We start from the raw sequence: 144,179 nt of genomic DNA on the forward strand, positions 1-144,179 counted from the left end.
TTGGCAAAGTTCAACTACATCCTTGTGTAGTCCAGGCCAGTAAAAATGTCTTTGTATTTGAGCCTGTGTTTTCCTCACCCCTAAGTAACTTCTGAGTGGTAGCTCATGCACCACTCGCAACACCTCCTTTCTATACCCTACTGGCAAACAATTGATGAATCTCAGCCCATTTCTCATCTGCTTGAATGTGTGATGGTCTCCATTTCCTCATTAAGACATCATTTGTTAAGTAATAACACACAGGGATGCATTCACTCTCCTTCTGTGTAAATGCCTTATGTTACAACTGTTTTAACTCCTCATCTTTCTGCTGTAATTCAATCAGCTAAACAGAGTTAAAGATACTGGTATGTTTACCTCATTGCTCCTGCTCTGTCCCACTTATCTGATTAAAGAACATTTCAGATAACACTGTGTCAGCTTCCTTATCTGTGCCTTTTGATCCCTCCTGCTTCAGCTTGTGCCTCTGTGATCTTGTGTTCACGCAATCTGGGAAAATTCCTGGAAAAACATCCTTCATTTCTTCAGTTGCATGCGACTGCACTGGCTTTTCAACTAGAGTAGGCAGCGCGCCTCACAGTGAATCTGCGATATCATTTGTATTCCTGGAGCTGAGAGTGTGTCCAGTACTCCTCCCACAGATTCTCCACTTTTCTCTGGACTCTCTAACCTCACTTTACAGAATCGAGCACTTTTTCTCTCACCATGAATTCCTGTTCCCAGTACCTTTTCTAGCAATAGTCCCTCAGGAGTACACATCTCCTCATCCTTCAGCATCACAGACTGAGAGGGTCCTGTGTCCCTTAATATTATAACCTCTTTACCTGCTACTCCTGGCCTACATGAATAAACTTTACCCTTGCGTGTATATCTTTTAAGCAGATCTGGCATTTCCTCCTTAACCAAACCTCTGATCATCTTGTACACTCTGAGGCAGTTGTCTAACTTCCCTTGTGCTTTTTGTTACCAGTCCAACAAAACTTCCAGGCTTGTCTGGTTTTCCTATATCTGGCTTTCTCCTAGCTCACTAACCATGTGTTTTTGTCTGGCCTACTTTATGATGATGAAACACCAGAGCCTTTTAACTTCTTTGTCCCCCTCAATGGTTTCTTTTGTCCCCTGTGGTAAGCTATCCTTGTGATTTTCACTGAGATCTCCTTTCCCTTTCCACGTGAGGATTTCTCTTTGCCCCAGTTTCTATCCCTCATGGACTGAAATTGATCCTGGAAGCCAATCCGAGTTTTATGGACCAGCTCAGAACCAACAGCCCCTTCAGCTGCTAACCTTGTGTTTTAACTCTCTGCTCTTTCACACGAGTTTGTACTACATCAGGCAGTGAGTTTTTGAATTCCTCTAAAATAATTACTTCTCTGAGGGCATCATAGATTTGCTTGATCTTTAAAGCTCTTATCCATCTCTCGAAATTACTTTGTTTGACCCTTTTAAACCCAATATAGTTTTGACCAAGGGCCCTCCTTAGATTCCTGAAACATTGTCTATAGGCTTCTGGTACATGCTCATCTGCATTTAAAATGGCCTTTTCCACCTCCTCATACTCCCTAGATACCTCCTCTGATAGGGATGCGAATACCTCACTAGCCCTCCCTACACGTTTTGTTTGGATCAACAAAACCCACATTGCCACTGCATTTGTTTAGCCACCTTTTCAAATGAGATGAAAAAGGCTTCCACATCTTTCTCATTAAATTCAGGCAATGCTTGAACATACTTAATCAGTTTCTCACTCGGCTTCTGACTACCAGGGACTTACTCATCCTCACTCCCTTCCTCACTAAGCCTACCCTCAGCCTTTATCTCCAGCCTTTTAAGTTGCTTTATTTTTTAAGTGTCAGTTTTGGAAGTTCAAAAGCTTCCTCTTTTTCCCTCTCTTCTGCTGCTGTTTCTTTTATTCTCTGTTCTGCTGCTCTCTATTTTTCCCTCTCTTCTGCTTTTAATCGTAACTCAAACTATATCATTGCAGCTGTCCTTTCCTTATCTCTCACCTCTAAGTCAAGCTGCTTCATTTGCAATCAAATTCTTGCCATATCTATAGATTCTGATGGTTTCTCCAGCAAGTTGAAATGCTGAGCTGCTGCTGTAATTATCCCTCCTTTCCTCACAGAAGCAGGTATGGGAAGTTATTATGGCAGTAATGTAGAGTTTGCAGTGTACACCCGAGATCATGTTACAGGTTATGTTACACAAATTGTTTCAATTACAGATAATGGTAGTGCATTGTGGTGATGCTAAAAATCACACAACACCAGGTTATAGTCCAACAGGTTTAATTGGAAGCACACTAGCTTTCGGAGCGACGCTCCTTCATCACACACAGAGTTTATAGCAAAACTTTACAGTGTGATGTAACTGAAATTATACATTGAAAAATTGCTTGTCTGTTGAGCCTTTCATCTGTTGGAATACAGTGATAATTTCACTTCTTTCATGTGTAAATTACAAAATCTTTTTTTAAAAAAAGTTGCTTTCTCGGGTTGGCTGTTAACAATGGTGATAGCTAGACAATATGTTGAAGGTGTTGGCCCCCTGTGTTCCCTGTCTATGCCATGATGTTTAGATTGATTCTAATCTAAAAAGTGAGATAACTGAGGTTTACATAAATTCATGCAGTTTTTGAGCTCAGAGTTCTACATGAATGCATGCAGTGTTTGAGCAAAGTACAATGTAACCCTGCAAGTACAAATTCACCCCACAAAATATATGTGTGCATGTGGGTCTTTGTCTGTCTGTGTGTGTGTGTCTGTCTGGGGTGGGGATTGTGAGAAAGTGTATGTGTGTGTGTAGTGAGTGCAGAGTGTCTTAAGTTTGTGAGGGGGTGCATGTGTGAGGGAGTGTGTGTGTCTGCAAGGGTGTGTGTGGGTGTGTGTGTGTGCGCATCTGTGTATATGTGTGTTCGTCTGTATGTGTGTATAGGAGTGCCTGTGTGTGTGTGAGAGTGTGTGTGTGTGTGTGTAGGAATATCTGTGTGTGTGTGTGTGTGTGTGTGTGTGTAGTGCAATGATGGTCACCTGTAATGTGACATGAACCCAAGGTCCCGGTTGAGGCCCTCCCTATGGGTACCGAATTTAGCTGTCAGCCTCTGCTCGGCCACTTTTCGCTGCTGCCTGTCCCGAAGTCCACTTTGGAGGATGGTCACCCGAAGGTCCGAGGATGAATGTCCTGGACCACTGAAGTGTTCCCCAACTGGGAGGGAACCCTCCTGTCTGTTGATTGTTGTGATATTAGCACCAACTATGCACTGTTTAAAATCCTGCAAAGAGCCCCCAATCTGTTATGGACCAGGCCAGACCACTCAAAACATTCTTAAGCAGGCAGCCCCAGACCGTAACTTTGCAATTTGTCTTAGTAAGCGTACAGTGAAAATTACACAGAGTAAGTTAGTGTGGTTGACTACCAGGTGTTTTATACTAGATTCCCTACAGTGTGGAAACAAGCCCTTTGGCCCAACAATGGCCTTTCGAAGAGTAACCCACCCAGACCCATTCCCCTCTGACTAATGAACCTCATACTATTGGCAATTTAGCCTGGCTCGCACATCTTTGGACTGTGGAAAGAAACCGGAACACCCGGAGGAAACCCACGCAGACACAGGGAGAATGTCTGTGTGGAGTTTGCACAGCCACCCAAGGCTGGAATCGAACCTGGGTCTCTGGCGCTGTGAGGTAACAGTGCTAACCACTGAGCCACCGTGCCGTGTTTTAAAACAGACCAAAATGTATTCCCAAAATCACACAATGGAATACAAAGAACAGAATAATGAACCCCTACAGAACTCAGTCTATCCAAACTAGACTTAATTATGCTGTTCCAGATAGACGTAACAGTCCCATTATGCAAACCTCCTTGAAAACCAGTATGAATGGAACAAATGCTTATAGGTTGCAGTTAGAAGGGCAGAAGGAGAGAGAGAGTTTGTTTCCACACAGCTCACTGCTGAAGTCCTAACTATTTCTGGACTGAACTGCTCAGCTAGAGAGCTGACCACTCCCCTTTCATTATACAGGTCACTTCTAAAGCATGACCACTTTGGTCTGAAGTCTCATCTGTTTACACATAAACAAAAAGGCCTCTCAATACCCTTTAATCTCTGCACCAAACCAGTCTGATCGGAGCCCGGCCTGGTTTATGACCCCTCTGAATAAAAATCAAGGACACAGTATCCTTGAGAAAAGGAACAGCTTTTAGAAAAAAAGAAGGGATGACCTTTGTGACCACTTGGTTTTAAATGAAACAGAATTGATTTGCAATATTACCAAATGAAACGCAAACAAAAGAGAACAGAATATAAAATACCTTAGCCTATCTGAAAACCCAACAGACCATCCCCTCTTAAAGATGCTGTTCCAAATTCCTGCAACAATCCCCAATAAATACCCCCATAAATGGCAAATAAGGTTAAATCAAAAACAGGGTCTTATAGCAGAGAGAGAGATAGATGGCAGAGAGTTTCAGCTTCTTCCATGGAGCTGTTTCTTTGGACTCCTGGCTAACATCTGACCAGCAGTTCTGAACAGCTAGTCTACTGAAAACCAAAACAAACGAGAGAAACACTGAGCTGGGAAAACTGGCCTCACTCCTTTTTCATTGTACAAGTATTTTTTTTTAATTGAAAGCTTGAGGCAGTATCTGTTTGGTCTGAACAAATTGGGCCTAAATCCATACAAACCTGACACATCAGAATCTATACATTTATGACCCCCTCTGGAAAGAAACCAAGGACAACCTAACTTTGTTAAAGAGAAGCATCATCACTTGTGTGACTTCTGACCTTGTCCACCATAATCCAACACTGGCACCTCCACATTATGAATAAGTAAGACAATACAAAGATGACGTGTTAGATAACCAGTGGGAGGATGATCTGGTGGAGATTTAAAGGCAATTGTCAGGTGCTGTGTTCCAGATGTAACTGGATTAGTTGCACTACTCAGCTTTACACAGAACATGCTTTATTCTTACATTATGGGTAAAGCACAAACTAAGGAAAGAAGAATTGGAATAATCGAGTAGTAGTAGCAGCAGCTTTTAATTTGTCATTTCTACCATATACAACTGATACAGTAAAAAAAAGAGACAGCGTTCCTTCAGGACCGAGGGTGCTACATGAACAGCACAAACTACCCACTTGTACATTACTCTGTTGGCAAACTTAACAGAATGAGAAGTTATTTAAGTACCCAACAGCGACTGTTCCAATGCAGTAACATCCCATAAACACAGCTTTGGCGAAGGCGAAGTCAGTGACAGAGATTGTCTGGCGTGTGATTCTGGCAGCAAGAAGAGAACCCAAGCTTTTAGCTGTAACAACAGAGTGAGAGAGACAGAGAGAGAGCTTCCATAACCAACTTCAAAACCCCAACAACTGCTGAAACCTGAACAAAAACCCCTGTTTCTGTGAGAGCCTGACTTCACCCATTCCTGTTTGGAACAGTAAAGGAATTTGAGGGTTATTGAAACAGGCGGGTAAGTGAAGCTGAGTCCACAAAAAGATCAACTATAATCTTATTGAACGGTGGAACAGGCTCGAGGGGCTAGATGGCTGACTCCTGCTGCTTCTATTGTACCAACTTAAAAAAAATCCAAGGCCTCACAAGCTGTTAATTTTATCGGCTTTGAATAGACATTTCGACTCCTATGGCTCAAAACCTCTCTTCAAATAACAACCAGAACAAAATACACCTTTTAAAGCCATTGTATTGTCACACCTCCCCCTACAAAAGGGGACCATCAATCTACTTTGATAGTTTCATTTTTATAAACATTTAGTCTTACACAATTAACACACTACAATACATATCCATTACATTGACTTTAAGCCTGCAGTTAATACTACAATCCATTCAATCCATTTCTACTGTCGCCTAAAATATTTGTCATCCTTCATCAAAGTTATTACAGCGAATGGCAATTACATTCATTCACCCTGCCACGTATATAATTTCCTAATTGAATGGCTATGACAAAAAACTCCATCTAAACAGGCTGGTATTTTAATCTTTAAATTTTTCAAAAAACGTTAGGAAGTTATGATCAGTATATGCCATTGTTCAGACACATTGTTGACAACATAAATGTTAAAATGTTGCAAAGCCAACACCAAACCCAAGGTCTCCTTCCAAATTGTGGGATATTTCTATTGATGAAGGTTCAATTTTTTGGAAAATTACTCAAATATGTCTTGCTACCTTCTTTTTGTCTTCTTGCAAGGGTACAGAACCCAACACCCACATCACTCACATCGATAGTCATTTTAAATGGCTTTGCATAATTAGGTGTAGCTAACCACTCAGTCTCAGAATTGCCAACTCCCCCATAACCTGTGTTTTCACATCCCATTGGGCCATCAGTCCATGTCCAATGATATGGTCTGGTACATGACTTGGGCTTTTGCAAACTCACTGTCAGCCAAGTTTAGGGCCAAGCCTGCCTTCTGAAATGGATTGAGCAACTTCAATAGATATTCCAAATGTTCCTTCCACATGTGACTAATAATCGCCAGATTGTGAACATACACCACACAAATGGGTAATCTCAAAATGACTTTGCTCATTAGTCTTTGAAATGTGTAGCTGATGTACTTTTTTTATCCCAAATCACAAAACTTTTGAATTGGTCAAGTCCACCGGTGTCACAAGAGCTGAAATTCCCTTCGCTGTCTTGGGTAAAGTTATCTGCCAGTGTCCTTTGAGTAAGACCAACATCAAAATGTAAGTTGCTTTGTCTAACCTTCTCAATACAGCCTTCCAGCCGTGGAGTAGGATATGAGTCAGATTTCGTAACTGCATTGATTTTGCAATAATCAAAACACAAACATTAGATTCCACCTGGTTTTGACACTATCACAACTCACTTCGATGATATTATCTTTCAGTAAAAAATGAGGTCTGCAGATGCTGGAGATCACAGCTGAAAATGTGTTGCTGGTCAAAGCACAGCAGGCCAGGCAGCATCTCAGGAATAGAGAATTCGACGTTTCGAGCATAAGCCCTTCATCAGGAATCCTGATGAAGGGCTTATGCTCGAAACGTCGAATTCTCTATTCCTGAGATGCTGCCTGGCCTGCTGTGCTTTGACCAGCAACACATTTTCAGATATTATCTTTCAGCCTGCTTTCAATTTCATTGAGCCTGTGCCAATTTGAGACAGAGCTGAAAATGTGTTGCTGGTTAAAGCGCAGCAGGTCAGGCAGCATTCAAGGAACGGGAAATTCGACGTTTCGGGTACAAGCCCTTGAGACAGCCAAGTCTTTAAGAAGTTGCTTATTTAGAACAGCATTTCTTATATTTACATTGTGTTTAATCATGTTAGTACTTCCTAGCTTATACTCAGGTATTTCTCGATATGGTTGTCATACCGCTTTCAGGTCATTTGATTTTCCCCTGGAAGGAACTCAATAATTTATACCAATTTTTGGGAACTTTCTCATTGTCCAATTTAATCTGAGGAATATTAAATTCAAATTTATCTGGATTGGGTTTTTCACTCCAAGTTGTAACAAGTCCCACATTCTCCTCCTGCTTTACTTCCCTGTCAAAATACTGCTCGAGTATATTAACATGACACACTGTATGAGTTTTCCTTCTATCTGGCTTTCCAATCAAATAATCCACCTTACTCCGTTTCCTTTCAATTTGACAAGGCCCACTCATCGTTGCTTCTAATGGGGTGGCACAATGGTTAGCACTGCTGCCTCACAGCACCAGGGATTCCAGCCTTGGGCGACTGTCTGTATGGGGACTGTCTGTATGGGGTTTGCACATTGTCCCGTGTCTGCATGGGTTTCCTCCCACAGTCTAATGATGTGCAGGTCAGGAGGATTGGCCATGCTAATTGCCAATGGTGTTAGGTACATTAGTCAGAGGGAAATGGTTGGGTAGGTTCCTCTTTGGAGGGTCGGTGTGGCCTTGTTGGGCCAAATGGCCTGTTTCCACACTGTAGGGAATCTAATCTAAATATTCAACTACCACTGGTAGTAATATTAACACTTTATTTCCTCATACAAAACTATAATTTTTTTGATTTCTTGTCTGCTTCCTGTTTCATCCTTCACTGTTGCCTGTCCCCCTCTCAATGCGCTATCCCTCAGCCACAGAGCGCCTCCAACCCCCTGTGTCCTGACCAGAACCAGGCTCCTGAAAGCTCCGCTGACCCAGTCACTTTCACGACCCGATCTAACACTAACAAAGACAAAGAGACAGGCCCTGTTCAGACGCACAGAGAACTGAACACACCGTCCTATAACCCCGGCACAGACAGCGTTCGCGGGCGTGACGGGCCACACTATTACGACCCCGAGAGCAACGGCTGACCCAGAGAGGTCACAAATCAAATAGCTAAGCCCGGCCTGCGTAACCGAAACAGAACAGGCAACGTCGCCCATAAACACAAACAGAGGCAGTTCCCTCACGGCTGGTGCCTAACCCAAACGCTGGTGCAGCGGGAGACATCACCATATAGGTTTACACCCCCTGGAAACCCCAGAGATGTGCTTGATCATGTCCCACGCCTCCAACCGCAAGACGAGTCTAGAGATTGTGTTCCAGGCCCAATTCAAATGGATCAAGCCCTACCTCAGGACCTCTCAATCTGTGCTGCGCGGCTTTGACCCAAAGCGAGGGTTTGAGGTAGAAAACCCAGTTCAGGGGTTGCAATGATTGGGAGGCCTTTTCTAGATTGGGGGGGGTTCCCCAGCCCAGGGGCGATTGAGGTGGGGGGGTAGAACCCTGCAGCAACTGGGAGATATAACTAGGGCATTGGAGTGTGCCCAAAACAGGAGGAGGCCGGTTCAGATCGGTTTTGCTTCACGTGGGACACCACTTATGATGCAGGAAATCCCTCGGCCCAGTTTGATACCCTACTATTACAATGTGTCCCAGGGAGAGGTAGCTACTGCTATTAGAACCAACAATATGGTTGGCCAGAGAGCAGCCATCCACAAATGATGAGAGCGCTGACCTATTACTGGCGTAGTCCTAAAGACCCCAAACAGGAAACAGCCAAACATGAAATGATACAATGACATCCTCCCTCCCCCCCCCACAGATTCTAATGCCCCTATTGCAGGCCCAGATGCCCTCAGGAACCACCCAATGGAACACCAATATTGTCCCCAGGAGTGGGTCGACGATTATGACCAGACATATGCCACCCACCCAAATGGCCCCCAGTGCACCTTTTCATCTTACCGAAACGCAACTACCACAGTCACCCTTGACCCCGTGGTAGTCCCCCAACCCCTCCACAGATAATGATGCGGCCAATGTAGACCTGATTTCACTGTGGCACTGCCCACTGTTGCGCCTGGAGGTTCATTTCCAGATGTTTCATCACCCTACTAGGTAACATCTTCAGTGGGCCTCCGGACGAAGCACTGCTGATAATTCCTGCTTTCTGTTCATATGTTTGGGTTTCTTTGGGGTGGTGATGCCATTTCTTGTGGTGATGCCATTTCCTGTGGTGATGCCATTTCCTGTGGTGATGTCATTTCCTGTGGCGAAGACATTTCCTATTTGTTTTTTTTCGGGGATGTTAGATAGCGTCTAACTTGATGTGTCTGTTGATAGAGTTCCAGTTGGAATGCCATGCTTCTAGGAATTCTCGTGCGTCTCTCTGTTTGGCTTGTCCTAGAATGGATTCATCTCCAACCGGACCTCTCAGATGCTCTATTGCCCACATCGGATTTAACCCTCTTCGTAAATGATAACTCATCAATATCACCCTTAGGAATGCCTCTTTCAGGGTATGCAATCATCACCCTCACGGACACATTAGAAGCAGCCTCCTTGCACCCCATGGTTTCCGCCCAGACAGCAGAACGCTTTGCGCTGACACAAGCCCATATCCCGGCAACAGGGAAAATGGTCAGTCTTTACACAGACTCATGGGAGACCTTTGGCATTGCTCACGACTTTGGCCAGCTTTGGTCCCAATGAGTGTTCCTGACCTCCTCAGGCACTGCTATTCACCCAACACACGGTATGTCCAAAATCTCCTGAAGGCCATCCATCTCCCCAGACAATTGGCCATAATCAAATGTGCTGCCCATGTCATGGACAATCCAGAGGGTCAGCCAATGCCAGAGCTAACGAGCCGCCAAGGACACAATTAACCGACAGGGACCCAACCGAAAACCTGCCAGAAAAACCAAAGGCATTACAGACATCTGTCACAGTGCAGTGTATACAGGGGGACGCCCCTGATTCAGGGACGCAGATATGGAAGACGCATGGGTGCTCGCATTCTGCATCAAGAGGCCTCTGGATCACTCCAGTCGGTCAAGTGTGTATACCTGATACCTTGTTACCAACGCTCATCGATTGCTTTCATACTCATACACACCTTGGCAAGGCGGGAATGAGTAATATCATGTTGCAAATCTGGTGGCACCTCCGACTGGCCAAGACAGTTCAACAGCGTGTCAGATCATGTTTGATATGTCATCAAAATAATGCAGGCCAAGGGGTGTGTTGTGTAACAGGAAAAATCCCTTGCCAGTAGTACATTAGTGTCATAGAGTCACTGAGGTGTACAGCATGGAAACAGACCCTTCAGCCCAACCTGTCCATGCCGACCAGATATCCCAACCCAATCTAGGCCCACCCGGCCCATATCCCTCCAACCCTTCCTATTTGGATGTAAACTGCTTGCTTTATTTGAATACCTGTGTGTACACTGCTATACATATTGCCTTGTTGTTTTTAATGTCTTCAGTAGATGGATTGAGGCTTTTCCCACGACTAATAACACGGCCTCAACAGTGTTACAATTATTTCCAACAGGGTTCATTCTGAGGTTTGGGGTGCCCTGACAGTATAGTTCAGACAACGGCCCCCGCTTTGTAGGGAGAGTTAACACAGAGCTATGTGAAACGCTGCATATTCAGTAGCAATTCCATCCCCAGGCCTCAGGCATAGTGGAGAGGGATCCACTGGGCTGTCGGCAGCTGAGGTAATCTACAGCAGACCCAGCGGGAGCCCTTGGGATGCAGATACAAACCCACCTACCCACATAGACCTAAATATTACGGGACAGGAAATGCAGGCATACTTTCAGCAGCTAACCTTGTATCTGCAGTTCCTTCACTCACAGGTCGGGAACACCTTCGGACCACCACCACACGCAGTGAACCAGGACTCGAACGACCCGAATGAATTTCCCCAGCCTGCAGCCAGGAGAACTCAGGCTAACTGAAAACCAGGATCGCCCCCAAGATCGGACACAGGTGGAAAGGACTGTACCCTACAAACACCGACAGCAGACAAAGTCCAAGGACAAAGCAGCTGGGTCCGTTTAAGTGACTGCAAACGATGGTCCCCTCAAACAGCCTGACAACTGCACTCGCAGTCTACGGCCCACCATAGCTGCCAACGCGGTATTTGGCCTTCAGGACAGTTTGTTTTATACAGCTCATATGCTTATGCACAGTAATCGGACTGTATGTTACCCACTCCCCAGTCAGTAGATGCACTGTTTGTTGCCATTTCCAGCTGGGACCCTGTTAACCTGTACACGGTTGATACCTCAGACGCCCCCTGTGTAGGCCAGAGCTGGAGGCTTGGAAGGCTGGGCTTCAGGTCAGTGCGTAGAGCTGATACATTCAGATAGCACTCAGTCCCCCACGGGAGCCTGGGGAAGAGAAGGTACTGTTTCCCACAACACCACAAGCTATCTGCTTTATTTCTCGGGAATGGGGATGGGGGTTGGGATGGGGACAGGAACGGGGATGGGGACGGGGATGGGTCAGGGACAGGGACGGGGATGGGGATGGGGATGGGGATGGGGTTGTGCCTATGCCCTGGTCCCCATGAATGCCTCGTGTGCCCAGAAACAATATACCCGCAGACATTGCCAGGTCAGCTATGGAATGTTCACCTGCGCCTCTGACCAGCAAAGTTGCTGCAATGTTACTGCAGGACAGCAGTTCCCTTGTGGGCACTGCCATGGTACCCATGTCAGCTCAGGGCCTTTTGGTCATACCCTTTTCCTGATGGCCAGCTAATTGGATTGGGGGAAGCTCCAGCCAGGACAGGGACTGGTGATACATGCAGTTCATGGCTGACAGCCACAAAACAATTCAGTGATTCCGGGCCAACAGAGAGTTTGTGTACCTTCTCAATGGGACCTTCACAACGGCCACCCCAACTCTCCCGGAGAGACAGTAGACCACTCGCTCTCCCGTGCCCACTAAATGCCCCTGCCCACCGCAGGACAGTCGCCTGATCAGTTAGAGATTCTGTGGGGATTGGAGTGACTCAGTAACTCTGGGATCCTCCCTGGGCTATGGGGTCATGGGGGTGCTGTCCAGGGGGATCGGTGGGGACGAACACAGCAAACAACAGAAATTACCTCATTTGGGGGTTGACCATTCTCAGAAACAGTATTATAAGGAGACGGAATGCAGTTACGTCTGGGTATAAAAAAAGTGCGCCTCATATTTTATTAAAATCTTTGTCCTCTCACCTTTAAAATGTGTCCCGTAGTTTTGAAAGCCCCCACTCCAGAGAAAAGACACCTGCTATTTCCCTTATGCACACCCATTATGATTTTATAAACATCTATAAGGTCACCTTTCAACTTCCTACACTCCCGGGAAAAAAACTCTCAGCCTATTCAGCCTCTCCTTGGAATTCAAACTATCCATTCCTGGCAACATCCTCATGAATCTTTTCTGAATCCTCTTCAGCTTAATAATATAACAGAGGGACCAGAACAGGACACAGTACTCCAGAAGAGGCCTCGCCAAGGTCCTGTTCAACCTCAACACAATGTTTCAACTCCGATACTCAGAGGTCTGAGCAATGAAGGCAAACATGCCAAACACCTTCTTATCTACTCTGTCTATGTGCAATGCAAACTTCAAAGACTTGAACCCCTAGGTCTCTCTGCTCTCCCCAAGGCCCTACTTTTAATTGTACAAGTCCTGCTCATGTTTTGTTTACCAAAATGCAAGTCCTCCAAATTAAACTCCAACTGCTACACTTTAGCTTATTCACCCAATTGATCAAGATCTCTTTATATCTTAGATAACCTTCTTTACTGTCCACTTTGCCACCAATTTTGGTGTCATCTGCAAACTTACTCACCACACCTCCTATATTTCCATCTCAATCATTTATATAAACGACAAACAAAAGTGGATCCCTGTGGAACACTGCTGGTCACAGGCCTCCAGTCTGAACAACAACCTTCCCCTATCACTCTCTGTTTCCTGCTGTTAAACCAATTTTGGATCCAATTGGCAAGCTCCCCCTAAAGCCATGTGATCTAGCATTACTAATCAGTGTACCATGTGGAACCTTGTCAAAAGCTTTACTAAAGTCCAAATAAACAATGTCTACCACTCTGCCCTCATCAATCTTCTTAGTTACTTCCTCAATCAAGAGACACAACTTCCCTCACACAAAACCATGTTGACTATCCCTAATCATTCGTTGTCGCTCCAAATGCATATAAATCCTATCTTTTAGAATCACCTCCAACAACTTACCCACCACCAAAATCAAACTCAAAGCTTTATAGATCCCAGACTTCTCCTTACATCCCTTCTTCAATAAAGGCACAACATTAGCCACTCTCTGGTCATCCAGCACCTCACCAACAGTTAAAGATGATAGAAATAAATCTGCAAGACATCCTGCAATCTCCTCCCTAACTTGCCTCAACATTCTGCGATACACTAGGTCGGGTCCTAGACATTTATCCATCGTTACGTTTAAGAAGACCCTCAGCACTTTCTCTTTTGTAATGTGAACTGTTTTCCAAACATCAGTATTTACTTCCCTAAGAACTCTAGCCTCCATTCCTTTCTCCACAATGAAAACTGACACAAAATATTAATATTAATCCCATTTCCTGAGGCTCAACATAAAGATGACCTCTTCGATCTTTAAGGGGCCTTACTCTCTCTCTAGTTGCTCTCTTGCTCCCAATGTGCTTGTAGAATCTCTTTGGATTATCCTTAACCTTATTGACCAAGGCTTTTTCAATCCTCTCTTTGCCTTTCTGATCTCCCTCTTCAGAATGCCCCTCCACTCTTTATACTGTTCAAGAGATTCATTTGAACCCAGTTGTCTGTATCTAATGTATGATTCTTTTTTATCCTTGACTAGAGCCTCAATATCTTTATTTATCCATTGTTCTCTAATCCTACTAGCCTTAGATTTCACTCTAACAAGAACATTGTGACTCTGATCTCTTGTTATTCCACTTTTGAAAGCTTCCCAGTTATCAATGTATTTTTACCTATAAACAGCCTACTCTAATCAACTTTTTAAAGATTAAAATTTGCCTTACTCTATTTAAAAACTTAATCTTTTCCATCACTATTTTAAAACAAATAGAATTATGATCACTAGACCCAAAGTGTTCTCCTAATATCACTTCAGTCATTTGCTCTGTCTTATTACCCAGAACAAAGTCAATATTTGCTCTTTCTCTGGTTGGAACATTTACATATTGATGACAAAAAAATGTTCTTGAACACATTTAATAAATTCTTCACCATTCAAACCTTAACACTATGGTAGTCCCAGTCAATGTTTGGAAAATTAAATCACATACTATATCAGCCTTACTATTCTTATCTGAGATCTCTCTACACACGTGTTCCTCAATTTCCCTCTGACTATTGTTCTATGGAGAATCCCATCAAGGTGATCATCCCTTTCTTATTACTAATTTCAACCCATATATTTTCACTGGATGATTTTTCAAGTATTACCTTTTCTAGTTACAACAGTACGGTTTTCCATAATCAAAATGTCACTCCCCCTCCCCTTCTGAAAACTGAAAGCTGCCAGACTGAACCCTTTCTGAAAACTGGAACATTTTGCTGCCAGTCCTGTCCATCCCCGAGCCAGGTTTTGGTAGTAGGTATGACGTCCAAATCCCATCCTCCTAAACATGCCCTAAGTTCCTCAGCCTTACCTGTCAGACCTCTTACATTGAAGTAAGTGCAGTTGAATTCTTCAGAGTTACTCTTATCTGTGTGCTGTAATGAATTTATTCTTTTCAGATTCAAAACCACCTGCATGTAACTTTCCATTTACAGTGCTGTTTAGGATCCTTCCACCATCGCCTTCCTCTAATAAATGTACGGTTATCCACTTTGGTGGCAAGAACAGGAAGGCAGATTACTACCTAAATGGAGTCAAGTCAGGTCAAGGGGCAGTACAAAGAGATCTGGGTATTCTTGTACACCAGTCAATGAAGGCAAGCATGCAGGTACAGCAGGTAGTGAAGAAAGCTAATAGCATGCTGGCCTTCATAACAAGAGGGATTGAGTATAGAAGCAAAGAGGTTCTTCTGCAACTGTACAGGGCCCTGGAATATTGTGGGCAGTTCTGGTCTCCAAATTTGAGGAAAGACATTCTGGCTATTGAGGGAGTGTAGCATTGGTTCACGAGGTCAATTCCTGGAATGGCAGGACTATCTTATGTTGAAAGATTGGAGCGACTGGGCTTGTATACCTTTGAGTTTAGAAAACTGAGAGGGGATCTGATTGAGACATATAAGATTTTGAAAGGATTGGACACTCTGCAGGCAGGAAACATGTTTCTGCTGATGAGTGAGTCCCGAACCAGAGGACACAGCTTAAAAATACGGGGTAGACCATTTAGGACAGAGATGAGGAGAAACTTCTTCACCCAGAGAGTGGTGGGTGTGTGGAATCCTCTGCCCCAGAGGGCAGTGGAGGCCCAGTCTCTGGATTTGTTTAAGAAAGAGTTGGATAGAGCTCTCAAGGATAGTGGAATTAAGGGTTATGGAGATAAGGCAGGAACAGGATACTGATTAAGGATGATCAGCCATGATCAGAATGAATGGTGGTGCAGGCTCGAAGGGCAGAATGGCCTACTCCGGCACCTATTGTCTATTGTCTAATAGTTTACAATCTGTCATGATAGAATTAGCAAATCTATCCACTAGGATATTGAGACCTTTCCAGTACAGGTGAAGGCCATCCTTTTTGAACAATTGTTTTCTGCCCCAGTGGGTGCCTCTGATTGGTGGGTCAGAGGGTGCCTCTGATTGGTGGGTCAGTGGGTATCTCTGGTAGGTGGGTCAAAGGGAGCCTCTGGTGGTTTATTGGGTGCCTCTGGTTGTTGAGTGGTGGAATGTCTCTGGTGGTAAATGTCTGCACCTGATTGGTGGATTGTGGACTGTCTCTGATTGGTGAGCCAGTGGGTGTCTCTGATTGGTGGATCATGAGGTGTGTCTGGTGGGCAAGGCGTATCTCTGACTGGTGGGTTGTGTGGTGCTTCGGATTGGTGGCATGAAGGGCCACTCTGATTGGTGGGTCATGGGATGTATGATTAATGGGTCACTTGGATCTCTCCATTTGGTAGTCATGATTTGGAGATGCCAGGATTGGACTGGGGTGTACAAAGTTAAAAATCACACAACACCAGGTTATAAACCAACAGGCATATTTGGAAGCACTAGCTTTAGGAGTGTTGCTCCATCAGGTGGTTGTGGGATATAAGATTGTAAGACACAGAATCTAGAGCGAAAGTTTACAGTCTAATGCAGCTAAAATTATATATTGAAAAAGACCTGGAGTGTTCATTAAATCTCTCAACTTTTAAAATGACCACATTGGTTTCTAGATTACTTACAGTGCAGAAACAGGCCCTTTGGCCCAACAAGTCCACACCAACCCGGCAAAGCACAACCCATCCATACCCCTACACCGGGTAAATTTAGCATGGCCAATTCATCTGACCTACACATCTTTGGGCTATGGGAGGAAACCCACACAGACACAGGGCAAACGTGCAAACTCCACACAGTCAGTCACCTAAGGTGGGAATTGAACCCAGGTCTCTGGCGCTGGGAGGCAGCAGTGCTGACCACTGTGCCATTTCTATTGCTGAGGTCCAGAATATACAATGTTCTACTTTTAGATTTGAGGTAGCTGAGGCTAAGCATTTTGAGCATGGTTAATTTTCTGGACAGTGAAGTTATCCGGTTGATAAGCAGATCATTGAAGCAACTGAGATCAGAGGAAACTAATATATGAAGGAACGTTTCAGTTCTTTCATATGTAAATCCCAGACCTTTTTATCAAGTGAACTTTAACAATAGGTCCCATGTCGGCCCAGACAATACCGTTAAAGTTCACTTGAGAATGTAACTTTAAAAAGAGATCTGGGATTTATATATGAAAGAACTGAAACTAACATGTTCATTCTAAAAGATGAGAGGGTTACAAACAATACAGGTCTTTTTCAATATATAAGTTCAGCTGCATCACACCGTAAATGTTTGCTTTAAATTCTGTGTTTCCCCTAGTTTGATCTAATACTCCACAACCACCTGATGAAGGAGCAGTGCTTAGAAAGCTACAGCTTCCAAATGAACCTGTTGGACTATAACCTGGTGTTGTGTGATTTTTAACACCTGAGCTGAAAACGTGTTGCTGGAAAAGCGCAGCAGGTCAGGCAGCATCCAAGGAACAGGAAATTCGACGTTTCGGGCATAAGCCCTTCATCAAGAATGAGGAAAGTGTGTCCAGCAGACTAAGATAAAAGGTAGGGAGGAGGGACTTGGGGGAGGGGGCGATGGAGATGTGATAGGTGGAAGGAGGTCAAGGTGAGGGTGATAGGCCGGAGTGGGGTGGGGGCGGAGAGGTCAGGAAGAAGATTGCAGGTTAGGAGGGCGGTGCTGAGTTCGAGGGAATTGACTGAGACAAGTTGGGGGAGGGGAAATGAGGAAACTGGAGAAATCTGAGTTCATCCCTTGTGGTTGGAGGGTCCCCAGGCGGAAGATGAGGCGCTTTTCCTCCAACCGTCGTGTTGTTATGTTCTGGTGATGGAGGAGTCCAAGGACCTGCATGTCCTTGGTGGAGTGGGAGGGGGAGTTAAAGTGTTGAGCCACGGAGTGGTTGGGTTGGTTGGTCCGGGTGTCCCAGAGGTGTTCTCTGAAGCGTTCCGCAAGTAGGCGGCCTGTCTCCCCAATATAGAGGAGGCCACATCAGGTGCAGCGGATGCAATAGATGATGTGTGTGGAGGTGCAGGTGAATTTGTGGTGGATATGGAAGGATCCCTTGGGGCCTTGGAGAGAGGTAAGGGAGGAGGTGTGGGCGCAAGTTTTGTATTTCTTGCGGTTGCAGGGGAAGGTGCCGGGAGTGGAGGTTGGGTTGGTGGGGGGTGTGGACCTGATGAGTGTGAGAAACAAAGCTCACTCACTGCAATAATTTCAGTCCGAGACAAGATCTGAATCAGCAGAGCTCTTTATTTCGCACTTCTAAGTGGGTGTGATGTCCACAAGGCAGGGACAAAACACACCGAATTCAACAAATACTCGATTTTTATACAATTTGGTTCCTATATGTTTTTTCTTATTTCATTGTTTCCCCCCCCTGTTTACATCCTCCACTTCCCTAAGACCCTCCTGCTTACCTCGTGTCTTATCCAGTCTTGTCTGTGAAAAACATGCTCATTCCTATTCTCAGGGCTATTTGCCCCTCGTCCTGCCTTTTCACAGCATCCTGTCATGAAGCCCTTCTAAATGGGGTTACCATATGTTATATTCTTAGCAAACCAATTAGCATTTCCTCAACAGAGTTCCCATTCTTGTTGACTCAGCTCCTGGATGAAACAATTACGCACTGATGGAGTTCAGTTATTTTTATATAATGAATTTCGAATTGCAGAAGAAACATAAATTTCCTATATCCCACAATTGCCCCTTTTTCTTTCTTTACCATTTGTTACCTTCTGCATTTTGTTCTTTTAAGCATTGCTCCCAAAATTCGCAAGCATCATTCCGGAAATTTCATCCATCTTGGTCTCACTCATCTCCTCAATATTTAGTTGATAAAGTTCCTCTGTCTGATTTCGTTTTAAGGGCATCTGTTTCATTAAGGCTGTCTCAATCAGTCTCTGGGTGAGCCCTCGTATACAGGGTATGATACAACAGCTTCTTCCTAACATCTCTCACACACACACACACACACACCCTTTTTCTGCTAAAATCATATCAAGGGCCATTCTGTTTTCCCATGCCATCCTACTTGTCGCATCAAGCTGGTCTGTTATTTCTTTAACCGCATCCTTGTATAATTTGTAAATCGCTGTTGATTATAGAAAATGTAATTTATCCAATCTACATTTTTATTAATTGTTATCCACCAAAAGAGAGCTGACTCAAACCCTGCTGCAATCTGGTTACGAGCCTTGAACTCATCATGTACGCCCCCTAGGGACTCCTTTCGAATCGAGATAAATCCTGTCATCAAAAGTGTCTAACAGTGATCCCTTATCCCTTCCCTATTTTCCCTATTATCGTTTCCTTCTCAAATGACAGGGTAAATGGAATTGCCAATTGTACAATTGCACATATCCCTTTCCGATCCGGAGATAGGGTGGGTCTCAATATTTTGCCTCCACAGTACCACCACAGATCCGTTCGGGGAACCTTTAGTGCTGAGTAGTTCCCTCCTTTCTTCGTTTCGGTAACATTTTTAATCTCTGTACACAATTTCAGCTCCCCCAAATCTCTGGCCTGACTTGTGCCTCGTCTATGCACACACGATGTGTGATTTCCAACTGCGGCGGAAAATGCGGGGGGACCTTTTGCATCTTTCTTCTCCAAGGGAGGGAACATCAGAGATAGGGAGGTACAATTCCTATCATTCCATGCAGTCTCATCCTGATACAGGGCTATCATACATTTCATGCCCTGCCTGTCTCGCTTCCACCCGAGCGGAAAGGGAACCACCTGGGGCACTGGCCTAGCGGAGGCAGATGCATAGCAATTGCTTTTGTTCAGACTTATTACAGTATACTTTACCCATTCAACCCAGGCATTTGCATCCCCGTACCCAGTTTCTATTTCGATAGTCTATTTCAATTCCCTTACCTCTATAATTTTTACTACTTTAGGATCTGTGGGAGGGGGTGAAAGGTTGTATCTCACTATTCAGTAATTCCACCCGTTTTCCCTGTCCTACGCTAATTCGAAAACAACAGCCCACAAAATTCTTCCCATGTGCTTTCATTTCTATCCCAAATGTTTCATTTAATTGCATCTCATAGGTGCCCCCCCCCCAAAATTGCTTCATGCCATGTGGTTTCCTTTATTGTCAGGTATATTGGGTTACACTTTTTATCGGGACAATCGTGAGCTGGTTAGAAGGGGGTCCGGTGTACTGTGACGAGATTATTATACCAAGTACCATCTCCGAGGCCATTCCCACAGGACTTAAGATGTATCTCAGAGCTGCGGTACTGTCTCTGAATATCTACATTCCCACAATTGACTAAACTGCATGCATCAGTGTCTATTACTTGTGGATTATCAGACTCAGGAACCATTTATAATACATATGAAAAGGATATTTAACAAAATCCCAATACTAATAGGACTAGCATCATAACTCTAAACAGTCCCAGTACTTTAAACATCATGCTGAAGCACAAAACAACTTAATACACAATTCTACAAAATAATTCCCGCGCTCGTGTTGCCACTGTATAATCAGTTACTCAAAGTCTCTTTAGTCTGAGTTTCAGCGGGTCTTGCGTTGATTCGGCTGTCCAGACTTTTTCCTCAACTGGAGAGTCCACTGGCCCTTTGATCCGAGTGTAGTGATCCCAGCCTTTCTCCGCCGTCCTTATTGCTGTGTCAGTCGTTAAAAGAGCCTGGTACTGCCCTTCCCAGTCCGGCTGCAATTTAGTCTCTGTCCATGATTTTACTCAGACCCAATCTCCCGGCCGGATGGGATGAACGGTGAATTCTCGGGGTGGAGTCTGTGCCAATAAACCCTGTTTCCTGAGGAAAGACAAAGAGGAGGACAGGCCCAGTATATACTTCTTTAAGAACAAATCTTTAGTTTCGGGAATTGGCAATTCTCCATTCGTTCCCAGATAAGGTAATCCAAATAAGATTTCATAGGGGGATAGTCCCAAATCTTTCCTTGGGGCTGTTCGTACTCACAAGAGAGCTATAGGTAAACATTTGGTCCAAGGGAGTCTGGTTTCTATTATCAATTTAGAGAGCTGTCGTTTGAGTGTTTCCAATATTGTTTTAGACGCCCCACTTGCAGTGGCAGTAGCTCGGGGGTATGTCTCAACCCAACCAGATAGATGATCTACTATGACCAACATATATTTTAGTCTCCCTACCCTGGGTAACTCAGTATAATCTACTTGTATACTCTGGAAAGGTCTCAATCCTGGGCCTCTTCCTCCCGGGGTCTGTTTTCTCAAGACTTTTTTTTATTTACCTTTCTGCAGATTATCACTTGTAAATATTCCTTTACATCCATATTCCCTAAGAACTAAATCACACATTGCTTGTACTCCCCAATGACTGCCTTGGTGTAGGAACAGCCATAATCTCTCGCATCATCATTTTGTTCAACATCTGTCCAAATAAATTCGGGATTCTGTAAACCCCTGGGGAGCACGGCCCACCAGTATTGCTGTGTCCGTTCTGTCTTGGGGTCTTCCCATTCAAAGACGAACAAATTCCTACTTCCCTCCGCCAAGGGACAAGCCCAAAAGGCATCCTTTAAATCTATCACACTAAATCATTTGTGGTCATGAGGGATCTTACTCAATCTATAATCAGTCCCTCAATTACTGGCTGAAGTCCTTGTTTACCCTCTATGGAAATGGGATATTGTCACTCACAGACAATGTCCCCTTTCCTTTCTAAATTTACTTCAAGGGGAGGGATCTGTAGTTCTCCACGATTCCCTTCCCTAGCCCATACAATAGGGTCTATCTCTCTCTCTCCATATCCTCTGTCAACATTGCCATTTGTACAATGAATTCTTTTTCCTGAATTCCAATCTCCAGTCCTAAGAGGATAATTAAATCTCTCCCTAATAAGTTACTTCCTATATCAGGGATATACAACAATTCCCCTGTGACCCTGTCCTTAGAACCTTCTATCATCATAGGTTCAAATACTGGGACAGTAAATCCCTCCCCTTTCAACCCGGAAACAGTAATTGACCGTGTCGACATGTCTACTTTCTTCGGTTTAAAATTCAGCGATGACCATGCTGCCCCCGTATCTACTGGGAAGACAACATCTTCCCTACAGGGTCCCACCTTCAAGTTTATCAAGGGTCCCTGGTGGGTCCCCGAGGGCAGGAACCCCTGACACCCCTATTCATTATCAAAATTCATAAGCAGAATTGCCTTTTCTTCCTTTTGTAGATCAGGACACTCCTCCTAAAATGCCCTATCTTTCCACAATAATAGCCTCCTGCCTGTGGAGACCCCCATCTCTGCCCCTGTCGCTCGAACCCTCTATCAAATGCTCCCCCTTGTCCTCTCCCTCTCCCTCTCCCCTTTCCTCTCTGTCCTACATGCCGTCACCCGCTGCTCCGGTTGCTCACTATTGGTCCCATTCTTTTCTTAATTACCTCATCAACCGCAGCTACCATCATTTTCGCCTTCTGTTTCCGTCTCTCTTTACAAACACTTTCTGTGCCTCTCAACAGTTCATCTAATGGTTTTTCACTCCACCCTTCTATCTTCTGTATCTTTCTCTGTATGTCTGGCCATTTCTTTGTCACAAAATGTACTTTCAAAAGACCCTGTGCCACTGGGTCCTCAGGGTTCATTCCAGAATATTTCCGCATTGAGTCTCTTAATCTCTGCAAGAAAGCCGAGGGAGTCTCATCTTTCTCCTGACTAACTTCAAAGGCTTTAGTCAGATTCTGCGACTTCGGAACTGCCTCTCTTATTCCTTTTAGAATCAGGTCTTTCAATTCCCTCATTTCTGCTCTATGCTCCGGGTTTTGATTTTCCCACTGGGGGTCTCTGAGGGGAAACTTCATCTCTCCCTGTCCAGCATCCCCATATAAGTCCCCTTTCCTCCCCAGTAAATAGTATATTCAGCCCACATATACAGACTGGGCCCCAAAAATAGATCAATTTGTTCAGACAATCCTACTGGATCCTCAACCAGGACCGTCATTTCCTTCTTAAATGTTCTGACCTCCCCACTGGTGAGGGGGGGCACACACAAACCCAATCCTTGTCCCCTATTGGTACTTCCCGAAGGGGACAAGTCATTACGTTCTTCCCCTTTTTCTTTTGTATTGCCCCCTTAGGCTTTGATTTAGGTCCTCCGGAGGCCTCCTCTACGTCTACTTTAGCTTCTCTTTCTTCTGCCGAGGAGTGAAGGTTAGGAACAACAACATCCCCGTCCACCGCCCCTTCTTCCTCCTCTTGTGAGTCATCTGCTCCCTGTCCCTGTCTGTCTGTCTCCCCTCCTCCCCCGTCTTCACCTAATCTGATTCTGGTACGGGGTGGGGGTGGGGTGGGGGGGCAAACAGCTAAGAGGATCCCAGGGACTGGGCGGGGCAGAGGGGGAATCCTTTGTCTTCACTACCATCATTCCCAAACTGTCCTTCCAACAGGACGCATAGTCCGCCTCCTCTTGGCTAAAAGGTTACCTTGCATGCACATACAACTCTAAATACTGACATACCCAATCCCCGTCCGAACCGTACTTTGGCCAGAAGACGGCGGGACGAAAAATGGATTCCTTAGTCCATACAAAGCAACAATATTTAATCATTTTCTTTTTATCCTTTACCCTTGTACAAGTATTGCATGTCCATTCACGCAACATATGGGGTATCTCTGATTAATGAATCACCGGGATGTCTCTGATTGGTGGGTCATTGGTTGTGTCTGATTGGTGATCATAGGGTATCTCTGATTGGTGACTCAGCAGGTGTCTTTGATTGGTAGGTCAGTGGGTGTCTCTGATTGGTGATCATAGGGTGTCTCTGATTGGTGACTCAGCAGGTGTCTTTGATTGGTAGGTCAGTGGGTGTCTCTGATTGGTGGCTTAGTGGACAACTGATTGTTGGCTCGGAGGATGTCTCTGGTGATCTTGGGGAGTCTCTGATTGGTTGGTTGTGGGGTATATCTGATTGGTGGTTCGGTAGGAGTGTCTCTGTTTGGTCGCTCAGTGGGTGCCTGATTGGTCGATCAGTTGGTGTCTCTGATCTGGTTGTTTCTCATTGATGTAGTTGTAGGATGTCTCTGATTGGTGGGGTTGCAGCATGTGCCTCATTGGTGGAGTTGTGGGATGCCTCTGGTTGGTGGATTTTGGGAAGACGCTGATAGGTGACACAGTAACTGGCTCTGATTGGTGGAGATGTGGGATGTCTCTGTTTGGTGGGTCAGTGGATGTCTTTGATCAGAGTGGTGCTGGAAAAGCACAGGAGGTCAGGCAGCATCCGAGCAGCAGGAAAATCAATGATTCAGGCAAGAGCCCATCATCAGGAATAGAGGCAGTGGATGTCTCTGATTGGTGGGTCAGAGGGCATCTCTGATTGGTGAGACAGTGATAGCTCTGATTGGTGGGCATCTCTGATTGGTGAGACAACGGCCTCTCTGATTGGCGGGTTAGTGGGCATCTCTGATTGGTGAGACAACGGCCTCTCTGATTGGCAGGTTAGTGGGCATCTCTGATTGGTGAGACAACGGCCTCTCTGATTGGCGGGTTGGTGGGCATTTCCGATTGGTGAGACAATGGTGTCTCTCTCTGATTGGCGGGTTGGTGGGCATCTCCGATTGGTGAGACAATGGTGTCTCTCTCTGATTGGCGGGTTGGTGGGCATCTCCGATTGGTGAGACAATGGTGTCTCTCTCTGATTGGCGGGTTGGTGGGCATCTCCGATTGGTGAGACAATGGTGTCTCTCTCTGATTGGCGGGTTGGTGGGCATCTCCGATTGGTGAGACAATGGTGTCTCTCTCTGATTGGCGGGCCACAGTGGACGAATCTGCTCGGTGAGATAGCGGCCTCTCTGATTGGCGGGTCGCAGTGGGCGTTTCTCTTCGGTGAGGCAGCGGACGCTCTGATTGGGTCATAGTAGGCGTTTCTGCTCGGTGAATCAGCGGCCTCTCTGATTGGTGGGTCACAGTGGGCGTGTCTATTCTGCCGGACTGTCCCGTCGCTGATTGGTGGGTGATCGGCGTCGCAGTTGGTGAAGGCGGGAGTGCAGCATCAGAACAGTTCCGCCGGGTACTTCCGGTGTGAGTGTGTCACCGGTTCCGCCGCAGAGCGTCGGGGGAGATGGTGGAGAAGAAGCGGGAGAGTGTGGGTAAGGGAGGGGCCGGGTCTTGACCCCTGACCTCCCCGGTGACCCAGTCGGTGCCTGACCCCTGACCCCCCGGTGACCCAGTCGGTACCTGACCCCCCGGTGACCCAGTCGGTGCCTGACCCCTGACCCCCTGGTGACCCAGTCGGCGCCTGACTCCCCCCCCCTCCCCCGGTGACCCAGTCGGTGCCTGACCCCTGACCCCCCGGTGACCCAGTCGGTGCCTGACCCCTGACCCCCTGGTGACCCAGTCGGCGCCTGACCCCCCGGTGACCCAGTCGGTGCCTGACCCCTGACCCCCCGGTGGCCCAGTCGGTGCCTGACCCCTGACCCCCTGGTGACCCAGTCGGCGCCTGACCCCCCCGGTGACCCAGTCGGTGCCTGACCCCTGACCCCCTGGTGGTGTTATTGTTTGTTGTCTCCAGGCCGGTTTGCGGAGGGCGGGCAGCGGCGGGTCCTGGACCAGGCCACCCGCCAGCGGCGCCTCAACCGGCAGCTGGACGCCCTGGAGAAGGACAACTTCCAGGATGACCCTCACGCCAACCTGCCGCAGCTCAAACGGCTCCCGCAGTTCGATGACCACACGGAGTCCGGTGAGGGCCTGGGGGGATAGTGACCCCGGGGGGAGGGATAGTGACCCCGGGGGGTAGAGGGGGGAGGGACAGTGACCCCGGGGGGAGGGACAGTGACCCCGGGGGGTAGAGGGGAAAGGGGGGAGGGACAGTGACCCCGGGGGGTAGAGGGGGAAGGGGGGAGGGACAGTGACCCGGGGAGGTAGAGGGGGAAGGGGGGAGGGACAGTGACCCCGGGGGGTAGAGGGGGAAGGGGAGAGGGATAGTGACCCCGGGGGAGGGGGGTGGGACAGTGACCCGCGGGGGGGGGAAGGGGGGAGGGACAGTGACCCGGGGGGGGAAGGAGGGAGGGACAGTGACCCCGGGGGGGGTAGAGGGGGGGAAGGGGGGAGGGACAGTGACCCCGAGGGGGTAGAGGGGGAAGGGGGGATGGACAGTGACCCTGGGGGGTGAAGGGGGGAGGGACAGTGACCTCGGGGGGGTAGAGGAGGAATGGGGAAGGGACAGTGACCCCGGGGGGTAGAGAGGGGAGGGGGGAGGGACAGTGCCCCCGGGGGGCCGGGGTGAGAGAGAGAAGGGGATGGGAGGAGGGACGGTGACCCTGGGATGGGAGGGGGCGGGGCAGCACATTGGGGATGTTAAAGGGGCTGATCCCGGGGGTGGGGGTGGGGTTTCTGGGATGGTGTGGGGGTGCTGGTTTGTGTTGGTGTGAGCGATGGCGGTGAGGTGGGGGGGGGAGTCCCTATTTTGAATCTCAGTGTGAGGTGGGGGGGGGGGGGGGGGGGGTCCTGGTTGTTATTGGAGAAGGGGTGTGGATGTATAAACATGGGAGTTGTTGCTGACTGAGCTGCTGCTGCTGATGGGTTTGTGTTTTAGCAAAGAAGAAGAAAAAGACACGGGGTGATCACTTCAAACAGCGCTTCAGGAAGAATTTCCAATCCCTCTTGGAAGAGCAGGTGAGGGTTCATGTTTGGGCTGTTCCTTGACTCCTGCCTTCACCTTCACTCCCTCTGCAGACTCTGTCCTGCTCCACTTTATTATTTGATGTCAGTGGTTGAGCCAACATTTATTGTCCCTCCCTAGTCACCCCTGACCCCATCCCGGTGAGCTGCTGCCGCCTGTATTCTGTGGGGAAGCCCATGATGCCCTTAGGGAGTGAATTCCAGAATTCGCTGAAGGAATGGTGATATATTTCCGAGCTAGGACGGTGAGTGGCTAGAAGGGATATGCTGGTGGTGGGCATAGATCATAGAATAGGCAAAAGTGATGAGCCCTTCCTGATGAAGGGCTTTTGCCCGAAATGTCGATTTTTCCTGCTCCTCGGATGTTGCCTGGCTTGCTATGCTTTTCCAGTACCACTCTAATCTTGACATGGATCATAGAATCCCTACAAATTGGCCATTTGACCCAACGAGTCCACACCAACCCTCTACAGAGTAACCCACCCAAGATCCATTCCCCTGCCCTATATTTACCTCTGATTAATGTGCCCAAATCACACATCCCTGCGCACAATGGGACAATTTAGCGCAGCCAATCCACCCTCACCTGCACATCTTTGGACTGTGAGAGGAAACCCACGCAGACACGGGGATAATGTGCAAACTCCACACAGACAGTCGCCTGAGGCTGGGATTAAACCTGGGTCCCTGGTGCTGTGAGGCAGCAGCGCTAACCACTGTGCTACCCATAGGGTGTTCTGACATACATGCTGCCCTTGTCCTTATGGGTGGAATCAGTCATGTCTTTGGAATGAGTGTCTCAGGTGTTTTGGTGAATTGCTGCAGTGCATCTTGTAGATGGTACACACTGCTGCTACTGAGCAAGTGGATGTTTGTTAGAGTGGTGCTCTGTTCTGGGTGGTATCAAACTTCGAGTGTTGTTGGAGCTCCAGAATTCCTCACCTCTGAAGGTGGAATTTACTGAATCTGCTGAAATCTGGACAGAAAGCAACAAATGCTGGGGCTCACAGTGGGTTAGACAGTGAGTTAACGTTCAGAGCTGAAGTGAAGTGTTGGAGGGGGCAGCATTTATGGGAGGGCACGGAGGGGAGTGGGAATGTCAGGGTGGTGGGGTGCAGGGCACTGGCAGAGAAAAGATGGTGACAGTTTAGGTTAAGTGATCGGTGTCCCCATGTCCTCCCCCTACCTCAGTGGGGCTGTCTTCTCTTTCAGGTCTGACAGTGAGACATGCCATTATTCTGTCAGTCTCATGTTCTGATCATGTAATCGGAACTATTAACATCTTTTCTCCCTCAGCACTCTACCCTACCATTCCTCACCAAAGCCGCTCCCTAACTATTGCATAAGTGCTGTCCCCTCCACACTTCCTTTCAGCTCTGAAGAGTCATCTCGACTCAGTTAGTTTGCTTGCTCTCTCGCTCTCTCTCTCTCTCTCTCTCGATACCTTCTAATTTATCATGAACTCCAGCATTTGATGTTTTCCTCCCCTCTGATCTGTTCCTGTAGCCACTGTATTTAATATGGCTAGTCCAGTTCAGTTTCTGATCAATGGTAATCCCTGGAGTGTTCACTTTTGATAATGCTAGTGAATGTCACAGGAGCTGAAAATGTGTTGCTGGAAAAGCGCAGCAGGTCAGACAGCATCCAAGGAGCAGGAGAATCGCCGTTTCAGACATGAGCCCTTCTTCAGGAAGGAGTGTTTTGAATAGCAGTCTCTGGATGGTAGGTTGCTCTCTCTCTGGCTGACTCTCAAAATGCTGGCTACTTTATACCCTAAACATCATCGTCTCATTAGGTCGATGTTGTCAAAACAGTAAAATTCAAATTTGATTGGATTTCCTGAAGAAGGGCTCATGCCCGAAACGTCGAATCTCCTGTTCCTTGGATGCTGCCTGACCTGCTGCGCTTTTCCAGCAACACATTTTCAGCTCTGATCTCCGGCACCTGCAGTCCTCACTTTCTCCGAGAATGTCACGGGATACTGGTTAGGCTGGTTCTTGTTGAAGATGGTCATTGCCTGTCAGTTGTGTGGTGTGAATGTTTCTTAATGCCTTTCAGCCCAAGGCTGGATATTGTCCAGGTCTTGCTGCATTTTAATATGGACTGCTTCAGTATCTGAGCAGTCACCGTGGTACTGAACATTGTGCAGGTATTAGGGATCATCCCCACTCCTGACTTTGATGGCAGGGAAGATCATTGATGACCATCAGCCCCCAATGGAGCTCAAATTGATTCTTTAGTTCAACGAGTAGTCTCGAGAATCTGTCATTCTTTGGTTTTGAGCGATTGTGAAGCAGGTGTGTGAATTCCCCAGGTAGCTGTAAAAATCCAGATAAAAATTTGAGTATTCAAATTTATAAATGTTACGATGCGGTGGTTAACCCTTCTGCTAATTAAACCAAACACACAGAAAAGCTCACCTCGCCTCGATATTAAAGTGTGAGTGACAGACAACTCCCAAATTCCTCAATTTAAAGAGGAATATTAATTTTATTCTTTTACTCTAAAAGTGAGCACTAATCAACAATCTAAACCTTCTTTCTCTTAAAGGTCTGTTATCTACCTCCAACTCTATAACAAAATTCTGATCCAATAAAAGTCCCTATTAAAATTACATCAGCTTAATTTTTAAAACCAGATAATGTCTTTCAGCTGCAGGTCTCCCTCGGTCGTCTTTGGTCTTTTACTACAAAGATGTTTCATATGTTTGATAGAGAGTGTTTTGAATAGCAGTCTCTGGATGGTAGATTGCTCTCTCTCTCTCTGGCTGACTCTCAAAATGCTGGCTACTTTATACCCTAAACATCAGATCGTCTCATTAGTTCGATGTTGTCAAAACAGTAAAATTCAAATTTGATTGGATTTTAGTATCCTGGGACATAATTTAAACTGACTGGTTAGCTTCAAATGGTCAAAACAACTGGGGTATCCAGACTACAGCTAAATGTTACATACTTTCAATTTTCCAGTACATTCTGAGACTGCCAATCAGTCACATGACAGTTGCCTGCAAACTCTCCGTACCAAAACAGCCGTCACTCTCTCCCACGCGCCTTCATAACACCACACTTCGTAACACTACCTTGAGCTCAAGAGTGGAGTATCACAGGATTTGCACAGCCATTTTAGTAGCTTGTATATAGTTTTAAGAAATATTGACTGAAAGTTCAGAATATACTGAGCATAACAATGTTAACAAACGTATTTTGATTTCTGCCAAAACAGAACTTGAGTACAAGTGAGGGGCCGAACTATTTGACAACGTGTGCTGGTCCTTCCAAGCTGCCGCAGCGCCATTTCTGTGCAGTTTGTGGTTTTCCATCCAACTACACCTGTGTGTCGTGTGGAGCCCGATATTGTTGTGTCAAGTGCCTGGGCACACATCAGGAAACCAGGTACGTTTTCCTCTTCGTTACAGAGTAAAGCTCCCTCTACACTGTCTCTCATCCAACACTCCAGGACAGATGCAGTACGGGGTTAGATACAAAGTAAAGCTCTCTCGACACTGCCTCTATCAAACACTCCCAGGATAGGGATAGCATGGGGTTAGATACAGAGTAAAGCTCCCTGTACACTGTCGTTCTCCTCCCCCCCAATCCCCACCCCCAATCAAACACTCCCAGGACAGGGCCAGAACTGAGTTAGATACAGAGTAAAACTCCCTGTATGCTGTCCCCCACCCCATCAAATACTTCTCAAGGGCACTGGCAGTAGATGCTGGCATTGCCCACATTGCAGGAATGAATGAAGAGGGCAAGAAAGGACTCCCAGGACAGGTAGAGCACAGGTTATTGTATACCGTTCACTGACTGATCTTTAACTGACTTAGAGATATTGAATTTCTGCCAGCTTCATCCTTTCAAGTTATTGCCTGACGGGCTAGTCCGAGACCAGTCTGGCAAACTGTAGAAGTCAAGAAATGAGAGCTCCTCGTTTCATTTGGTGTTGGCTTTGAGCCAGTTAGTCAGTCGCTAACTCATTTTCCAGCTGACCCTCAAAGGTTTGATTGAGATTGGAAGCAGAATACAACTGGCAAATCATTCAGCTGCACAATGCAGTGGTGTCCTCACTTGACACTGCCTCAAGTGACCTTCTGATTGTGGAGGGACACTGAATAAGTTAAAGCCCTGGAGCCCTGATTAGTCATAATCTGAGCTCCGTATCACCCAGATAGTTATTAGGACAGTCCATTACAAAGAAAATACTCAAAATGCCTCCTCTGTGGACATCACTTTGATTCTGAATGCCATCACTTACTTTAGAAAATTGAAGGGTTTTTGTTTTTACAGTTTTTGAAGACTGACTAATGATCTTCTGTGCAGGTGTCTGAAGTGGACAGTATAAAGTCTGGAGTCTAGCCTGTGTCCAGGAGACAGCAATTGTAACCCAGCTGAATTATCGAAACTGCCTGTTCTTTTATTCACATCCTCCTCTCAGGCCTGATTTTAAACCTGAACGCGATCTTGGTGGGGCTGGGGAACCCAGAAAATGCCAAGTGATGTTATTTGCAACTGTACAGTGGGCCTGTGAACTGTTGGTGGACAATTCTCTGTTTCCTTTTTTTTTGAAATATTTAAAGTTTGAATAAAAAAAAAACTTGTGTGATATTACCCTGAAGGCTTCACAGTACAACTTCTGTCAGAAATTGCAGGAACTGACTGGGGTTTGGTTTCCCATAAAGACCTGTGAGCCTGGGCAGGGTCTGAGATGAGAGCCCTGCAATATTTGGCCAAACCGAACTCAAGCTAACTCTTTTGGAAATAGCTGATCCCTTGATGGATGCACCATGGACTGACAGTAATGGTGATAAAAGATGATACAGCCTCAACTGATGAGTTTGGACACTTTGGTGCCTGTTCAAATAGTTCTACAACTTTGTCACTGTCTCCAGTTGTGAACTTCCTGTATATTTGTTTGTCTTTCACTATGACAGTGGGTCCCACTTGTGTCAACACCCTACACTCTTGCATCTTTGATACTTATTTAATTTTGAAGAAATGTATTTCCTGTCTTGGTATGAACTCAATTGACTTTGTGAGGCTTTGGCCTGCTTTCCTCTGTGCTCCTCCATACTTTAACCAGGTTAGTGGGAAGCTGAATCTGCTTGATTACCAGAGTGAAGCCTACCGGAATAAAGTTTACCAGACCTTCAATGTACAGTTTAGTGTGTTTCTTTTATTCATTCGTAGGACGCGGGTGTCACTGGCTCGTCAGCATGTCTTGCCTATCCTCTTGAAAAGCTGGTACCGAGTTACTGCCTTGGATTACTGCAGTCAGTGCGGCTTAGCAGTGCTGTTAGGCAGGCAATTCCAAAACTTTGACCCAGCAAGATATAGGCCTGAATCAGGGTGGGGAGTGAGTTGGAGAGGAGCTTCAATGGGTGGTGTTCCTGCGTATCTGCTGCCCACGTCCTTCCAGGCTGGAGAGTTCATGGGTTTGGAAAGCACAATTTAGTGAGTTGCTGCAGTGCATCTTTGAGAGAGTACATGCTGTTGGCACTGCATCGATGGGAAAGGGAGTGAACATTGGAGTTGGTGGATGGGATGCTAAACGTTGAGGCAGCCTTGTCCTGGATGGTGTGAATGTTCTTGATTGTTTTCGGAGCTGCACTCATCCAGGTAAGTGAAGAGTAACCTGTCGCTGGTCTGATTTGTGCCTTGGTGTCTGGGGAGATACATGGTCAGTTACTCATTGCAAGAATCTCAGCCTCTGGTGTGCTCTTGTCACCACTGTGTATTTGTACAGCTTGTCCAGCTTAATTTCTGGTCAGTAATTAATAGGCAGTGCCGGTAAATATCAAAGAATGATGATTAGATTTTCTCTTATTGGATATGGCCTTTGCTTGGCATTTGTGTGATGTGAATGTTTCTTGTCATCTTAGAAGTTTCAAATTGTATTGAAGATTATGCAGTCATCAGCGAATATCCCCATTTCTAACCTTATGATGGGGGCAACGTCACTGATGGATCAGCTAAAGGTGGTTGGGCTAGGACACTCACCTGAGAACTGCAGACATGTACTGGAGCTGAAATTATTTATCTTCAATGACCACAACTAACGTTATTTGTGACGCCAAGCAGTGGCGAGATGTCCCCATCGCTCCCAATGACTGTGGCTTTTTGATGTGTGAAGCACTGTCTTGATGTCAAGCTTGTGTAATGAGTTCAGGAAATGAGCTGCACTGAACCCAAGCCACGTGTCCGTGAGCAGGTTGTTAGTTGACAAGTACCATTGGATAGCACTATCATGGATGGAGGGTAGACAGAGAGAGCGGTAATTGGGTTGGGCTTGTGTACAGGAAATATCTGGACAATTTTTCACATTGCCTCACAGTTGCCAATATTGTGTCTGTACTGGAACAGCTTGGCTGGGGACATGGCGAGATTTTGAGCGAAATTTTTAGAACTGTTGTCAGGGCTTGTCTGGGATCGGCTGCATTCAGTGTAAACTTACTAACGTGTGTATAGGTTCTTTGGAGTTGAGTGTCCTTCACAATTTCAATATCCCACAACACTTTTTTTGGATAGTTTATTTTTGAACTTTTGGATGCTAGTCACTGTGTAGAAAAGCTGATTTGTGTGGAATATCAGATGTTGTGATGAAATTATTAAATCAACTTGTTATACAGACAGTAGTTGTGGGACCAATTGCAGTTGGATCACTCCAACAGAGGTGGAAGTTAGGGCTATAATATCTTATTGGAAAGCAAATTGACTTACGCAAAATGGGGAAGACTAAAGCATGGGGATCCAAGAATGGGTAAATGGGAGCCCTTTGGAGTTGTGTTGGATAAAAACATCAGTACCTGCTCAACTGGGAGCAGTAGGGAAGGCAAAGTTAATCCTAGGGAGTCAGGCCTTGCTGGAGGGACAGCACAGCAGTAGAAGTATTGGCCTCCATTGCACACTCGAGTTTGGAGTTGGATTCCAACCTTGACATTCTGATTTGGGCAGACAAGTTTCTGATTCCCAATCAAACTGGTCACTTACTATTCAGGCATTTGTCTGCTCGGTCATTACAGCAATGAACTCTATTGAAGAACAGTTCATCTATTTATTAATATAGATAGAATAAATTTATTTAAAAGTGCACAATTATTTGCATCATGACAATATACATTCACTTTACATGCTTAATATGCAATGTCTTGACTGAATACTTTAATAGAAGGGGCAATATCTGATGTGGGTGTCAGTGGGATTTCACTGGCAGGACTCCTGCATTCCAATGTGAAGATGTTGAACATCGAGATCCAATCTTAGAATTACACAATGGTCATAGCACACATGGAGGTTATTGAGTTCATGCGCTGTTTTGAAAGTCATGGTTGAATCTGTCTCTACTGCCTTCTATATGCCTTTCAGAACCTGACCACCTGCTGAATTTAGTTTCTTTGTCAATCACCTGAATCTGTCTTTTGGTTCTTGACCCTTCCGCCAAAGGGAACCATTTCTCTGTTTATTCTGACCTGCCTTTGGAGAATTTGGGATTGTCCTTAATCTATTCATCTACCTAAGGTTCTTCATTCCTTTCAAGAGTGTGGTGCTGGAAAAGCGCAGCAGGTCAGGGCAGCATCCGAAGAGCAGGAGAATCAACATTTGAGTCGTTTGCCAGAGATGGATGTGGAGAGGTCCAGGAAGGGGAGGTATCCGATTTGGTCCAGGTGAACCTAAGGTCAGAGTAGAAGGTGTTCTTGAAGGTGATGAACTGTTCAACCTCCTCATGGGAGCATGAGGTGGCACCGATACAGTCATCAATATGGAGGAAACGGTGGGGGGTGGTGCCGGTGTAACTGCGGAAGATGGACTGTTCCACGTATCCGATGAAGAGGCAGGCATAGCTGGGGCCCGTGGCTCTCCCTTTGGTCTGAAGCAAGTGGGAGAATTTGAAGGAGTTGTTGAGGGTAAGAACCAGTTCTGCCAACTGAATGAGTGTGTTGGTGGAGGATACTGGTTGTGTTGGCGTGAGAGGAAGAAACCGAGGTCTTGGAGGTCTTCACCATGGTGCATGGATGTGTATAGGGACTGGATATCCATGGTGAAGATGAGGCGTTGGGTACTGGGAAATGCGAGTCATGGAGGAGGTGTATCGTGTCCCGAATGTATGTGAGGAGTTCCTGGACCAAGGGGTACAGAATGGTGTCAAGATATGAGGGGACAAGTTCAGTGGGGCAGGAGCAGACTGAGACAATTGGTTCACCCTGGGCAGTCAGGTTTGTGAATTTTGGGTAAGAGGTAGGTCCGGGCCGTGCAGTGTTCCCAGACAGTGAGGATGGAGGATGTGGATGTGGATGGTCTGGGATTTGATGGTTTGGTGATGGGAGGGGAGGCTGTGATCGAGGGGGCAGTAGGAGGCAGTGTCCGTGAGTTGGCACCAGGCTTCAGCACTCTAGAGCTGGCACTGGGCTTCCCCACAGGTGAGGTCGGGATTGGAGCAGAGGGAGTTCTGGGTGGGGGTCAGAGGTTGAAGTGGGTGAGAGAGCTGGACAGGGTGAAGCAGTCAGTGTCATGGTGGCAGTTGGAGACAAAAAGAGGTTGAGGGCAGGTACCAGACCAGCAGAGGGTATCCAAATGGATGGAGTATGTTAGAGGTGGGAGAAGGGTCCTCTGAGGGTGAGTGGGGGTCCCAATTGAAAAAGGAAGCACGGTGACAGTGTAGAAGTTTGATGTTGCAACGTGTGTGAAATTTGTTGACCCGGGGGCGTAGTGGGATAAAGGTGAGACCTTTACTGAGGACTTCCCCAGGGGGAAGTCTGGGGTGATGGTTAAAAACTCAGCAGGGCTGGGGGGAAGGGGTAGAGCTGGAGTCAGGAGTGGGGGTGGGGATTGTGTCTCTGGAGTAGGTGTGATCATGGGAGGAATTAAGGTGAACAGTTACGATTGGGGGGGGTGGGGAGAAAGGGCACCCACAGGGGCTGAAGGGACGTTCCGTGAGGTGTTCACAGGAGAGGTGTCTGTGGGGCTGGGGTGAGTGATGTCAGTGGGGGGGGGGGGGGGGGGCAGAAATGGTACATTCGGCAGCAATCACTGGGCGGGGGAGGTGCAGAGGTCACATGCTCATTGTCGGTGTACCAGTGGTGTAGGTGGCGGAAGAGGGCAGTATTCATGGAGGTTTTAGCGACAGTGGGTCTGGTGGTGATCATGGAGGTTGTAGGGTTGGTGGTGGCCGCAGTCCGTGGGATGGCGGGTGGGTAAAGTGATGTCATCATTAACAGCAGTAGCAGTGGCTGTAGCGGCCGTGTGGGAATGACCTCTGACCTGTTCCGGTAACAGTCTGGAGTAGTCGAGGAACCCCAAGTTTGGAAGTGAATACTTGAGAGTTTGGTGTACTTACGTTCCTTGATGTTCGATAGGCTGGCGAGAAAGCGTTTGCTGTGTGTGGATCTTTCTCGGGATGAAGAATAGCAGAGGTCCTCTGAAGGTCTGGGAGACTGTGGCCCTGAGCTAGGGCAGGGCTGACTGCAGGGAGAGTAGGTGCCGGCGCATGGCTGCGAAGGTGGAGCAGAGGATCCGAAGGGAGAACCTTGTCCTGATCAGATCCAAATTGTGATGGTCTGAATGTAGTCTGGAGTCCATGCGGGGTCAGTTGGTTGTGCAGGTACTGAGGAGGAAGATGTGGCTGTGGTAGCGGGTCTGCTTCAGGATGTAGTTGAAGAGCTTCAAGGCAGAAGAAACGACCTGGGATCATTGGAGCAGAATGCATGGGTGGGATTCCATTTTCAGTAGCACATTGTCCATATTTCCATCACAAACTCCTCCTGTCCTTGTTTAAATCTGTCCTAATGTCATCACAGTAGCAACATTAAAGAACCCCAAAACACATCAGACACTGCCTCTTACAAAAAAAAACAGACAAAAAACCACTTAAATAAATTATTTTACAATATATATCTTGGAGCAATGTATTCTTCACAGGGAAGTTTGAGGAACAGTCGGTTTCATTTCAGTGGTATATGAAGGTGTCAGCAGGGATCCACAGACATGCCAGTTCTATTGCATCCATCCACAAGTTAACTTTTCACAACCCCAGTGAGTGAAGGTGGTATATGTACCTAGATTGATGTTGCTGTAATATGTGGGAGGGGTAGTCTTTCTTGATTGTGGTTTTTGATTGCAGGTGGGGGGGCAACAACCTGATTCTTAAAGGACCGACAATTCCCCATTCCGTACTCCAACTGAGACCGTTTTGTTTCGGAAATGAATGTATATCGATGTATTCGAACAAGGGATCGCCCGTTTAAAGGCCGATGAGTTTCTGGAGGTTAGTGAATATGTGTCATTCGCCACCGAGAGCTGTCGAGGTTGGGTCATTGAGAATAGTCAATGCTAAGATAGACATTTTTTTAAAATAAAATTTTTGGGGTGGCGTAGTGGCTCACGGTGGTTAGCACTGCTGCCTCACAGCGCCAGGGACCCGGGTTCGATTCTAGCCTCGTGTGACTATCTGTGTGGAGTTTGCGCATTCTCCCCGTGTCTGTGAAGGTTTCCTCCCACAGTCCAAAGATGTGCAGGTCAGGTGGAGTGGCCATGCCCATAGTGTTAGGTGCATTAGTCAAGAGTGAATGTAGGGTAGGGAAATGGGGCTGGGTGGGTTACTGTTTGGAGGGTCAGTGTTGTCTTGTTGGGCCGAATGGCCTGTTTCCATACTGTAGGGAATCTAGTTTAATCAGTAAGGCAAGCGAAGTTTGTGGAGACAAGCTAGAAAAATGGAGTTGAGATTAGCAGATCGATCATAATCTCATTGAATAGCAGTGCAAATTCAATGGGCTGAATGGTCTACTTCTGCTGCTATGAATTATGGTCTTATTCCTCATTATCGGAGTGATGGGAAGATTCAAGGTTAGTAGGGAAATCCCTTTCTCAACCCCAACTCTCTATAGGATCTGAGTTTTGTGAATCATCTGACAAGTGACACTCGTTGTGATGCAGTGCAGCAGGATGTGAGCCTGCCTTATGAACTCACGTCTATGGATTGGGATTTGACTCCATAACGTTCTGATCCAGAGGTAGGAGTGCTATTGCCCAGCTTCTGGCAGGAATTTTTACTTAAATACATCAGGGAAATAGTAAATGCTAGGAATAGAGTGCGAGAGTTGATCAGTCAATAAGATGAAGGAGCTTAGTTGAAATTATCAATTAAAAAAATCTGTGTGGCTATACTACTCATGTCAACTGCTGGGGAATGGAAAACTATCCCACTTCAAGTCAGGGTTGAGCAGATTATTGGCTTGTTAAATGTTGTTATTATAAACCACCATTAATTAAAATGTTTTCACTGTGATGCATCTTAGGGTTTTGTTTCACACTTTATGAATGCAAGTGATAATTGTGGACATCCATTCCCAGTGTTCTGAAAACCAGTTTCAGCTATAATAACGCAGTACCTAGTGCTGAGGCCAGTTTAACTGATTGGGGATGATTCACTAGGTTAGTGGCTGTTCAGGCTGGAGTCTTGTCTGAGGTCATGAATGGCCGACAAGAATACTTTAGGCCACAACACAGCATGGATGTGGAGTGGAGGAGAGTTGATGGGGTAAGGAGAGAACAGTAGAGGGGAATGGAGAGGAGGAAAATGAGAGCATGGCCAGGGGAGTGGGTTAGTGGGGGTGGAGGAGAGGAGAGCAGAGGAGGAAAATGTCAGTGGAAATGACCAGTTGTAATGCACGATGGTGAGATTTGCAAAACAAGCAAATCCTGTGAGCAGGCCTTGGGAAGGTGAGTGCCATTAGGTGATACACACACTGGCAAAGTTTTATGGTGGGGCACAGAGGAGCATGTTAGGAACTAGACTGGGTGGCTGGTCATTTTTGGGCTCCACTCTCTCCCTCACCGCGCAACCTGAAGTGCAGGAGGTCACAGGTCAGCACAACGCTCCTGTCTGCTGTAATGGTCAAACTGATTCTTCCAATGCATCATGTAGGAGCTCCATCGATGGAATTCCATCTTCCACTGACGTTCGGCCTCATCGATGGTTCCTGGAAGGGAAGGAAGACCAGTTGAGTCATGAAAGATACTGGATGCTTTGCTGTAACATACCTCACACCCACCCACAGTGATGTGACTGACAGCTTAGTGGGTGGGTATCATCTCTCAGTCAGGTCACTGGTTTGAGTCACAGCTGGAGCACATAAACAAAACGGGGTGTGGAGGGCAGAGGTTACAGAAAAATTCATGGATATTTGATGAATTACAGACCAGAATCTGACTGAGGCATCTGGGTGATTTACATTATGTGTAAGTTGCAGTCTGGAATCTAATCAAAACATTATGCTGCTTGAGGTATAGACATAAAAATACTGCAGCCAATTTTCACAGCAAGATCTTGTAGACAGTATAATAATGACTAATTAGTCTTATTTAAATTTGGCCAGTACACTGAGCGTACCTAACCCTAACCCTATTCCCTAACCTGGGAATAGTTGTCATGTGATCATGTCCGCCAGTGAGGACCACTTCCTCACCAGAGCAGGAATGAGTGCACTATGGCAGATGTGTTGTTTGAACATTTTTATTTGACGAGGTGAGCACAGCAAATCAGCTGAATGACTTAAATCCCAATGTCCAGTTGGCTTCCCATTTTAACTAGCTCTTCTCAATGGGAAAGGATGAAGACTGAAACTGGGGGAGGGTCCTTAAACATCAGTGTCAGACGATGCTCTGGAACTTCTGACTGTAGCTTTAGGCTTCTTCTAGACCCTTCGCCAATGTGCACCCCAGACTCCCAGCTGTGCATGAACAGACTAGAGTATTGAAATTGCCCCATCCTTACCACCTCATTAGTCCCTGCCTTGCCCTGAATCTGCACATAGATGTGGCTCTGTATTTGCTTCCAGGCTGTGTTAAATCTCAGAATTACTTCAGATTCAGTGTCAGTTGCCATTTGGATACAGATTTGGCTCAAATGTAGACGCTGGGTCCACTACTTTTCTTCATATGCTCAAATCCAAATCATTTATGGAAAAGAGGTACAGTTAGTAAGTTTGCTGATGACACCAAAATTGGAGGTGGAGTGGACAGCGAAGAATGTTTCCTGGGATCTTGATCAGATGGGCCAATGGTCTGAGAAGTGGCAGTTTAATTTAGATAAATCTGAGGTGTTGCATTTTGGGAAAGCAAATCTTAGCAGAACTTACACACTTAATGGTCAGGTCCTGGGGAGTGTTGCTGAACAAAGAGACCTAAGGAGCAACCTTTTTCATGCAGAGGGTGGTACGTGTATGGAATGAGCTGCCAGTGGAAGTGGTGGAGGCTGGTACAATTGCAACATTTAAAAGGCATCTGGATGGGTATATGAATAGGAAGGGTTTGGAGGGATATGGGCTGGGTGCTGGCAGGTGGGAATAGATTGGGTTGGGATATCTGGTTGGACTGAAGGGTCTGTTTCCGTGCTGTACATCTCTAATGACTCTAATTCTGTCCAGTGTGATGCATGACAATTTCCTAGATGCCACCTCTTCCTTTCTCCCTCAGGTGGTTAAGGAAGCTTGCTCTCCTTTTATTGCCCAAGGCACAGAATGTAGGATGTGAGGTTATGTTAGACCTATGGGGCTTTAGGCCATAACTACAGAACTCATTCAGTTCTGGTTGCTACAAATCAGAAAAGGTATGGGCACACTGGCAGGTGTACAGTATAGATACTGGAGTGTTTCAGCAATGAGAAGAGATCAAGTTTGTTTTCGTTCGAATAGAGGAAGAGTGAGTTGAAAATTAACTGAAGTGCATGAAATTAGGAAAGCTTGGATAGAGTGAACAGGAAGGACTAGATGTCCCAATTTGACTGGAATGTCCCAGGTTTTTCATTAAATGTCCTGGTCTCCCTATAGTTTCCTAAACTTGTGTGATTGTCCTGGCTGAGCATGGTTTGGTGGGGAGTGGAATAAAATTAAACATTCTTCCTTCCTGAAAGTGCCTTGCATTGTACACAGTGTATCCCTCCCTCCCCACATTCCCCCTTCGTGCCTCAGAGGGCTTATTACTACCTTTGCAGTGCTGAAGACTCCTTGCTGATGGCACCTTGTCTGTAGATTATTTAAAATGGTTGCCAATTCTGGCTGCACAGATTCCAGAGGATGACCTTCTCCCTTCAATTGCCCCTCCCAGACCCTTGCTACTGGCTGATCAAAATGTCAATCATCACAGCCCAGCATTCCCAAGACTCTCCGATTGTCTGTAGATTTTAACTTTACAAAATCTGTTCACATTAGATAGAATTCATTTAGCGAAGAAGTGAATAAACCAAGGCCATGTATTCAGAGTAATTATATGAAGATGAGAAGGGGATTGAGAAGAATAGTTCTCCCTGTGGTAGTGAGGGTCTGGGACTCTCTGCATGCTATTGTATTTGAGGCACAATTCTTTTATTTAAAAATTCCTTACAGTCTTACAGGGCTTTGGACAAAGAATTGGAAACTGGGTCGAGCCCAAATGATCTTTGTGCTGTAAATGAGTGATTCCATCAACCACCCCATGAACAGCTTGATGTGTGGGGAAGGAAGATGCATGTTCATAACTTCAGGACTTCCCAAATCACTTTCCAGGAAACATTGCATTGTCTGGAGTCTCATTATGGTTATGCTGTTGGCTCCAATTTGTATACTGGAAAAGCGTAGCAGGTCAGGCAGCATCCAAGGAGCAGGAGAATCGAGCAGGAGGATTCCTGAAGAAGGGATTATGCCCGAAACATCGATTCTCCTGCTCCTTGGATGCTGCCTGACCTGCTGCGCTTTTCCAGCAACACATTTTCTGCTCTAATCTCCAGCATCTGCAGTCCTCACTTTCTCCTCCAATTTGGATACAGCAAACTCCCACAGTAATCGCGATAACTAGATCATCTGTTTCTTGAAGGATAAACATTGGCCTCAGGCACCTCTTTGAAATGCAGACCGTGGAAAAATTTATGCCAACTTGAGAGGTTAGACATCTCACCAAAAGATGGGCATCTTTTGACAATGCAACAGAGTCAGCACTTGAATGTCAGTTGAAATACTATGCTCAGAGCTCTGGAATGGTCCCTATCCCTGAATTGGGAGACCCCAGGCTCAAGTTCCACCTGCTCCAGAGGTCTATAATGACCTCTCCAAACAGGTTGATTAGGAAAACAGGTTAAAACATTAGCTTCTCACTCAGTTAGAAGCGTTAACTTTGAGGAGCATTACTCATCAAACATTGAGCCCTATGGCAAGCCATGGTCAGGGTGTGTAGAGGACATCAGAGATGACCCAATCTCTTGAAGCATTTGTGCATCCTCTCCAGCAGATATCAACAATTATCTCTAGTACTGTGTCAGTTCAAACTCACTCTAACCCCTAACAGAATTAAGCATATTTTTAAGAATTAGAATCCCTACAGTATGGAAACAGGCCCTTCGTCCATACCGACCCTCCAAAGAGTATCCCACTCAGACCTATTACCCTACGTTTTCCCCTGATTAATGCACCTAATCTACACATCCCTGAATACCGGAAGCAATGTAGCTGTGGGAGGAAACCCACCCAGACACAGGGAGAATGTGCAAACTCCACACAGTCACCCGATGTTGGAATTGAACCCAGGTCCCTAGCGCTGTGAGACAGCAGTGCTAACCACTGAGCCACCATTTCACCCCTCTATCTGATTTGTGTAGATCTGAAACACATTGGAACATCTGTTGTATCCCTGCCCCAAGTTATATATAAAATTCCACATGAAACACTATATTAAAGATGGAAAGACTGAACCCAGGATGTTGGTGTACAGGATTACCTAGAGGGTTTTCAAGCTCTTTTTTATTGACAATGTTTACACATGCAGGAAATAGTTCACATTGTTGTATGTTCTTTATCAGAAAATCAAATCAAATGTTTATATAACATAGAAAATAACTTGTACAATTGCATAACTCAAAATAAAGCAAAATGACATAGAAATTTTACCGTAGGAGAATGAAAATACAAATCATAGCGTAAGTAAAATAATTTTCCAACAAAGCGAGTGCTCTTTTATAAAAATCATACTGCATGAAAAGTATTTTGATGGTTTGAGGGAAAGCTGCTGAAATTTTGATTAGAATATAAATGAAACTTGAGAATGCCAGCTGTGAGAAAAACGAAGTGAAAGAAGGAGCAAGAGAATGAGAGAAACTGGATGCATGAGAAAAACAACAAAGTGTGAGATGTGAAAGAGGAGGAGGAACAGGTTTTGTTGCAGTGGATTGGAAAGAAAGAGTGTGACAGCAAACTAATAGAATCATAGTGTAGTCCAGCACAACTGCAACCATCCAACCCTGTGAGCTATCCAAACACTTGTCAATATGATTGTGTTCCCTTCATTCATTTTCACTTGTTACCCATTATCCTAACAGCTTCCTTGCTCTCTCTAACTTTGACACTTGGCTGCCCCTTGGGAACCATTGATCCAAAGTTCTTGGAGAACTGTAGCTATCGAGAGAAATCAAATCTAATGCTATTGTTGTAACACTCTACATCACCTTTCTAGCCACCAGAATGTGTCCTGATGTTTTTATGCATTGACTTGTTTCTTTCTCCCTTTACATTTATACCCATATGGCCTTACAGAATACAAGTAGTCTGTATGCAGTTTCTTTCTGATAAACTCTTACCAGAATTTTGGAGCACCACTGTGATCTAAATCTCTCTTTTGGTTAATGTATAATTCTGGGTAAGAAACTTGATAAGTGCAGCAATTGAATCCCTCCCTTCAAAACAACATTGTAAAGTTCTGTACTTACAGAGAATGCCAGTATTAAGAGAATACTGATTTAAATAGCATCTAAAACTGAACGGGAGTACATCAGGATGTAAGTGTAAGGGCTTGGATAATAAAGACTGGTTCTGCTCTCCTACATTTACATTGCTGCCTCTCTGCCTTGAATAGGTCTGTGTTATCTGATCAAAAGAAGGTCAGTCTTTGTAAAACATCCAGCTCACGCCACCCCTTCCACCCATGAGCAATTGTTCGGTATACCCCCCTTCATCACTGCGAGAATTCATGGCACATAGCTACTTCAGCTTTGGGCCAGCTGCTGACCTGGTAGTGAGGGAATAGTCTTCCCAAGTCCTGCTTCCCAGGGCTGTGCTGTTAGCTTCAACATCTTACTGCTGGCTGGAGACAAACATAGCCTCAAACCTTTGTGCTTCCTTCATTAGGGGTCAACTTTTGATCCTCCACGATTGGTTTGAGACGTCCAATTGAATTTTTCTTCCCTGTAGTGATAAGAAATTCTGGTGTGCCACTGCCACTGTGACACACTGATCCAGCCATGGATGTGGGTTTGCTCAGTGAGCTGAAAGGTTAGTTTTCAGATGTTTTGTCACCATACTCGGAAACATCATCAGTGAGTCTTCGGGTGAAGCACTGGTGTTAGTGATCTGCTTTCTATTTATGTGTTTAGGTTTCCTTGGGTTGATGATGTCATTTCCTGTTCTTTTTCTCAGAGGATGGTAGATGGGCTCCAAGTGGATGTGTTTGTTGATAGAGTTCCAGTTGGAATGCCATGCTTCTAGGAATTCTCGTGCATGTCTCTGTTTGGCTTGTCCTAGGATTGATGTATTGTCCCAGTTGAAGTGGTGTCCTTCCTCATCTGTATGTGAGGATACTAGTGAGAGAGGGTCATGTCTTTTTGTGGCTAGTTGATGAACATGTATCCTAGTGGCTAGTTTTCCAGATCCAGCCATTTAAATTCCACTTCCATACCTTGGTGGACAATTTCACTTCTATCAAGGCAACATTTCCATTGTTGTTTCAATGACCTGAACTTCTGAGTGCTGCTGACCCACTTCGGTGAGGGGAAAGGTTTGTTAACACCTCTGGGAACGCTGTAGGAAATGGTTCCACTAGATGTAGCTGGTTCCAGATCTGACAATTCCTTCAGGGATCGTCACTTAGAGTCATAGAGATGTACAGTATGGAAACAGACCCTTCGGTCTAATTTGTTCATGCCGACAGATATCCTAAACTATTCTAGTCTGATTTGCCAGTACTTGGCCCATATCTCTCTAAACCCCAACTATTCATATGCCCATCCAGGTACCTTTTAAATGCTGTAACTGTACCAGGCTCCACCACTTCTTCTGGCAGCTCATTATTTACATGCACCACCCTCTGCATGAAAAAGTTGCCCCTCAGGTCCCTTTTAAAACTTGCCCCTCTCACCTGAAACCTATGCCCTCTAGTTCTGGACTCCCCCATACAAGGGAAAAGACCTTGTCTATTTACCTTATCCTTGCCCCTCATGATTTTGTAAACCTCTATGGGGTCACCCCTCAGCCTCTGACACTCCCAGGGAAATAGCCTCAGCCTATTCAACCTCTCCCTACAGCTCAGACCCTCCAACCCTGGCAACATCCTTGTCAATCTTTTCTGGACCGTTTCAAGTTTCACAACATCCTTCTGATGGAAGGAGACCAGAATTGCACACAAATGTTCCAAAAGTGGCCTAACCAATGTCCTGTACAGCTGCAACATGACCTCCCAACCCCTGTACTCAATACTCTGTCCAATAAAGGAAAACACTATCCTATCTACCTGCGACTCCACTTTCAAGGAACTATGAACCTGCACTCCAAGGTCTCTCTGTTCAGCAACACTCCCCAGGACCTTACCATTAAGTGTATAAATCCTGTTCTGATTTGCCTTTCCAAAATGCACCACCTCACATTTATCTAAATTAAATTCCATCCTCTACCCCTCGGCCCATCTGATCAAGATTCCGTTGTAATGTGAGGTAACCTTCTTCGCTGTCCACTACACCTCCAATTTTGGTGTCATTTGCAAACTTACTAACTATACCTCCAATCTCCACATCCAAATTATTTATACAAATGATGAAAAGTAGTGGACCCAGCACCGATCCTTGTGGCACTCCACTGGTCACAGGCCTCCAGTCTGAAAAGCAACCCTCCACCACAACCCTCCACCACCACCCCGTCTTCTACCTTTGAGCCAGTTCTGAATCCAAATGGCTAGGTCTCCCTGTATTCCATGAGATCTAACCTTGCTAACCAGTCTCACGTGAGGAACTTTGTCGAACGCCTTACTGAAGTCCACATTGATCACGTCCACCACTCTGTCCCCATCAATCCTCTTCGTTCTTTCTTGAAAAAAACTCAATCAAACTTAAATAGGAAAGTCATTAGATCCACCAACCCCTAAGGTGTGAGATGGGGCTCAGAATCGGTGCAGAACAGCAAGAAAAGACTTGAACTTTTGTAGTGCCTTTCAAGAACTCGGGATTTCCCCAGATGGATAATTGCTTTATTGATCGGTCATCTTCATTGCTGTCTCGGTTGTAGGAGCTATGATAGCCAGTTGGCTGTTAGATCTCCTTCTCTCTCAAGCAGCTCTGAGACACTGACTAGGTAATTTGTTTTTAATGATATTGGATGAGGGATAAATATTGGTGAGGCAATTGCAAAGAAAGCCCTTTTTCTTCATTAACACACAAGGACAAACTGGACCTTGCTTTAGCATCTTAAATGAAAGATGGCATCAGTGACAGTGCGGCACTCCCTCAGGAACTACACTTTGGACAGCTGATTTCAATTTTGAGCTCTAGCCATTTTTTTTTCATGGAAGGAGGGAATTCTGCATTTCTGAGAGGGAGATTCTGACTGGGGCTCCTTCAGAACCACAGAGCTGTATTTCTATTCAGTCAGTTCTTTAGTGATGCATAGCCTTCGGGGGAGGCCTTTAGTGGTGCATACCCTTGTGGGCTGCCCTGTTCTGAAATCTAAAGGCCCTGACAGCCACCTAACATCTCCCATCAAAAGGTAACCACTTAAACTAAGTGTAGTGGTGCAGTGCCAGGCGTAGAATGCTGCATGGACAGGAATATGTGCCAGGTGTATAGCATGCCAAGTGAGAAGGGGTTAGGGTGCCAGATGGCAACGCTACTAGGGTGCAAGGTGGCCAAGTGTGCGGGGGTGTTTAAAGTAGGTTGGGGTGAGTTGGAGAAATTGGGTCCTCATGGGAACTGGGAATGTGGTTGACAAGTTGGTTTGAGTTCTGCAGCAGGGTCTGGTCTGGCAGGGGTTAGGGTCCAGCCTGGCCTAATTGGTTTGAGTGTCACTCCAGCAGGGGGTGAAGGGGTGGGTCAGGTGCAGAGATGGGTAAGGGAGGAGTGGGTTAGGTGGCCAGGAAAGCAGGGTCAGTTCAGGATCTGGGGGGCAGTGTAAGTGGTCTTGGGAAGGTGTAGTTGGGGATACAAGGTACATAGTTAGGAGTTGACTGTGTATTTGATAGACCAACACTTCCTGAATAACTGTTTGACTTAATTTCACTGGAATCCCCCAAATTCTTCAATTTAAATGGAGAATGTTGGAGTATCCCAGATGTAGGAGGATTGCCCAGTAGTCCCCATGTGCAACTCCTATTTACAGTGCAAGAATGACTGGCCAGTGGGAAATCCAAGTCTAAATCTCTAAACATGACCTGCTAACAGTAACTATGCTTCAGAAATTGATTCACTCATTATGAAGAAGCTTAAGATGTCAGAGATGCCCCAGAAATACAATTAATTATACATTCCTCCTGGTCTCCCACAGACCCAGACACGTCACAACGTCCATCATTGTCTATCGATCCCTGCTTCCCATCATTTGATTATTGCACCTCATCTGGTGTGTCAGTTACAAAAACCTCCTCCTATTTTTCCAAATTCCTTTATTTGTGCGCCATTAATTTAAATCCCTATTTACAATTTAACATTCTGCTATTATTGATGGTTCCCCAGATGTTTTAGTTCATTTGTGTCATATACCTTTAAACTCATTAATCAGATCACCACATATTCTGCAGACGACAAGCAAACCTTGTACCTCTACAAATTCACACTCTTCATTGTACTTCCCTCATTCTACATCTGGGGACAACCACTCTCGATTTCCAATGGCTCTTTGACATTCTGTCAGTTCTCTGTGAGAGTTTTATCTATCATGTCATTTGTGAGGTTTCATTTTTACTAATTTTACCCTGCATCTACTGCATGAGAGAGTGCGATTATCATTTTGGGAATTTTGAGCACCAGCCCGATACCTGGCCACGGGTACGGTGACATATGCTTATTGCTTGCTTTCTCTTTCCTGAAGTGTCAACAATCACTCATTTCCTATCTGCTGCTGCTCTTGCACTTTCAGAATGAGTCATTCTTATCTTCAATGATCTGTAACTTGTAAAATGAAGGATCATGTGGCTGAGAGGAAATAATATTAAGTGAGGTTAAAAACATATGGGAGGGCAAGTTTCATTGTTCCCTTCTCCACGTGCTGACAGCTCAGTAATGAAACTGGAACACAGCTTGCAAGTAGAAGTCCCTGTTTGGAGTGTCAATTTGCAGAGGATTATGCTGTATTGCATGTGGGATCTTGCTGTATTGCAAGTGACTCTACTTCAAAACTTTTATTGGTTGTTAAATTCATTGCAAGGTGCCAAGGTTGTAAAGGTGATATATAAATGCCATTCCTATTGGATTGGTTTTAGATCTGTCAGGGGTAGTGTGGGGGAGGAAGACTGAATTGGTGTGGGATTAGTTCATCTCTTTTGTGGGTTTCTCTGGTCCCTTTTGTCCATGGTCTTTTGTGCATCATCCTCCTCTGTTGAGGTGCATGTGGCTTTTGTCCTGTTCCATTGCAACATGTTGCCAACTTTGGCAAGATGCATTTCTGGAAGTTCTATCAGATGATCTCCTCCAGGCTGTCCCATAGTCCTATCACTGGTCAGACTACACTCCCACCTTGGCAGTGCCTTGCTTATTCGTGGCTAATCAGAAAGCGAAGGAAGTGTTCATGACCTGGTTGGATGGTTTTCTTATTCTCAAGTAGCTTCTATACCTGCCCATCTCTGATATTTTTACAACAAAAAACTTCAAAGAATTGCTTCTTAAAGAACATTTTCAAAATGGCGTATTGATTTTCTTTTGTCGATCTGGCAGGATATATTTCCATTTTCCTTCTCATCATCCTATTGTGGAAACAGGAAGTTGGGGCGAAGAGAGAGAGTTCCAAGGTTGAGTAGTCCTTTTACAAAAACAGGGAAGATTGTGCCATTTGGAAGTTGTGTGACCAGTAGTCATTGTCATGTTTATTCTGAACTTATACATTTTAATGGGCGCTGGATAGGGAGCACAGACAGCAACACAGAGTCTGTTCATTCAGAAGATTTTCTCAAGCAATGTGACACAATTCTGCTCTGACAGGAAGTGCTTGGATTCCCCCACTATCTATCGCCACCTCAGGATATTCCAGAGCAGCTTACAGCCAATGAAATACCTATTGAAGTGGAGTTAGTGATCTAATGCCGGAAATGTGGTGGCTAATTTGCATCAATTTGACAATTATACCACATCATAATTACAGAGGAACCACGATTATCCGAATATCCGGCAAGATCCCGATGTTTGGCTGAACTGTGTTATCCAGCATTCAATTGTCCGGAATTTGATTATCTGCACGAAATACTCCCCATCCATGTCCTTCGGATAGTCGAGGATCCTCTGTGATGTGTTTTATAATGGTTGAGGGATAAGTGTTGATAAGTCCTTCTTCAAAATAACGCAGTAGGTTCTTTCACAATCTCCCATGCAGAGCAGCGTAGCATCTCACCCAAAAAGGGGAATTCCCTCACTCTCTTTGTATTGCAGTGACATGTGAACCTGGAAACAGTCAACTTCCAACACAGAGGCAAGCGTGTCACTTATTACGGCACTTATTGAAACCTAAAACATGGGGTGATATAGAGGCCTGTGAGGAGATTTAAAATGTAGAAGGTAATCAATTAGCCCTGAACATCTCTGCTGGCTGTTCCATAGAGTAATTGAGATCCAGACCCACTACTTTGTTGCTCCATGGATAGTTTTGTATGTTCCTCTTTGATCTTGATCCACCCTCGAGTTGCTGTCTGTGTGGAGTTTGCATTTCCATCCAGTGTCTGTGTGGGTTTACTCTGAGTGCTCCTGTTTCCTCACACAGTCTAAAGGTGTACAGAATAGGATGGATGGCCAAGCTAAATTGCCCCATGGTGTCCAGGGATGTGCAGACTAGGAGGGTTACCCATGGGAAATGCAGGATTACAGGGATCAGATAAGGGGTTAGGTCTGGGTGGGATGTTCTTTGGAGGAGTTGGTGTGGATTCAATGGGCCGAATGACCTGCTTCCACACTGAAGGATTCTTTGATCTTCCCCTTAAAAGGATATGACAACCTTCCTCTGCCATTTCCTGTTGCAAAGCATTTCCCATTCTAGTAACAGTACATGAAAACATTCTTCCAATCTCACTTGTGTCTGAGGTTATTTTTCATTGTTGATCCCTTTCCACTGATACACCACTGGAACTAAAAGCTTAATAATTAAAAAAACAAACTAAATTACATCTCTTATACTTCTCTGCTTTATGTATCTCCAACTGCACCAGTCGAATAGAGTCATAGACTCATAGAGAATTAGGAATTTTGCTGTTTCAGCATTATACCTGTTTGCTTCCCAGATATACAGTGTATTTAAAAAATACAACTGTTTGCAAGGTAATTTTCCAGGATAAGTTGGGGTGTCAACCAATTTTAGACATTGGAATTTTGGTTTCTACTATAAATCATGTATGCCATAAATGAAATAAGTTTCCCTACAGCATATTGTTCTTTTAGCTTCTTTCATTTGTCAAGGTAATTATACTTACACACACAAAATGTGCTACAGTTCATTTTTGTCATAATTTTAACGTGTTAAATTTTTCCAAGTTAAGTTGATGACAGCAGAACCAATGTGTCCAGTTGACAGACAAACACCTTACGGGTTTGGGTTTGTCAATATTTGACGGACTAATTTTTAAACTCTGGCTTTCTGTGAGGGTGTTGCTGAATCTACCTGGTTCACTGCAAGTTCATAGAGTGACACTGAGAAAAGTTTTAATAAAGTCACGTGACAAGACTTGGAATAAGAACTGGAGATTGTTCCGCATGTGGTAAAGAAGATATAAGGTAGATTTGATAGAGGTATTCAAAGTTATGAAGGCTTTCGACAGAGTGGGAGAAAATGTTTTCACTGAGAGGACGGTCAGGATTCAGAGCAATGAATTTAAAGGAAGACAAATTTGTTCCATTTGTGGACTAAGTCGGATGACCTGGAAGTGGTGTTTGAAAGGGCAGTGGAAGTAGATTAATAGCAACTTTCAAAGAGGTATTGCATAAATACTTAAAAAGAACAAAAAATGTATAGAACAGAGGCAAAAGAACAGGGGTGGAATAAATTTAATCACTTTTTCAAAAGAACTTAATTAGACATGATGGGCTGAATGGCCTCCATTTGTGCTCTTAAGATTCTATCATTCAGTAAATTACTTAAGAGCAGCAAGCTATTGTTATGTTTACTTTGGCATTAGGATAATTCCTGGGTCACAGGAGTATTTTGGTTGTCACTTTCTCAATAATCACTCACTCAAACGTTTAAGGTGATTCAAATGTCAGAAAACTATGTTTCAACAAGTCTCACAAACCCCAGCACAGGTGTCTCCCAGCTAAATTCCAAAGGACAGCAATTATACAGAACACATAAGGAAATCAGGCCATTAAAGAAACATTCCAGTGGGAAATTTGCATTTTCCAAACCAGGCACGTTTTGACTCTGCGTGGTAGCTGCAGCATTTGGTGTCCCAAATGATTCAATCGGTCTGACTGTACACCAACTAACTTCATGTTGAACCCTGACTTACATGTGAGAGTGACAGAGAGAGACAGGGACCTGACACTGACTGACACAGAACTGCACAATGCAGGCAGTAGGTTGGGGCAGCTAACACACGTGCACTCAATTTCGGAAGGGTAGAATTCGGTGCCACAAACCACACTGATAGAAGTTAGCTATGTGTGAAACTTCATGAGCAGCAAAGCAACTTCGACATAAGACGACTGGTTAAAGGTCAAACATTTGGGGAAACTATTCTGAGAAGCAGCTCATTCCATCAGGGCCTAAACTTAGTTTGGGACATATTTCAATATTTCAGGTAAATGTGCCATAGAAATGTTTTGATGTATTACTTTCTGAAGTAGCTAAAAAAAAGCAATTTACAAAATCAAATAGCTTGCTTTCAGTTAAGTGTTTGAGCAAATTTTACGCAGATTGAAAAGATTAAATGCAGCGGGTTTAGTAGGAGTTTCTTTGGTGGTTTGATTCTGACTCACTTTGTTTTTCTACACCTTGAGATCATGCCTGTTGTAACTCACTTCCTGCTGGGTAACTCGCTGAGCAAGACTGAGGAACCATCCCCAAGCCAAGGTCCACGGTAGATCATCAAGGTTCCCCTTTCTTCCTTTGACTCTCTACTGCCTTCCTCACTCCAATACACTACTTCCAACCAGGAAAGTGAATCTAGTTCCAGGCCAGTGTTGGAATTGCCCTCTGGGATAGAACAAGAGACTGATGTTCCCCCTGCTATCACAATCAGGGAGTGGCTACTCAGACTCCCAACTGCAAGGGCCAATTATCTCAGTGAATGGTTTCTCTTGGATCTTCTGCTCACATTACAACAGTGCTGAGGAGACAATTCTCAATGGCCTTCCACTGATCACAAGAAAGCACTTCATCTGGGAGTTTGATTTAAAGCTGATCTGTTAGGCCCAAGAGGTTCCAGTATAGCCAGTGACTGACTCGACTAGAGAGTGGAGACCAGTCTAGTGGAAGGAAGGCTATTGAGGAGAGGCTGAGTGTTGCAGCTATGGGTGCAGAATTGCAGAAGAAAATGTAGATCTTTAGTTTAGACTGCCCTTTGAAGATCAGTGAGATACGGCAACTGCACTCAAGGCCTCATCAGATGATAAAAGCTGCCTCAAAGGGATGGGGAAATTTCACTGAAATTACATTTTTGCCTGTTTCAGAAGGTAATCAGAAACAATCCCGAAAGCTTCTGGAAAGCCCAGACGAGCAGGCCTGAGAACCTAGAACAGTACAGGCCCTTCGGTCCATAATGTTGTGCCAAGCATTTATCTTACTCTAAGATCAACCTAACCTACACACCCCTCAATTTACTGCCATCTATGTGTTTGTCCAGCAGTTGCTTAAATGTCCATAATGTTTCTTGACTCTAAATTCATAAAGGAGGAAGTGAGGACTGCAGATGCTGGAGATCAGAGCTGAAAAATGTGTTGCTGGAAAAGCGCAGCAGGTCAGGCAGCATCCAAGGAGCAGGAGAATCGACGTTTTGGGCATATGCCTTTCTTCAGGAATGAGGAAGGTGTGCCAGGCAGACTAAGATAAAAGGTAGGGAGGAGGGACTTGGGGGAGGGGCTTTGGGAATGTGATAGGTGGAAGGAGGTTAAGGTGAGGGTGATAGGCCGGAGTGGGTTTGGGGGTGGAGAGGTTGGAAGATGAGGCGCTCTTCCTCCAGGCGTCGTGTTGCCAAGGTCTGGCCATAGACCCCAACACCAGGGATATATTTCCCTCCCCTATCAGCGTTCTGGAAAGACCACTCCCTCCGTGACTCCCTCATCAGGGCCACCAACCCAACCTCCACTCCTGGCACCTTCACCTGCAACCGCAAGAAATGCAAAACTTGCGCCCACACCTCCCCCCTCACTTCCCTCCAAGGCCCCAAGGAATCCTTCCATATCCGTCACAAATTCACCTGGACTTCCACACACGTCATTTACTGCATCCGCTGCATCCGATGTGGCCTCCTCTACATTGGGGAGACAGGCCGCTTACTTGCGGAACGTTTCAGGGAACACCTCTGGGATACCCGCACCAACAAACCCGTGGCTGAACACTTTAACTCCCCCTCCCACTCCGCCAAGGACAGGCAGGTCCTTGGCCTCCTCCATCGCCAGACCATAGCAACATGACGCCTGGAGGAAGAGCGCCTCATCTTCCGCGTAGGAACCTCCAACCACAAGGGATGAATGCAGATTTTTCCAGCTTCCTCATTTCTCCTCCCCTCACCTTATCTCAGTCCAAACCCTCGAACTCAGCACTATCTTCTTGACCTGCAATCTTCTTCCCGACCTCTCCGCCCCCCACCCCCTCTCCGGCCTATCACCCTCACCTTAACCTCCTTCCACCTATTGCATTCCCAACACCCCTCCCCCAAGTCCCTCCTCCCTAGCTTTTATCTTAGCCTGCTTGGCACACCCTCCTCATTCCTGAAGAAGGGCTTATGCCCGAAACGTCGATTCTCCTGCTCCTTGGATGCTGCCTGACCTGCTGCGCTTTTCCAGCACCACACTTTTCAGCTCTAAACTCAAAGCCTTACAGCTTTAAATTTTGTGTTTGCTTATTATCTTGTTCCTCAGGCTAAAGAATGAACCGAGTCCTGAATTAATCCCTCCCCATCTGTAATTCGAGTATCACTGATCCTGAATCTTTTCCAAACTCCTAATAAACAGTTTCTCTTTGTCAGTGTTAATCTTGCAATGCCTTTCTGATGTCAGGGCAGACATTAATGCATCTTGGTTAGTTGAGAAAGAAATAGAGAAGGGTCAATAAACCAACACAGAAACCATTCCCTTTCAAACTAGGTGTTCTGTTGCTAGAAAGTTCTCCATCACAGGCTAAAACAAAAAAGGAACAATTATTAAATTAACTCAAAATATAAACAAAAGCAAAATTATATAGTTAGGAGAAATAAATTAAGAAATTTAAGCTTAAAGGAATGTCTTCTCATTAATCAGCTGCCTCTTTTTCCTCCAACTTCCAAGCCCCTATCCCGCAAAAGGTAGTTGCCAAGGGCAACCCTTGCTTCCTTCTCTCTTTTAGCCTGACATATTGTTATGATCTGCCTGAAAAATGAGTAAAAGCAGGTTCAGTTGGAAATTTCAAAAGGGAATCGATTAATATTTGGAATAAAAAAAAATACTGGACCATGGAGAGACAGTGGCGCAGGTTGGGATTAATTAGAGAGTTCTTTCAAAGAATCAGCACAGACTTGTTGGCTACACGGTCTTCTGTGCTGTGCTATCATCCTATTTTCGAATGGTGCATGAGCTGGAAACACCCAACTCCAAAGCTCTGAGGTAAATCTGGACTCCTGAGTCCCATTATAGTAAATATCAGGCTCCTTCCACATCATTAACTAGCATACACAGGAATGCATTACCCACTGTATAGATACACAGGTTCTCGTGGTAATCATCCTACACAGTGTGGAATTGAGTCCCATTGGAAGGTCCCAGACTTGGATCCCGGACTGTGCTGAGTGAGAGCTGGGCCAATGTGGGCACATGTCATTACTGAATTAAACTCTAACTTACTCTTGTCAGAGAGGGATAAAATTGAATTTTCCTTGCCCACTGCTGCCTGTTTGAACACAAGGGGATCATTGAGATTGTAGAGATCGCCCATAACAGAGGCAGGCAAGGTACAAAAGCAGACCCATTCAGTGTCTTTGACAAGGGACAAGCAAGGAGATAGGATCGATGAAACACACAAGTTTTAGGCTTCGGTGTGGATTAGAACCCTGTTGTACAAAGGAGGGAAAAGCATTACCTGTGGCATTGAGCAGCTTGGGGAGGAACTGATTCCAGAAGGCACACATCTGAACTCGTAGACCCTTATTGACCTTGATAGGCTCCAAATTAAGGTCAACGAACTTCTGGTCAGTGGTGGTGAAAGGTGGCCATTTTCTTTTCTGCACATGATGCTCATTTGGGTTTCTAGAGAGGATAAAGTCAGACAGTCAGATACTTATTTGATGAACCTTTAGCTATTGTGTTTCAGACAAAAGTACCTAAGATTAGGAGGTCACTAAGCTCCATCATTCTAATAGATTGTGGGTAATCAGTATGCCAGCTCCATTTTCAAACTTTTGCTTCATATCACTCAATATCGCCTCAACTAAAATCTGACAATCTCTGTCTTGAAAGCTGTAATGGATCTCCCCGTACACATGCATGGCCATTTAAGATAAAGGCTTCTGGGTTACAATCGCTGCTTGTAGGAAATGCTTCATTTATAAATGGCTTAGCTCTAACTTTAAGGTTTTGGAAAAAGCCTTGTTCTCCATTCACAGGATCAGAGGGGAATAGTTCCTCTCAGTTCACCTTATTGAATAATATTATTGTCTTGGATAATCTTTTGGTGATACAAGCCAAGATGAGGCAATTTGATCTTATAACTTATCCATCAGGGCAATATAAAATGGCATGGGTTTGTTCCAAATATGTACATGTAGAGATTCCATCTCAGTCTGTGAACTAATTGTTAATATTAACAGTCTGAGAGGAATTTCTAATGTTAACTGTTAAAGAATAGTTAGATCTCTCCTGCTCCTCGGATGCTGCCTGAACTGCTGTGCTTTTCCAGCACCTCTCATCCAGAATCTTGGTGGAACATAGACCCATTTTCAACTTGTAAGTCGACAGCTTTTTAATCTTTATTTTGATTGTCGACTGAAGTAGTAAAGAACTATTTTAAAAGTCAAGGACTGGGAAGGAGAAACTACCAGACTTTTCAAAACAGGTGACTGGAACTGATTGTGAGTTGTGGCCGTATATTCTTCCTTCAACGAATATTGCTGAAACAAATTGGTAGGAGGAGACATAAGATGCAGTGGCACCTGGATGTGTGTGCAGAGTAAGATTCGTCCAGCAACAAATTGCTGATCGGTTTGTGCTGTTGTATCAGTGGTAGATGCTGGAAGTCATCTGCCTGATGACTCTCTGATTGGCTTCTGGGCAAGTAAACAGCTTGAGTGTTTATGACTGAGGGACAGAAGCCACTAGACTTGGATCTAGAAGGACAAAGGCAGCAGATACATGGGAACACCATCCCCTGCAAGTTTCCATTCCAAGCCACCCACCATCCTGCCTTGAAAATATATCACCATTCCTTCAGTGTTGCTGAGTCAACATCCGGGAATTCCCTCCCCAGCATCATTGTTGGTCAACCTGCAGCCCTGCAGCAGTTCAAGAAGGCAGCTCATCCCCACCTTCTCAAGGGGCAACTAGGGACAAGCGAGAAATGCTGGCCCAGCCAGCAATACTGACATCCCATAAATAAATTAAAAAAGGACTTCTGAAGGAGAAGATCCTGCAACTCTTATCTCTCTGCAGTAAAACTAACTGAAGCTGGAGAAATGCCAGTTAGATTCCCCTTCCTGTTGCCTTTCACCAGTAGCTAAAAGATTTTATACAGTGCCAGTTACTCTTTGCATTCTATGAAGAACTGAAAAAATCTGGAGAAGGAGATTGTAGGAGGTCTTGGGAAGCAAAAGGAACATCTCATCAATTCTGTGCTATTGTGTTCCTCAGTGTTTATTCCTCCACCAGTAAACCAATATCGTTTGTTTGTGTCTGTATGTTTTTATGTTAGGGCTTAAAAAGTGGGTTAGAATTCCAGTTGGTAGTGTCATATGTTGAGAACTCTTAATTTCATTTATGTGAGGCTAAAAGTTATTTGTAATAAATTGCAGTTCTTGTTAAGTACAGGAATCTGGTCTAGTCATAGAGTCGTAGAGATGTACAGCATGGAAACAGACCCTCCTGTCAGTGCCGATCAGATATCACAACCCAATGTGTTCCCACCTCCCAGCACCTAGCTCATCTCCCTCCAAACCCTTCCTATTCATATAACCATCCAGATGCCTTTAAAATGTTGCAATTGTACCAGTGTCCATCACTTCCTCTGGCAGCTCATTCCATACACGTACCACTCTCTGTGTGAAAATTTTGCCCTTTAGGTCTATTTTATATCTTTCCCATCTCACCCTAAACCTATGTCCTCTAGTTCTAGACTCCCTCACTCCAGGGAAAATACTTTGTTTGTTTACCCTATCTATGTCCCTCATAATTTTGTAAACCTCGATAAGGTCACCCCTCAGCCTTCGACGCTCCAGGGAAAACAGCCCCAGCCTGTTCAGCCTCTCCCTATAGCTCAAACCCTCCAACCCTGGCAACATCCTTGTAAATCTTTTCTGAACCCTTTCAAGTTTCACAACATCTTTCCAATAGAAAGGAGACCAGAATTGCATGCAATATTCCAACAGTGGCCTAACCAATGTCCTGTACAGCCGCAACATGACCTCCCAACTCCTGTACTCAATACTCTGACCAATAAAGGAAAGCATACCAAACGCCTTCTTCACTATCCTATCTACCTGTGACACCACTATCAAAGAGCTATGAACCTGCACTCCAAGGTCTCTTTGTTCAGCAACATTCCCGAGGACCTTACCATTAAGTGTATAAGTCCTGCTAAGATTTGCTTTCCCATAATGCCGCACCTCACATCTATCTAAATTAAACTTCATCTACCACTTCTCAGCCCATTGGCCCATCTGATCAAGATACCGTTGTAATCTGAGGTAATCTTGTTTGCTGTCCACTGCACCTCCAACTTTGGGATCATCTGCAAACTTACTAACCATACCTCTTATGCTCACATCCAAATCATTTATATAAATGATGAAAAGTAGTGGACCCAACATCGATCCTTATGGCACTCCACCGGTCAAAATCCTCCAGTCTGAAAAACAACCCTCCACCACTACCCTTGTCTTCTACCTTTGAGCCAGTTCTGTATCCAAATGGCTCATTCTCCCTGTATTCCATGAGATCTAATCTTGCTAACCAGTATCCCATGGGGATCCTTGTTGAATGTCTTACTGAAGTCCATATAGATCACATCTACTGCTCTGCCCTCATCAATCCTCTTTGTTACTTCAAAAAACTCAGTCAAGTTTGTGAGACATGATTTTCTATGCACAAAGCCATGTTAACTATCCCTAACGAATCCTTGTCTTTCCAAACACATGTACATCCTGTCCCTCAGGATTCCCTCCAACAACTTGCCCACCACCCATGTCAAGCTCATTTGTCTATAGCTCCCTGGTTTGTCCTTACCACCTTTCTTAAATAGTAGCACCAGTGTTTTCTATAAACTGGAATCCAACAGACTGCTAAACTTTGCCTACTTTGATTAAATCATTCAGGTTTGTGGTGACCCTGGGAGTCGTGGGACTGGAGAATCAGTGCACTTTCTCCAGTTGTTCGTAACAAACTAAGCTGAGTCTGTGTGAAAATCATTTCACCCTTATACTTGGTAAAATGGAGATTTGTTTGTGTTGACCTGAGCTTATTTCTGCTGGAGTTGCTGATTATATTACAGGGCTAGTAATCTCAAGGTCCGGAGGACAGGAGAGCACCCTATTTGAGTTCTTTTATGGCTGAAGCTTAGTGGACAGCTGTCCTGCCTCCACATCAGAAGGCTACTGGCTCAGATTTCACTGTACAACACCCAGCCTGAAGTAACAGTACAGTTTGCAGTGCTATCAGTGACACTGCACTGTCTTTAGGACAAGATGTTAAACCGATATGTCTGTTCGCTCAGACAATTGCAAAAGCTCTCTCAGCACTGTTTGAATTAAGCCTGGCTTAATATTCATCCTTCAACTAATATTGATCGATCAAATTCTCTGGTCATTTCTTGAACTCCTGTTTTGCAGCAGCTTGCTATGCAGAAAATAGAACCACTGTATTTTCTACTGTACAACATCTGACTTCCCAAAGTCCTTCAATGGCTGCAAAGTATTTGAGGTGTCCCAAAGTCATGAAAACAGAAGAGACGATAGATTAGATTAGATTACTTACGGTGTGAAAACAGGCCCTTCGGCCCAACAAGTCCATACCGACCTGCTGAAGTGCAACCCACCCATTCCCCTACATTTACCCCTTTAACCTAACACTACGGGCAATTTAGCGTGGCCAATTCACCTGACCTGCACATCTTTGGACTGTGGGAGGAAACCGGAGCACCCGGAGGAAACCCACGCAGACACAGGGAGAATGTGCAAACTCCACACAGTCAGTCGCCTGAGTCGGGAATTGAACCCGGGTCTCTGGCGCTGTGAGGCAGCAGTGCTAACCACCGTGCTGCCCACAAAGTGCAGGAAAGGGAAAAAAAAAGTTCCTTTTGTGGATTCATCCAATTTTATTCTTACCCAGTTCTTGCAAACGTCGACCAGTAGTGCATTATCTTTCTACTCAACATCCCCTCCTCCTCTGTGTAGTTTAGATGCTGCTCCAGAGGTAGCCCAAAGACAAATTCAATCTCATACCCGTGGATGACTCCCATCCACTCTGGCCAGACCAAGTTTGACGCTCGATGATTGAAGAAGTACACGTAGATGCTATTACCAAATTCAGAGTACTTGGAGGCAAAGTGCATTAAAGGGCAGATGACATTATGGTCTCCTACAATGTCATCCATTGCATCTCTGTTCTTTATGCCATTGTGCTCATCCATCCAGTCAGTATACTGAAGGGCAACAGCTTCCAGCCCCAACTCGCTTGCGTGAGGGACACTTAACTTAACTCCTGCCATGAAGTCTTCACGAGTAATAATGCTTTCGGAGTCTTTGCTGAACCCTGGGGCTCCGTACAGAAGGAAGAAGGAACCTTCATCCTTGTTGACCCCTAACAAGACCTGAGTTTTCTTGAAGTTACCCGAGTTCAGCATGGAGTCCAGGGAATCTGGGAAGAAGTCCCCATCAATGATTGGAACAAATGAAAACCTGAAGACGCTATTGTAGGGAAGGACAGACCATTCCTTGTCAATGAGTTCTTGAGGCTCTTTTGCCCGAAGACAATCAACCAACTCTTCATCACTGTTGATGTTGCAGTTCAGGAGTCTTCCTAATTCGACTGCCCTCCTGCGACCCTCTGCTACAGAAACAGTTGCCCACGGACAATTTGGTGAGCCACTTTGTAGGATGGCCCGAGTGAAAAGGTCTCTGCTCCCTGGGGAAAGGAGATGCATGCCAACAGAAGCCCCGCCAGCACTCTCTCCGAAAATAGTCACCATCTTTGGATTTCCACCAAAGAATTGGATGTTCTCCTGTACCCATTGCAATGCCAGCCTCTGGTCCAGAAGCCCAACATTTCCTGGTGCCTCTTGGTATCCATGGAGAGCAAGAAAACCAAAAGCGCCAACCCTATAGTTCATGGAGACCACTATCATCTGTTCAGTGTGAGCAAGATACTTCCCATTGTAGACATCCAATGTTGAAGCTCCACTGTAGAAACCACCTCCGTAGACCCACACCATGACAGTAGCATTTCTTGGCCGAGGGGAGGGGACCCACACATTGAGGTACAAGCAGTCTTCACTCATCTCTTTATTAGGGTTCCACATCTCTGAGCCAGGAAATCCGGGAAACTGAGTGTCAACATATTGCTGACAGATCTTGGGATAGGAGGAAGCGTTCCAGATCCCTGACCACGGTCTCTTGGCCTCGGGCTTTTTGAACCGTAAGTTCCCAACTGGAGGTTCGGCAAATGGTATCCCGAGGAAAGCGCTGAGGTAGCTGGACAGAACTGGCATTCTTGTTCCCATCACCTTCCCCAGCTTGGTGCTGACCAGGAGCTCTGAGTGATGCTGTGATAGGCAAAGGGCTATCAAAAGCTGAAGCACGCCCAGTGGACAGACAACAAGCAACTTCATTTTTTCTTGTTCAATAGAACTAAAAGGAAAATAAGGAGAGAGAGAGAAAGAGAAAGAGAGATAAATAACATTATTTCCTAACTGTTTGATTCTCATACTACAACAACATATATTTATACAGGGAAGCTTTAATGCAGTAAATGTCTTTAAGTATTTCAGAGGAATAATTATAAGACACAATCTGATATTGGGATAGGAGGCTAAAGGTTTGGTTAACGAGTTAGGTTTTAAAAGAACATCTTAAAGGAAAGAGAAGACACTGAGGGAGCAAAGGCAGGAATTGAATTTTGAAGGCGTGGCAGTCAGCAATGGTACATGCAAGAGTCCAGAATTGAAATAGTGCAGATTTTTTGAGTGATAAATCCTTCTTCTTGTAAGCCTTATTTGAACGGAAAGCCACCATTCTGTAAGAAAGGCAACATTGGGATACTCAGGGATACCGAGATTTCCTGCACTGGGGGCAAAGCTTGCTGCAAGGTTTTCGATAGGTCAATCAGGACAGATCAGGGGTCACTGGGATGACAGTTGGAGAGAGACGGTGGATACCCTGTTAAGTGTTGACTTTTAGCTGTCATGCAAGAAAGGAGCCATACAGTTGGATGACTCTGTGCGATTAGACAAATTGTGGAGGTGGGCGGTGTTGGACCGGGATGGGCAAAGTCAAAAATAACATGACACCAGGTTATAGTCCAACTGGTTTATTTGAAATCATAAGCTTGTATTTTCAAATAAACCTGTTGGACTATAACCCGGTGTTGTGTGATTTTCAACTCTGTTAGACAAACATGGAAGACGTTAGAAGGTCAGTCATTATTTGGGTGAGCAGGTCAGAAGAAGCTTATGGGAATTTATATGTCAGGGCAGCTGTAAGAGTGGACCTTGAAAAACTGTATTTGTTTCATGCAAGATTAGATTTCACAGAAAACACAGGGACAGGCTGGAACTTGGTGAAATTAGCTGTCACTGGGAAGGACTGGAATTATGCTTGTGAATATGTAGTATTTATATAGTGTTTCAAACTGTAGTGTTTGTAATCTAAAGGGAGTGCGGACCCAGGACGGGACAGATATCGAGGTACTCCATATCAGAACGGCTCCAGCAAGGGAATCTCACAGCCAGGACAGGAAAGTAAGACTTTGAAGACTCTGTGAAATTCATGTTATGGAATGGGGGGTGTCTATGATATTTGTCTCAATTACACATGCTGTTTGATGTGCACTGTGGATCGTTTCATCACTGTGGGTCGCCCACGTTTGCCACACATTTATTCTGGCTGATAGAAATTCATTATTTATGCATTGAAGAATATATTTACTGTTACATGTTGTACCATAAAGGGAAAGCATAGGAATGCTGAAAATCTGGGCAGTAAAAACAAGGGGGGTTCCTTTTATCTTCTTTAAAACTAATTTTTCCTTTACTAATTAGCAGAATATTGAAGGAACAGCGCTTCTTTTTTCCCCTGGGGGGGTGAGGAGGGGATGCAGTTGAACACGGAAGTTGGAGTACAATGCCATCATCAAATACATGCCCAACCACACTTGGCAATCCTAGTTCCGATCAAAAATCTTAGGCCAGCTGATCAAAAGTATGGTCAGAGAGATAGCTTTCCAGCACTGACCCATAGGAGGTGAGGCAGGCAGTCCTGGGATGGAGGCAGATGAAAGCACAGTTTCGAATAGTGGGGCAAAGTAGAGTTGAGGATTATTAGTTCAGGCATGATCTTATTGAAGGGTGGAGCTTATTTGATGGGCTGAACGTCCCATTTCTGCTCTTATGTCTTATGGCCTTATTTAAAGTTATTGTGGATTCCATCAACACCAAAACTAGAGGTAAGCAGAGATCTCAATATGTTATAAGCCTGGAGGGAATTGTAGAGATAGAAAAGAGTGTGATTCAGGCAGGATTTGAAAAACAAGAACAAGAATTTAAAAACTGAGCAGTTGCAGGACCAGGAGCTGTACGAGGCCAGTTCCAGGCAGAAGAGTTTTAGACAAGCTTGGGTTTGTGAAAGTTAGAAAATGGGAAACTTCTCTGAGATTCAAGAATCCGATCAAATTAACCATGGAGGACAAATTCCAGATCATAGTAAGAACCCTACCATTGGTACAAACTGACCCCACCCTCCCACACCCCCATCCCCACCCCAATACTCATTCAGATGTGATCTCGCCTGGACAACAAATGAGATAAAGAACTAAAACAGAAGTTGCTAGAAAAGCTCAGCAGGTCTAGCACTATTTGTGAAGAGAACTCAAAGTTAACGTTTCGGGTCCGGTGACCCTTCCTCAGAGCTGATGGAAACTAGGAAAATGTCCAAAGTTAAAAATCACACAACACCAGGTTATGGTCCAACAGGAGAAAGTGAGGGTCTGCAGATGCTTATCTCTCCATGTTTCAGGCTCTCTGCCTTTATTCCTGATGAAGGGCTTTTGCCCGAAACGTCGACGTTACTGATCCTCGGATGCTGCCTGAACTGCTGTGCTCTTCCAGCACCACTAATCCAGAATCTGATTTCCAGCATCTGCAGTCATTGTTTTTAACCTAATCCCTCTATATCTCCATCCACCATGACCAGGGCCTCCAAACCCTCCGTTTCTTCCTCTCCCGACGTCCCCACAGTCCCCTTCCACTGACACTCTCATTCATTTGGCTGAACGGGTCCTCACCCTTAACAATTTCTCCTTTGAATCCTCCCACTTCCTCCAGACCAAAGGGGTAGCCATGGATACGCATATGGGCCCCAGCTATGCCTGTCGCTTTGTCGGCTACGTGGAACAGTCCATCTTCCATAGTTATACCGGCACCACTCCCCACCTCTTCCTCCGCTACATTGATGACTGCATTGGCACCACCTCATGCTCCCATGAGGAGGTAGAGCAATTCATCAACTTCACTAACACATTCCACCCTGACCTTAAATTTACCTGGACCATCTCTGACACCTCCCTCCCCTTCCTGGACCTCTCCACCTCCATTAATGACGACCGACTTGACACCGACATTTTTTACAAACCCACCGACTCCCACAGCTACCTGGATTACACCTCTTCCCACCCTACCTCCTGCAAAAATGCCATCTCGTATTCCCGATTCCTCCGCCTCCACCGTATCTGCTCCCAGGAGGACCAGTTCCACCACAGAACACACCAGATGGCCTCCTTCTTTACAGACCACGATTTCCCTTCCCACGTGGTTAAAGATGCCCTCCAACGCATCTCGTCCACATCCCACACCTCTGCCCTCAGACCTCATCCCTCCAACTATAACAAGGACAGGACCGCCCTGGTGCTTACCTTCCACCCTACCAACCTTCGCATAAACCAAATCATCCAAAGACATTTCAGCCATCTCCAAATGGACCCCATCACCAGGGATATGTTTCCCTCCCACCCCTTTCCGCCTTCCGCAAAGACCATTCCCTCTGTGACTACCTGGTCAGGTCCATGCCACCAACAACCCACCCTCCCGTCCTGGCACCTTCCCCTGCCACCGCAGGAATTGCAAAACCTGCGCCCACACCTCTTCCCTCACCTCTATCCAAGGCCCTAAAGGAGCCTTCCACATCCATCAAAGTTTTACCTGCACATCCACTAATATCATTTATTGTATCCGTTGCTCCCGATGCGGTCTCCTCTACATTGGGGAGACTGGGCGCCTCCTAGCAGAGCACTTTAGGGAACATCTCCGGGACATCCACACCAATCAACCACACCGCCCTGTGGCCCAACATTTCAACTCCCCCTCCACTCAGCCGAGGACATGGAGGTCCTGGGCCTCCTTCACCGCCACTCCCTCACCACCAGGCACCTGGAGGAAGAACGCCTCATCTTCTGCCTCGGAACACTTCAACCCCAGGGCATCAATGTGGACTTCAATAGTTTCCTCATTTCCCCTTCCCCCACCTCACCCTAGTTCCAAACTTCCAGCTCAGCACTGTCCCCATGACTTGTCCTACCTGCCTATCTTCCTTTCTACCTATCCATGCCACCCTCCTCTCTGACCTATCACCTCCATGCCCACCCCCACTCACCTATTGTACTCTATGCTACTTTCTCCCCATCCCCATCCCCCTCTCATTTATCTCTCCACTCTGCAGGCACTCTGCCTGTATTCCTGATGAAGGGCTTTTGCCCGAAAAGTCGATTTCCCTGCTCCTCGGATGCTGCCTGACCTGCTGTGCTCTTCCAGCACCACTCTAATCTCGAATCTGGTTTCCAGCATCTGCAGTCCTTGTTTTTACCTCCATATCTAACGGGCTGGATTTATGAATGCGGATATTATGCTGCAGTTATACAACACACTAGTTAGACCCCACTTAAAGTACAATGAGCAGATCTTGGCACAACACCGTAGGAAGGATATCTTGGTGCAGAGGGAGTTCAACGCAGGTTTGTAAGGACGTTACCTGGACTTCAGTGGTTACATTATGAGGAGGGATTAGGCAAATTAGGCCTTTATTCTCTAGAATTAAGAAGGTTAATTGGTGATCTAATTGAGGTGTTCAGGATATTAGCAGGGAAAGACAGGGTGGATAAAGATAAACTATTGCCACTGGTTGAAGATTCTAGAAATGAGGGCATAGTCTAAGAATTAAAGCCAGGCCATTCAGGAGAGATGTTAGAAAGTACTTCTACACACAAGGAGCACACAGGGGATTTGGAACCCTCTTCCTCAAATGGTTGTCAATGCTCACTCAGTTGTTAAATTCCGACCTAGACAATTTTTTTTATTAAGCAAGGATTACGGCCCAAGGCAGGCACATGGTGTTAGGCCCCAGATCAGCCTTGATCTAACGGAATGGCAGAGTTGGCACAAGGGGCTGCATGGCTTCCTCCTGCTCCTATATTCCTAGTCAGGAAGGCTAATAGTGTTGGCATTGGAGAATAAGAGTAGGGGAGTCTTACTGCAACTGTACAAGGTGCTGATGAAACTACATCTGGAGCACCGCGAACAGTTTTGCTCCCCTTATTTAAGGAAAATTATCATTTCATTGGAGGCAATTCATAGAAGGCTCACAAGGGTGATCATTTGCATGGGGTAGAGTCTTATGAACAAAGGCTAAACAGGTTGGGACTCAATTTACTGGAGTTTCCAAGAATGAGAGGTGATCTCATTGAAATATATCGGATTCATAAGCAGCTTGACAGGGTCAATGCCGACAGGATGTTTCCCCTCATGGGAGAGTCTCGGACCAGAGGGCACTATCTCTGTATAAATGGGCATCAATTTCAGACTGAGATGAGGAGGAATTTCTTCTCTGAAAGAGTTGGAACTCCTTGCCAGAGAGAGCTGTGGTGGCAGAGTCTTTGTGTATATTTAAGGCTGAGATAGAGCGATTCTTGATCAATGGAGGAAATCAGGGTTACTAGGAAAATGCAGGAAAGCGGGTGTGAGGCATGTCAGATCAGCCATAATCCTATTGAAAGGCAGAGCAGACTCGATGGGCCACACCAAGTACTCTGTTGCTATTTTAATGATCTGACGGCCTTTTGATAGAAGATTTGAATATTCAGAAGGAATTTCTTAAGGGTTGGCATTAAGAAGTTGTTTCCATTTGTGTGAATACAACAACTAAGGCACTATAAATATCAGGGTTTGAGATATAAGGAGAGGCTGGATAAACCATGACTTACAAAGAACATTCCAGCACTGGAAGAGGCCCTTTGGCCCTCCAAGCCCATACCGATCCAGATCCTCTATCTAAACTTGTCGCCTGTTTTCTAAGGATCTGTATCCCTTTACTCCCTGCCCATTCATGTATCTGTCTAGATACATCTTAAATGACGCTATCGTTCCCGCCCCTACCACCTCCACTGGCAACGCGTTCCAGGCCCCCACCACCCTCTGCATGAAGAACTTTCCCCCTAAACCTTCCCCCTCTCACTTTGAACTTGTGACCCCTAGTAATTGACTCCTCCACTCTGGGAAAAAGTTTCTAGCTATCCAACCTCTCATGATTTTGTAGGCCCCCTCGGCTTCCTTGATTCCAATGAAAATAATCCTAATCTACTCAACCTCTCCTATAGCTGGCACCCTCCATACCAGGCAACATCCTGGTGAACCTCCTCGGCACCCTCTCTACCCTTTTGGTAATGTGGCGACCAGAACTGTCTTCAGTATACCTTTTATCACTGGAGAAAAGGAGGCTATGGGGTAACCTTATGGAAGTTTATAAAATCATGAGGGGCATAGATGAAGCCTCAGGGTTGGGGAGTTTAAACCTAGCTGGTATAATTATATGGTGAGAGGAGAATGATTTAAAGGGAATCTGAGGGGCAGCATTTTTACACAGAGGGTGGTTCATATGTGGAGTAAACTGTTAGAGGAAGTCGTGGACGCAGATGCAGTTAAAACATTTAAAAGACATTTGGACGGGTACATGAATAGGAAAGGTTTGGAAGGATAGGGCCAAATGCAAGCAAATGGACTAGTTTAGCTTGGGAAACTTGGTTGGTATGGACAAGTTGAACCAAAGGGCCTGTTTCTGTGCTGTATGATTCTATGACTCAATGATTTGGAGATGCCTTTGTTGGACTGGGGTGGACAAAGTTAAAAATCACACAATACCAGGTTATAGTCCAACAAGTTTAATTGGAAGCACTAGCTTTCGGAGCGCTGCAGAGTGGAGAGGAGTGGCACTCTGAAAACTAGTGCTTCCAATTAAACCTGTTGGAGTATAACCTGATGTTGTGTGATTTTTAACTTATAACTCAATGAGTAATATATCCCTTAGAGAATTCAGGAGAAATGTCTTTACTCAGACAATTATGAGAATGTAGAACTTGCTCTCACAGGGAGTGACGAATATTGATGCATTTAAAGGTGAAGTTGGACATGCATGCGAGGGTAAAAGAATGAGAAAGATCTGCTGATCAGGTGAAATGAACAGGGGGATGGAAGGCGAAGGTGTGGTGCAGAAACACCAGCACAGAGCAAGTGGGCAACATGGCCTCATTCCGAGATGCAAATGACTTTCTGAGCAGGCAGTCAGGGGTAGGCCTCTCAAACCTCTTCCAGATCACAGGAAACTCCACTCACCTGTCTGTCATTCCATTCCACCTGACAAAATGGTGACAAGTCCCACTAGGCTACCATCAACAGACACATAGCAACAGTGGGGCGGGGCAGGGTGGAGGGGGCGAACTAAGTCTGAAGTGCAGCAACGTGACAAGTGTTGATTGCTGTTTACTGAACCTTGCACAAGGACCTCCGTGACACGCCCAGTAAACCTGCTGCACTGCATGTGGTGATTCCAATCTGATCAAAGATCTAGTCAAGGGTACGCCTGACTGCTCCACTCAACTGAAAACGTTGGTGCTTATTGTGTTTCTTTTGTCCCCACACCTGAATTCATGAGACAAGGTAAGACGCAGAAACAGAAACTGAAATTACTGGAGAAATTCAGCACGTCTGGGGCATAGACCCTGACTACCTGAAAGGTTAACACAACCTTCTCTCCATAGACACAGTCAGACTTGCTGTGTGCCTCCAGCATTTTCTGTTTCTGTTCTTTAACATCTCCAGCAGTTCTTCGTTTTATTTTAAGATAACATTCAGTTGACTGACAGAAAAGTTTGCAAAACTCAGCTTTTTTTCTAGCTGGTTATATGTTAAGTATGAATTCAATTTAAGTGATATCAAAAACACAGAACGCTGGAGAAACTCAGCAGATCAGGTCACATCTGTGACAGAATTTGTTTTGAGTCCAACTCTTCTTCAGAACTGCGTTTTTTTAAAATACCGTTGACAAAGGGGAAAGAGGAATCTCTTGGTTTCATTCTCATTTTTTTTGTTTCACTTTATATCTGCTTGGGGACCAATAATTTTATTTTTAAAGTAAGTTAGCAGCCTAGAGAGTTGCAAGGTTGCAGGATAGTTCCGTTTTTAAGTTCTGCAAGAGCTGAACTTGTCACTGGTGGTGTTCCGAATCGCTGAATAATGAAAACCGACAGGTTTCCAACAGCATTGGCAGCTTCATTGCTGATCAGCCTCACTAGTTATCATTGATTAGAGTTGTGCACTTGGCATTCTACAGAACGTCCACACCCTGAAACAGTCAGCGAAGTTACCTGAAAGTGTGTTGGAAGTAGATTTGATGACAACTTCCAATAGGGTTTCGAACATATACTTGGAAAGGAAGAATTTGGAGAGCTGTGGAAAGAACAGTGAAGTTAGATTTATTGGATAGGTCATTCAACTGGCATGAACAGGAAGGATCAAACAGTGGGCAATAAGATTTCATATAAATTCACACAGACATGTATTTTTTATCCAATACACATATCTATTTCATGCATATAGAACATAGAACATGACAGCGCAGGACAGGCCCTTCGGCCCTCCATGTTGTGCCGACCTGTGGAACCAATCTGAAGTTCATCTATCCTAAACTATTCCATTCCCACCCATATATTTATCCAATGACCATTTAAATGCCCTTAAAACTTGGCAAGTCTACTACTGTTGCAGGCAATGTGATTCACTTCCCACTACTCTCTGAGTTAACTGTATGTTGATATTACCCTATTTTTACATATATAACATACTATTTGTAGGTTCAAATATTAAACTAGAAGTAATTTATCTTTGACAATTATGCTTAATTGATTTAATTGAGTTTTTAAAACAAATAAGTGCAGATGCGGGAGATCTGAAATAAAAACAGAAGTTGCTTGTGAAATGTTTTGGTTCGGTAGCTTGAAATGTTATCTCTGCTTTCTTCCCACAGATACTGCCAGACCTGCTGAGTTTCACCGGCAATTTCTGTTTTTGATTGAGTGTTTAGATGAGCAACAAAGAGAGTTGATGAGGGTACTGCCTCATCTGCACGTGATCTGCACGGATTCAGAAAGGATGTTTGATAAAGTGCCAGATCACAGACACGTTCGCAAATTAGCAGCTCGTTGGAATGAAAGGGACAATGGCAGCATGACTGAGCACCAGGAGGTACAGTAGCGGGGACTGGCTATTTGTCACACTGCAGGATTGTACATACAGCAATTTCCCAGGCATTGTCATTAGGACCACTGCCTTCCTTGATTAATGCTCCAGACTTGCACAGAGGGTGGACTTTCAACATTTGCCTATGACACAAAACATTGCGAACTCTGAAGAGAAGTGATAGATTTCAGGAAGGCACAGGGTGATGGGTTTGGCAGACAGGTGGCAGATTAAGTTTAATTCTAAGAAGTGTAAAGTGATGCATTTTGATAACAAGTACGAAGAAGGGCATTTTAAAATAAAGAATACAATTGTAAAGGTTGCGCAGATAGACTTAAGCATAAACCATTGAAGCAGACAGCTTAGGTTGAGAAAGTGGATAATTAGGCAGTTAACTCTTTCTGTCTCCACGGAACTGCCAGACCCACTGAATTTCTCCAGCGCTTTGTTTGAAGAGTGATCTACTCAGTTGTCTGAAACCATGAGGGAGAAAGTTCGAAACCACTTTCTCAGTAATTAAGGATGAGCGATAAATCCAAGGAAAGAGATGAATGGCTGTATGGTAGTGAGTAATGTAAAGCATTGTTCTGTAACATTATGGTGAAATAACTGACCTGTCAGTAACCATCCCTCAGTTTAAAATGCCAGTTTCCAACAGCATCCGCAGCACGGCTAATGGAAATAGCTCTGGATAAATGTATCTTCGGAAAAGCTGACGTGAATCATTCCCAGGACTTGTTAAGTTGGCATGCATGAATACTATGTGACACCAGAAATGGAGAGCCAGTTGTTCAGCTCGGAATGGAATCGAAGTGCATGTGACATCTTAGGAAGGTGTAATTAAATATATATAAAGATATATAAAGATTCAATGTCAACTTTTAAAAAAAGGGTGGTGGGAGGTTAGTATATTTAACTGTAATAAGTCAGCCCACAGCACATGCACTGCAGCGATTCAAGATGGCAGCTAACCACCACCTTCTCAAGAGGCAAACAGGGATGGTCTATCAATGCTGGTCAGCCAGCAACACCCAAATCCCACAAATGAATAAAAAAAAGTGAGGGAATCTGTATATGTGCAACAATGTGAACAAAATAATGTACGTTGATAACAATGTCAATAGGACTTCTGTAACATGCCAGTAGTTTACCATCTGGTCCCTCCAATTCGAGGCTACGGAGCTGAATTATTCACCCAAAGGATCAAACCTTTTCCCACTGTATAGAATCCCAATGGATCAAACCTCCTCCCAATCACTCTCAAACAGATACCCTGGTACAATATTTATCCCTCAGATAGTATCTGATTAATTGATTGTCCATGGGAGTTTGCTACAGAGATACTGGCTGTGACATTTCTTACAACAGGAGAGTGATAACTCTTCAAATTCACTTCATTACTTGGCATATCTTGAAGGCTGTAAAACCACTATCAGAATTATTTCTCATTTATGTTCTTCTCTGAAGAACTACTTTTTTTTAAACCATACTTTGTGTTAATTCTTCTTTGAATTCTACATTGACATTTCTACCAGAGTTTACCAAATAAATTAATCTGTAATTACCATTCTGCTAATAGCGGTGGTGCTGTTGTCCCACAGTATTACCTCTGTCTGCAACTCATTGGAGAGAGAGAGAGAGAGAGAGATACTCCACACAATTTATATAGTGAATGCCACCAAAAGATGGAACGAAGAAAAATGATGTCACGGCCAGACAATGATACTACCACGTACTGGAAGCTAGTTTAATGGCTTCTTTGGCAGCTGGAGGTCTGGGATATCAGGTGCAGTTACCAAGTTCCCCTTGGCACATGTTCCATGGCTCACAGGTAGTGCAGTGGCTACAGTGGGCCAGGTGCTCCAACTCACCACTCTTTTTCACCAGCCTCCTTACCCTGAGCTGGTTGACACCAGTATACGCATGCGCAGAGGCTTCCTGCAGGTTCTCATTGCCAGCCAATGTCACGTCCCGCAAGTGGAGAGGGCACTCAGAACTAGTCATCATAGAGCAACCCTCCCACCACACGAGCTTTCAGTTCTGTGATGTATGTTGAGACTCCTCAAACTCAGTCCAAACACAACCCAACTCCTGAGTGAAGTGCGAACCTAGCGGATTGCACAATGTGAGATTAAATCAAACAAGCTCCGTCTGGTTTGCAGTTCGAAATATCCGGAAAGGCTGACATTCTTTTCTGCAATAAAATGAAGGCTGAGGGCTAAAGGATAGAAGACTTTAATATTCAGAAGGGGTTCTCACAGGGTTGGTGTAGAGACGTTGTTTCCATTTGTGTGAATACAGCAGCTATGACACTACAAATATCAAGCACTAATAAATCCCTTGGGGGATTCGGGAGAAACATATTTACTCAGAATGTGGAACTTGCTCCCACAGGGAGTCACTGAGGTGACTCATGTCGACGTATTTAATGGGGAAGATGGATAAGCACATGAGGGCAAAAGGATGAGAAGGACATGCTGATGGGGTGAGGTTAAAGGGGGGGGGGGGTGGGATGGAAGGAGCAGAAACACCAGCACAGAGCAGAGGCATGATTTCAAGCTGCCAATAGCTTTCTGAGCAGATTGTCATATGGCCCCTTCAGACGTCTTCCAGGTTTGTCATCTTTCTTTCATTCGGGATTTTCTTGCTGCCTTCACCCGACAGAAATGGCTGAACCAGGTCAAATATGGGGAAAGACCCGGGCAAGGACATACCAACCCGCTCCAGTCAGCTTAAAATGTCAGTGCTGATTGATTTTTTTTTAACAACTGAATGAATAAGATAACCCCGCAGAAAATCCCACGTGAGATCTTTCTGGCTGGTTATATATTAAGTATGGATTCAATTTAAATGGTTTTGAAAAAAACTACAGACAACACTGCAGGAAGTCAGCAGGTCAGGCACCAGAAACAGAGACAGAACCAGAGTTAATGTTTCGAGTCTGCAATGACTCTCCTTCAGAGTAATTAATGTTTTTCTCTCCACAGATGCAGCCAGATCTGCTGACTTCATGCAATGTTCTTTGTATTTGTTTCAGACTTTTAGTATCTGCCTTTCTTTAAGAGTTATCATTTTTATTTTCAAATTTCCTTATTCCTCCAGCCCACCTTCCTACTTCTAGAGATTTCAGAACCTCTCCACCCAATCTCTGTGTTCTGAAGGGGCTAGTCATTGTCCCTAAACACATCAGCAATGCTGTTGAAGGACATATCACAGCTCAAATTTACCTTTGAAAAGCATCAGCAGAAGAGGGTGCTGGAATGTAGGGAGGGAAAGGAAAAGACTTGCATCTGTAAGGTGCCAATCTCAATTTCAGGATGCCCCCAAACACTTTACAGTCAATGAAATACTTCTTATTGTTGAAACAAGAAATTTAGCAGCTAGTTTGTGCATAATAGCTCCCACATACAGCAATGAGATAATGATCAGGTTATCTTGTTTTCTTTGGTGATGTTGACATGAGAGTCATGTAAAAGGGCTGGTAGATCCATGGATTAATATCTCATTTTAAAAATACAACACTGCAACACTCCACTATTGCACTGGGTTAGTCAACCTGGAGTGTGTGGCGAAGTCTCTGGAGTAAGACTTGAACCCACGTGTCTGAATTGGGTAAGAGAGACTGCTACCTGCTAAATCATAGTTGATAGAGGGAGTTTTCTTACATTTAGACTTGTTTGTCGTGGAGGTAGACGCTTGACGAGATTTTCTTTTTATTGAAGTGTTGCAGAGTTGCCGTTTTGGAGATTGGTTTAGTTGGTCATGGTTGGTGTCATACTCTCCTGAGCTACAGAGAATTTAGGCTGGTTGGCTGTTGGATTTGCACATGCTACAAGGCATGTTCGAGAACCCCAGGGTATGGAATGGAAGTAAGTAAGGCAGAGACCAGGTCCCTGAACAAGGAGCTTGTGTGGGTCAGAATATTGGCTGAGGGTCAAAATTATGCTTGTATTTTGGCATCTTTTCCCAGTGATCATGAATAGTCTTACTTGGGTGGGAATGCTGTTTAGATGTCTGTGAAGAATGGGGTCCAAGTGACAAAACCGCCCGATCGGTAAAAAGTTGTCATGTGCATTGGTCAAAGGGTAAATCTGATTGTTGAGCAAGGTGGATCTGAGGTGATTGATAACTAAGAGAGGGGGGGGCAACTAATCCTGAAGAGGATCAAGCACTGAGCTAAGATCCCTGTAATACTGAAAAAAATGCTTGGGAGTTTACTCTTGCAGCAGGGCCCTTAATGACTCTTGGCTCCCTATAATTTATTCATTTACATTTGCTGACAAGTATCATGTTTGAAAGCTGTCAACGTTCACCTTAAACTCACACAAGAACAGCAGTTTGGTTAGGGTCAGCAACTCTGTTGACCACATCACCTGACCTGCCACCCACTGCTCCCATTCTTGCAATTGGCTAGCTGGCCTACCCAGCTGAGGAGGCCTCACATCCCTCCTGCACTAAGTGAACCTTGTTACCAATTGGATGTTTATAGCTCCCTCTCCTCTCCTCTAATTGTCATTATGCAACTGGTAATGAAAAGCCTTCAAAGAAGAGAAATCAACACATTTGTACAATCTGAATGGTATTTTCCCTTCCTAGGTCAGGCTCACAGCTCCTTCTGTGATGGACACGTGATGGTTGTCCTACTCCTACTTAGGATCTTACAGTACAGGAGGAGGCCATTCGATCCACTGCGCCTGTACTGGCTCGTTAAAAGCCAGTTGTACCAGCAAACATGAGTCAGCACCTTTACAGGAGACATGCATTCTGTGGGACAATAAATAATGAATCTGACAAAGCCACCCCATTTCATCTGTACATTGTAGATCATTAACTGGGATTATCAGCACATCTAAATTGTTCATTCTCACAATAAATTTTTCAGAATTGAATGTGATGACAATGGCCTTCAGTTCTACAGCCTCTTCAAAGCAGCAACAACAGACAGGTTAGGCAAACAGCTAAACATTGAACAGGTCAGTTTGAAGGGAGTTGCAAAGTGAAATAGAGAAAGGGTAGAGAAGTTTAAGGAGTAAATTTTAGAGTCTAGTTGAAGGGATAGCTGCCAGTAGTGAAGGAGGGGGATTGGATTAAAGTTCAGAATTGGAGGAGAAGTCTCCAGTACAGGGTTGGGGTATGATAGACCACACAGCTACTTTGGTAAAAACAATGACTGCAGATGCTGGAAACCAGATTCTGGATCAGTGGTGCTGGAAGAGCACAGCAGTTCAGGCAGCATCCATGGAGCAGCGAAATTGACATTTCAGGCAAAAGCCCTTCACTGCCTTCATTCCTGATGAAGGGTTTTTGCCCGAAACGTCGATTCTGCTGCATTCTGGATGCTGCCTGAACTGCTGTGCTCTTCCAGCACCACTAATCCACACAGCTACTTTGTCTGTGTAAGCTTCCACAAGTTTATGAATGGACTCAACAGTGGACAAAATTTGTTTTAAATAAAGGGAGACTTGGAAAATGAAACCCGAAACAGAAAGATCTGTACACACTCAGCAGGTGGTCTGTCCTGTGAAGAGAAAAATAACCAAGTTAGTGTTTGGGACAATGTCTCTCGCTTTCCCAGAAACCTGACACTTAAGTGCTGAATACAAACCAATTTAGAGCAAACTTAGTACTTTCAAAGTTGCTGTTGCAATGGGACAGTGCACTTCCACATATCACACCCCATCAAGACAAATCACAATTAAAACATTTAGAGATGTTTATTAAGGAGTAAGTAGTAATCGGGACAAAGGGGAGTAAACCTCTATTCCTTTTGAGTAATGCCATTTTGTGTCCCTCTGAGATGGCAGATTAGTTTTACAGCTAATTTTTAAGGTAACACCTCTGACTGTGCGGCATTTCTTTTGATGTGGGTAAGTATGTGAAGGGGAAAGGTTTGGAGGGATATGGGCAAAAGTGAGGACAGAGTTTAGATCAGAGTGGTGCTGGAAAAGCACAGCAGGTCAGGCAGCATCCGAGGAGCAGGAAAATTGACATTTTGGGCAAAAGCCCTTCATCAGGAATATGGGCCAAGTGCAGGAAGGTGGGACTAGTTTAGTTTGGGAACATGGTCAGTGTGGACTGGTTGGACCGAAGGGCCTGTGTCCATGCTTTATGACTCTATGATTCTATAAGTTTCTGGAGTGAAGTTTGAATACACAAACCACTGACTCAGAGCATGGGAGTGCAACACACTGAGCAAAAATGCACACACTTTGTGCCTGTGTGGAATGGATGAGGCATGGCTGTGATTCCATCCACAGTATGATAGCCTGCTGACAGACACCCAGCCCAATTCATTCTTCCAAGAGAGCTTTGGGAAGAAAACTGTCAGAACTGTGCAGTGTCCATTTGTAAACGGATCCTGGGCTCTTGGACTGAAGCAGCTGAGGATGACTGTTTTCATTTGAAATCTGCACAGGGTCTGTTTCTGGTGATGGTCACTGATTAATGCTCTTAAGAAGAAATGCAAAGGGATCATCCTTCACCAGGGATTTAGGTTAATGGGATTAATATATTATCTGAGATTATCTAAATAAATGCAGGCCACTGATCAAAAAGGGGAACTTCCTACATCTGTGCCACATAGTCACATGTAACTATCATCAATAATGAAGGTCAATGTCTGACCATATCCATCAGTTTTCAAATGTGCTGATAGGCGACTTTCAGTTGAGACATTAAATCAAGGCATTCTATAAAGACTGCTTTCTCCAGCCAGTTGCAGGGGGAATTCCTCCAATGCCCTGGACCAATTTTATCACTCGACTAGTATTACAACACAAAAAATATAGGTGGCTGCAAGCCATTTCTCTCATCCGCTGTACGGGTGACCTTGCTGTGTGCTAAATAATTGCCATGTTTGTCTACAATTGTTATTGTTAGATCTGAAACATTCTGGAATGTCCCTTAGGCGTGGAAGGCATAGTGCCTTGTGGTTCTGACAAGTTCAAAATAACTTTTAAATTCAAAATGCTGCAGCTGCATTAAATGTACTTCTCAGAACATACTATTGTTTGGTACCTTGACTGAAGTGATTGATTAGGTACTCTGGGTCCACACACACGAACATACTGTTTATAAATAAACCATACAAGTACTAAATCTTCCTTTTAGTCAGATGATCTGCCCAGAGGGATGAGGTTTGGGGACACAGCAGAATCCCATGTGAGGGGTGTCATCGTTATTGAAACGGGGAGGTTTTCTGTATGAAAACCGAACAGGTGAAATTGCCTTTCACATGCAGTTTGGTTTCCTGTTTCTCAGCTTGTGCAACTACTGTCCAAGTCAAACTTACAGACAGAAAAGGACAGCTCCCACCCCATCTCAGAAACTCACAAGGAAGGAGGGATGTGAAAGTGATTATTGTGTTCGCAGGCAAACACACAAGAACTTGTGAAAGGGGAATGGAGACAACATTGGGACCCAACCGAAACAACACTTGCACAATTACACCCCAAACATAATTCATCAGAGGTGGCAGACTGATTGGTAACACGGTCGTTCATTACTACGATAGAATGCCCTGCTACTTTACTCAGTTTGCCTCTGTTGACTCTTTCTTCTTTATGTTGCATTCTCAATATTCTTTCTTTACCATTTAAGTGAAAGGACATTGGAGTAGATGCAAGTTTTTTTTTAAAAAAAGGTTTTATAACTGTCCAGCTAGTGAGTTATTTTGCCTTGGCGGATTGAACTTTGGATGGCACGGTGGCTCAGTGGTTAGCACAGCTGCCTCACAGCACCAGGGACCCAGGTTCAATCAGAAGACTGTCCAGTGGCGTTTGCACATTCTCCCCGTGTCTGGGTGGGTTTCCTTCCACAATCCAAACATGTGCAGGTCAGGTTAATCGGCCATGCTAAATTGCCCATAGTGTTAGGTACCTTACTCGGAGGGAAATGGGTTTGGGTGGGTTACTCTTCAGAGGGTCGGTGTGGACTTGTTGGGCTGAAGGGCCTGTTTCCACACTGTGGGGAATCTAATCTACTTACGTCGACCCACCTTTGCACCTCATGTCAGACTCTCAGAAAGTTTCAGAACTTTGGAATTTCCCTACAAAATCTACAAGTGTCTGGAGTCAAGCCTGTTGGTAATTATAATCAAAAGGTAGGAGAGTGAAGTTGAGACACAGACCACTCCCCATCTAATTGAATGGCAGTACAGGCTCTTGGGACTGAATGGCCTCCATCTTTGTCTCAAAGCTGAAGGTCGGAAATTGGCTGGCTGCCAGTAGGGGGCATTTGTGAGCAGATAAAAACAGGTATATACGCAGGATCACACAGCAATAAGCTGAGGAAGAACAAGGGTGAAATCCCTGATGTCACTGCTGACAGTTATCCAATAGTAATAAGAAACAGATTAGCTGCTTGTTGTTATTTCTTTTGTGAGAACTTGCTATACAGACATTAGCTGCTGTATTTTCTGCACTGCACTTCAGAAACAACTTTAAGGTGTTATGGAAGTTACTCTTATTTTGCCCCTGAACTTTCATTAAAAATGCCACTGAATAAGACCTGTAAGATGTAGGACAGACAAGGGCCATTCAGCCCATCAAGCTGGCTCAGCCAGTCAATGAGATCATGGTTTACCTGATAATTCTTAAAAGACAGGGCATTGGTGCATCATTCCTACCTCACTTACCGTTGGTAAATTTATCTAAAGTTACGAAGAAGAGCTTGAAATCAGTGTTGCCCGCGAGGGTTAATCCCTTTTTTCCTCATTCTTCTGCATTTCGTCAGAGGCATTCACCCTTTCAAAATAAACACTGGCCTTGCCAGAAATGTTCACATCCCATGAAAGAATCATTAATAAAGGGCTCAATCTTAAGTTGCAATTCATCACTGCAGGACGGCAAACTAATGGTCTACACACTCCTTCACCATAATTAGCAGCAACTGGTTCTGGGAATAAGACTGACTGTGGGACAAGATAAAGAAAATCTTCAACAGCTGCCAGCAGCCCCCTCCCCCTCCTCATTCACTCACTTTCTTAGAAACATACAGCATGGAGCAAGATATTCAGTCCATCGGATATGTATCTACCCCCTTGGAATGAGCTGTCCAATTAGTTTCACCACACCCCATAGACCTGTCCCTTATTCACTCAATTCTCTTTTGAAAGTGCCTTTTAAATTTGCTTCCACTGCCCTTTCAGATCACAACTACGCCCTGCCTGAAAGAAAGTTTCTTTGCGCCTCTGTTTCTCTCCTCAGTAATCTTCAATGGGTCCCTGTAGTTATTGGGCAAAAGTGAGGACTGGAGATGCTGGAGATTAGAGTAAAGTGTGTGGTTCTGGAAAAGCACAGCAGATCTGGCAGCATCCGAGGAGCAGGAGAATTGACGTTTCGGACATACATCGGTCAGGATGTATGTCCTGATGAAGGGCTTTTGCTCAAAACGTCAATTCTCCCGCTCCTCGGATGCTACCTGGCCTGCTGTGCTTTTCCAGCACCACACCCGGTAGTTACTTGCCAGTGGAAACAGTTTCAGCCTACCCGGTCTTAAGAAACTTTTTGCTTCCTGTGAACTCGATTTTATCTCCTCCAACCTTCTCCATCCTAAGGAGAACAGTTCCAGACTTCCCTTTTTCTCTTCCTATCAAAATGCTTCACTGTTCCTGACATGGCCTGATGATCAATACCTAGAGACAGAACAGAAATGAATAAGAAGAGGGCACCTACCAAGCACTTGATCCCAACAGTCTGAAACGTTTCAAGCTCCCTTGACCAGCTGAAGCTATTTAAAGGCTGCAGCTGTCCCACAGGAACACATTGAGGTTGAAGCATGAATGCAAATTGAAGGGGAGATTTAGTGTCTGATAATAAAGGGGTCTGAGGGTCCTTTGGCCAGTGAGAGGCTGCACTGTTTTAAAGTGACAGGGCCTCTGTTGTTCAAATGGACAGGCCAGCTTTCAAAAAGCCGTCAAGAAAAATGTAACTTCCCAATGTCTCGGCTGACCTCCTGACATCAGCTTGTCACTGACATTTCACTGTATCGTGTTAATTAGGTATCTACTGAATGTATTAAAATATTAAAATACAGCTGGATACTATTGGACAATCTACCACTTGTAATATGACTTTTTAAAAGTTGAACAATGACTTGCATTTATATAGCACTGTACGTGCCTTCAGGATGTCCCAAAGCAGAGCCTTTTGAAGTTTCTAGGTTCCAGAAACAGCACCATCAGTTATTTTTGGTGAAAGATAAATCTTGGCCTGGACATCAGGTAGGCCTTCCAGGCTCTTCTCTGAAATAGTACTGTGGAATCTTTTGTACTGCAAAAGCAGATGGAGCCTTCGTTTGAAGTTACTGAGAGACAGCACATCAGCGCAGTTCCATCTCAATCCTACACTGGGAAGGTCAGCCTGGATTATACACCTTCCGCCTCAGAGCTGGTAAGGCTAAATACAGAGGATTGAGACTGGGTGGCTCAGTGGTTAGCACTGCTGCCTCAAAGCGCCAGGGGAACAGGGTTTGATTCCAACCTCAGGTGACTATTTGCATACAGTTTGCGTGTTTTTCCCATATCTGCGTGGGCTTGTTCCAGAGATTAGGTGGATTGGCCATGCTAAATTGCCCATTGTGGCCAGGGATGTGTTGGCTACATGGATTAGCCATGGGAAATGCTAGGCCAAACTGGGTAAGGATAGCAGATTTCCTTCCCTGAAGGGGACTGGTGGGCCAGGGAGGTTTTCACAATAACCAACGGTACTTTTGTGTTCACTGTTAATGAAACTAGCTGTTCATTCTGGATTTTCTTGTTAATTCAGTTTAAATTCCACCAGTTTTGACCAGAAGCTCAACTGGACTCACCATATAAATATAGTGGTGACTAGAACAGGTCAGAGGCCAGGAATACCTCAGCATGTAACTCACTTCCTGACTCCCAAATCCTGTCCACTATCAACAAGGCACAAGTCAGGAGTGTGATGCAATACTCCCCCCTTTGCCTGGATGAGTGCAGTCCCAACAACACTCAAGAGGCTTGACATCATCCTACCTGTTTGATTTGTATTACATCCAGAGGTATCCACTCCCTCCACCACCGATACTCAGCAGTAGCAGTGTGTACCATCTACAAGATGTACTGCAGCAAATCAAAGATCCTCAGACAGCACCTTCCAACCCACAACCACTTCCATCTAGAAGGACAAGGGCAGCAGATACATGGGAACCCCACCTTCGGCAAGTTCCCCTCCAGGTCACTCCCCATCCTGACTTGGAAATATACTCCTGTTCCTTCACTGTCACTGGGTAAAAATCCTGGAATTCCTACCCCTAAGGGCATGCTGAGTCAACCCACAACAAGTGGACTGCAGCGATTCAAGATGGCAGCTCACCCCCACCTTCTAGGGACTGGGCTCAGCCAGTGATACCCACATTCCACATGTACATAGCAATAAAAAAAGCTGCTACAATTCCACCACAGGAACTCATGTTCTCAGAGGCCTTGCTGGGGTCTCTACATTACTCGGTGACTGACCTTACTATTACACCAACTCCTGCCCATCCTATTGTTCTTCTATCTGATGCCTCTACATCAATCTGTCTACTTCTGTCCACAAAGAGTTACATGTGTTTCATTCTTTCTATTTTTTCCCCTCTCTACTTTGTTGTTGTCTCTTGCCTATTGGCTAATTTCATTGCCTTGATTTCTAACCAGCTGTCAGTCTGCCAATGTATGACCTACTGCAGTTCTCAACATAATTCAACCTGCTCAGGAAAAGATAATTCAACTCCTACATTCCACATACAAAAACACAAACAAAGCATTTATCGTGAATACTGACCTCTCCCATCTGCAAGTCAGCCCTTGATTTCTAATTCTGTCATTCAGTCCACCTGAACGGTCGGTCACATTGGCTCCTATAGCTCACTGGCTGTTTAAATACAAAGGGAGAGGCTGTGATGATGTAGTACCAGGAGTCCAGCTGACTGCCACAATCCATTACCAACGTCCTGATCCTGTAATAATGAGTATGCATGCAATTTCACAACCACAAAGATCCGTAAATGTTCATTCTCCTCCAAGAGACTGTTCAATGTCAGTGTCTCAAGGTTCTTGCCTTTAAAGCAGAGGATTGTCACGAATTGTAGCCATTTCAGGGCTATGATTGCATTAGTGCTGCTGTGACAGACTGACAGCATCCTCATTGTCGGAGGATCAGTCCCGAGGGTGCCCTCACTGACGGAGGATCAGTCCCGAGGGTGCCCTCACTGACGGAGGATCAGTCCCGAGGGTGTCCTCACTGACGGAGGATCAGTCCCGAGGGTGCCCTCACTGACGGAGGATCAGTCCCGAGGGTGCCCTCACTGGTGGAGGATCGGTCCCGAGGCTGCCCTCACTGACGGAGGATCGGTCCCGAGGGTGCCCTCACTGACGGAGGATCGGTCCCGAGGGTGCCCTCACTGACGGAGGATCGGTCCCGAGGGTGCCCTGACTGGTGGAGGGTCAGTCCCGAGGGTGCCCTGACTGGTGGAGGGTCAGTCCCTAGGGTGCCCTGACTCACGGATCAGTCCCGTGGGTGCCCTCACTGACGGAGGATCAGTCCCAAGGGTGCCCTCACTGACAGAGGATCAGTCCCGAGGGTGCCCTCACTGACGGATCAGTCCCGAGGGTGCCCTCACTGACGGAGGATCAGTCCCGAGGGTGCCCTCACTGACGGAGCATCAGTCCTGAGGGTGCCCTCACTGGTGGAGGGTCAGTCCTGAGGGTGTCCTCACTGACGGAGGATCAGTACCGAGGGAGTGCTGCAGTGCTGTCTTTTTAATGCAGCTTTCTACTGAGGGCTCTGCCAATCCACCATTGCCAGGACAGATGTTCCTGTGTGGAAGTGAATACCAAGTTCCAACACCGTACAGCCCAGATGGCCTCCTTCTTCAAGGACCGCAGATTCCCCCCAGATGTGATCGACGATGCCCTCCACCGCATCTCCTCCACTTCCCGCTCCTCCGCCCTTGAGCCCCGCTCCTCCAACTGCCACCACGACAGAACCCTACTGGTCCTCACCTACCACCCCACCAACCTCCGCATACAGCGTATCATCCGCCATCATTTCCGCCACCTCCAAACGGACCCCACCACCAGGGATATATTTCCCTCCCCTCCCCTATCAGCATTCCGCAAAGACCACTCCCTTCGTGACTCCCTCGTCAGGTCCACACCCCCCACCAACCCAACCTCCACTCCCGGCACCTTCCCCTGCAACCGCAGGAAATGTAAAACTTGCGCCCACACCTCCTCCCTCACTTCCCTCCAAGGCCCCAAGGGATCCTTCCATATCCGCCACAAGTTCACCTGCACCTCCACACACATCATCTATTGCATTCGCTGCACCCGATGTGGCCTCCTCTACATTGGGGAGACGGGCCGCCTACTTGCGGAACGCTTCAGAGAACACATCTGGGACGCCTGGACCAACCAACCCAACCACTCTGTGGCTCAACACTTTAACTCTCCCTCCCACTCCACCGAGGACATGCAGGTCCTTGGACTCCTCCATCGGCAGAACATAACAACACGACGGTTGGAGGAAGAGCGCCTCATCTTCCGCCTGGGAACCCTCCAACCACAAGGGATGAACTCAGATTTCTCCAGTTTCCTCATTTCCCCTCCCCCCCACCTTGTCTCAGTCGGTTCCCTCAACTCAGCACCGCCCTCCTAACCTGCAATCTTCTTCCTGACCTCTCCGCCCCCACCCCACTCCAGCCTATCACCCTCACCTTGACCTCCTTCCACCTATCACATCTCCATCGCCCCTCCCCCAAGTCCCTCCTCTCTACCTTTTATCTTAGCCTGCCTGGCACACTCTCCTCATTCCTGATGAAGGGCTCTGGCCCGAAACGTCGAATTTCCTGTTCCTTGGATGCTGCCTGACCTGCTGTGCTTTAACCAGCAACACATTTTCAGCTTTTTACTGGAAGTGAATACCCCACTGGCACTATTGAAAAGAAAATGTTCTCCCTGCTGTCCTATACTGTCTTCACTTAAATCCCTGAAAAAATTAAAGCAAAAGACTGTGGATGCTGAAACTCTAAAATGAAACAGAACATGCTGGAGTGTCACACTGGATTTACAATATTCACCATTTTTCTGTCCTCGGGTGGTACCAGACCTCAAGTTCCCAGCACGTCCTCCTTTTTAATCAGTGAACAAATAGACTATCAGGTAACTGCCGCAGTTTGCTCTGTGCTGTGTGAACCTTAACCACTTGGACCCTTCAAAAAGCTCTTCCATTGACAGGGGAGCACTCTGTGACCTCCTGCGGTGGTGATAGGGTGCCACAGAAATGGAAGTTCTTTGTTTTTCAGAGCTGCTGCATTTGTAAATGCCTTCATCTATAACGGACTGACTGGCAGTTCACAGAAAGAGAGAAACTACAAACCAAGAGTGCGAGAATGAAATGACGGGCATTTCGAAGGATCCAAACCCTGCTGTCAGGTCAGACCTGCCTGTGAACTCTGGGCAAGCTTTCGGTCTAATTATACCCTGGGGGAGGGGTAACAAAAGTTCCTTGTGCCTTTCTGTAAGCTGGGGCTGTTTTCCGGTGGCATTTCCGCAAGGATTCCATGTGTCCTGTCATTGACACCCTGGAGACTTCAGAGCCAGCGTTCACAGAACCAGCAGCTGCAAATGGCTGGGCTACATTTACACAGATCAGCATCCAACTGGGGTTCACAAGGACTGGACTCCCTCCCAGTGCTCTTCATCTGTCCGAGTGGGAATGCCATGCTGCCATGCGGGTGGCTTCAGATTTTTCTTTTATCGGAGTGACTCTTACTTTTGCTACAATGTCTGTAAGCTCCCACAAATTGGCAGTAAAACTGAACAACACGGGAGGAATTAAATAAAGGGAGGATTTGGGAAGCAGACAACAACGGTCGGTCTCTCCCAGTGCGTGTGAGACAGAAGGGGACCATCTGCACCGAAGTAAAACAAAGGCTTCTGCTGTCAGGATTGAGCCACACTGACCCTTTTGCCTTTAATTGTACCCGCACATTTTAGTTCTGTCCTCTTTGAACAGTTATTTCCAGCTAGTTTTCCTGTTTCTCTGAGTCTGTAACTCCCCCCTTCTGTTTTGCTAGCTTACCGCGCTATTTTTGTTTGACTCTCTCTCTATGAATATCAGTTTTCCCGGACTGGGACTCTCTTTTTGGATTTGCATTCTTTATTTCTGTCTGACTGTCCCTATTTTGGTCCCTGTCCATTTCAGGTTCCCTATCTGTGCCTCTCTCGCTCTGACTTTCCCCTTTTGGGCTGTAATCTCTATTTCTGTCCAACCATGTCAGATGATACCTGCCTCTCTGCCTGGCTATCCTGTTGGCTATTTCTTTCAAATCTAGAGTTTTCTTTGTAATTACTGAATATGGGCTGAAAGTAGACTGGAAATCCAATGAAATAGGATTATTTACTCAGTTTGTTCTCACAAGTCAATGAACTCACTCCTTTAATTCTCCTGTCAAGGGCTAGGTCAATGTGGCATTACTGGATTAAGTGATGCAATGTATTTATATTTTTAGTAACAGAATCTTCCATGTGAAAAAGAGATTTATCTATTAATAACAAGAGGATTTACACATCCCATTCATAGGAAACTGAGTTTAGGGGAAACATTTTGCCATTTGGTACAAAATATGACATCTAATTTTATATTTAAGATCTGTTGAATGCTTCTGTAATCTTCTGGAACCTTCTTCAGATTTTTGACAGCTATGTTCAAACTGACAAGTCCAAAAGAAATATGACATGGGTTGATGACTCTCTCCCCCACCCCAGGAGTGTCACATTTGCTGTTAAATAATGTAATAAAAAAGGAGTTTTTCTTGTTGCCCCAGCATTGTGAATAACCTCATGAAAACCACAATTTGCATTTATAGAGCGCCACTTTGATACTGAAATATCCCAAGGAGTTTCGTGGTAGATTAATCAGACAGAAACGGACTCTGAGCCGAATAAGGAGATATTAGGGCCGAAGATCAGAAGTTTGGACCATGAGGTAAGTTTAAGGAACATCTTAAAGGAGGGAGGTGAAGAAGGAATTCTAGATTTAAGGCTGAGATGGCTAAAGGCATCAGAGGACCTTCAGAGGTTTTATGTTAAGATGCTATAAAATCTCAAGTTGTTATGTCATAGTTATATTTATTGCTAGATGGATGTAGCGTAATATATTCATGTCTGAAATATGCATCCTGTTTCAATTATATCTAATATTTGAATCTATCAATAATTTTGACACTAATGCAAAGGTAAGGTAATATCTACGTGCAGTTTATATAAAAGATATTCAGTATGGTGAGTGCACGTACTTGGTATAGTAGTTAAAATAAGTGTACATTGATGTAAAATCACTCAGCACAGGAAGAGGCAATTTGGCCCCTTGTGCCTGCTTTGACTCTTTTTGCTGAGCTTCTCTGCTTTCTCCTCTTCCCCACAGTCTGTAGTCTTTCCTTTTCAAGCATTTATAGCATCCCCTTTGCACATTCGAAAGTTACTTTTGAAATTGCTTCCACTATACTTCCAGGCAGTACACTTCAAATTTGCTGTTAAAAAATATCATCTCCTACTCTGATTTTTTTTTCTTAATCTATGCGCTCTAATTATCAAACCTCTTGTGAATAGAAACAGTTTCTCCATATTTAGTTTATTAAAACCCTTGGGTCTTTTTTCAAAACTCCTAACACATTCCTTTCTCTGCTTTAAGATGAACAATTCCAACTTCTGACAAAACTGAAGTACTGTATACACAAGGTGCTGACAGATCAGTGCAAACTCCCCTCCTCCAAATAAAGTCAATCTCTTACCTTTCCCCCACTGCTCTCAGACAGATTCCATCTTATTCTGTAGTTTCTCCACTATCACCCTCATCCTCTCTCTCTCTGAGCACCTTTCATCAATGAGACCTATCCCTGATTCCTCCCTCTTCCTCCCCAATCTCTCAGTATGCTCCTAAATAGCCTAGTTCTCCCACCCCCACCACTCCATATTAGGTACTTGCCTCATTTTTGGTCCTATCATGACAACTGGAATGCACTGCTGAAAGGTCAGTGGAAGCATTCCAGAGTGCATTGCATAATTATTCAAATAGACATGATGTTCAGGGGAAAAGACAAGAGAATGGCACTAAGTCATGACACACACTTGGACACGATGAGCTGAATGGCTTTCTCCTGCACTGTAACAATTCTGGGATTCTGCCAGCACCCTCCTCCCTTTTAGCTGCAAATGACATCCTCTGCAAGTATGACAATGGTGAATAGGGGTGAGCTCTGACCTGGTCAGCCAATGCCTCTTTGTTTTCCAATTTAGTAGGACTGTCCTCATTTGTTTCAATCCTTACCTATGCAATCATAGTTAGCTCATCTCCAGTCTTGACTTCTCTATCTACCTTACACTGTTACTATGGAATCCCCAATTTTATTGTCCCTCATCTACATGTTTCCCCTTAGTGATATCATGAAAGGCAAGGGTTTGACCTCCACATGTATAATGACAACATTCAGCTCTGCCTCTCCATGTCTACTCTCCACCCTTTCCACTGCCTCTCTATTGTTAGACTGCTTGTGCTGAATTCAAACACAATTTCCCTTTCCCTTTCCTTTAACAACACTTCATTTATAGAGCACTTATAATTTAATTAACCTTTCCAAAATGCTACCATAAAACAAAATTTGGCATCAAGAGTCACAAAGAGATAAGGCAGTAGACAGCCAATAGCTTGATCGAAGATGCAGATTTACTCAGTGAATTAGAAAAAGGTTCAGAGGTTTTGGGATGGAATTCCAGAGCTCAGGGCCAAAGCAACAAAAGGCACAGCCTGTCACCACACAAGAGGTCAGAATTGAAGAGACACAGAACTCTCAGGTCAATGTGAGATTGGAGGAGGTTAGAAAGATAGACAGCAGGAAGGTTGTCTTTTCATCTATAATCACTGACTGACTGCTTCTGCACAAAATATTGAAAAAGCATTTACAGCAAGTTGTGGTTGGACAGCTGTCGTAGCAGAACTTAATTAGCAGGGATCTATGAGAGCAAAAGAAATCAACAATACTCAAAAAAAAATCAATTGAACTGACAATAATCAGCCTTTATTGTAAGTACTGCAGTACTTGGCTGAAACTTAGCAAGAGGAGGGATTCAGATCGTTCCCTATTTCCCTTCCAAGTTTCGCACCTTTACAAAAGAAAAGGAACATACTATATATTTTAAAATATGCTAAACAATTACAGATTACCATGAAATGTGCATCACCTGTAACCTTAGTCTAAAACAAAATTAATCATTTCTGTCATTCCATAATTCTGTTTCTATTATACGGACCTTTTGTTTAGGCTAAGATCTGCAGTTTGAAATGTTCAAGGAGCTGTTACAAGATTAAGAATCAGCCTGTGTCATGTTTACTGTTTCCGACTTCTCTTCACAGTTTTTTAACTTACAGAATTATAACTCGAGAATTGACCAACTTTTTCCCCCCATCATGCATTGTTAAATGTTCCCCACAATACCACAGAGCGAAGTGCTGGCATGTTGGAAAAAACGCTCATTTGCTTCAACTGTTGAATTGCACATGGATCTTTTGTTTCAGGACAAGGTCAATTCAACAAGATCAGCCTCACATTCACTTTGGTCAGCTCACCTCTGGACTGTAGCACACAGCCCCGGGAATTAATCTTCAGAAGGACGAAGTGCAGAGGCTTGGAAACATCAGCTAGTTCCCCGCCAGAACACAAACCACCTTCACTTGGAAATATATTGCCATTCCTTCAGTATCACTAGGTCAAATTCCTCCCTAGTGGCACTGTTGGGTTCCGATGGGCCAAGGATGGCAATAGTTCAAGAAGGCAGCTCACCACTATCTTCTCCAGGCTAATTAGGGATGAGGATTAAATGGTAACCCAGCTAGTGGTGCTCACAGCAGATTAAGAATTTTTAAAAATGTTAAAGTTATGATGCCAGGTTGCCTGAAAAATGGCAGCAACCTGGCACTCACTGTTCTAAAAATCTGTCAAGGCTGGAGGTAAGTTGAAAGCTTTACAGTCGAGACAGATTTTGATGGGCAAGGATGTAAAGGTTACAAGATGTGGGGAGGTAAGATACAAACCAGTAGTGCATGAGGAGATCTGAATGGCCTCCTCCTGTTTCCAACTTCCTTGCATATTTTCCAGTGCTCCACTGGATCCGGGACGAGTGAAGTGTGGAGTAAGGATGAACATTCAACAAATCCAGGCCCTTCCTTCACGGGAACAAAGAGCCCATTTGGGATTTGCTAGTTGACCAACTTCAGGAATGAAGGATTGTTGCTGTGTTGTGGGATGGTGCAGTTGATGTGTGGAAGAAAAGGTGGGATCACCCATTAAGCACTCCTGATATGATACTGTCTCAAGAAAGCTCTCAGATATGTTAAAGAATTCACCAAAGGTGACTTGGAGAAAGTAATTTCTGTCCCTGAAGAAATTGTTTACCAGGGGACATAATGTTTAAAGTCAGAAATCCAGATGTTTAGCAGCAAAATCACGAGGTCACGGAGAAGGTGTGACTGACATCCACTCGCTCCTCTGATGCTCAATAGCAGCAATGAGTACTATCTACAAGGTGCACTGCAGAAGCTCACCAAGGCTCCTCAGACAGCACCTTTCAAACCCGTGACCTCTTCCATCTAGAAGGACGAGGACAGCAGATACATGGGAATACCATCCCCTGCAAGTTCTCCACCGAACCCTTTACCGTCCTGACTTGGAAATATATTGCTTTTCCTTCACTGTTGCTGGGTCAAAATCCTGGAATTCCCTCTTCAAGTGCATTATGCCTACAACTAGGCAGCTCACAATCACCTTCTCAAGGATTGGCAACAGATGCTGGCCAGCCAACAACGCCTACGTCCCACAAGTGAGGAAAAAGGTAGTGGAAATCTGAAACGCTAAAACTGCGTGCATGGTGGGATGTATATGTCTTTCAACAGTGAGTTTTTTTTGTTGGGCAGGAGTATCGAGGAACGGCTGCTAAATCGAGTTGAGGTACAGATCAGCCATGTGCTAACCGATGGAGCAGATTCCAGCTCTGTTGGTCTACTCCAGTTTAATTAACTTACAATTTCCCCCCTTCCCTTTAGAAAGGGACCTTTCCTTCACATCCTTTGTTGTATTAAACTAAATCCGACACATTTCTCTCCACAGGATCTGGCCAATGTTTTATATCCAGCGGGGAACACTGCCCCTATTCAGAGCTCCCCCTCTTTAAGCTGTCCCTGGTGGTGAGGAGATTGCAACATTTCACTGAAGGTTAAAAAGCCTGACCATTTTTGCTCAAAAAGGGTCACATTTCCTTGGTCCTGATCAGACCTTGTTGCCTGTGCTGCTATAGGGGGATGAGCAAGTGGCAGGACTCAACCCTCAACCTAAGTCATGCTGAGAGTCCTGGAAGGAGATAAGGCCCGGAAAGGATTATGTAACCAACAGACAGTTTTATACCGTGGGCCACACAATTCCAGCCTCAATATCTTAAAGCTTTAGACCTTTTGAGTACTGAGGCCCATGTGAGAGCAGAGCCCAGAGGGTGCAACTCCCAACTCCAAAATGACAGGCATGAGGCAAAGTTGGATCCAGCACTCACTCCCATCACCTGCTGCATCTGCACAGGGGTCACGGAGATTATGGAATCAAAATCATCGGAAGTTTTCGTGCACCAGTCCAAAAACAACCCACAAATAGCTCAGGCGCCTTAATTATTATGGCGTAGTCATGGACACCGAAACGGATCGATTGCTTCCTCTCACTGTCTCCTTTACAGGCAGACGCTTTGCAAATGTTTGGAGCCGTGCACACAGACACACACACAGCCCGCTTCGAATGCATATTGCGGCTTGGACCCCTTTTCAAATGCATGCACAACACCCTCTGTCCATTTCTTTCGCGCTGTTTGCAGCGGAATATTCCCACATCCCCGCTCACAGTCAGGGAAGAGAGGCACTCACATCACATCAATGAGGATGCTCAGGATTCGCCAAAGCCGAATGCATTGGGTGGCAAGATGCAACATAAAAATACACGCCGAGGAAAGCCAGGTGACTTACCTGTGGTTGGATGGATGGTGAGAGCAGACACAGACACACACAGACAGAGACAGAAGAGGCGAGGTACCAGCAGCAGACACACAGTAGCTTAGCCACCCGTTTGCTGCTCAAGGTTGTGTCTCTCTGCCTGTTTGTGTGGGCTTTTTTTTGGGGAGGGGGGAAATGATGAGCAAATGGGAAGAGTCTCGCGATGTTTGCAAAGGATCTGGGGGGTGGGGGAGGTGAGAGCCCGCATTTGTCCACAATGTAAGGGATGGGCATGGAGGCAATGGGCTGAGGACAGGGAGAAGGATGCAGAGGTTGAACTGATTCTGTCAGTCAGCTCCTCCGTTCCACCAGGAAGCAAACTAATGTCACATTCAGAACTGTTGGAGCACTTGAGGTTTCAAGGCTTTATTTTTAATTGTGCTGAAAAGGTATTTTGCTCTCTCTATATAAAAAAAATCCTATTGAAAGTTATCAGTTTGTACTGTGCACAGATAACGCAAATGATTACTCCCAGCTCTGTGTTTTGTCTTTGAAGATCTCGATGCTGTCCCTGACTTTGGAATTTTCCTTTATTTAACCACCAAGTCTGAACAATTAGAGCTTCTAGTTGTGTATTTTAAACCTCTTGGGAATTAATTACACTGGCTTTTCAGGGCTAACATTGTGTCTGCCGACAAGATTTTACCAACGACTGGTTTTCTGGAATGGAATAAAGCCACATTAGGAATCGGGCGAGGGAGCAGGTATAATTGAGGAACTCTCCAGCTGTGATTAGTTTGGTTCTGTGCTGATTATTTTGGACAATGCTGTTGAAAAACCGCTTCCTTCATCAGATCGAGTGCAGCATCAAGCATACAATTTGTCGGCATATTAGAAAATACCGAGCGGGCAGTAGAGTTTGATTTTGAATTTGGAACTCAATGTTCAAAATCAGTTCTAGTTTCCCCCCCCAAAAAACCCAGAATCCCCAGAGCCTGTCCACAATTTATAAACCACCTGGCGGCAATGTGATGCAGAATTAGCCACTTAACTGAATGAGTGCAGCTTCAACAGCATTCCAGAAGCTTGTCACCATCCTGGACAGTACAATCCACTTGATTGACACCACATCCACAAGGTTACATTCCCTCCACCGCACATGCTCATTAATGGCTGTGTGTACAAAATGTACTGTAGAAATTCAGTAAGGCTGTTTAGACTGAATCTCCAAATCCATGACCACTGCCATCTAAGGTGGGCAAGAGCAGCAGAAACATAAGGAACATCACCACTTGCAAGTTCCCTCCAAGCCCCTCACCATCCTGACTTGGAAATATGTCGCCATTCCTGTGTCAATATCCTGGAACTCCCTTCTTCACTGCTCTGTGTACCTACACCAAGCTGATCAAGAAGGCAGGTCATTACCACCTTCACAGGGCAAGTAGGGTTAGGTAATAAAGGCTGACTCAGCCAGCGACACACAGATCTCATGAATGAATAAAACAAATCACCAGCTAGGTACCCTGATAAAGAATGCCATGTTGGCCAAGATGGTGGTGAGCTGTCAGGAGTTAGAACTGCGCTCTGAAGTGTTCCGTCCTTCAGGTCAACAAATTCAATGTTTCATGATTAGATTAGATTAGATTCCCTACAGTCTGGAAACAGGCCCTTCGGCCCAACAAGTCCACACCGACCCACCGAAGCGCAACCCACCCATACCCCTACATTTTACCTATTACCTAACACTATGGGCAATTTAGCATGGCCAATTCACCTGACCCGCACATCTTTGGACTGTGGGAGGAAACCGGAGCACCCGGAGGAAACCCACGCAGACACAGGGAGAATGTGCAAACTCCACACAGACAGTTGCCTGAGGTGGGAAATGTTAATTTGCTTGCTTCCATAGTTCATAGATTGTTCAGGTTTGAAATTTTAAAATCTTTAATAATCATTAAAATCTCAGTTTAGAGACACCAGGAGAGACGAGATATGCTGGAATTATGTAAAATGTAGAAGATGTTTTTCAAAGTCACAAGACAGGTTTGATGCAATAAAGAAGGTGAAACTGTTTCAACACACAGGACCCCAGCATCTGCAATTCTCACTTTCTCCGACACACAGGAGGGTAAGGACCAATAGGACACCGAATTTAAGGTAATTAACAACAAGAAGCAGAGGGAAAGTGAGGAAATTTTGTTATGCTGTGAGTTGTCAGGATTTGGATTTTACTGCCTGAAAATATTATGGAAAAAAAATTAATCATAACTTTCAAAGGGAATGTGGGTGAATGTTGAAAAGAAAACAAACTGTGGAATTATGAAGAATAACTTCTTTCAAAGAACAGGCATAGCCATGATAGGCCAAATTGCCTCATTCTATGCTGTTTTGTTCAAATCTTTTTGGGCATGTGGAGGAAATTAATATGAATCCAGTGGTTAACTGTACTCGAATTGTTTATGGGTCAGTAAGGAACTAAAAGACCACATTGATTTCATCCATGCTTACCTCCCAGACAACAAGCTATTTTGTCAGGAACTAGTGCCCACAAATTATGAAACATTTTCCAATATGAATATTGTCTTATCTAATTTGTATTATGATAAACATGGAGCTTAACATAAAATTTGCTTCACTCACAGGATTAGTTTAACAGACACAGCACAGGAATCCAAGGGAGTGCCTCAAACATTCATATTATAAATGAATATTTTGTGGGATAAATTTAAATGATGATGAACTGGCAACTTCGTTTTTATGTCTGTAAGACAGTTATTTAATCCTGGATGGTTCCAGTTGCTTACCAGAACATTTTTATCAACCTGCCTGGTTCAAATTGCAAAGTCCATCTGAAGTTTTTTCAGAGTGCTTGGCAGGCCAGTTAACTTCAAAGAATGGTGAGAAAAAGCAAGCTGTTTCCACCTACGTTACTCGTAATATGTAATTGCTTTTTCTGTCATTGATTATACTTTCACCTTCATTAAAACTATTCATTTTTGAGAGTAAACGTTGTATACAGTATTGTTCCAGTGCCTTCAGAAGCTAAGGATATTTATTTATATGTGATAACAACCTTTAGAGAAGATTTTCCCATTTGGTTCCTGGGATAAACAATTCTTGTACAGCTAACTACTGGCATTCATATTAACTTCCTCCACATGCCCAATAAGAAATTTGAACAATACAGCATAGAATAAGGCCATTTGGCCTATCATGTTATGCCTGCACTTTGAGTTATTTCTCATAATTCCACAGTTTTTTTCTTTTCAACATTGTCCGTTTGAAAGTTATGATTAAATGTTTTTCCATAACACTTTCAGGTAGTAAAATCCAGATCCTGACAACTCGCAGCATAATTAAGTCAGGGGTGAGAGGTCAAATTTGAGGTGAAAATGCAATGAGTTGGCCTTCTGAAATAGCTCATTTACAAATGGCAATGACATCATCCCTGCAGAGCCTCAGTATAAAGATGTTTCTTAAGAACCAAAAAGCACAAGTTATCAGCACTTCTAGGTTCTGTGGCTCAGCAGTGTGCTGTGTTAAAAACTCATCTTTGATATCTTTCCATTTAATCTGCAAGGAATGTAAATCAATGTCATTGGATGCACTTGGCTGACTTTCCAAATATCTTTCCTAATTAACAAAATTGCTTTTCAATCTTGTTCAAAACCTACTGCTGAAAACAGGAAAATACTTGACAAATGATCTTGATTTTATTACAAGATTGCAGCTTGTTTAAAAAGAAACACTGGGCACTTCTCTCCACTTTCTATCAAAAAAGATTAAGCAGCTTATTTGAGCAGATCAATTTTCTTCCATGACCAATTCCTGCGGCCGTCTTTAAAATAGGAACCTTCCATGCAAATATGTCATACTTTAATTTCACCATCCTAATGGAACCATTGCTATTGCAATTGGTGAGAGAATTTAATATCATCACAATTTTCACAAGGCATCACTTATAAACCTCTTGAATTAGATTTTTGAATTTGAATGAGTGGCATATAGATTTTTTGCATATCTATGGTAATTTATTTTAGTGTGAGAGAAAGACCTGGAAAATAATTTATTTTTGTTTACTTGGGAAAATTTTATGAGTAAATAAGGAAACAGCTGTTCATTAGACTTTAGTTTAGAAGGTAAGAGCTTGGTTATTTTACTTTTGATTACGGAAAACACACATAGCTTAGGAAGAAAAATACTTTGTTTTTTTCAGGATTTTTAAATGAATGTGTAATGCACTTGGTCCTGAAAAAGGAAGAACATGGCCTATAATTGCTAAAAACAAAAGGTTACCTCAATTTAAGGAGTTTAGTAAAAAAATTCAGACGAGATGTGTTTGATTAAAACCCTGAAGGGTTATTTGAATCTGAGAAAGTTTAAGCCCAATTATATGAAATCTCCAGGAAGATGTGTTTAGATTCTCAAGCCTGAGAGTTGATGCTGCAGCTAAATTAAGCCCAATAGAGGCAATAAAGAAAGGTGTGAGTACTGTAATGGGGTGCTTTTTAGGATTAACTGGATTATGCTTTCATTGTGTGTTTTGGAAGATTTAAACATGTGTTATATGCAAATAATTTGGTTTATTCTATTTTACCATAATTTCCTCTGCACAATAAATCTTTGTTTTATTATTAAATCCTGAATGTGTTTCAGTGAGAGAACATCTCATTAAGGTCATTTATCAAGCCAGGTTTCAGTCTGGGATCTGAATGATCAGTAATAACAACAGCTGGGCTCATAACACCGTTGTAAATGAAAACAAAGGGATGCATAATGGAAAGAAACATAAAAAAAGACCACATTTCTGAATTTGTCTGCCAATCTTGACTTTTAACTTCACCCACCTTTACATATTCTACTTTAGAGTGTAAGACAAATTTCACAGTCACTGCTTATCAATTCTTCCCTTTGAAAAGGAGGCATAGTATTATTCTTTAAGGGGATTGAAACATATAATCCTGCAGGAATTACAAAACCTGCACCCACACCTCCCCCCTCACCTCCATCCAAGCCCCGAAGGAGCCTTCCACATCCATCATAGTTTCACCTGCACATCCACCAATGTGTCCGTTGCTCCCGATGTGATCGTCTCTACATTGGAGAGACTGGATGCCTACTCGCAGAGCACTTAGGGAACATCTCCGGTACACCTGCACCAATCAACCCCACCACCCCGTGGCCAAACATTTCAACTCCCCCTCCCACTCTGCCGAGGACATGCAGGTCCTGGGCCTCCTCCATTGCCACTCCCTCACCACCCAATGCCTGGAGGAAGAACGCCTCATCTTCTGCCTCAGAACACTTCAACCCCAGGGCATCAATGTGGACTTCACCAGTTTCCTCATTTCCCTCCCCCCACCTTACCCCAGTTCCAACCTTCCAGCTCAGCACCGTCCTCAGGTTCTGTCCTACTTGTCAATCTTCCTACCCACCTATCCGCTCCACCCTCCTCTTCGACCTATCACCTTCATCCCCACTTCCATCCACCTATTGTACTCTTACCTACCTTTGCTCCAGCCCCACCTCTCCTCCCATTTATCGCTCCACCCCAGAGACTCCCTGCCTCATTCCTGATGAAGGGCTTTTGATCGAAATGTCGATTTTCCTGCTCCTCGGATGCTGCCTGACCTGCTGTGCATTTCCAGCATCACTCTAATCTTGACTCTAATCTCCAGCATCTGCAGTCCTCACTTTCGCCTATATGTTTTGAGCCACAGCGTGTTTCACAGGAAATCGATAGCATTTTAAAATAATGGCATTTGGATTCAGTGTAGTGGGATCATTTGAAACCTCAGTGGGTGATCATTTCTGCACTTTTTTGAAAGTCATTTCATTCTCAGGGTCAATGGAAAAACCGGTGAATCTTTGCTGGTGGTGGTGGAACAGTGAGAGCTTTAAAGGATAATGGCTGTTTTCAGGTGCAGGAATCCTTTCAAAAGAAGGCATTTGTGTTTCTTTTATGCACACATGAGAAGTGCAGCATTCAGGAATCCACCTCATGTACTGTTTTATGTGGTATTGTTATTATTAACTTCTCAATGAGGTTGGAAATGAAGAACTGAGCAGAAGACCTTCCCTGGGCAAATCACTGCCACTCGTTTAGATCCCCGGCCTTTTCTTACGAAATGCCATTAGTTGAGTCACAGTCAGTAGCAGACTTTAATGTCGCAGTTATTGATTTACTGTCAAGTCTCAAATCCTGAGCCTAGAAGGAGAGAGCAAATGTAACATTGAAATTAATTTCCCTTAATACAGGTGATTTATCAATTATTATGTGTAATCGTGCTTTGGAGCCAATTATTAACTGTCAAAAGAAGCTATTTGAGCACAAATTACAACGCTGTGTAAAGTGGTTTCCCACAACATATAGCTTGCAGAAAGAACGGGAGACACTTTGTCAGTTTAAATTTCCTGACAACCTCATTTTAAATGGTTACCAAACACTCGCCAGTGGAATCAATTTCCTGTTGTAATGATGTAACCTCAAGCCAGCTCTGCCAGTCAGTATGATGATGATCGCTCCATGTCAACTCCATTTTCCTGCATGAACCAGATTCCATTGATTCCCCCCTAGTGTCTAAAAATTCATTGCTCTCAGTCTTGAAAATACACAACAGCTGAGTATCCATAATTCTCAGGACAGAAGGTCACAAGCTTTACAAAATTCAAGTTAGAAATTGACCTTTAGCTCAGTATCAAATAGTTTGTCCTTTTTCCTGGACTTTGACCCTGAGTTCTTTCTGCAGCCATGGGAAACAGATTCTTGTAATTTCAGTGAGATTACCTTTCATTCTTCTAAATTTCAGAGAACTTGATTTGATTTGATTTATTGTTGTCACATGTACCTGAGTACAGTGAAAAGCTTTGTTTTGCGAGCAGTACCAGCAGGTCATAGTAAACAAAGATATCTGTGGCAATGAGCTGTGTAAATGGAGTCCATGTATGGGAGGTTGGCTTCCCTGATAGACTGGGCTGTGCACACAACCTTCTGTAGTTTCCTACAGTCCTGGGCAGGGCAGTTGCCATACCAGGCCATGATGCACCCAGATAGAAGGCTTCCTATGGTGCATCTGTAAAAGTTGGTGAGGGTCCTTACGGACCTGCTGGATTTCCTAAGCCACTTGAGGAAGAAGAGGGAGGTGTTGTTGTCCCTTTTTGACCATCATATCTATGTGGGAGGACCAGGACAGATTGTTGGTGATTGTCACTCATAGAAACTTGATGTTCTCACCCCTCTCCACCTCAGCTTCATTGATGTAGATAGGGGTGTATCCTCCTTTCTTCCTGAAGTCAACAATCAGTTCTTTTGCTTTGCTGATATTGAGAGAGAGAATATTATCATTGCACCACGACATCAAGCACTCTATCTCCTTCCTCATCATTTGACTCATCATTATTGATATCTGGCCTACAACGGTGGTGTCATCAGCAAACTTGTAGATGATGTTAGTGTGGAACCTGGCTACATAGTCATGGGAGTGCAGGGAGTACAGTAGGGGCTGAGAACGCATCCTTGGCTGGGGTGGTGGGGGGCTCCAGTGTTGAGGATTAACATGGAGGAGATGCAGTTGTCTATCTTCACTGACTGATCTACGGGTCAGGAAGCTGAGGATCCAATTGCAGAGGATGGAGATGAGACCCATTCTACTCCATCCCCCTTCAGAGGATAACCTTGTCATCCCAGGAATCAATCTAGTGAGCTTTCATTCCACCCCTGACAAAGCAAGTACATCCTTCTCCTCATGGAACCAAACAAAGTGGGAAGGCTGTTCAGCCCATCCTTCCTGTACTGTGCCAGCTCTTTGGGGTTATGAGTTATATAATTTAGGCTCATTTTTTGTTGGATTTAAAAAGTTAAAGATGATCTAATCAAAGTGTTTAAGATATTAACAGGAAAAGACAGGGTAGGTAAAGATAATTTATTTCCACTGGTTGGGAGTTCTAGAACTGGAGGCATCATCTGAGGATTAGTGCCGACAATTCAGGAGAAAAGTTAGGAAGCAATTCTACACAATAGCAATGTTTAAGAGGAGGCAATAAGGGAGGCAGTGGCCTCCTGGTATTATCGCTGGATGATTCATCCAGAGACCCTGGTAATGTCCTAGGGATCCAGCTTAGAATCCCACAATGGCAGATGGTGGAATTCGAATTAAATGAAAAACAATCTGCAATTAGGAGATGACCATGGATCCATCATTGATTGCTGGAATGACTCATCTGGTTTCCTAATGTCCTTTAAGGAAGGAAGCTGCTATCCTTACCTAATACAGCCTACACATGACTCCTGACCCACAGCAATATGGTTGACTTTCAAACTGCCCTCTGAGCAGCTAGGGATGGGAAATAAATGCTGGACAAGCCAGTGATGCCCAGATCCCACGAACAATTTTAAAAGAAGAGACATTTAGACAGACACATGAAAAGGCAGGGAATAGAAGGATATACAGGCAGATGGGATTAGTTTAGAATGGCATGCTGGTTGGCACAGATATGATGGGCTGAAGGACCTGTTCATGTGGTCTACTATTCTATATTCTATGAGTAGGATTCCAAAACTATATGCAGTAGTCCAGCTGTGGCCTCAGTAAAGACCTGGACAATTGCAGCAAGACTCCCTTACTCTCAGTCTCCCTCCAATTAGATTAAAGAATTGAGGTAGGATTAAATACAAAGTTTGAGTCTTTCTGAGTTCTTTGGAAGTCACATGGTGTCATTCACTGGGATAACGTTTAAATTGAGTGCAATACAGACCCCAGATTACTCTAGAGATCAAGTCCAATGAATTGGTCCTTCCCTCTGAGCAGAAATAATTGTCTCGTCTAGTTCACACTCCCATCAAAACTCTCTTGCTTGATATCACTTGTTTCCCACATGCTGAGGCACTCAAACAATGAAGCTTAAAAATCTGCAGTGCCCTTTGTTGAGAGAAGCTACAATAGTTTATGATTGTCCTGTACCTTTGGAGATCAGGAAGCAACATCCTCTCATGACAAGCAGGGCTAGTTATTAAAAATATTTCCAGCTTAGTGTGGATCACAGGCAATTTGTAACATGCCACCCTTTGAACACCTCCCTCATATGTCTTCTTTTCCTCCCTTCTGGCATTGATGGTATCAACTTACAACCAGTGTCCTGCTAATTAAGAATTACTGATAGTGTTGGCTGATTCCTTGAAATCAATGTTATTGATGTTTTTAATTCCTTATCCTCTGCATTGCTGAGTTTAATCTTCATGGGAACTTTTGACTTAGTGATGGAGTGGTTCCAATTGTGATTTTTTTTGCCTATTTACTCTAGCCAATCAAAGCAACACTGTCCTGTTTCTGGGATAAGCCTGTTGACCCAGCCTCAGCTGTCCTTCAATTCAACTCCTTCCTGCATTATTTTGACAGCTCCAATTCCTACTTCATACAGCAGCCAATACAGTGATGTAAAAACAGAAATTGCTGGAGAAACTCAGCAGGTCTGGCAGCAGCAGAGAACAAGAGAAACAGAGTTAATGTTTTGATTAGACTGTGACACTTTGGAACTTTGGAAACCCAAAAGCGAGTTTGCACTTTAAACCCGCATACTTCTTGTTTCTAAGGTTACGAAAGGTTTACTGTTTTGATTACGTCAACTACACAAGTATACTTATTAATTAATTGACAGCCTCTTAAAGTGGCATTGTAATAAAAAACAACTCTTTGTATGTGATGGTGTTGATTGGTTTATGTTTGATATGATAAGGTGGGATTCGAGGTTTGTCCTCATTTCCCTGCGAGCTGTTAGTACGGTGGGGTTTGGGGTCTCGGTTTGCTGCCCCTTTCCTCTGTAAATTGCTGTTTCTTGTATATGGCTGTTCATGTTAACTGTTTGTAATTTGTACTGGTTAATAAAATAAAAACAACTCTTCTGCTGTGGTAGTAGTATCCCTATCTCTGAGTTAGAAGACGCAGGTTGAAGTCCCACCTGCTCCAAAATGTGTCATGACCTGCCTGAACAGATCAAATTGAAAATATCTAAACACCAGCTTTTGCAGGAAGCTTAACTGATTTAAAATACATTTTTAAGGGACATTTCATAGAATATCTGCAGTGTGGAAGCAGGCCATGTAGCCCATCAAGTCTACACCAACTTTCCAGAGATCATCCCATCTAGATTCACCCCCTTACCCTCTCACCCTACATTTTCCATGGCTAATCCACCTAACCTACACATGCCTGAACATTATGGGCAAATTAGCATGGTCAGTCTCCCTAAACTGCATATCTTTGGATAGTGAGAGGAAACTGGAGCACCTGGAGGGAACCAACAAAGATATGGGGAGAATGTGCAAATTCCACACTGACAGTCACCTGAAGCAGGTCCCTGGCTGTGTGAGGCAGCAGTGTGAACCACTGAGCCACCGTGCTGCAGATGATGCATTCTTGACCCTATGGTGCTCCCTTTCTAAAGCTAACCAGACACAGAGTTAGCCAAAGAGGAGGAGCAGGCAGGCAGGTGAAATGACCCCCTCAACTATCCACTACTTGGACCTCCTAGAATCATAGGGATGTACAGTATGGAAACAGACTCTTTGATCCACCTTTGATGCCAACCAGACATCTTAAATAAATCTACTTCTGTTTGCCAGCATTTAACTCATATCCCTCAGAACCCTTCCTATTCATATACCCATCCTATCTGTCTTTTAAATGTAGTCATTGTATCAGCCTTCACCACTTCCTCTTGCCACTCATTCTATACATGCACCACCCTCTGGGTGAAAAAATTGCCCTTTAGGTCCCTTTTAAATATTTACCCTCTCACCTTAAACTTATGTCCTCTAGTTCTGGACTCACCCATCCCAGGGCAAAGACTTCATCTATTCACCTTATCCATGCCCCTTGTGATTTTATAAACCACTACAAGATCACCGCTCAGCCTCCGGTGCTCCAGGGAAAATATCCCCAACTTATTCAGCCTCTCCCTATAGGTCAAACCCTCCAACCTCCATCCTTGTAAATCTTTTCTGAACCCTTTCAAGTTCACAACATCCTTCCTATAGGAGGGAGGCGAGAACTGCATGCAGTATTCCAAAAGTGGTCAAACCAATGTCCTATACAGCCACAACAAGACCTCCCAACTCAATTGAACCATTGGGTGTGTCCCTGACCATCCAAAGAGCATCTCACCAAAACCCATGCTCATGCTCCATCCTCCCACAACTTCCACCAGAAGTTCAGATCAAGCCCACAATCCTAGATGGTCTCAATTTAACATATTCAAACACAAAGAACATGTCAATAACATGACACAGAGGCTATAGCAGATGAGGACCTATAAATGATCATTATTCTAAAGAGGTAGGGTTGGGCGAGCTAATGAGATTAAAGGTAGACAAGTCTCCTGTACTCAGTGCTCCACCCAATAAAGGAAAGCATACCAAAGACATTCTTCACTATCCTATCCACCTGGTACTCCACTTTCAAGGAACTATGAACCTGCACTCCAAGATCTCTTTCTTCAGCAATACTCCATTTCCAAGGACCTTACCATAAAGTCTATAAGTCCTGCTCTGATTTGCCTTTCCAAAATGCAGCACCTCACATTTATTGAAGTTAAACTGTATCTGCCACTCCTCAGTCCATTGGCCCATTTGATTGAGATCCAGTTTGAAAAGTAACCTTCCATGACCATTCTCTGCCTCCCATCTTCGAGCCAGTTCTGTATTCAGATGGCTAGTCCTCCCTGTATTCCATGTGATCTCACTTTGCTAACCAGTATACATATGGAATCTTATCGAACACCTTACTGAAGCCCATATAGATCACATCCACCGCTCAGCCCTCATCAATCCTCTTTGTTACTTCTTCAAAAATCTCAATCAGATTAATAAGACACAATTTCCCATACACCATGGGCACTTGAGGAAAAAACCTGTTAGAAAACAATGATACTTGGAAATGAACCACACTGGGCATACAGGTTCCCAACACTGAGGTATCTGAGATAATTCAGAACAGTCTCTCTCTCTCTTTCACTGGTTTGACTGCTTTTTCTTTCTAGGTAGCTTGGCCAGGGATACACACACACCTAGTCCTGATTCCAATTATGAATGTTCCCAAGGCCCCAGGAAACAGACATAGCCTAGGAATTTGTGCACTGCTTTACCTTTGTTAAATGCAAGATTTTCGTTCTCTCTCTGGCATTGGTGATTATCTCATGATGAATCATGAGTGGCATATGATTCAGAAGTGAAACCCAACTTATCATTTTTATCAGTTAATTGTTTTGGGTGAGGACCCATCATACCACTGTCTGTTTAGTCATGTATTTCAACATGTTGCTTGATGACCAAATAGGAACATCCTTCTTCCCCTTAGTCTGCTACTGAAAGCCAAAATCACCATAGTCCTAGCAGACCATATGGCTGGTCTCCCATTAGAAGGAGATGACTGTTGGTGGTTTAATCTGAGCCTCAGGCAAGGGCAGTACTTCATGGTAACCTCAGCTGGTGCAGGAATGATAGAGTCACAGAGATGTACAGCACGGAAACAGACCCTTCGGTCCAACCCGTCCATGCCGACCAGATATTCCAACCCAATCTAGTCCCACCTGCCAGCACCCGGCCCATATCCCTCCAAACCCTTCCTATTCATATACCTATCCAAATGACTCTTAAATGTTGTAACTGTACCAGCCTCCACCACTTCTCTGGCAGCTCATTTCATACCCGTACTACCCTCTGTGTGAAAAAGTTGCCCCTTAGGTCTCTCTTATATATTTCCCCTCTCACACTAAACCTATGGCCTCTAGTTCTGGACTCCCCAACCCCAGGGAAAAGACTTTGCCTATTTACCCTATCCATGCCCCTCATAATTTTGTAAACCTCTATAAGGTCACCCCTCGGCCTCTGACGCTCCGGGGAAAACAGCCCCAGCCTGTTCAGCCTCTCTCTATAGCTCAAATCCTCCAACCCTGGTAACATCCTTGTAAATCTTTTCTGAACACGTTCCTTGAAGTCATTCTCCATCACAAACCTACCATGCAGCCAACTGAACTACCCGTGAATCCCACCTGGATACTGCTACAACACTGTTCAATAATGTACACGTAGATATACTGAGCAAAGTATTTTCCTGATTGGTTTGGATCTTTTCTGGGAGATCCTCCTTCAGCGTTATAGCTCTGAGATTTCTTTAACAAACACAGAGTATGCTGGAGAGAAACTCAGCAGGTCTGGCAGAATCTGTGGAGAGAGAAGCAGTGTTAACTTTTTGAGTTTGATATGACTCTTCTTCAGATATACTGAGTCTCTCCAGCATTGTCTGTGTTGTTTCAGATTTAGGCATTTAGATTTTGCCTTTACCTGAGAGTTCTTTCTTCCCCCAATCTGGCCTCTTGTGCTTTGCTGTTTTTTAATAACTCTACCATTAGAATTATAGAATTCCTTTAGCACAGGAAGAGGTCACCTGACCCATCGACCCTTTAAAGAGGATCTCACTGAGATCCACGTGCTTGTCCCAACCCGCCACAACTTTCACAAGGAATTCAGATTAAGGCTACAATCCCAGATGGTCTCAATTTTAATGTGTCCAGACACACACAACATGCCAATGACAAGGAGGCTGTGGCAGGTGGGGAACAAGAAATGATCAGTATACTAAAGAGAAAATGTTGGGCAAGCTAACAGGGCTAAAGGTAGACAAGTCCCCTGGTCCTGATGGAATGCATTCCAGAATACTAAAAGAGATGGCAAGGAAGATACCAAATGTGCTTGTGTTCATTTATCATAATTCATTAGACTTTGGGGTGATTCTGGCATATTGGAAAACAGCAAATGTGACATGACTACTTAAAAAAGGAGGTAGATAAAATATAGGTGACTCTAGGCCCATTAGCCTAACATCTGTAGTGGGGAAAATGTTTCAATCTAAGATCAAGCAAGTAGTAATGAGTCATCTGGATAGAAATTGTCCCATTGGGCAGGCACAGCATGGATTATAGAGTCATAGAGGTGTGCAGTATGGAAACAGACCCTTCAGTCCAACTTGTCCATGCCAACCAGATATCCTAACTTAACCTAATCCCATTTGCCAACATTTTGCCCATATTCCTCTAAATCTTTCCTATTCATATACCCATATAGATGCCTTTTAAATGCTGCAATTGTACCAGCTTCCACCACTTCCTCTAACAGTTCATTCCATACATGCACCACTCTCTGTGTGAACAAGATGACCCTTAGGTCTCTTTTATATCTTTCCTCTCTCATCTTAAACCTATACCCTCTTGCTCATCCTATCCGTGCCTCTCATGATTTTAGAAACCACTGTAAGGTCACCCCTCATCCTCCGACACTCCAGGGAAAACAGCCCCAGCTTGATTAGATTACTTACAGTGTGGAAACAGGCCCTTCGGCCCAACAAGTCCACACCGACCCGCCGAAGCGCAACCCACCCATACCCCTACATTTACCCCTTACCTAACACTATGGGCAATTTAGCATGGCCAATTCACCTAACCCGCACATCTTTGTGACTGTGGGAGGAAACCGGAGCACCCGGAGGAAACCCACGCAGACACGGGGAGAACGTGCAAACTCCACACAGTCAGTCGCCTGAGTCGGGAATTGAACCCGGGTCTCAGGCGCTGTGAGGCAGCAGTGCTAACCACTGTGCCATCGTGCCGCCCACTACTTATTCAGCCTTTCTCTATAGCTCAAATCCTCCAACCCTGATAACATCCTTGTAAATTGTTTCTGAACCTTTTCAAGTTTCACGACATCCCTCCGATAGGAAGGAGACCAGAATTACATGCACAATTCCAAAAGTGGCCGAACCAATGTCCTGTACAGCTGCAACATGACCTCCCAACTCCTATATTCAATGCTCTGACCAATTAAGGAAAGCACATCAGTTTACAGTTTTGTGAAATGGGATAAAAAATGCACCAGCTACATTTTAAAGATTAACAAATAAAGTCATTTTGAGATTATCTATTTGTGTGGTGTTCGTTGACAATCTGATGATTATTAGTCACACGTAGAAGGAACATTTGGAATATCTATCAAAGTTCAATCCATTTCAGAAGGCAGGCTTGGTGATAAACCTGGCTGACAATGAGTTTGCAAAAGCCCAAGTCATGTACTAGAACTGGGATGTGAAAACAAAGGTTATGGGGTAGCAATTCTGAGACTGAGTGGTTAGCTACACCTAATTATGCAAAGCCATTTAAAATGACTATCAATGCGAGTGATGTGGGTGTTGGGTTCTGAACTCTTGCAAGAAGACGAAAAGAAGGTAGAAAGACATATTTGGGTATTTTTCCAGAAAGCTGACTCTTTATCAACAGAAATATTCCACAATTGGGAAGGAGACCTTCAGTTTGATGTTGTCTTTGCAACTTTTCAACATTTATGTTGCCAACAATGTGTCTGAACAGTGGTAAATACAGTACAACCTCGATTATCCGAACATCAATTTTCTGAATTTCAGATTATCCAGACAAGATTTCAAGGTCCCATAAAATGGCATTAAGCAACTCAGCATTCAGCTATCAGTTAAACAGCATTATGACATGGATTGCTGGATAACCGAGAAATGTTCAATAACTGGCACTCAAATGACCACTTGTTTACAATAGATCAGTTATTGGTTAAACTGCATTATGGGGGAGATCCAAGATGGCGGCGACTCAGCAAGTCTGAGTTTACAGTGCTCTTCCCAAAACCTGGGTAAAGTGAGTTACTCAGCCCCACCACACTTACCAAACCACCCAAAAAAAATTTTCTAACCTTAATTAGCTGCTTACTATTATATTTAAGCAGTTTAATATTAAGTGGATAATGAGTAAACCAAAGGGATCCCGCAGCTCTCAGAAAACAAAGACCCCTCCCCCACCCTCCTCTCCTCCTCCGGCTGCAGCTGATGTAAAAACAGGCCTTGAAGAGATGATTGCCAGGCTGGAAACGACACTCGTCAATTTCATCGCAGAATCCAGACAGAGATGGAACTCATTCGAAGAAAAGTTACAAAAGCACAGCCAGGCTCTCGAGGAATTACAGGGCCGAGTGAAGGGGGCGGAGCTAAAGGCCACGACCTCCGAGGCTGCAGCACAAACAGCTGCAGAACAGGTGCCAGCTCTGGAGCAGAGAGTCCGGGCCTTTGAAATCTACATGGATGACCTGGATAATAGAAATCGGAGAAAGAATATCCATCTTCTGGGCCTCCCTGAACAAGAAGGGAAAGGACAGTTAGCAGTATTTCTGGAGCGATGGCTGCCCCAGATTTTAAACCTGGGGGCTGAAACTGATCGGGTAAGGGTGGAGTGGGCCTACCGGGTCGCAGTACGCGGATCTGGCCCAAACCAGCGCCCACGCCCGGTCCTGTTCCGGCTGCGGAGTTATAGGGAGAGGCAGATACTCCTGGATGCCTCCAGAAATCTTGGAAAGGATCCTAAAGCCATGATCCATGAAGGATCCAAGGTTATGTCATTTCAGGACTTCTCCCCGGCTTTGGCACGAAGGAGGAAGGCGTTTGATGAGGTGAAGAAATGTCTAAGGAACTTAAATATTCAATACACCTTACGCTACCCAGCGACGTTATGCTTTACGCACGAAGGATCCGAGTATAATTTTAGATCACCAGAAGAGGCTAAGGAACTTTTAGACTCGTTTAAATAAATCGTAAGAGACAATTTATGTTGGCTTGCCTCTTCCACACTCCGTGGGGAGAAGTGGATACTTTACTCTACTTTACTTTTGCTTCTGGGAGCGGGGTTGTCTTCCCTTGCTATTTTATGTTATTATACTTAACTGTAATTTGTTGGAGTTGTAATTTTATAGTTATGTGTGTTTGTACGTGACATTGATGCTATCAGATATACTCAGGTATGGGTGGGGAGGGGTGGGGGTGGGGCGCTCACTGTTAACTCTAGCTCGGTATTATATCTAAATCCTATTAAGGAGCGCCCGGGTCAAGGGTGGGACACTGTTTGGGAGAGGATATGGTGGACCTTTAGAAAGGAAGTAAGGCCCCCTGAGAACAAGGGGGAGGATCTCCATTCAAACATGTTTTTTTTTGTTCTTATTGTTTGGAAATAGTTTCCTTTTTATTATACTGTTATGAGTGTATTAGAGAACATTTTCTCTTGTTTGAAGGATGTAAGTGACTCAACTATACACTCTGGATAATTGTGGATTAGATTAGTAGTTAACTGAGTTTCATTGTTTTTCTTTCTTCTTTAGTATCATTCCTTTGAATTTTGATGATTATATATTTAAGATCTATTTTTATATTAATGTTTGTGCTTGAAAGTTCTGTTTATTTTTGTAAATCTGTCAAAATATTAAATTTCTAATAAAAATATCTTTAAAAAAAAACTGCATTATGGTGTGCATTGCCAGATAACCGAGACATGTTCGGATAACCAGCACTCATACATTACCGCTTGTTTACAATCAGATCAATTATTCGAACGATCATGTATCTGAACAAAACACTCTGCAACCCCCCCCCCCCCCCACCCCCACCGTCTCATTTGGATCATCGAAATTCTACTGTACTGACCATAACCCTTTAATGTTTTTTGGAAAAATTTAAAGATTAAAATACCAGCCTGTTTAGATGGAGTTTCTTGTCATAGCCATTCAATTTGAAAATTATATATGTGGCAGGGTGAGTGAATGTAATTGCCATTCGCTGTAATAACTTTGAAAAAGGATGACAAATATTTTAGGTGACAGAAGAAATGGATTGAATGGATTGTAGTATTAACTGCAGGCTTAAAGTCAATGTAATGGATATGTATTGTAGTGTGTTAATGGTGTAAGACTAAATGTTTATAAAAATGAAACTATCAAAGTAGATTGATGGTCCCCTTTTGTAGGGGGAGGTGTGACAATACAATGGCTTTAAAAGGTGTATTTTGTTCTGGTTGTTATTTGAAGAGAGGTTTTGAGCCATAGGAGTCGAAATGTCCATTCAAAGCCGATAAAATTAACAGCTTGTGAGGCCTTGGATTTTTTTTAAGTTGGTACAATAGAAGCAGCAGGAGTCAGCCATCTAGCCCCTCGAGCCTGTTCCACCGTTCAATAAGATTATAGTTGATCTTTTTGTGGACTCAGCTTCACTTACCCGCCTGTTTCAATAACCCTCAAATTCCTTTACTGTTCCAAACAGGAATGGGTGAAGTCAGGCTCTCACAGAAACAGGGGTTTTCGTTCAGGTTTCAGCAGTTGTTGGGGTTTTGAAGTTGGTTATGGAAGCTCTCTCTCTGTCTCTCTCAGAATGTTCACTCTGTTGTTACAGCTAAAAGCTTGGGTTCTCTTCTTGCGGCCAGAATCACACGCCAGACAATCTCTTTCACTGACTTCGCCTTCGCCAAAGATGTGTTTATGGGATGTTACTGCATTGGAACAGTCGCTGTTGGGTACTTAAATAACTTCTCATTCTGTTAAGTTTGCCAACAGAGTAATGTACAAGTGGGTAGTTTGTGCTGTCCATGTAGCACCCTCGGTCCTGAAGGAACGCTGTCTCTTTTTTTACTGTATCAGTTGTATATGGTAGAAATGACAAATTAAAAGCTGCTACTACTACTACTCGATTATTCCAATTTTTCTTTCCTTAGTTTGTGCTTTACCCATAATGTAAGAATAAAGCATGTTCTGTGTAAAGCTGAATAGTGCGACCAATCCAGTTACATCTGGAACACAGCACCTGACAATTGCCTTTAAATCTCCACCAGGTCATCCTACACTGGTTATCTAACACGTCATCTTTGTATTGTCTTACTTATTCATAATGTGGAGGTGCCAGTGTTGGATTATGGTGGACAAGGTCAGAAGTCACACAAGTGATGATGCTTCTCTTTAACAAAGTTAGGTTGTCCTTGGTTTCTTTCCAGGGGGCTCATAAATGTATAGAATCCGATGTGTCTGGTTTGTATGGATTTAGGCCCAATTTGGTTGTAGCAAACAGATAATGCCACAGGCAAAAGGCTTTCAGGTTTAAATACAGCACTTGTTCAATGAAAGGTTCATGAAAGGCAGGTCATGTTTAACTAATTTCCTGGAATTCTTTGAGGACATTACATGGAACCAGTGGATGTAGTGTCTCTGTATTTCCAGAAGGCATTCCACAAGTTGCTACACAAAAGGCTGCAGCATTAGATAAATGTGCATGGCATCATGGGTACAGTATTAGTATGAATAGAAGATTGGTTAACTATCAAAAAGCAAACAGTAGGAATAAATGGGTATTTTTTCTGGATGTAAGTTTTCTTGCTGAGCTGGAAGGTTTGTTTTCAGATGTTTCATTACCATGTTAGGTCACATCATCAGTGAGTCTCCGGTAAAGCACTGGTATTAGTGCCGACTTTCTATTTATGTGTTCAGGTTTTCTATGTTAATGATGTCATTTCCTGTGGTGATGTCATTTCCCCTGTTCTTTTTCTCAGAGGGTGTTTTTCTGGTTGGTGATCAGTGACTAGCAGTGTGCCTCAGGGACTGTTTACAATTTACATAGATGATTTGGAGTTGGGGACCAAATGTAATGTTTCAACGTTTGCAGATGACTCCAAGATGGGTGGTTTAACATCAGTAGTCCTCACTTTCTCCCAGTATAACAAAGGATAACAAAGTGTCCAGAAGATACTGAAAGTCTGCTGAGGGATATGAACAGGTTAAGTGAATGGGCAGATGGAGCAAAATGTTGGTAAATGTGAGGTCATCCAGTTTGGTAGGAATAACATTTTAATGGTGAAAGATTGCAGCATGCAGCTGTGCAGAGGGACCTGGGTTCCTTGTGCATGAATTACAAAACCTTGGTTTGCAGGTATTTAAGAATGCAAAGGGAATATTGTCCTTTGTTGCTAGGGGGATGGAGTTTAAAAACAGGGAAGTTATGCTGAGCTGTATAGGGTGCTCGTGAGGCCACACCTGGAGTACTGTGTTTAGTTTTGGTCTCCTTACTGAGAAAGGATGTATTGGCACTGAAGGAGTGCCGAGGAGGTTCACTAGGTTGATTTTGGAGTTGAGATGGTTGGCTTATGAGGAGAGATTGAGTTGACTCAGATTATATACATTGGAGTTTAGAAGAATGAGGGGAATCTTATAGTAACATATAAAGTTATAAAGGGAATAGATAAGATAAAAGCAGGGAGGTTGGTTCTACTTGGGGGGTGGTGGTGGACGTGAAACTAGAATTGGGGGCACTGTCTCAAAATAAGGGGGAGAAGATTTCAGACTGAGTTGAGGAGGAACTTTCTCACCCAAAGGATTATGAATCTGTGGATTTCCCTGCCCAGTTGGGGCTACCTTGATAAATGTTTTTAAGGCAAAAAATGGATAGATTTTTGAACAGTAAAGGAATTTGAGGGTTATTGATACAGGCGGTTAAGTATCAACTATAATCTTATTGAATGGTGGAGCAGGCTCGAGGGGCTAGATGGCTGACTTGCTCCTATTTCTTTTATTCTTATGCGTCATTGTTGTTTTTAAATGCCTCCATGACCTTCACCTGACCTTCTCTCTCTGTATATACATAAATGGCAGGCTCATTGAAAAATAATCTCTTACTTTATAAAGCAATCCTTTGTCCAGATTAAATATGACTATGTTTTGCATTTATGGTTATATATAAATTATCATTATAATATCATTCAGCCAGTGAATTGGCCTACGCTGATAAAATTAGGTCATTAACAATTAAGGATGAAAAGGAACTGTAAAAGGTAAGATGATGTATTTATGTGGTTCTTAATACATTTTTATCAGAAATTAATGTTAACATCAGTTTATACAACTGTTTCATAACTTTTATGTTACATCTCAATATAGGAAAATGTCACAAGAGGCTTAATTGCAAAATAAAAGGACGCCAAGCCAAAAGACGAGATTAATTTAGGATATCTGATTGGCATGGATGAGTTGGACTGAAGGGTCTGTTTCCGTGCTGTACATCTCTATGACTTCATGGGGGAGGGGCTGTACCATAAGCTGGGTCAAAGAGCTGAATTTTAAGAGATGGGAGAGTCTAAAAGTGGAAATTTCAGAGCATGTACGTGGCACATGCTATAGCTTCCAATGGCAGTGGGCCACGGGAGTTAGACGAACAGAGTGGTGGGGAGTTGCAGTGCTGACAGATGTTATAGAGATCAAGTGGGGCAAAGATCTAACCACAAAAATGGGAGTTTGAAATATGATAGAACATAGAACAGTACAGCACAGAACAGGCCCTTCAGCCCACGATGTTGTGCCAACTATTGATCCTCATGTATGCACCCTCAAATGTCTGTGACCATATGGATGTCTAGCAGTCTCTTAAATGTCCCCAATGACCTGGCTTCCACAACTGCTGCTGGCAACGCATTCCATGCTCTCATAACTCTCTGTGTGAAGAACCTTCCTCTGACATCCCCTCTATACTTTCCTCCAACCAGCTTAAAACTATGACCCCTCATGTTAGCCATTTCTGCCCTGGGAAATAGTCTCTGGCTATCGACTCTATCTATGCCTCTCATTATCTTGTATACCTCAATTAGGTCCCCTCTCCTCCTCCTTTTCTCCAATGAAAAAAGTCCGATCTTAGTCAACCTCTCTTCATAAGATAAGCCCTCCAGTCCAGGCAGCATCCTGGTAAACCTCCCCTGAACCCTTTCCAAAGTATCCACATCTTTCCTATAATGGGGTGAACAGAACTGGACGCAATATTCCAAGTGCAGTCTAACCAAAGTTTTATACAGCTGCAACAAGATCTCACGACTCTTAAACTCAATCCCCCTGTTAATGAAAGCCAAAACACAATATGCTTTCTTAACAACCCTGTCCACTTGGGTGGCCATTCTAAGGGATCTATGTACCTGCATACCAAGATCCCTCTGTTCCTCCACACTGCTAAGAATCCTATCTTTAATCCTGTACTCAGCTTTCAAATTTGACCTTCCAAAATGCATCACCTCGCATTTTTCCAGGTTGAACTCCATCTGCCACCTCTTAGCCCATCTCTGCATCCTGCTAATGTCCCGCTGCAGCCTACAACAGTCCTCTATACTGTCAACAACACCTCCAATTTTTGTGTCGTCTGCAAACTTGCTGACCCATCCTTCAATCCCCTCATCCAAGTCATTAATAAAACTTACAAACAGTAGAGGCCCAAGGACAGAGCCCTGTGGAACACCACTCACCACTGACTTCCAGGCAGAATATTTTCCTTCTACTACCACTCGCTGTCTTCTGTTGGCTAGCCAATTCTGTATCCAGACAGCTAAGTTCCTCTGTATCCCATTCCTCCTGACCTCCTGAATGAGCCTACCATGGGGAACCTTATCAAATGCCTTGCTGATGTCCAGATACACCACATCTACAGCTCGACCCTCATCAACTTTTCTAGTCACATCCTCAAAGAACTCGATAAGATCTGTGAGGCATGACCTGCCCCTTACAAAGCTGTGTTGATTGCATTTAATCAAGTCATGCTCTTCCAGATGGTCATAAATCCTATCCCTCAGAATCCTTTCTAACACCTTGCAGACGACAGACGTGAAACTTACTGGTCTTTAATTGCTGGGGATTTCCCTATTTCCTTTCTTGAAGAGCGGAATTACATTTGCCTCTCTCCAGTTCTCAGGTACGACTCCAGTGGAGAGTGAGAATGCAAAGATCTTTGTAAGTGGTGAAGCAATCGCATTTTTCATTTCCCAAAGCAGCCGAGGACAAATCTGGTCTGGGCCTGGTGACTTGTCAATCTTAATGTTTGACAAAATTTTCAGCACATCAGCTTCTCTATCCATTCCAGCATGCACACCTGCTCTTCAAAGGTTTCATTCACTACAAAGTTCGTTTCTTTGTAAAGACAAAAGCAAAAAACTCATTTAGGGCTTCCCCTACCTCCTCAGACTCCACACACAAGTTCCCTATGCTATCCCTGATCGGCCCTACTCTTTCTTTGACCATTCTATTATTCCTCACATAAGTATAAAATGTCTTTGTGTTCTCCCTGACGTGACTGGAGACTAGGAACCAATAGTAGATCGGTCAGCATAGTGGTTTGGATCAATAGGTCCTGAAAAGTTTGAATAAGCACAAGTTTACAGAGGATGAATGGTGAGACTGGTGTTTGGGTGTTGGCCGCTGAGGGAGTTGGAGATTGGTGGAGTTGAAATGCAACGCATTGCAGTAGTCAAGTCCGGAGGTAGCAAAGGCAGGGGTGAGCATTTCAGTTGCAGATGAGCTTGGGAATGATGAAGAACAGAACATATTTTGGAAATAGAAGTAGTCAGTCTCAAGACCTTAACACATAAGAGTGGAAGCAAAGCCATTCGGCCCATCGAGTCCCCTCCACCATTTAATCATGGCTGATTGGTATTTCAACTCCACTTACCTGCACTCTCCCTGTAGGCCTTAATTCTTTGCAAAATCAAGAATTTATCAATCTCTGCCTTGAAGATACCCAATGTCCCGGCCTCCACCGTGCTCCGTGGCAATGAATTCCACAGACCTACCACTTGCTGGCTGAAGATGTGTCTCCTCATTTCCATTCTAAATTGACCTTCTCTAATTTTAAGACTGTGCTCACGGGTCGTAGTCTCCTCACCTGATGGAAACAAATTTCCAGCGTCCACCCTTTCTAAACCATGCATTATCTTGTAAGTTTCTATTAGATCTCCCCTCAACCTTCTAAACTTTAGTGAATACAATCCCAGGATCCTCAGCTGATCGTCATATGTTAGGCTTACCATTCCATGGATCATCCGTGTGAATCTTCGCTGGACACGCTCCAGTGCCAGTATGTCCTTCCTGAGGTATGGGGCCCAAAATTAGACACAGTATTCTAAAATGGGCCCTAACCAGAGCTTTATAAAGTCTCAGAAGCACATCACTGCTTTTATATTCCAACCATCTTGTGACAAATGACAAATTGAGATAAATTGAGATGAATGATTGTTGGGTGAAAACCTCAGTGAGGAGTTGAAAAGGATGTTAAGGTTCAAAACAACTGGAGACAGTGACAAGAAGGGTGATGGAATCAGTGCCAAAGCCACAGTAAATGTGAGAGTGTTTGAAGGCTTTGACTTTGGATTTCTCAAAGTTCCTTTAACAATTTCTTCCAGTATCCCGTTGCATCTTTCCCAATATCTGTACCTGTCTGAATTACCCTTTCTAAAAATTGTGTGTCAACTGTATTTGGGAAGAAAAAGTTCAATTTTTCACCACCTTTGTATTAAAAACACATTTCCTAATTACTTTTCTGAATGATCTGACTTTACACATAGATCCCTTTTCTCTTGATTCCCTTGCCATAGAAAATATTTTCTTCCTGTATGTGTGTTATATCCTTTCACCATACTGTACCTTGAAAACACAAATCTAAAATGGCCAGGCTGGTACTTGAAGGAGATGAGATTAAGTGGTACAGTTGGCCTTATTTTTAATTATGTTATCATTGAATTGTCTAATGCAATAATTTACATTCTGACATACTTCAAGCCAAGCCCAAATTCCAAGCTCTTGATTAAAATTTTATGTTGGCTATTTAACACTAGCTGAAATGATTCTGATGACACAATCTTGAAGATAATAAAATGTAATGTACGCAATTGACGTCCTCCCTTATATATGATTGTTCTAAATATTTGTTCATTGTTGCTAAGTTACTACTTAATCAAAAATTGTTTATGTGGAAAGTGAGCATGGACAAAGTACCTCACAGAAGGTTAAGTTATAAGATAAGAACCATTGTATTGGAGGTAGTAAACTGTCACAGATAGAGAATTACCTCAAGGGCAGGAAACACGAGTGGGGATAAGGGGTGCTTTTATAGCTTGGCGATCTGTGACCAGTACGGTTCCACAGGGGTCAGTACTGGGACTACAACTGCTTATAATACATGTTAACGACTTGGAGGAGGGAAGGCAATGAACTGTAGGCAAATTTGCAGATGTCACAGAAACAGGTGGAAAGGCAGGTTGTAAGAAGGAGACGATTTACAGAGAGATATTCATACGTTAAGTGAGTGGGCAAAAAGTGGTATAATGTGAGAAAATGCAAAGTTGTTCATTTTGGAAGGGAGAACAGAAGAACAGAATATTATTTAAAATGGAGAAACACTACAAAAGCTACAATACAATGGACATGGGGAGACTTGGGCTTGAAATAGAAAGCTAACACACGGGGGCATCAAATAATCAAGAAGGCTATGGAATATTGGCCCTTGTTTTAATGACATTGGAGAATAAGAGTAGGGAAGTCTTACTGCAACTATACAAGGTACTGGTAAGACCACACTGAGAGGATTGTGAGCAGTTTTGATGCCTTTGTTTAAAGAAAGTTATCATTTCCATGGATGTAGTTCAGAGAAGGTTCACAAGGATGATCTGTGGTATGGAGGGATTGTCATGAGCAAAGATTAAACAGGTTGGGATTCTACCCACTGGAGTTTCGCAAAATGAGAGGTGATCTCATTGAAACAGATTGGATTCTTCAGGGGTTTGACAGGGTCAATGTTGTCCTCATGGGAGAGTCTAGGACCAGAGGGCACAGTCTCAGAATAAAGGGGTACCAATTTAAGACTGAGGTAAGAAAACATTTCTTCTCTCAGAGGGTTGTGAGTGTTGGTCTTTGCGAGTCCTTGACACAGACACCTGTGGGACAGAGTCCTTGCGTATACTTAAGGCTGAAATAGATAGACTCCTAGCAGTCAGGAATCAGGAGTTATGAGGAAAGGGCAGGAAAGTGGCTGTGAGGAATGTCAAATTTGCTATTATCTTATTGAATGGTGGAGTGGGCTTGAGTGGGCTGAATAGCCTACTCCTGTTCTTATTTCTTATGGTCTAATGCTACAATTGACCTGAAATAGAGATCTGAGGACCCAACTTAGCTGGGTACCAGTTGTGGCTCAGTGAGTAGTATTTTCAGCTCTGAGTCCGAGGATGCTAGGTTTAAGCACCACACCAAAATATTGAGTACATAATCCAGAATGACAATTGCAATGCATTACTGCATTGTTAGAGAGGCTATTGTTTGGGTGAGAAGCAAAAGTGAGGCCTTGTCTTTCCTCTCAATGTATAAGATCCTCTTGCACTATTTTGAAGGACAGCAGTGTTTTTCTCCTGAGGTAACTTCCTGTTAATGTTTCTGCATCAACCATCATCTCTAAAACAGATTATCTCATCTTTCTCCCATATCTGTTTGTTTGTGGGAAATTGCTATGTGCAAACGGGCAGTGTCTTTCCTAGATTACAGCAATGACTGTGCTTTGAAAGTGTTTCATTGGCTGTGATGCATTTTGAGATATCCCAAGAAGACAAATTCTACTTTGGAAGAATTCTTTGTAAGGACAGCAGCTTAAAGCTGTACCGTGAAAACCAAATGCCATTACAAATTTGTGATGAGATTATGTGAGCAAAATAATCAATTAGCAACTTGTGTGGCCTGAGGGCAGATTCTGGTTGGCTATATCCCTGGAGGATTAAATTACATGGTTTCCTGTCTCCAATTGTCCTGCTATTGGTTGCTCATAATGTACTTCTTTATGTCTCCCAAGCTCATTGGAAAGTGAGCAGACTTGTCAGGTTGAATCTTCCCAGGCTTACTGTCAGTTTTGGAACTTTTCTCTATGTGAGCTCTAGCAAGTTCTCGAAGCCTTCTTATTCAGATGAGTGAGAAACAGTGTGTTATGGACCAGGCCAGACACCCTCAATACATTTCAAGAAGGTAATCCAGACCCTAACTTTTCAAGTTGTTTATCTAGTTGATGTAAAGTTGATATTCCAGGAGTGATGCAGCTGGCCAAACCACATGGTTTTAAACAAAACAGAATTTATTTACACACGAACAAAAAAAAACGAGTTTAGATTAACATTACTATTTGAAAACCCAAGCGACTCTATCACAACTTAAAGATTCTGTTCCAAATACCAGTAACATCCCCATAAACACCCCTTTGGCTTCCAATAGAGTCCACGCAATGTGTGCTGCTTAATCCTTGTGTGATTCACCCTGCCCATCGGCAGCAAGAAAAGAGGAGATGTGATGGACACTGAAAAGGTGGGAGAGTGGCAGCAATTTTCCAAGGAGGAAGATGAGGACATTGAACAGGAAGATCAGTAAATTCACCAGGATAGAGCAATGCAACAGGTCAAACAAAACTTAATACTCACTTCCAATAGATCCGAGTTTTGTAAAGTCATCATTCATTGACAGTAAATGTTTTTGCTCAAAAGACAAGCCACCCCTGTTTAGTCCCAGAACAAATGCAGCCTGTTCATTTATTCTTACTTCACATCTCCTGTTCTTCAATAGGCGTTATTGCTAACAACTGGCTGAAGGCTTTACAAAATGTATACTCCTAAATTCAGCATTGACAGGATGCTGTGTTATGTTGGGTGTTGGGGAAGGAGTACTGGTGCTAAGGATGTGTACCGATATCCTTGTAGCTGCAGCTCCAGTGGCAGTGGATCAGGCAGGAATGAAATCAAAGTGCCAATATGTTTATGATTATGATATTCTATTTACAATGAGGTGTCACCCGTACCATCTGTGCGCCTTCAGAAGTTTTTCTTTCCCACCATGTTAACTGTAAAGGCTATTCCTGATTGGTAGTGTTGGACCAAGTAAACAACTAGATTCAAAAATGCTGCTAGATACAGAAATCCCAGAAGAATGCAGCAGCATTGCGCATGTCTGTCCAGGTGAGTGCAAGATAACGCAGGAGCAGGGCTGTAGATGAGTAGGTCGTAAGGGGTGAGCAGCATAGAATTGTGTGAGATAAACTACGGACTTCCTGCACATTCTGAGGAGACCATCTGTTGCAAGTCTTCATGCAGAGACCCTTCAGTTGCGACTGGAATCTGCTGCTAGTCCTGAACCTGCTGATTCATTCATTCTGCACCTTCACTGTGCAGTGGCCACAACAATGAGGACACCAGTGGTGACAGTTCCAATGAACCAGGGTGAGGAATATCAGAATCAAACCAGCTTCCTCGTTGCAGCTGGCAGTTACAGCACACACAAAGCACAATATACCACAGAGCTTGATACAGTGGTGCATGTAGGACGTTGACACGGAGGGCCATTGAATGGCTGTACATGGACCTATGACATTATTCCAATACACACAGCACAAGCCACATCACAAACACAATACCTTGTCCTCCCTCCCCACCCTTACTTCTTAAGAAAGGCAGCTTTGCAGAAATGAGCATGTTGGCAAATACTTACTGTTCAAGGTGAAAGGAAACCAGCTCCATGCCCATGTGTAGCCCTGGAGATCTTGGATTGTCTCTGTGACTAGTGGCCCACAGGTGAGACCTTTATGGATACCTGTGATTAATTTCGCTTCACAGAGATGACTGTTGTCAATTTGTAATGATCAATGACATGGTCAAGATTGCTAATGGCCAGAATTTGTACTCAGCATAGTTGGACACTGCACACTGTTCACCTTTTTATGCTATCACGGGAAGTGGACAACATTGGCTAGACATGATGTGGAGGTGCTGGGATTGGACTGGGGTAAAAATCACACAACACCATGTTATAGATCAACAGGTTTATTTGAAAGATTGCTCCTTCTTCAGCACTTTGAAAGCTTGTACTTTCAAACAAGCCTGTTGGACTATAACCTGGTGTTGTGTAATTTTTAACTTTGGCTCGGACAACATTTATTGTCCATCCCTGATTGGCCAGAGGGCTGTGAAGAGTCAACTCCATTGCTATAAATCTCGACTAATATGGAGACCAGACAAAGTCAGGCTGGCAGTTCCCCTCCTTAAAGGACATTAGTGATCTAGATGGGCTTTTCCAATAATTGGCAATGGTTTCATCATCAACATTAGAAATTAATTCCAGATTTTTATTGATTTCACACTCCACCATTTGCCATAGCAGGATTAAACGTGGATCCCAGAATATTACTTGGGTTTCTGGATTCATAGTTGGGATAGTGGTGCTGGAAAAGCACAGCAGGTCAGGCAGCTTCTGAGGAGCTGGAGAATCGACATTTTGAGCATAAGCCCTTCCTTTCTGCATTAATAGTTTAGACATAATACTGTGGGCCATATAGTATCCTTGCCTCATACAGAATTCCAAGATTACAGATGTGGATTTGATGATAATGAAATTATTGCATGCACATTGACCTTACCTCTCACTAGCAAGATTTTAGTCTTGTCGACAAAACATCAGTGGAAATTGGGCTTTTTTTGCTCCTGACGTCAAGAGTCTCAATTTTCTGTTCTTGCCATACCTTCCCAACTGACTCACCATTGTTGATGTTGGACAGGGATTGGAAAAGTGCCAGCACCAATTACACAATCAGATCAGCCACCTCCAACATTTCCAAAGAAACCATATAGAAGTGTTCAAGGAAAAGAAACAAAAGGTTTTTTTTTCAATGTGACAACAACCTTTTTCTGCAGTCCTCTTGCAGTACTCTCCAGAACATTAAATTTTAATTCCTACAGATTACAGATTAGTGTCAGAGATTTTGCTAATTCTGTGTTTTTTGGCTGTTCTCTGAAAACATGAATATGTCATCCATTATTACCTACTCTAAGGGACTGCTTTGGGATTGAGATGCAAAATATCACACCCATCAATATTATCAGTACAATGTTCTCAAGTCATGTGTTTTTGTGCAATTTATGGTGCTGACCTAATGCATGACAGACTCATTACGTCACACTGATACAAAGATATTTACAACAAACTTCAGGTGATTTATGCTCAGTTGACAATTAACTTTGGCATTTAGTGATCGTTTTAGAACGCTGGGCTATAACTCATTTCAACTTCAACATTGGGTCACTTCATGCACCAGCAAGGGTTGCCTTGAAAATTTCCATTGCAGCATTGCTGGTTAATTTTGGACATTTGCATAAGGAAACCTTGGTCCTTGAATTGTGAGCTGGGATTTTCACGTGTACAACTCAAAATGGACAACACCCCGTGCAAACTGCAAAAGGCATTAGTCTTATTCTGTTTGCTTTCTCTTGCAATTTCAGTGACAACAGGTGAGTGGTCATGTAGAACACTATTCAATGTCAAAGTGCACAGCAAGACAGTGCTGTAGGGAAAGAAAGTAATGTACATTGCTTACCGAATACTGTTCAAGAGTATTTAATTATCTAAAAATGAAGGAAGTTTAGAAGAGTTTGGATGGAATTCTAGACCAATGAGTCTCATACCAGTGGTCGGAAAACTATTCTGAATTAGTCTCATTTTGAGAGGCAAGGTTTGATCAGGAATAGTCAGCATGGCTTTGTCAGAAGGAGGTCATACCTCATAAACCTGGTTGACTTTTTGAAAAGGTGACAAAGTAGTGCAGTGGTGTATAAGCATAGAAACTTAGAAAACAGATATGGATTTCAGCAAGGTGTTTAACAAGGTCCCACATGGGAGCTGATAACGAAGGTAAAAGCACATGGAATCCAGGGTAACTTGGCAATTTGGATCAAAATTGGCTAAGGTGACAGAGGGTGATGGTGGAAAGCTGTTTGTGTGACTGGAGGCCGATGTCCAGTTGTGTACTGCAGGGATCAATGCTGGGTCCCTTATTACTCATGATACATATAAATGTTATAGGAGAGAATGTGAGGGTGAGGAGAGTGGCATGAATAATTTTATGGGTGATGTAAAAATCAGCTCGGTGGTTCACAGCGAGGAATAAAGTCTTAGTTATGCTAGGATTTAGATGAATTGGTCACCTGGGAATAAGTTACGAACTAGAATCTAATCAAGGGATTCGGGGTGGTTTATATATAGAATAACAGATATGGAGCATGAGTTACTGGCTGGAATCTAATCGAGTGATTCAGGATGGTGTATATCTTGATTAACAGATTCCCTGGATGGAGTTACAGCCTGAAATCTAATTGACAGTTTTGGGATTGTTTATATAAAGAACAAGAGATGCCTTGGAGGGATTTAAGACAGGAAGTTGATCAGGGGCAGGTGGTTTCAGGATGGTTTGTGTCGAATAACAGATACCGGATGTAAGTTTTAAACTGGAATTGAATTGAGGGGTTCGGGGTTGTTTATGTCTAGAATAACAGATACCTGGGAGGGAGTTACCAACTAGAATCTAATCGAGAGGTTCTGGGTGGTTTATATATAGAATAACAGATTGCTGGGAGTGAGTTGCAGACTGGAATCTAATCAAGGGGTTCGGGGTAGTCTATAATGTTATAGGGAGAAGCTGAATAGGCTGAGCTGTTTTCCCTGGAGTATTAAAGGCTGAGAGATGAGCTTATAAACATTTATAAAGTCATGAGGGGCATGGATAGGGTAAATAGACAAGGTCTTTTCCCTGGGGTGTGGGAGTCCAGACCTAGAGGGCACAGGTTTAGGTTGAGAGGGGAAAGATATAAAGGGGACCTAACGAGCAACTTTTCATGCAGAGAGTGGTGCGTATGTGGAGTGAGCTGCTGGAGGAGGTGGTGGAGGCTGGTACAATTACTGCATTTAAAAGGCATCTGGATGGGAATATGAATAGGAAGGATATGGGTTTGGTGCTGGCAAATGGAACTAGATTAGGTTAGGATATCTGGTCCGCATGGACGTGTTGGACCGAAGGGTCTGTTTTCATGCTGTACATCTCTGTGACTCTATGATCAGTGACAGATGGAATTTAATCCTGATAAGTTTTAGCTGATGCACTTTGGAAGAAGTAACAAGGAAGTACTCAATGAATGGTCAGACACTAGGAAAAACGGAGGGACGTGAGGATCTTAGGGTGCCTTTCCACAAATTTCTGAAGGTGTTAGGGCAGGTTAATAAGGTAGAAAAGAAAGCATCCAGTACTCTTATCTGTATCAGTCAAAGCACAGATTATATAAACAAGGAGGTCATCTTAGAGCTTTGGTGAGACCACAGCTGCAGAACTGTGTGCAGTGTGGTCACCAGACAAAGGAAAGATGTGATTGCACTGGAGGTAATGCAGAGGAGATTTACCAGAACATTGCCTGGGAAGGAGCATTTTAGCTATGAAGGGAGGTTGGATAAACTCAGGTTGGTTTCTTCAGCGCAGAGAAGGCTGAAGGGAACCTGATAGAGATGTGTAAGATTGTGAGGGACATGGACAGGGAGAACAGAAAGCAGCTGTTCCCCTTAGTTGAAGGGTCGATAACAATGGGGCGCATTTCTAATGTGAAAGGAAGGAGGTTTCAAGAGGAGTTGAGGAAACCAGAGGACGTGGAGATCTGGAATGTACTGCATCACAACTTTTAAAAGGTACTTGGGTGAACACGTGAATTATCATAACATTCAAAGTTATAGGACCAAGTGCTAGAAAGTGGGATCAGTGTAGTTTAGCTTAGTTTTGGCAGGACTTCTTCTGTACAATATGATTCTGTGATTAAATTGAGGAAGAAGAGTCACTTAATGGAATAATGCCCACAGGAGACAGAGCAACTACTGGAGATATTCCAAAAGGTTCCATAAGCCATTTGGGGAACACAAATTAGATTAGATTACTTACAGTGTGGAAACAGGCCCTTCGGCCCAACAAGTCCACACCGACCCGCCGAAGCGCAACCCACCCATACCCCTACATTTACCCCTTACTTAACACTACGGGCAATTTTGCATGGCCAATTCACCTGACCCGCACATCTTTGGACTGTGGGAGGAAACCGGAGCACCCGGAGGAAACCCACGCAGACACAGGGAGAACATGCAAACTCCACACAGTCAGTCGCCTGAGTTGAGAATTGAACCCGGGTCTCAGGCGCTGTGAGGCAGCAGTGCTAACCTCTGTGCCACCGTGCCGCCCACCAGTAAATGATGTAGACACATGCACCAAACACATTAGCGGACATTAGGGAATCAATTGGAGGGCACAGTCTTCCCTGGGAATATGTCCAGGGAAGTTATATGGGTGGAACTGCGAAATAAGAAAGGGATGATCATCTTATTGGGATTGTGCTATAGACTCCCCAGTAGTCAGCAGGAATTTGAGAAACAACTTTATAAGGAGATTTCAGTTATTTGTAAGAATAATAGGGTGGTAATGGTGGGGGATTTTAATTTTCCAAACATTGACTGCGACTACCATTGTGTTAAGGGTTTTAATGGGAATGAATCTGTTAAGTGTGTACATAAAAACTTTCTGATTCAGTATGTGGATGTACTGACTATAGAAGGTGCAAAGTTTGAGCTAGACTTGGGAAGTAAGGCAGGGCAGGTGACTGATGTGTCAGTGGGGAGGCACTTTAGGGCCAGTGACCATAATTCTATTAATTTTGAAATAGTGATGGAACAGGATAGACCAGATCTAAAAGTTGAAGTTCTAAATTAGAGGAAGGCCAATTTTGACAATATTTAGCAAGAACTTTTAAAGGTAGATTGGGCATGGATGTTTGCAGGTAAAGGGACGGCAGGAAAATAGGAAGGCTTCAAATATGAAATAACAAAAGTCCAGGAATAGTATGTACCTTTTATGGTAAAAGGCAAGGCTGATAGGTATGGCGAATGCTGAATGACTAGAGAAATTGAGGTTCATGTTAAGAAACAGAAGGGAGCATATATCAGGTATGGACAGCAGAAAATCGATGAATCCATAGACCAATATAACGGCAGTAGGAGTATAGTTAAGAGGGAAATCAAGATGGCAAAAAGGGGACATGACATCCCTTTCGCAAATTAAGGAGGATTATGTTAAAGAGGATCGAAAGGAATTTTATAAATTACATTAAGGAGAAAAGGATAACTATGAAGAAAATAGGGGCCTGTCAAAGATCAGCAAGACAGCTTATGTGTGGAGCTGCAAGAGATGGGGGAGATACTAAACAAGTATTTTGTGTCAGTGTTTACTGTGGAGAAGTCCATGGAAGATCTAGAATGTGGGGACATAGATGGTAACATCCTGAAAAATGTCCATATGTTAAAGGTGAAGGTGCTGGATGTCTTAAAGTGTGTGATGGTGTATAAATCCCTAGGACCTGATCAGGTATACCCAAGAACTCTATGGGAAGCTAGTGAAGTGATTGCTGGGCCCTTTGCTGAGATATTTGTATCATCGATAGTCACAGGTGAGGGGCTGGAAAACTGGAGGTTGGCTAAAGTGGTGTCACTGTTTAAGAAGGGCGGTAAGGACAAGCCAGGGAACTATAGACTGGTGAGCCTGACATCGCTGGTATGCAAGCTGTTGGAGGGAATCCTGTGGGACAGGATTTACACGCATTTGGAAAGGCAAGGACTGATTAGGAATACTGAACATGGCTTTGTGCATGGAAAATCATGTCTCACTAACTTGCTTGAGTTTTGTGAAGAAGTAATAAAGAGGATTGATAAGGGCAGAGCGGTGGGTGCGATCTATATGGACTTCAGTAAGGCGTTTGACAAGGTTCCTTGTGGGAGACTGGTTAGCAATGTTAAATGACATGAAATATGAGGAGAGCCAGCCATATGGATACAGAACTGGCTCGAAGGTAGAAGAGAGGGTGGTGGCAGAGGGTTGCTTTTCTGACTGGAGGCCTGTGACCAGTGGTGTGTCACAAGGATCGGTGCTGGGGTCAGCTGCTTTTCATCATTTATTTAAATGATTTGGATGAGATATAGTTAGTAAATTTGCAGATAACATCAGAATTGGAGGTGTAGTGGATAGCGAAGAAGGTGACCTCTGAGTACAATGGGATATAGGTCAGATGGGCCGAGGAGTGGCAGATGGAGTTTAATTTAGATAAATGGGAGGTGCTGCATTTTGAAAAAGCAAATCAGAGCAGGACTTATACACTAAATGGTAAGGTCCTGGGTAGTGTTGCTGAACAAAGAGACCTTGGAGTACAGGTTCATAGCTCCTTGAAAATGGAGTAAATAGGATCATGAAGAAGGCATTTGCTGTATTTTTCTTTATTGGTCAGACCATTGAATATAAGAGTTGGGAGGTCATGTTATGGCTGTAGAAGACATTGGTTCGGCCACTTGTGGAATATTGTGTTCAATTCTGCCCTCCCTCCTATAGGAAGGATAATATGAAACTTGAAAGGGTTCAGAAAAGATTTACAAGGATGTTGCCAAGGTTGGACGATTTGCACTGTAGGGAGAATAGATTAGAGCTGTTTTCCCTGGAGCGTCGGAGGCTGAGGGGTGACCTTATGGAGGTTTATAAAATCATGAGGAGGATGGATAGATTAAATAGACAAGGTCTTTTCCCTAGGGTGGGGAAATCCAGAACTGGAGGGCATTAAGTTTATGGTGAGAGGGGAAAGATTTAAAAGAGACCTAAGGGGCAATTTTTCACGCAGAGGGTAGTACGTGTATGGAATGAGCTGCCAGAGGAAGTGGTGGAGGCTGGTACAATTACGTCATTTTAAAAGGCATCTGGATAGGTACAGAGGAACCTCAATTTTCTGAATATCAATTATCCAAATTTCAGATTATCCGAAGGGGATCTCAAGGTCCCGATAGAAACACTATGTCAAAGAGCTGTTTCAACCCTGATCGCGTCTTTTGTTTGCAGGTACAATGATTAAAAACAAACTTGGGTCACTGAAATGCTGCTGAGAACAGTCCTGGACAGTCCAGGCACCGTCTCTAAATGACTGACGTCCTGCCCTCTCTCTCTCTCTCTCCCCCCCCCCCCCCACACACTTTCCATGGAGTTCTACATAGGGATGAATCCTAAAACCCCCCCTTCCCAGATAATTTCTTCAACATTGTCCTGTACAGGGCAGAGGTGGAACCGGTCAAAAAGTTGCAGTTAAAAAGTTGTGTGCTTGTGCACGTGTGTGTGTGTGTGTGTGTGTGTGTGTGTACGCTATTTGGAGACATACCCCACAAAGGCAGAAGCAGTCTTACTGTTGGTGTCCAGTCCAGCTGCCCCGGAGGGAAGCGGGAAGGGTCAGCTGGGGTTAGGGACGTGGACGGGGGTTGGACGGTGGCTTAGGGGGACTGGTGGTGCGGGCTTGGGGGGTAGGCAGGGGCAGACGGGGTTGGGGGGGGGCAGGGGTGGGGTTGGGGGGGGGGGAGCGGGGGCTTGTGTCGGTGCTACTGCCTAGTCTCCTGAATGGGGAACAGACTTCACAGAAAACTCCGAGCCCAAGAGGAAATCAATTTACCAAATAATCAATTATCCGAATGAATCAGTGCCCGCTCATCTCGTTCGGATAATCGAGGTTTCTCTGTATTTGAATAGGAAGGGTTGAGAAGGAATATGGGCCAAGTGCTGGCAAATGGAACTAGAATAATTTAGGACATCTGTTTGGCATGGACCAAAGGGTCTGTTTCTTCGCTGTGTACGTCTGTGACTCTATGACCATGAGATTTGGAGATGGAAAAGGTCCCTGCTTGAGAATCATAAAGAGAAGAGGAAGCAATACAGATCCAGTATGGGTATTTGGAGAAAATTATCCAACCAAGCATTTAATTGGAACTAGGTTAACACCTTATTTGGAAGACAGACCTATCACAATACTGCATACTAGTATCGATTGTATTGGACGAGAGTTGGTGTTCATTTGTTGTCAAACCTTTCTTAATCTTTTATTGGCTGTGAGTCACATTGGTAAGGCCACATGTTATTCTCAATCCCTAGCTGCCCTTGCGATGGTTGTGGAGAGCTATTTGAATTGCCTGAAATGTTGATTTTCCTGCTCCTTGGATAAAGAACTAGTTGAGCAACTGGAGACAGAGAGTAGTAGTTAAAGGGAGTTTCTTGAAATGGAGAAAGGCAATTCAATCATAGGACAAGCAAGAGAATTCCTAGAAACATGGCACTCATCCGTGGACTCTATCAACAAGCACATAGATCCAATATACTGGCACTACAATCAGAACCAGCAACCAGAAGCAGCAGAAATTAAACCAAATAAACTCCAAAAGGCACAGTACAGCAGCACTTCACAGGAGGGTTGAGAATGTCACCTGGAACATCTGCAAATTAACTTCCCAGCTCAACGAATATACCCACAACGACGACAACTAATGTGATATTTAAGAGGAACATCGACAACAGCACAGTATCCACATTGACCAGCAGTCCAGGGTTTCAATCACATCTGCAGAGACTTCAACATCAGGACATAAATGGGAGACATTGTGGCCTATTGGATCAATTTTTAATTAGATTTAGATTTGATTCCCTGCAGTGTGGAAACAAGCCCTTCAGCCCAACAAGTCCACACTAACTCTCTGAAGAGTAATTCACCCAGACCCATTTCCCTCTGACTAATGTACCTAACACAATGGGCAATTTAGCATGGCCAGTTCACCTATCCTGCACATCTTTGTACTGTGGGAGAAAACCAGAGCAAACCCACGCTGACACGGGGAGAATGTGTAAACAGACAGTTGCCCGAGACTGGGATTGAACCTGAGACCCTGGTGCTGTTAGGTAGCAGCGCGAACTACTGAGCCATCGTGTTAATGGGGGAAGGAAAGAAATTGAAAATTTTGTTCTTGGAGGGCAGTTCTGGATCTGGCATCCATGGGAAAACCTGTAGATTCCATAAGTACTGCAGGGAGAGTGAAATAGAAAATGTGCTTTCACACCTTTATGACTCTTGATACCTTTAATAGGCTTGCCAAAGTGCCTGACCCAAACAGAGTGACAGTTAACATTTCGTTTCCAGAGAAAGTACACCGGACATGTGCGTTTTAATGTGAAGTAGTTAGGATTGCCCCAAAACGTAACAGCATAAGTGACAGCAGGAGGATGAGGCCATTCAGCCCATCTAGCCTGGTCTATCAAAAATGAAATTGTGTCTTAACTTTCTTCAGCTCTATCTCCCTGGACTATTAATACACACTTGATGTTACTAATATATAGAAATATTTTGATTATAGACTTGAACATACTCAGTGACTGAGCCTTCTACACTCAGTTGCATTGTGTGCACAAAAGATGAATCATTTTCTGAGTAAAAACATTTCTCCTCGAATTTCTCTTGAATTTGTATAGAATGATCCATTGTCCTTGACCCCACTCCAGTACAATTACCTTTCCAGTGTTGATCGAATGGAAAGTATGTATTTCAGAATGTACAAATTGGGCTTTTCTGAAAGATGACATGTGGCACTGTAATCCTCCCTCAGCCAACCTATGATGCAGCCTGGATTTATGCTAGCTCAGTCTGGATTTGGGGTTTCTGTCTGAAGGAGTGTCAAAGATGCACAAGTCGATTTCCATTTGTAACAAATTGAAATTGATATCAAACCATAGCACTGAACAGAATGTGATTCTGATGTGGAAAGAGAATGAAATGGATGAAGGAAATGTATTCAGTATAAAATCTGACACCATGAAAATTATCTTAAACAGAAACAAAGACAACAACTGAGTCTACTTCAGTGGACACAACAGTGGTAACCATCAGCTCAAATCCTACCCTGACATCCACTGACCTATCAACATCAGGAGGTAAGTGGCAGTCATTGAGAGCCATTGTTAGAACATATCCAACTTTAATTATTCTGTACAACTGTACACGATCACTTCATCTGCAATTTGTCTTGCCCGACTTTTAATAGAGAGCATAACTGATTTACTGTGAAAAATTAAACTTCCAGAGGTAGGTATTTCTAAAGAAAAGCCAATGTTTAATAGAGCGAGCGATGGAAACTAATCTATGAACATCAAGATAACTTAGAAACCAAGGAGGCAATAGCTAGAGTGGATACTCCCTGTACTTGATGATGTTTAGGGGATTAAGATCAGCCCGGATCATCAATGCTCCATTAGATCAATCCTCCCACAAGAGATTACGGAAGCAACCACAAATTAATGTCACTTTGGAGAGTCAATATTGTAGCACTCCCTCTGCATTGCTGTCCTCCAGCCTGGATCTGCTGGAAGTCACTCTGGGGTTGATTTGATGAATTTCCGACTGAGATTTTTGCGCTCACCATGGAGCACAGAGAGAGTCCCAATATAATAAGCTGCTGAAGTGCCTGTCCTGAACAGGGTGACAGTTACCATTGCATTCCCAGACAAAGTGCACCGGACACGTGTATTTCAGTGTGAAGTAGTTAGGATTGCTCCAGAACATAAGGGCATAAGTGACAGCAGGAGGATGAGGCCATTCAGCCCATTTAGCCTGTTGTATCAAAAATGAAATTGTGCCTTCCCTTTTTTCAAGGCTAGTTCCCTGGACTCTTGGTGCAGCAATTGATGCGATTAACATCTAGAAATATTTTGATCATATTCTTGAACACACTCAGTGACAGAGCCTTCTGCACTCCGTTGCATTGTGTGCACTGAAGACTCATCATTTTCAGACTGAAATACATTTCTCCTTGTTGTTGTCCTGAATTTATCGAGAACGTGCTGTTATCCTTGACCTCACTCCAGCGGAATTATCTTTGCAGTGTTGATCCAGTGGAAAGTATGAAAGAATGTTAGACCCAATCTAGGTCAGAGGAGTGTAAGAGATGCACAACTTCCTTTCCGTTTGTAACAAATGGAAATTGACATCAAACAGTAGCATTGAACAGAATGTCATTCTGATGTGGAAACAGGATGAAATGATTGATAAAAATGCATTCAGTATCAAATCTTACACCATGAAATTTATCTTAAACAGAAACAAAGACAACTGAGACAATGGTGTCTACATCAGTGGACACAACAGTGACAACCATCGGCTCAAATCCTACCCTGACATCCACGGATCCGTCAACATCAGGAGGTAAATGACAGTCATTGTGACTTATCGTTAGAATATATCCAATTATAATTTGTCTCTCAGAGACTGGTACACGACCACTTCACCTGCAATTTGCCTTGCACTAATTTTAATTCAGTGCATGACAAATTTATTGTAAACAATTAAACGTCCAGTGGGACGAGTTTCTGAAGTATAGCTAATGTTTAATGAAGCAACTGATGGGAGCCAGTTTATGAACATCAAGGTTACTTCGAAAACATGGGAGAAATATGTAGAATTGATGGTCTCTTCTTGATGGTATTTTGGCGATGACGATTAGCTAAGGATACAATCAATGGTCCAACAGCTTCTGAACCAATAACACAGTTCGATCCAATTCTCCAACAAGTGACTATGGAAGCAATCACAAAGTAATGTCACTTTGGAGTGTCGATATTGCAGCACTCCCTCTGCAGTGCTGACCTCCAGCCTGGATCTGCTGGCAGTAACTCTGGGGTTGAGTTAATGAGCTTCTTACTGAGTTTTATGCGCTCACCCCACAGCACAGAGATAGCCCCAATGTAATAAGCTGCCAATGTGCCTGTCCTGAACAGTGTGACAGATACCATTTTACTTCCAGAGAAAGTGCTGTCTGGATTAATGCAAACTCAGTCTGGGTTTGGGGTTTCTGTCTGAAGGAGGGTAAAAGATGCACAAGTCCCTTTCCATTTGTAACAAATGGAAATTGACATCAAACCATAGCACTGAACAGAATGTGATTCTGATGTGGAAAGAGAATGAAATGGATGAAGGAAATGTATTCAGTATAAAATCTGACACCATGAAAATTATCTTAAACAGAAACAAAAACAACAACTGAGTCTACTTCAGTGGACACAACAGTGATAACCCCCAGCTCAAATCCTACCCTGACATCCACTGATCTATCAACATCAGGAGGTAAGTGGCAGACCTAGTGACCTATCGTGAGAACATATCCAACTTTAATTATTCTGTACAATATACACGATCACTTCACCTACAATTTGTCTTGCCCTACTTTTAATAGAGAGCATAATTGATTTACTGTGAATAATTAAACTTCCAGAGGTAGGTATTTCCAAAGAAAAGCCAATGTTTAATAGAGCGAGCAATGGGAGCTAATTTATGAACATCAAGATAACTTAGAAACCAAGGAGGCAATAGCTAGAGTGGGTACTCTCTGTGCTTGATGATGTTTAGGGGATGAAGATCAGCCCAGAATACTATCAATGTTCCAACTGCTTTTGGAGCAATAACACATTTAGATCCAATCCTCCCACAAGAGACGAAGGAAGCAATCACAAATTAATGTCACTTTGGAGAGTAAATATTGTAGCACTCCCTCTGCATTGCTGTCCTCCTGCCTGGATCTGCAGGAAGTCACTCTGGGGTTGATTTGATGAGTTTCTGCCTCGGAGTTTTGCGCTCACCATGGAGCACAGAGAGAGTCCCAATATAATAAGCTGCTGAAGTGCCTGTCCTGAACAGGGTGACAGTTACCATTTTATTCCCAGTCAAAGTGCACCGGACACGTGTGTTTTAGTGTAAAGCAGTTAGGATTGCTCCAGAACATAAGGGCATAAGTGACAGCAGGAGGATGAGGCCATTCAGCCCATCTGGCCTTTGTATCAAAAATGAAATTGTGCCTTCCCTTTTTTCAATGCTAGTTCCCTGGACTCTTGGTATAGCAATTGATGCGATTAACATCTAGATATATTTTGATCATATTCTTGAACACACTCAGTGACAGAGCCTTCTGCACTCCGTTGCATTGGGTGCACTGAAGACTCATCATTTTCAGACTGAAATACATTTCTCCTTGTTGTTGTCCTGAATTTATCCGGAACGTGCTGTCGTCCTTGATCTCACTCCAGTGGAATTATCTTTCCAGTGCTGATCTAGTGGAAAGTGTGAAAGTTCGACCCGATTTAGGTCAGAGGAGTGTAAGAGATGCACAAGTCAATTTCCATTTGTAACAAATTGAAATTGACATCGAACCATAGCACTGAACGGAAAGTGATTCTGATGTGGAAAGAGAATGAAATGGATGAAGGAAATGTATTCAGTATAAAATCTGACACCATGAAAATTATCTTAAACAGAAACAAAGACAACAACTGAGTCTACTTCAGTGGACACAACAGTGGTAACCTCCAGCTCAAATCCTACCCTGACATCCACTGATCTATCAACATCAGGAGGTAAGTGGCAGACATTGTGACCTATCGTGAGAACATATCCAACTTTAATTATTCTGTACAATGTACATGATCACTTCACCTACAATTTGTTATGCGTTACATTTAATAGAGAGCATAACTGATTTACTGTGAAAAATTAAACTTCCAGAGGTAGGTATTTCTAAAAAATAGCCAATGTTTAATAGAGCGAGCGATGGGAACTAATCTATGAACATCAAGATAACTTAGAAACCAAGGAGGCAATAGCTAGAGTGGGTACTCTCTGTGCTTGATGATGTTTAGGGGATGAAGATCAGCCCAGAATACTATCAATGCTCCAACTGCTTTTGCAGCAATAACACATTTAGATCCAATCCTCCCACGAGAGACGAAGGAAGCAATCACAAATTAATGTCACTTTGGAGAGTAAATACTGTAGCACTACCTCTGCATTGCTGTCCTCCAGCCTGGATGTGCTGGAAGTAACTCTGGGATTGATTTGATGTGTTTCTGCCTCGGAGTTTTGCGCTCACCATGGAGCACAGAGAGAGTCCCAATATAATAAGCTGCTGAAGTGCCTGTCCTGGACAGTGTGACAGTAACCATTTTATTCCCAGACACATGTGTTTTCGTGTGAAGTAGTTAGGATTGCTCCAGAATATAAGAGCATAAGTGACAGCAGGAGGATAAGGCCATTCAGCCGATCTAGCTTGTTGTATCAAAAATGAAATTGTGCCTTCCCTTTTTCCAATGCTAGTTCCCTGGACTCCTGCTGCAGCAATTGATGCGATTAACATATAGAAATATTTTGATCATATTCTTGAACACACTCAGTGACTGAGCCTTCTGCACTCCGTTGCATTGTGTGCATTGAAGACTCATCATTTTCAGACTGAAATACATTTCTCCTTGTTGTTGTCCTGAATTTATCGAGAACGTGCTGTTGTCCTTGACCTCACTCCAGTGGAATTATCTTTCCAGTGTCGATCCAGTGGAAAGTGTGAAAGAATGTTAGACCCAATCTAGGTCAGAGGAGTGTAAGAGATGCACAACTTCCTTTCCGTTTGTAACAAATGGAAATTGACATTAAACAGTAGCATTGCACAGAATGTCATTCTGATGTGGAAACAGGAAGAAATGATTGAAAAAACTGCACTCAGTATCAAATCTTACACCATGAAATTTATCTTAAGCAGAAACAAAGACAACTGAGACAATGGTGTCTACATCAGTGGACACAACAGTGACAACCATCGACTCAAATCCTACCCTGACATCCACGGATCCGTCAACATCAGGAGGTAAAAGACAGACATTGTGACTTATCGTTAGAACATATCCAATTATAATTTGTCTCTCAGAGACTGGTACACGACCACTTCACATGCAATTTGCCTTGCACTAATTTTAATTCAGTGCATGACAAATTTATTGCAAACAATTAAATGTCCATTGGGACGAGTTTCTGAAGTATAGCTAATGTTTAATGAAGCAATTGATGGGAGCCAATTTACGAACGTCAAGGTTACTTAGAAAACAAGGGAGGAATATGTGGAAATGATACTGTTTCTTCCTGATGGTATTTTGGTGATGAAGATTAGCTAAGGATACAATCAATGGTCCAACAGCTTCTGAACGAATAACACAGTTCGATCCAATTCTCCAACAAGTGACTATGGAAGCAATCACAAAGTAATGTCACTTTGGAGTGTCGATATTGCAGCACTCCCTCTGCAGTGCTGACCTCCAGCCTGGATCTGCTGGCAGTAACTCTGGGGTTGAGTTAATGAGCTCCTCAATGAGTTCTATGTGCTCACCCAACAGCACAGAGATAGTCCCAACATAATAAGCTGCTGTTGTGCCTGTCCTGAACAGTGAGACGGATACCATTTTTCTTCCAGAGAAAGTGCTGTCTGGATTAATGTAAACTCAGTCTGGGTTTGGGGTTTCTGTCTGAAGGAGAGTAAAAGAATCAGAAGTCCCTTTCCATTTGTAACAAATGGAAATTGACATCAAACCATAGCACTGAACAGAATTTGATTCTGATGTGGAAAGAGAATGAAATGGATGAAGGAAATGTATTCAGTATAAAATCTGACACCATGAAAATTATCTTAAACAGAAACAAAGACAACAACTGAGTCTACTTCAGTGGACACAACAGTGATAACCCCCAGCTCAAATCCTACCCTGACATCCACTGATCTATCAACATCAGGAGGTAAGTGGCAGACATTGTGACCTATCGTGAGAACATATCCAACTTTAATTATTCTGTACAATGTACACGATCACTTCACCTACAATTTGTCTTGCCCTACTTTTAATAGAGGGCATAACTGATTTACTGTGAAAAATTAAACTTCCAGAGGTAGGTATTTCTAAAGAAAAGCCAATGTTTAATAGAGCGAGCGATGGAAACTAATCTATGAACATCAAGATAACTTAGAAACCAAGGAGGCAATAGCTAGAGTGGATATCTCTGTGCCTGATGATGTTTAGGGGATGAAGATCAGCCCAGATACTATCAATGTTCCAACTGCTTTTGGAGCAATAACACATTTAGATCCAATCGTCCCACAAGAGACGAAGGAAGCAATCACAAATTAATGTCACTTTGGAGAGTCAATATTGTAGCACTCCCTCTGCATTGCTGTCCTCCAGCCTGGATCTGCAGGAAGTCACTCTGGGGTTGATTTGATGTGTTTCTGCCTCGGAGTTTTGCGCTCACCGTGGAGCACAGAGAGAGTCCCAATATAATAAGCTGCTGAAGTGCCTGTCCTGAACAGGGTGACAGTTACCATTTCATTCCCAGACAAAGTGCACCGGACACGTGTATTTTAGTGCGAAGCAGTTAGGATTGCTCCAGAACATAAGGGCATGAGTGACAGCAGGAGGATGAGGCCATTCAGCCGATCTAGCCTGTTGTATCAAAATGAAAATGTGTCTTCCCTTTTTCCAATGCTAGTTCCCTGGACTCTTGGTGCAGCAATTGATGCGATTAACATCTAGAAATATTTTGATCACATTCTTGAACACACTCAGTGACCGAGCCTTCTGCACTCCGTTGCATTGTGCGCACTAATGACTCATCATTTTCAGACTGAAATACATTTCTCCTTGTTGTTGTCCTGAATTTATTGAGAACGTGCTGTTGTCCTTGACCTCACTCCAGTGGAATTATCTTTCCAGTGTCGATCCAGTGGAAAGTGTGAAAGAATGTTAGACCCAATCTAGGTCAGAGGAGTGTAAGAGATGCACAACCTCCTTTCCGTTTGTAACAAATGGAAATTGACATCAAACAGTAGCATTGCACAGAATGTCATTCTGATGTGGAAACTGGATGAAATGATTGAAAAAACTGCATTCAGTATCAAATCTTACACCATGAAATTTATCTTAAACAGAAACAAAGACAACTGAGACAATGGTGTCTACATCAGTGGACACAACAGTGACAACCATCGGCTCAAATCCTACCCTGACATCCACGGATCCGTCAACATCAGGAGGTAAATGACAGTCATTGTGACTTATTGTTAGAACATGTCCAATTGTAATTTTTCTCTGAGAGACTGGTACACGACCACTTCACCTGCAATTTGCCATGCACTAATTTTAAATCAGTGACTGAGCCTCCTGAACAGGGTGATTTGTTGAGTTTCCGACTGAGATTTTTGCGCTCACCATGGAGCACAGAGAGAGTCCTGATATAAAAAGCTGCTGGTGCCTGTCCTGCACAGGGTGAAAGTTACCATTTTACTTCCAGAGGAAGTGCTGTCTGGATTAATGCAAACTCAGTCTGGGTTTGGGGTTTCTGTCTGAAGGAGGGTAAAAGATTCACAAGTCCCTTTCCATTTGTAACAAATGGAAATTGACATCAAACCATAGCACTGAACAGAATGTGATTCTGATGTGGAAAGAGAATGAAATGGATGAAGGAAATGTATTCAGTATAAAATCTGACACCATGAAAATTATCTTAAACAGAAACAAAGACAACAACTGAGTCTACTTCAATGGACACAACAGTGGTAACCCCCAGCTCAAATCCTACCCTGACATCCACTGATCTATCAACATCAGGAGGTAAGTGGCAGACATTGTGACCTATCGTGAGAACATATCCAACTTTAATTATTCTGTACAATGTACACGATCACTTCACCTACAATTTGTCTTGCCCTACTTTTAATAGAGAGCATGACTGATTTACTGTGAAAAATTAAACTTCCAGAGGTAGGTATTTCTAAAGAAAAGCCAATGTTGAATAGAGCGAGCGATGGAAACTAAACTATGAACATCAAGATAACTTAGAAACCAAGGAGGCAATAGCTAGAGTGGATATCTCTGTGCTTGATGATGTTTAGGGGATGAAGATCAGCCCCGAATACTATCAATGTTCCAACTGCTTTTGGAGCAATAACACATTTAGATCCAATCGTCCCACAAGAGACTACGGAAGCAATCACAAATTAATGTCACTTTGGAGAGTCAATATTGTAGCACTCCCTCTGCATTGCTGTCCTCCAGCCTGGATCTGCAGGAAGTCACTCTGGGGTTGATTTGATGTGTTTCTGCCTCGGAGTTTTGCGCTCACCATGGAGCACAGAGAGAGTCCCAATATAATAAGCTGCTGAAGTGCCTGTCCTGAACAGGGTGATAGTTACCATTTTATTCCCAGACAAAGTGCACCAGACGCAGGTGTTTTAGTAGTTAGGATTGCTCCAGAACATAAGGGCATAAGTGACAGCAGGAGGCTGAGGCCATTCAGCCCATCTAGCCTGTTGTATCAAAAATGAAATTGTGCCTTCCCTTTTTTCAATGCTAGTTCCCTGGACTCTTGGTGCAGCAATTGATGCGATTAACATATAGAAATATTTTGATCATATTCTTGAACACACTCAGTGACCGAGCCTTCTGCACTCCGTTGCATTGGGTGCACTGAAGACTCATCATTTTCAGACTGAAATACATTTCTCCTTGTTGTTGTCCTGAATTTATCGAGAACGTGCTGTTATCCTTGACCTCACTCCAGTGGAATTATCTTTCCAGTGTTGATCCAGTGGAAAGTGTGAAAGAATGTTAGACCCAATCTAGGTCAGAGGAGTGTAAGAGATGCACAACTTCCTTTCCGTTTGTAACAAATGGAAATTGACATCAAACAGTAGCATTGAACAGAATGTCATTCTGATGTGGAAACTGGATGAAATGATTGAAAAAACTGCATTCAGTATCAAATCTTACACCATGAAATTTATCTTAAATAGAAACAAAGACAACTGAGACAATGGTGTCTACGTCAGTGGACACAACAGTGACAACCATCGATTCAAATCCGACCCTGACATCCACGGATCCGTCAACATCAGGAGGTAAAAGACAGACATTGTGACTTATCGTTAGAATATATCCAATTATAATTTGTCTCTGAGAGACTGGTACACGACCACTTCACCTGCAATTTGCCTTGCACTAATTTTAATTCAGTGCATGACAAATTTATTGCAAACAATTAAATGTCCAGTGAGACGAGTTTCTGAAGTAAAACTAATGTTTGATGCAGCAATTGATGGGAGCCAATTTACGAACGTCAAGGTTACTTAGGAAACAAGGGGGGAATATGTGGAAATGATACTGTTTCTTCTTGATGGTATTTTGGCGATGAAGATTAGCTAAGGATACAATCAATGGTCCAACAGCTTCTGAACCAATAACACAGTTCGATCCAATTCTCCAACAAGTGACTATGGAAGCAATCACAAAGTAATGTCACTTTGGAGTGTCGATATTGCAGCACTCCCTCTGCAGTGCTGACCTCCAGCCTGGATCTGCTGGCAGTAACTCTGGGGTTGAGTTAATGAGCTCCTCAATGAGTTCTATGTGCTCACCCAACAGCACAGAGATAGTCCCAACATAATAAGCTGCCAATGTGCCTGTCCTGAACAGTGAGACGGATACCATTTTACTTCCAGAGAAAGCGCAGCCTGGATTAATGCAAACTCAGTCTGGGTTTGGGCTTTCTGTCTGAAGGAGTGTAAACGATTCACAAGTCCCTTTCCATTTGTAACAAATGGAAATTGACATCAAACCATAGCACTGAACAGAATGTGATTCTGATGTGGAAAGAGAATGAAATGGATGAAGGAAATGTATTCAGTATAAAATCTGACACCATGAAAATTATCTTAAACAGAAACAAAGACAACAACTGAGTCTACTTCAGTGGACACAACAGTGGTAACCCCCAGCTCAAATCCTACCCTGACATCCACTGATCTACCAACATCAGGAGGTAAGTGGCAGACATTGTGACCTATTGTGAGAACATATCCAACTTTAATTATTCTGTACAATGTACACGATCACTTCACCTACAATTTGTCTTGCCCTACTTTTAATAGAGGGCATAACTGATTTACTGTGAAAAATTAAACTTCCAGAGGTAGGTATTTCTAAAGAAAAGCCAATGTTTAATAGAGCGAGCGATGGAAACTAATCTATGAACATCAAGATAACTTAGAAACCAAGGAGGCAATAGCTAGAGTGGATATCTCTGTGCTTGATGATGTTTAGGGGATGAAGATCAGCCCCGAATACTATCAATGCTCCAACTGCTTTTGGAGCAATAACACATTTAGATCCAATCCTCCCACAAGAGACTACGGAAGCAATCACAAATTAACGTCACTTTGGAGAGTCAATATTGTAGCACTCCCTCTGCATTACTGTCCTCCAGCCTGGATCTGCAGGAAGTCACTCTGGGGTTGATTTGATGAGTTTCCGACTGAGATTTTTCCGCTCACCATGGAGCACAGAGAGAGTCCCAATATAATAAGCTGCTGAAGTGCCTGTCCTGAACAGGGTGATAGTTACCATTTTATTCCCAGACAAAGTGCACCAGACGCAGGTGTTTTAGTAGTTAGGATTGCTCCAGAACATAAGGGCATAAGTGACAGCAGGAGGATGAGGCCATTCAGCCCATCTCGCCTGTTGTATCAAAAATGAAATTGTGCCTTCCCTTTTTCCAATGCTAGTTTCCTGGACTCTTGGTGCAGCAATTGATGCGATTAACATCTAGAAATATTTTGATCACATTCTTGAACACACTCAGTGACAGAGGCTTCTGCACTCCGTTGCATTGTGTGCACTGAAGACTCATCATTTTCAGACTGAAATACATTTCTCCTTGTTGTTGTCCTGAATTTATCCGGAACGTGCTGTTATCCTTGACCTCACTCCAATGGAATTATCTTTCCAGTGTTGATCCAGTGGAAAGTGTGAAAGAATGTTAGACCCAATCTAGGTCAGAGGAGTGTAAGAGATGCACAACTTCCTTTCCGTTTGTAACAAATGGAAATTGACATCAAACAGTAGCATTGAACAGAATGTCATTCTGATGTGGAAACTGGATGAAATGATTGAAAAAACTGCATTCAGTATCAAATCTTACACCATGAAATTTATCTTAAATAGAAACAAAGACAACTGAGACAATGGTGTCTACATCAGTGGACACAACAGTGACAACCATCGGCTCAAATCCTACCCTGACATCCACGGATCCGTCAACATCAGGAGGTAAAAGACAGACATTGTGACTTATCGTTAGAACATATCCAACTATAATTTGTCTCTCAGAGACTGGTACACGACCACTTCACCTGCAATTTGCCTTGCACTAATTTTAATTCAGTGCATGACAAATTTATTGCAAACAATTAAATGTCCAGTGGGACGAGTTTCTGAAGTATAGCTAATGTTTAATGAAGCAACTGATGGGAGCCAATTTACGAACGTCAAGGTTACTTAGAAAACAAGGGAGGAATATGTGGAAATGATACTGTTTCTTCTTGATGGTATTTTGGTGATGAAGATTAGCTAAGGATACAATCAATGGTCCAACAGCTACTGAACCAATAACACAGTTCGATCCAATTCTCCAACAAGTGACTATGGAAGCAATCACAAAGTAATGTCACTTTGGAGTGTCGATATTGCAGCACTCCCTCTGCAGTGCTGACCTCCAAGCTGGACCTGCTGGCAGTAACTCTGGGGTTGAGTTAATGAGCTTCTGACTGAGTTTTATTCGCTCACCCCACAGCACAGAGATAGTCCCAATGTAATAAGCTGCCAATGTGCCTGTCCTGAACAGTGTGACAGATACCATTTTACCTCCAGAGAAAGTGCACCCTGGATTAATGTAAACACAGTCTGGGTTTGGGGTTTCTGTCTGAAGGAGTGTCAAAGATTCACAAGGACCTTTCCATTTGTAACAAATGGAAATTGACATCAAACCATAGGACTGAACAGTATGTGATTCTGATGTGGAAAGAGAATGAAATGGATGAAGGAAATGTATTCAGTATAAAATCTGACACCATGAAAATTATCTTAAACAGAAACAAAGACAACAACTGAGTCTACTTCAGTGGACACAACAGTGGTAACCCCCAGTTCAAATCCTACCCTGACATCCACTGATCTATCAACATCAGGCGGTAAGTGGCAGTCATTGTGACCTATCGTGAGAACATATCCTACTTTAATTATTCTGTACAACTGTACACGATCACTTCATCTGCAATTTGTTTTGCCCTACTTTTAATAGAGAGCATGACTGATTTATTGTGAAAAATTAAACTTCTAGAGATAGGTATTTCTAAAGAATAGCCAATGTTTAATAGAGCGAGCGATGGGAGCTAATTTATGAACATCCAGATAACTTAGAAACCAAGGAGGCAATAGCTAGAGTGGATATCCTCTGTGCTTGATGATGTTTAGGGGATGAAGATCAGCCCAGAATACTATCAATGCTCCATTAGGTCCAATCCTCCCACAAGAGACTACGGAAGCAATCACAAAGTAATGTCACTTTGGAGAGTCAATATTGTAGCACTCCCTCTGCATTGCTGTCCTCCAGCCTGGATCTGCTGGAAGTAACTCTGGGGTTGATTTGATGAGTTTTTGCCTGAGATTTTTGCTCTCACAAGGAGCACAGAGAGTGTCCCAATATAATAAGCTGCTGAGGTGCCTGTCCTGAACAGGACAGGGGGACAGTTACCATTGTATTCCTAGACAAAGTGCACCAGACACATGTGTTTTTCAATGTGAAGTAGTTAGGATTGCTCCAGAATGTAAGGGCATCAGGAGGATGGGGTTGATTTGATGTGTTTCTGCCTCAGAGTTTTGCGCTCACCATGGAGCACAGAGAGAGTCCCAATATAATAAGCTGCTGAAGTGCCTGTCCTGAACAGGGTGATAGTTACCATTTTATTCCCAGACAAAGTGCACCAGACACAGGTGTTTTAGTAGTTAGGATTGCTCCAGAACATAAGGGCATAAGTGACAGCAGGAGGGTGAGGCCATTCAGCCCATCTAGCCTGTTGTATCAAAAATGAAATTGTGCCTTCCTTTTTTCAAGGCTAGATCCCTGGACTCTTGCTGCAACATTCGATGTTATTAACATATAGAAATATTTTGATCAAATTCTTGAACACACTCAATGACTGAGCCTTCTGCACTCAGTTGCATTGTGTGAACTGAAGACTCTTCGTTTTCATACCAAAAAACATTTTTCCGCCTCTTTGCCGTGAATTTGCACAGAATGGTCCCTTGTCCTTGAGCTCACTCCAGTGGAATTATCTTTCCAGTGTTGATCGAGTGGAAAGTATATCTGTCAGAATGTACGAATTGGGTTTTTCTGAAAGATAACGTGGCAATGTTGTCCTCCCTTAGCCAACCTACCGTGCAGCCTGAATTTGTGCTAGCTCAGTCTGTGTCTGGGGTTTCAGTCTGGAGGAGTGTAAGAGATGTTCATTTCCCTTTCCGTTTGTAACAAATGGAAATTGACATCGAACGGAATGTCATTCTGATGTGGAAACAGGATGAAATGAATGAAAAAATGTATTCAGTATAAAACCTGACACCATGAAATTTATCTTAAACAGAAACAAAGACAACTGAGACAATGGAGTCTACATCAGTGGACACAACAGTGACAACCATCGGCTCAAATCCTACCCTGACATCCACGGATCCTTCAACATCAGGAGGTAAATGGCAGACATTGTGACCTATAGTTAGAACATATTGAACGTATATCCAACTTTTAGCTAGAATGGATACTCTCTCTTCTTGATGAAGTAGATTAGCACAGGATACAATCAACGATTCAACTGCTTTTAGGACAATATCACAGTTAAATGCAATCCTCCCTGACATCCACTGATATGTCAACATCAGAAGGTAGGTGACAGCCCTTGTGACCTATAGTTAGAACACATCCAACTGTAATTTTTCTCTGAGAGATTGGTTAACGATCACTTCATCTGCAATTTGTCTTGGCCTACTTTTAGTAGTGAGCATAACTGATTTAATGTAAACAATTAAACTTCCAGAGGGAGTAATTGCTGAGGTATCGCCAGTGTTAAACAGAGCAGGCGATGGGAGCCAATTTATGAACATCATGATTACTTGGAAAACAAGGAACAAAGAGAGAAAATAGATACATTTTCTTCTTGATGATGTTTAGGGGATGAATATCAGCCTAGGACACTATCAACAATTCAATTGCTTTTGGGCCAATAACACAGTTCGATTCAATCCTCCCATAAGAGACCATGGATGCAATCACAAAATAATATCACTTTGGAGAGTCGATATTGCAGCACTGGGCCCCTTCAGCATGTGTTTGCTGACAGTAACTCTGGGGTTGGGTTCATGAGCTTCTGACTGAGTTTTGTGTACTCACCTCACAGCACAGAGAGCGTCCCAATGTAATAAGCTTGCCAATGAGCCTTTCCTGACCATTGAGACAGATACCATTTTACTTCCAGACCAAGTGCACGGGAGATGTGCGTTTTCGTGTAAAGCATTCAGGATTGCTACATGACCGTAAGAGCATAAGTGACAGTAAGAGGATGAGGCCATTCAGCCCATATGGCCTGTTGTATCAAAAATGAAATTGTGCCTTCCCTTTTTTCAATGCTCGTTCCCTAGACTCTTGCTGTAACACTTGATGTTATTAACATATAGAAATATTTTGATCAAATTCTTGAACACATTCAGTTATTGAGCCTTCTGTGCTCAGTTGCATTGTGTGCACTGAAGACTCTTCGTTTTCATACCAAAAAACATTTTTCTGCCTCTTTGCCGTGAATTTGTACAGAATGGTCCCTTGTCCTTGACCTCACTCCAGTGGAATTATCTTTCCAGTGTTGATCGAGTGGAAAGTGTATCTGTCAGAATGTACGAATTGGGTTTTTCTGAAAGATGACGTCCTCCCTTAGCCAACCTACCGTGAAGCCTGGATTTGTGCTAGCTCAGTCTGTGTCTGGGGTTTCAGTCTGGAGGAGTGTAAGAGATGTTCAATTCCCTTTCCGTTTGTAACAAATG

The 144,179-nt window shown here is 43.9% G+C and overlaps 2 protein-coding genes across 3 annotated transcripts; one reads left to right on the plus strand and one right to left on the minus strand.

Moving 5' to 3' along the window:
• The first annotated feature begins 24,997 nt into the window (after nucleotides 1–24,997).
• On the plus strand, nucleotides 24,998–31,781 carry znhit1 (zinc finger, HIT-type containing 1). Its single transcript, XM_060854626.1, has 5 exons — nucleotides 24,998–25,097; nucleotides 25,520–25,687; nucleotides 26,543–26,622; nucleotides 29,854–30,023; nucleotides 30,951–31,781. Exons 1-5 carry the CDS (start codon nucleotides 25,070–25,072, stop codon nucleotides 30,970–30,972), a joined length of 468 nt encoding a protein of 155 aa, XP_060710609.1. The 5' UTR covers nucleotides 24,998–25,069; the 3' UTR covers nucleotides 30,973–31,781.
• A 5,859-nt stretch (nucleotides 31,782–37,640) lies between these two features.
• Nucleotides 37,641–86,845, minus strand: ache (acetylcholinesterase). Of its 2 annotated transcripts, none has more exons than XM_060854693.1 (5): nucleotides 86,780–86,845; nucleotides 69,112–69,193; nucleotides 59,538–61,058; nucleotides 55,088–55,254; nucleotides 37,641–38,602 (listed from the first exon to the last, which is right to left on the minus strand). In XM_060854693.1, the coding sequence occupies exons 3-5, from the start codon at nucleotides 61,037–61,039 to the stop codon at nucleotides 38,481–38,483; spliced, it is 1,791 nt and encodes a 596-aa protein (XP_060710676.1). In that variant the 5' UTR covers nucleotides 61,040–61,058; nucleotides 69,112–69,193; nucleotides 86,780–86,845; the 3' UTR covers nucleotides 37,641–38,480. The 2 variants fall into 2 exon arrangements, with proteins under 2 accessions (XP_060710676.1, XP_060710677.1); XM_060854694.1 differs by lacking the exon at nucleotides 37,641–38,602 and adding an exon at nucleotides 54,053–54,153.
• Between the last annotated feature and the right edge of the window lie 57,334 nt (nucleotides 86,846–144,179).

Source organism: Hemiscyllium ocellatum, chromosome 44, assembly GCF_020745735.1.
Source record: "Hemiscyllium ocellatum isolate sHemOce1 chromosome 44, sHemOce1.pat.X.cur, whole genome shotgun sequence".
NCBI lineage: Eukaryota > Metazoa > Chordata > Chondrichthyes > Orectolobiformes > Hemiscylliidae > Hemiscyllium > Hemiscyllium ocellatum.

Bases quoted from the DNA above. Each gene is read 5' to 3' on its own strand.
- znhit1 (XM_060854626.1), top strand. From the start codon at position 25,070: ATGGTGGAGAAGAAGCGGGAGAGTGTGG. The intron at 25,098-25,519 runs GTAAGGGAGGGG...TGTTGTCTCCAG, and splicing joins GAAGAAGCGGGAGAGTGTGG to GCCGGTTTGCGGAGGGCGGG. The intron at 30,024-30,950 runs GTACGTTTTCCT...TCTTCTGTGCAG, and splicing joins GGCACACATCAGGAAACCAG to GTGTCTGAAGTGGACAGTAT.
- ache (XM_060854693.1), bottom strand. From the start codon at position 61,039: ATGAAGTTGCTTGTTGTCTGTCCACTGGGCGTGCTTCAGCTTTTGATA. The intron at 55,255-59,537 runs GTAAGAATAAAA...TATCCTCTCTAG, and splicing joins TCGACGTTTGCAAGAACTGG to AAACCCAAATGAGCATCATG. The intron at 38,603-55,087 runs GTAATGCTTTTC...CTTCCCTTCCAG, and splicing joins CAAGCTGCTCAATGCCACAG to GAACCATCGATGAGGCCGAA.